Source organism: Coturnix japonica, chromosome 1 (genome assembly GCF_001577835.2).
Source record: "Coturnix japonica isolate 7356 chromosome 1, Coturnix japonica 2.1, whole genome shotgun sequence".
Lineage (NCBI taxonomy): Eukaryota > Metazoa > Chordata > Aves > Galliformes > Phasianidae > Coturnix > Coturnix japonica.
This window is the reverse complement of record NC_029516.1, coordinates 59935509-60079687: the sequence shown is the minus strand read 5'-3', so window position 1 is coordinate 60079687 and position 144179 is coordinate 59935509. Positions and strand designations below refer to the sequence as shown.

General features: G+C 40.3%; 4 protein-coding genes and 1 long non-coding RNA gene across 12 annotated transcripts; 2 read left to right on the top strand and 3 right to left on the bottom strand.

Annotated features, from left to right (window-relative positions):
* Nucleotides 1-16918: 16918 nt before the first annotated feature.
* LOC107316595 lies at nt 16919-26941 on the top strand. Its single transcript, XR_001556463.2, has 3 exons — nt 16919-17203; nt 23606-23739; nt 24408-26941. It is a non-coding gene; the product is annotated as an uncharacterized LOC107316595 (long non-coding RNA).
* A 3755-nt stretch (nt 26942-30696) lies between these two features.
* Nucleotides 30697-91035, bottom strand: BCAT1 (branched chain amino acid transaminase 1). 3 transcript variants are annotated; one of them, XM_015868283.2, is made up of 11 exons: nt 90741-91035; nt 72965-73036; nt 59787-59987; nt 56833-56943; nt 55867-55986; nt 54228-54391; nt 52763-52905; nt 46581-46666; nt 44898-45038; nt 43573-43647; nt 30697-37743 (listed from the first exon to the last, which is right to left on the bottom strand). In XM_015868283.2, the coding sequence occupies exons 1-11, from the start codon at nt 90744-90746 to the stop codon at nt 37702-37704; spliced, it is 1161 nt and encodes a 386-aa protein (XP_015723769.1). In that variant the 5' UTR covers nt 90747-91035; the 3' UTR covers nt 30697-37701. The 3 variants fall into 3 exon arrangements, with proteins under 3 accessions (XP_015723769.1, XP_015723759.1, XP_015723779.1); XM_015868273.2 differs by lacking the exon at nt 90741-91035 and adding an exon at nt 84199-84298; XM_015868293.2 differs by lacking the exons at nt 59787-59987; nt 72965-73036; nt 90741-91035 and adding an exon at nt 58569-58607.
* An 8135-nt stretch (nt 91036-99170) lies between these two features.
* Nucleotides 99171-112317, bottom strand: GOLT1B (golgi transport 1B). 2 transcript variants are annotated; one of them, XM_032446067.1, is made up of 6 exons: nt 112165-112317; nt 107487-107578; nt 105590-105768; nt 103067-103148; nt 102049-102082; nt 99171-101697 (listed from the first exon to the last, which is right to left on the bottom strand). In XM_032446067.1, the coding sequence occupies exons 1-5, from the start codon at nt 112187-112189 to the stop codon at nt 102074-102076; spliced, it is 387 nt and encodes a 128-aa protein (XP_032301958.1). In that variant the 5' UTR covers nt 112190-112317; the 3' UTR covers nt 99171-101697; nt 102049-102073. The 2 variants fall into 2 exon arrangements, with proteins under 2 accessions (XP_032301958.1, XP_015723839.1); XM_015868353.2 differs by lacking the exon at nt 102049-102082 and having other exon boundaries at nt 99174-101697; nt 112165-112315.
* RECQL (RecQ like helicase) lies at nt 112309-129396 on the top strand. Of its 5 annotated transcripts, XR_004308086.1 has the most exons (17): nt 112309-112412; nt 113781-113853; nt 115808-116005; nt 117995-118174; nt 118982-119088; nt 119956-120154; nt 120683-120849; nt 121378-121459; nt 122489-122637; nt 122724-122841; nt 123895-124033; nt 124174-124265; nt 125407-125626; nt 126475-126604; nt 126753-127689; nt 128129-128208; nt 128488-129396. XR_004308086.1 is itself a non-coding variant. In XM_032446051.1 (15 exons), the coding sequence occupies exons 2-15, from the start codon at nt 113838-113840 to the stop codon at nt 126939-126941; spliced, it is 1986 nt and encodes a 661-aa protein (XP_032301942.1). In that variant the 5' UTR covers nt 112309-112412; nt 113781-113837; the 3' UTR covers nt 126942-129284. The 5 variants fall into 5 exon arrangements, 1 of the variants encoding a protein (XP_032301942.1); XR_004308085.1 differs by having other exon boundaries at nt 128129-129396; XR_004308084.1 differs by having other exon boundaries at nt 126753-127151; nt 127568-129284.
* On the bottom strand, nt 128764-143420 carry PYROXD1 (pyridine nucleotide-disulphide oxidoreductase domain 1). The gene is made up of 12 exons (XM_015868339.2): nt 143006-143420; nt 141489-141569; nt 138628-138747; nt 137444-137572; nt 136274-136347; nt 135170-135330; nt 134448-134551; nt 132962-133091; nt 132177-132289; nt 131379-131501; nt 130983-131120; nt 128764-130551 (listed from the first exon to the last, which is right to left on the bottom strand). The coding sequence occupies exons 1-12, from the start codon at nt 143084-143086 to the stop codon at nt 130303-130305; spliced, it is 1503 nt and encodes a 500-aa protein (XP_015723825.1). The 5' UTR covers nt 143087-143420; the 3' UTR covers nt 128764-130302.
* Nucleotides 143421-144179: the final 759 nt, after the last annotated feature.

Sequence of the window (144179 nt, the reverse complement as noted above, 5' to 3'; positions counted from 1 at the left end):
TCTAGAGTTCATTGCAGGCATGAAACATTGCTCTTACTCAGTTTGCACTCCTGAGGAGCAGCAGAATCCTTCACACAGAAAATGAAAATGTTTACAGATTGAGTAATAGTCCAGCAAATTCCCATTAATTTCATTTCTCTCCCCATTCCCCAAATAAATGAAACCAAACAAAAATTGCTGTTGATCACCATGTGTTCAGAGTCATGAGCCACTTTCTCAGCTGGGCTGCAGCACAGTTTTCCTGGCCCTTGGTGTAATGATGCTGATTTATACAAGTAAGGCACATGACCCACAGTCTATGTTACACATCCATAATGCCATGTTGTCTCAATTTTCCTTTTCAAAGCCTACAGAAATAAACAAATTAACACCTCTTAACATAATTCACTTTGGTTTTGTCCTTTTTTCCCCCCTTTTTCTTTCTTTTTTTTCTTTTTTTTTCCCCCAGTAATCAATTAACAGTTATTTTTTAGTTAGGGTTTGTCTCTTGTTGGGGGGTATATTTATGACACATGGTTACACCTACAAGAATACATTAAAAGTCTTTTCATCAGCTTGGAACTATAAAAGCAAGCCAGTGCCTTGTGTTTGCTGTGATTTTTGAAGACTGCATTCACTAAAATCGAGCAAGAGAATTCTGTTTCCTGCGACTAAAGGAATCCAGGGTAAACTTTTAGAGAAGCTGAGACAACACAAATAACTTCAAAGTATACTTTTGAAATGTTCATCAGCATTAGCAGGGTGGCATGCATAAAACTTTTACCTGCGAATCTCCCCTCGATTAACTCCTTTTTGAAAGACTGAGAATGTCGTTTCTTGTACAGCATCTGGTTGAACAAAGGAGTAACAGAGACTGAACTGTGTGCTCTGGGCACCAGAATCTTGTGCAACTCACTTTCATCTTGTAGCTTATCTGGTAGGCAGGCCCATTGGAGGCATGAATTCCTAAGGATAAGTTATATTATATAGCATGTGACTGGATTCAGCCAACTCACCAGTGATGAATTTGCCTTTCCTTTCAGAGTTTTACTTGCTTTTAAGCAGAAACCTTTCCAAACGGAATTAGTCTGTCAGCGTAATCTTTACCACAGTGAGACACGATGCAAAAAAAAGTTATAAATATGCAAGATACAGACTCGCAGTCCTGCCTGAATGTTATACTAGACAAAAGTGAATGTATTCTTGTTTATTGTATACACATACATAAAACATACATGACAGGAGAGATCCTATCTTTAAAGGCACGGGGTTGTGACTCAAGAAAATAGAATTTGATTCCCAGCCTTGCTACTGAATTCTTCTGTGACTGGAGATAATACACGTAATAGCTGAGTTTCCCATTCACTCACATAGACAAAACAGTCCTTTGGGGTCAAGGACCATCTTCACTGTGTGTTTGTATGTTGCCTAGTAAAACAGCTCTGATGCAATTTTTTCATATTACAAGGAAGTTACTGATAGCTCTTTTTTTATGCCAAACATAGAACACAACGAAGGCAGTGTTGGGCAAATTCTATAATTAAGGAAAACATGTTTCTAGTTTCATTTTCTGCTGTTGTAATAAATACACAAACCACTTGTCTTACAGCACCAGTTCAAAGCATTCCAGGTTGCAGTCAGCTACTTCTCTGTTTGGGGGATATCAGTATAATATATGCTGGTACTTCATAAAGGCGTTCTTCAGACAGGCAGAAATTTGAGACAGAATTCATCAACACCTTTTCTCCAACTGCCAACGCAAAGCCGTGGCAGGGAGATGTGAAATATTCTGTAGCAGCAAAGGAACAGAGGACCTAACTAGGGAAAGCAATGAAAACAGTGCTCCCCACGTGGCAGTGCATGGGCTACAGAGCCCATGCCCAAGTCACACCAGCCAGTGTTTGTCCATGTTGCATTAGAGTCATGTGGCATTATTTTAATATATCTTCTGGAAAGGGAGCAACTTTTAAAAATGCGATACTGCACATTATCCACCATCACTCTCATTCGTCACTCTAGGAAACACCCACGTCCCCCACGTTACAGAAAGCTGCTGAGCCAAAGACCCCGGTTGCCCATTAACTGCTGAGAAGAGACCAAGCACTGCTTTCCAAACCCTGTGTCGTGATTATTTACCGCACAGACCTCTGCTTTTAAATATGTGTTTTAATTTCCTATAATCCCAGCTCCTACCATGATTATGTGGAATTCCATTTATTCTATTTGTTCTATTTTAAAAGGGATGAAATCATCTGTGCTGGAAACTATGACCTGATTGAAAGAACTGAAATGCTGCAATGTCTCAGACACAGCTCTGGCACATGAAGAAGTATAAATTAAACTCTTCTGCAGACATTTGATCTCTTGCTATGAAAAGGGATATTGTGCTTCCTCTGTTTAACAGTGTTCTCTGTCCACTGTGAAAAGAACCCTGTTTGCAATTTTTTTTTTTTTTTTTTTTTTTTAAAGTGTGGCATTTTTTTCCACTCTAAATAGGATTGCAAATTAAGCTTCGACATGTATACACACTGAGTCTATATATTACTGACTGCTGTGAACTAAGGGATGCCAATGCCAGATCTCACAGACTCATTAACTCACTGATTCAATCGTTACCAGTGCATCTAAAGCTTCTGAGCTCCAGGACTGTATATACCACAGCATTCCACAATTGCGAACCATTTTTGGTCATCAGTAACAGACAGCAAAAGACAAGGCAGCGTGTTACTCCAGTCAACAATCACTGTTTATGGCCATCAACAAAAATTCCAGCAGCCATACAAACTCTGCCCTTCTAAGCATAAGGTCAGATACCATAGAGATAATACCTTAGTTACTTTTACCGTTTCTTTATTCATGACTCTCTATTATATGTGCCTCACAAACTCTTAATATTGTTCTGTGCAGAGGGGTCTGCTTGCTCTAGTATTTTAAATAAATATGTGTAAAGCTGGGCTCACACTACAACAGCTATTATTTAGGATGCTGTAATGTAAAGTAATTCAGTAAAGTTAGCCATCTCATGTTATACATTTGCTCCAGAATTAGCTCAAATTGCCTACTTGCCTCTAGAGCTAGGCAAGCCTAAAGTGAGAATAGCCATGCTAAAAAATAGTACTTGAGCTGTTGCGGGGTTAGCAACAGATGAGGTGTGTGAACTACAGCAAATTCCCCCTCTCTTCCACAGCCAGCCAGACAACTCATATTAATAGCTAAGGAGCCTTTTGTGACAGTAAGATTCATGTTAGGGGCAGTACTCTTGTTAATACTTTGGTAAAAACAGACACTTAACAATTTCTTTACCAAATGCTTTCATCTTTCAGTGATACTGGACAAGATCTCCAGATGCTCAATACTGACCTGCCTTTGATCCCATGAAAACTGAGAAGGAAAAAATTCACTCTATGCATGCAGTGGAAGCAGACTAAAGACAACAAAAATATTTCTTCTTGTAAAACTCAGTAATAGATTTTTTGACCTATTAACCCTCCCAAACTCAGCCTTTATGCTGAGAGCTGAGCTATTTCTGTGCCATACGAGGCCACCACCAGCAACAGCATAGATTGTTTTGGAATAGTGTACAGGATAATGCAGTCAGGTTGTTCATTCAGGGCAGAATTTGATCTGGGATGTGTCTCATTTCCTATCAACCTGCAGGAGACCAGAAAAAGGAAAATAACCTTCCTCATCTTTTCCCAAACCTCCCAAGTTACTTCCTCTTTCTGGGAATTTATCCATCCCATAGAGATCAGCTGTAAGACCCTCTCTTCTAGCTGATGGTTGATCAAGCTGATGCCTGAAACAACAGTCTCCTGTCCCTGCCTTAAGACAATAGCATATCTTTAAATAGCTGAAAGATTTCCACTGAAATGTTTGTTAGAAGATTGATTTTTTTGCTAGTCATCATTTGCAATAGAACTATTTTTCCTTAAAAAAACCCCGAACTTTGTTGAGACAAAACACTTGAGTTTTTAAGCAACAAATATTTTGATACTGCCTCTACTTAATAGATTCTATCGTCTGTACTTTTCCCTAAGTTTTCCATTACCAATGGAGTCTTGCAGGAAAAACAAACAAACAAAGAAAAGCTCTTCAGTATATATTCCCTTCTTTTATTTCACAATAATATGATGCTCAGTCATTGCTCTTTGATGTTCCTTTGTGCTGGGATTTTCAAAGGAAATTAGCTTCCAAAATACAGTGACATTCAGCAGCAAAAGATTAGTGCCTAACTTCAGCTGATAGCACCGCAAATTCAGTTTCAAGAATACATATCTTTTCAGTATGCATGTTTTTTTCTCAGTACTGTTAAAATAATTGTCACCTGTGCCCTAGAGACTGACATCTTCTGCGGAGTTTAGTCCTTGTGGACATTTGTGGTGCAGTGAAAGAAATTAGTGTCCACAGGAAAACTAAAAAACCGCAATAGAAAGTGCCTGACTTTTTAGATTTTGTTGTTTGCCTCTTTATGTTATCTTTTTTTTTTTGGGGTGTGTGTTGCTTTTGTTTGCTTGTTTTTTGTCAAAACTTCTTATGTCATCTTTGGATGCTTCATATTTGTAGTTACTTTATCAGGTTTTGAACTATATATTTGAGTGCTTTATTCTAAAGTGGTTGCTCTTCTGGAACAGAGTTCAGGAATTGTTTGAGTGCCATTGGCATTAATGGATTTGTTTTGCTCTGGTAAAGAAAAGTGTTTGCAGTGAGTTGATGTCTTTGCAACTGGGCAGTTGCTCAAGAGAGAGGAGGGCTTGGATCTGGTCCCCACTAAGGGACAATGTTTTATGTGTAATGATCAGCTGAGGAAATGGACTATCAGTCAGAAGGAAGTGGAAACAGGTGTGCTTATCAATAGGCAGTTCTGTGTAAAACAAAAATGTGGGTGACAGACATCTCTAAAGACAAGCCCAGACAGACTTTGCAAGAAGCCCAAGAAAACAGTGGATGAGTGTATGGTGAGGATCTGATCCTGAGAGCACCCAGTAGTCTGGGTTCCTCTTGGGATCAAATCAGGCTTTCCTGCAAAAATGATGTTCATCTGCTCAACTTGAAGCGCTTCTAAAAATACACCTGTTGTGAAATATCATACTTGGAATTTAAATAAAAATAGCAGAAGATACCACCACCACAGAGGAGAAAGATATGGTGGGATTGCAACTGTGGGTTTATGCCTCACACCAAATCATGCCTTAAAGATGTTAAGCCTTCAAGGTAGATGCACACGGGCATGGAAGATTTCACTGCTGTTCCTACTAAAACATATATGTCCCAGTTTGTCAAGCAGTGTCCCACTGACAATGGTTACTCTGTTTGCCAGTAGTGTCTTCTGGGAGAGGAACAAGACAAACCAGAGCTATTTTGCCTTTTGTTCCAGGATTTGAACTAGCTCGCACAGGCTTCTTATGAGAATGGTGGCAGCAGTGCAAAGCTGTTCTGGGTTGGGTACTTGGAGCTTCTGTCATGGATTTTCTGAAGTCACTGAAGCCCCATGGAGCCACCAAGGTTTTCAGGAACATACTGCACCACTGTACAGTTAATGACCTTTGGGTGTGACAGCAGTTTCTTACCATCTGTATTTCCTGCAAGCTAAAATCATTGTCCAGGTTCTCTGCCTACTTTTCTGTATGTGGCTGGTATACATGGGGCTTTCTCTGAGCACTGCAGAAAAGGGTGAGAAATAGTTTGCCACCAGCTGAAATATATTCATATGCTCATTAAATGTACGGGCCCTTATGAGCTGTAAATTTCTAACTGAAATTTAAGAAATTGAATGGAAAGATTTCCTTCCCCCCACTGTTCTAACATTCCTACTTGCTGAAGAAGACTCCTCCCTTTGTTTACATATTTGTGATTAGCTGTCTAATCCTTGAAACTATCAGAGTAACAGTATATTGAGTCAAGCCACTACATATTTCAGAGTCAGAGATTCTCTCTGAGTGCCTCATTTCCTCCAGCATCCAGGATATTTTTGAGAACATATGGATGTTCTCCAACAAGCAGTTTTCCAACTCTTACAGCTATGCCGTTACACCATCCTTGTCTCAGTCCTGGTGTAGTGATGCAGCTAGCATCCCAGATGTGTCCCCTTTACTGCTTATGACTTGGAGACAGGCTGGGGTGTAGTATGCCCATTTTTGACAGCCTCTTATTAAAGTTTACCTGGGATCCTAGAAGAAAAACAACACACTGCAGTGGCATCTCTTGTAAATGCCTATGGAGTTGAAGCACGTGTCTTCATAGCTGGGAACATATTCACTCTATTTTTCCAGTAGTACACTGCTTTAAAATAGTTTTAGCATTCTGGAGAGCAGAGCTGCATGAACTTCCCAGAGGTACGCTGCTTCTGCTAACCAGGCAAAGCATTGTGCAACCCTCCATAAGGATGAGGAAAAAGCAGTAGCCAAGTCTCCTCACCAAAGCTACTTGGATTCAGTGCTGCTGAAGATTTCAGCTTCCTGAGCTGGAAAGCGATAATAATTTATCTGAATTTCACTGGTATTTATCTTACATGATGTTTCACTCCTTCAAACCAACATAATAAAGCTCTGTGACAGCAGGTATTTTCTGATGTCTCAAAATCCCACGTTATCAATGTAGCTTTAATCTATATATGGCCACATGAGTGGCAAAGGGACCACATTTCTCCAGAGTGGATATTCTCAAGAAAAAATACTAGCAAAAAGCTGCAGTAGGTCAGAACATCTGGCTCACAGTCTTGTTTCCAACTGTGGCCAGAAGTGGATGCCTGGGAAAGAGTATAAAAATAGAGCAAGAAAGGGATATTTCTCCATAATACTCTCCCAGCTTCCAACAATTTCTTACTCAGAAACTTCCTGCTCTGATGAAACTATGTCCTGGCTTCCAAAAAAGCCACCTCTGTTTTCTCTTCACACTGTAAAGCTAACAATGAACCTAACAGCTTGGACGTTCTGCTTCTTAAAACAATCTACTTGTATGTAAATGTGCTCCTACCAGTGTCTTTCCATACAAAGCTGGCTTCCCTCCAGTCATGCTACTGACCATTAGAACAAGATGCTGGAGGGCACAGCCATCCCGCATCTACTGCTCTTTGTAGTTGTTCTTATCACAAGTTACCCTTCAAAGGGAAGAAGAGGCATTGCACCAAAAGAAGGCAAAGGATGTTGTTTCCTCTCATTTCCCTCCCATCTCAGGAATGATGCGGCAATAAGGCTGGCTTTGCTCAGAAATATCAAGAAGTTATTCACAATATGTCAGTATTTCTAGTGTTCTTCCACAGCACAGATGCTCTTGAGAAGATACATATAAAAATAATAATCATAAAACTATGAGAAAAAGGTGTAGTATCTTTGTAGTATCTCTTCTGGACATTGAAAATCACTAAACCATTTTTATCAGAATCTTCTGTAAACTCTTCATTTGTCTTGATATTTGAACTGTGATGGTCAAAGTTCAAGTTGTGCTTATTATGCACTTGCTTTCTAAGGAGGGGAGGGGGCAAAGTCACATGGTGTTTTTTCTATTCTTTGATTGGCTTTTGTGACCAAGTTTCTGTTGCAAAAAGCCCCAAAAGGAAAAAAAATATATATAATATACTCTGGTTAAGAATTCACACTTCCAAGCCTAGGATTTATTTCCTATGAATGCTTATTAAAATTCAACTCCATGAATGTCCCTGAAAAGAGTTCAGAGTGGACACAAACTCTGGCAGCGTGAATTAAAGTTTCAAATGAATATTAGCCTTTCTTTTAACAGCATTCATTAAACCCTGTTTTACAGTATTAATCATAAAGACCTCTGAGAGATGTCTTTAAGCTTGGTAATGAAATTAATCCATTAATTTATGATGGAATATTTACCTTCAGACAAAAATGTAATATTACAACTATTATTATAATAGTCATTACTACTTTCTTTAAAAAAAATTTAAAAAAATGTTGTACCTTTTAGAGGCACTTCAGTAACCGTGTTGTTCCAGGATACAAAGGGCTATAGAGCATTGCCCACTCTGACTAGTCCTCTGAATGGGGCCTTTGTTTCGTGTGCTGTTTTGGTAGGAAATGGTTGCTATTTAGGTCTCCAAGAGGGAATATAAAACTATGCTCACCTAATCAAACAGACCAGTAAATACAGCAGTTAATCTGACAACTTCAAATTCCTGAATTGCATTTGGAGAAACAATTTAATACAAACAATCATGTAAAGCCTGCATTAATCATCTACCTTGGGTTACTAAGATGCATAATTTGTTTTAATGATTGCAAATTCATGGTTCTAAGTGACATTTCTAGCAGTTGAATGTTTTATTCAAACCAAAGGAGGGAAAAGGTACTGCTAATCTTTTACATCAACAGAGCTGTAAAATAAAAGCAGCGTTATCATACATATCAGGAGAGAAACATACCATAAATCTGCCTAAAAGAAAGTAGCTGTCCCATGTATTCAACGCTAAGGCAAAACAATTGCTTGTGGACTAAATCAGCTGTTTTCACCCTGGTGGCAATATGTTCCTTTCTGGGTAACTCAGCATGGTAAATGCAAATCTGGATGTATGGCTTGTTTTGCTTGAATTATTAACATGGGCTCACATTTACCTTGAACAGGTTCAGTGGGCACTTCAGAAACAAAAGGGAGAAAGGGAAAAGTGTATGCAACAAAAATTTCCACCTGCTGTTTCGGTACAATGTGGAAAGGCACTTGAGAACAACAACAGAAAAAAGCTTTCTCATTTGGATATAGTCAAATATAAGGATTTAAGTATTATATTTATGACTTGAACCTTTCAGAACAATAGCAATGCTTTGCATGCCTGTCCTTGCTGTGTAACAGGGTACTTTGGCCAAAGCTGGCTGTGTTTTTAAAGCATTACATGAATTATTTCTTCTCTCTTAAAAAATAAAAATAGAAAAAAATCCTACCTTTTAAAGGAGCCATTGTCATTTCTGGCTCAATGTTTGTTGTAGTGTCTCCTGCACAGCAGAGGGCATTTTACCTATAAAGAGTAATTATATGGTACTGGGACAATTTGAATTCTCAAATCCATGTTAGTTAAAGCTCAGATAAGTAAACTTTTACACTCCCAGGGTTCTTAATCTCCACAGAAATTACTGTTAGTTGATTGAATTAATAATCTTGGAACAATAAATTATGATGTCTTTTGTCTTACTAAGACTATCTTGCAGCATGTTTAAAAAGCACAGCTTTATGAATATTGCAACAGGATCGGGGGAGTCTTCCAACGAAGGCTCTGTGTCTGTCCCATTATGCGAAAGATTAGACTGTAAAAGCGAAATGAACAAACAGCAGCAAAAACCCAAACAACAGCAAAAGACAAAGAGAACAAACAAACAAACCTAAGGGTCAAACTTGAAGAGGCAGGGACACTGAAAAAACCCTAGTCTTAAATACAGAAATTTCCTGGGTTGCAACTCAGCCTTTTTCTGAGGGGAGCTCTTTCCTTTAACTCCTTCATTACTATTAGTACCTTATTATTTTATTTTACACAAAGTATGGAACACCTGCTTTATAAGAAGTCATGTATTCTAAAATAACAGGAGCAAATATTGATCTCTACTGCAGCCAAAATTTGGAGAAACTCTACTAACTTTAGTGGCATAATTCTGGGTCTGCCTCAATGTAGCAGTGATCACAGCCTTACCCAACAACCGAAAATGTATTTTCTTTAGAAAAGAATTAACTCAAAATGATACCGGTGGAATTAACTTAACCTTTGGAAAAGAGCACGTTCAGGCTTTTGGATATCATGTAGATAATATCCACGGCCCCATAACCTTTTCCTACTCTATATTTTTGCAATACTTATTGTAAAATACCCTAATCCATTGCTGTTAAGATGGCAGAGTAATATGATTGATTTTATTACAGTCTGGACGTATGAAAATGTTCTGTGTACCTAAACCTCACTGAATCCAGTTTGTATCAGTTCCATCAATGATCAGACATCTTGTTGTGAGGAACTGGCTGTTTCTTCTTACCTTTTCCAGGTAAGTGAGTTGGAGCAGGAACTGAGGCCTGTTCTGATAGGGACAGATTCATGGCAGGAACAGAGGCACACTGTAGTGGCAGTTCTTAACTCTGAGAAGCTGGCTGTTCTGGAGTAAGACAGGGGCTTATCTGTTGGTAATGAGGAAATTCCCCCTCACTTCAGTGTGCCAAAGTTTCATTCTAGGTTGTTTTCTCTCTTTTTTTTTAACTAGTTAGTCTCAAGGTTTCAATATTGGGACACTTCCTGAAGAGAAGCCAGACCTTTAGTAGGATGTAAATTACCTTAACTAGATAGGAATTAATGATTCTACACAAATTTGAATCAGCCTAGCACTTAGTGCAAAGACAGCTAAATCTGTATCCACACTGAAAGAAGGCAACTGCATGAGTTGTTATCTCACTTCTGATCTCCTATTTTTGATGAAGGTTTTTGAAGCTGGAGCCACAGTGCTTAGCTTATGTAAGCTTTGCTTATTACACAATGCGCTAAACATAAGTAAAAGTAGGCTGAATCATATGGGGATGAAAACCTGGCCAAAACCCCCAGAAATCACTGAGGTGGGTGTGAGGAAAATCAGCTGCTGTAATTATGATGGTGGTTGTGGGGGATAAAGGAGCAGCCAGATTTGGCTGAGTTTGAAGCAGTACTTTTTGTTTTACAGACAGAGAGTGTATTTTGTCTTGTTGTCAGATTGTTAATTTTTAACTCTAGCTGTTTGCAAGATTGCCAGTGGCCAGGCAGGAAGCAGTCCTTCAAATCCTGCCTATATCACCAGGCAGCATCCAATCACAGATCATTTTGAGAGGATTCTTTCAGTCAACGCAGGCTGTGGCCATTTTGTCTTGCTATCTCTAATCTTATTCATCACCTTTCTTTCTCTGCAGTCTGCCATAAGCCTCTAGTACACTGCAGCTTGAAGGACCACAGCATTATTCCTTGTTTCCTCAAATTATGCACTTCTCAGACCATTTGTTCTGATTTATTACATCAAACACAAAGGAAGAATTTCTATGGAAGAGTTCTACTTGACATGGCTGCCTGTCTTTTTTTGACTAAGTTTTATGCTTAGACTTAAGAATGCTTGTAGAGCTGAATTTGGCTCATGATGCTTAGGACATTTCAGGAATATTTGGATTAAAATAAAAAACAACTACTTGCTGAAAAACATTTCAGTGCATCTATTATTCAGGGACTTCAGATTGCGCCATTAAAATCTATGGAAGACTTGTCATTGATTTAATCAAGAAGAAGCTGATAGTTCAAAATCTACATCTAAAATCTAAATATTACTTTGTAGTAAAATATATCAGACAGTGCACACTGTGCAGGACAAAGCACATTTTCAGTAACACCTGCAGAAAAGAATTCACACCATAAATGGTGATCCAGTGCTACTCTTCTACATTTTTCCTACACTTCAAATTAAGATCCTCTGCTGTCTCTGCAGCAACTGAATACAATTATCTTCTCTCAAATAACATCCCTAAAGCAGATGTAATTAGGGATCTTTGGAGCCAACATATGCATATCTTAATTACAGAACCAATATGGGATACTATTTGTTCCAACATTTACTGAAAAAACCCAAACCCAACAACAACAACTACAACAAAACAGCCCTCAAAACTGAGGAACATCAAACTTAAAAGAAAGTTAGTTTTATGCTAGCACTGATGAGAATGTACTCAGCTAAACCAACCACTCTGTGACATTGAATTATTAACAAGGTGGACAGTCATCCATCCCTTAGCAATGCTGGGAGAAGGAGAAAAGATCTGATTTTTCACTACAATGATCACTTCAAACTGAACAAAGTTACTAAGTACTACTAGATCAGAGTTTTCCATGCACTCATAGCAGTTGTAAGTGGCTAAGATGCAAAGTAACTGATAAGCAAATCCTTAACTTGTAAAATTAAATTAACCCTTTGGCATCTTGTGTTTCAAAATGTTTTCAAGTTTGGCTAGCCTTAGTGTACAACTTGAGAGGGAAAAAGGAAAAAAAAAAAAGAAAAAGGTTTTCTGGGATGCTAAGATCCCAAACTTTTCTTGTGACTCAAGAAACTAAAATTAGAGATCAGAAATTATTGAAGCATTTCATACATTCATGAGATTGGATCAATATTTATGAGCACAGCAAAATATGGAAAATACTGAATGTGTAACTGCTTACTGCTTACAGCATCTGCCTATTTTTTCTTTGAACTGTCACCAGCAACTTCTCAGGAAAGCTTTTAGCATCCCATCTTTTCTGTACAGGCAAGGATATCTTCATTCGGTGGGCTAAGGCCTACAGAAAAAGAAACAGGAAACAGAAATGCTTGGTTTTCAGTCTTCACTCTGGGATTAATCTTTCCTCCAATTTCTCCCCTTGAAATTGGGAAATTCTAGCACTTACTTTCCTCAGCAGGTGGGGTTTGTAATTCCAGGGTGATAATATGCTTCACAACTGCCTAATAAATTAAAAAAATAATCATAATTCACAGATAAAGTGGGCTTCTATACAATAGTTACATTCGAATAAAAGTGAGTGAACAATAATTATCGTCAAATAATTATTTCTTAGAATAAATAAAGACATTATAATTGATACTAACAATTTATCTATTTGTTTTCCAGTTCACGCTCTCTACCCTGCACTTCTTATCATATATTATACCTTTCTTCATCTAGTTTTATTTATAACTGTTCTATTTTCAACAGATTTTTAATGCATACTTATTGCAGGTGACCTGCCCATCTCTAGGAACACTGGATATTGCCCATTCTTTAATGGTAGAAATGCACTTAAGTGTAAAGGCAAGAGGTCTGCACTGGAATGATTTTCACAAGTAGATATGACACAGGCATTGGTGTATTTCTTGTATCCTAGTTTAATTAACTGTAGGCTGTGCAGGACAAAGAAGTCAACAGCTCCAGTTAAGAGATGAACCACTAAGTGTTTTCTGGCAGAGACTGAATCTATCCAAGTTTCTTAGGTTGGGAACGTTATATGGCAACTTAAGCCAGTACTGAAGCCCAAATAACCAACTGACCAACAACCGTTTTTCAATTGCATGATATCATTTCACAAGGAAAATACTGATATTCAGAGAGAGATGCTAAGTGGTCAAACTCAGCTAAGCTAGGTCAGTCTTTTCGCCTTTTAAAATGCCTAGATTAATTTTATGATTTCATGTGGTGGGGTTTTATTTATTTATTTGTTTGTTTTAATCTGACTGAGTTCAGTGAAGTTTTTTCTTATGTAAATTGCACAAACTTGAATTACTGCTGCCCATACTTTATTATGGCACTTACTGAGTACACAGTTAAGAGTAAGGCTTGAGATCTTTCACTTCAATATCAGTGACTCAGCAGAGAGAAAAAATGGACACAAGAACTACAAATCATTAAAAACAAAGTAGATGTGACAAGAATAATTAACTTAAGCAATGTATCCCAAGTTCCCAAGACTCTAATACTCTTTATAACATATATGCCTGTGGTAGGTATTAAAGAACATGAGTTAAATGCAAAATACATATATCACAGTTTTGAAATTCAAAGCTATAAATATAGAACCATGTTTTTTTTTTTCTCTCTTGCTTGTTCATGACAGAGTAAGACTCCAGAGAAACCTAAGGTCACCTACCAGGAGTACTAACTAGAACCACAGCTGGGAGCCAGGAACACACACTTGTGTTTGAAATCAACGATGACAGCAATTGCATCGACTCCTCAGCATTTTGCTTCTCCAAAAGCAGACACAAACCAAAATTAAGTACTGTGACTGATATCTAAAAGGCCATGGCTAAATGTCCAGTAAGCATATCTCATTGTTCAGAGGGCAGGCTGCTGACAGGAGAGAGTACTTAAGGGAAAGATGATTCCTCCATTGATGGGGAACAACTGCAGTAACAGTGAGAACAGTTTTACTGCACTCATGTTCACTGCCAGTTCTTAATCAAAGCCTCGGGGCATTATTGAAATAGAAGGATTAAATAACACTATGCAATAATGAAGGACAACTAGGATCACAAATTATTTCCCTCCAACAGTGAAGGCAAAAAAGTCCGTCAGGTGCCCACCCTGTCACCCCTGACTGGCACTTTGAAACAGTCTTGCAGAAGGGGAGTGGACTAAGACACACAGGAGCTCATGGTGATATTTCTTTCTTACTGTGACTATATTAACTCCTTGTTTGTCCGACAGCTGAATCATCCCCTCCTCCCCTGGGTCATAGTTCCAGATGCTGTGAAATCCAGTGGTGAAGGCAGAGCTTATTGACTGTGGGCTTCCCTGATGCAGAGGCCTGCCAGCAAGCTGTGTACAGGCCATTTCCCCTGCAAAAATTGGCTATTTATTGAAAACTTCAGAGGAATTTCCTCCTGTCTTCCCTCTCTCCCTCTCTGCCATGGGGAAAGCCTGCATGCCAGGATGCTCTTTGGTACCAGGGAGAGCAAGGTTCAGCCTGCATCCTGCAGTAGGTGCTGCAAGGGTGTTGGGTAATGGGGGAAGAAGGATACATGTGACACATAAAGCCCATGGGGGATACATTTGAAATTGCTGAGGGATGTATGTGCTTTATTCTGTACTTATGTGCATAAGTACAGGATAAAGTTAAACATTCACGAACTTGTCCACTGAAGGTAACTGTTTTTCATGTTTACTAGGATATTACACAGGGGCTGCTCTGAAAGTAATGCCTCCTTCTTTATTATGTTGGACCACAACAACAGAGTTGGATGTTGAACTTCCCACCAATATTCTGTTACATTGCATTGCCATGTGTCAGATGGCAGCACAGGGGCAGTCTGATAAATTGACATCTGACGTGGAAGTGCATAGAAAGCAAAGGTGTGTCACTGAATTCCTCCGTGCGGAAAAAAATTGCTACAATGAATTAACTTTCACCAATGCTTGCTGAATGTTTATAGAGACCAACTGCAGATCAGCAGAGAGAAATTTCATAGAATCATAAAAACACAGAATCACCAAGGTTGGAAAAAGACTTACAAGATCATAAGGCCCGATTGTCCACCTATCACCAATAGTTCTCTATAAACCATGTCCCTCAACACAACGTCTAAACGTTCCTTGAAAGTTGGACTGCATGGGCAACATTTTCCTAGCAATGATGCCATCATAGCAGCTGTGAAACAGCATGTCATCTCTGCTGGTGTTGATTTTTACAAGTGTGTCATGCAGGCTGTTGTTCAGCATAAGAGAAAATGCACACCTAACAGTGGAGACTTACAGAACAGTGTTTTGCAGCTGAGGATTTGCTCTATCATTATTATTGTGTTCTTTGTATCTGTTGTAGTTTCCATGGAAATAAATAGCAGGCATTACTTTCAGAGCAGCCTACATTACACAACACAATTTTCATTTCCAACGCACTTAATAAAAGGCAGTTTCTTTTCATTATGGCAGCAGAAAATAACCATATCAGCTGCTGTTCTGGTAAGCTGAAAATGCCATACCAGCCTGTCTACTGCGCTAGATCCTTTTGAAGTGGCCAATAAAACTGAAAAGCTGGTGTATTGCTGGACGTCAGCATCTAAGCTGTCGTTCTCAGCTGATGCACAGCAGTTTGTTGATCTCCAGTAATGTGGATGTGTGTATGAACTGCTGCATTCAAGGCTGAATCTGAGTTCAGGGTCTAACTGAAGGGCACTGAAATCATGTAACTAAGCAGCCGAAAATCTGACCCACCAATGATGCTCATGAGATTCATTATTTCCCTGGGAGTAACAACTTGTGAGGTCTGTAACAGGCAAAAAGAAAGGTGAGGTCCCCATCTCAAAACCCCAAATCTAATTTCATGGCAAGACAAAAGGAGACCACTGAGAAAAATGTGCAGGATAAAAATGGCTAGAAAAGAGGAATGAAGATCCACTCATTTCTGTTCACGTCCCTGGTGTGACTTTCTCTGTGATTCTTGGACAACTTAGCTTCTCTGGCATAATTCTGTGTTTTCAAAATGGGAACAAAATCTTAAATCATAGAGCTATTTGATAACGTTTGCAAAGTGCTTTTAGCTAGAGGGAAAATCTTGGCTGCACAAAGGGACTATAATAAACCCAAGTTGACTGCTCAGGGTTCCCCTACTGTGACACAGCCTCCTTGGGTGCAGGTGGCTCTTATTCACACTGATGCCCCTCGGCACTGACAGAATGCCGCCTGGGGAGCTTCTGGAGCACTGCTGCAACCGAGCACTTGGCTCAGAGTCCGTAATGCCTCAGACACAGAACAAGTCACCGACAGCTCCAGATACCCTGCAATTACAGCAGTGGCAGAGGCACCTCTATCCTTAGGCTCAGGCTGAGTGCAATCAGATGTGCAGGGCTGGAGTCAAAAGACAGGAATTTGCAAGTGTTGTGGTCACTGGGAGTTCTCTATCACTGTGGAAGAGAAATCTCAGTTCGTCTCCACTGGATCTGTGGTAGAAGCCCTTTCTATTTTGTATGGAGGGAGGGTAAAGGTTTTATTCGCAGGACCTTTTAATGTTTCTGTGGCCACAGGAAACTGAGAAGTTTAAATGGAGGCCAACAGGAAAAGCCAAGTGTGGCATGCTGTGTGCTTACTCAAAGCCAGTGAAGATTGAGAACAACAGTTCTATACAAAAGGCTGTTTATATCAACCAACGCTTAATTTTAAATTTCCTGCATGAGTCACGTTTTTGGTATCTTTTTGTCCTATCTCTTTGTCACTCTCAACTGGACTGAAAAGCACAAGCACCATCGTGTTAAAAAATATTTTTTCCTTTTTAAGGAAATCCTAAAAGATCTGGATCCCTGTAGAGCACCACCAAGGCTCACCACTGGCAGGTTGGCTACCAGGAGCTGAAGGTGACCGCTCTGGCTGGGGGATGGGTGTACAACTTATCCAGGGTTGTGGAAAATAAGGAACTGGCTTGGAAAAGTAGTTTAACCGAACCCACTTGCCCTGACTTTAAGGTGCCACCTTTAAGAACATTTCATGGTTTAACATATAAAACTGTTGAGCACCCAAAACCAGCAACTCGACTCTAGCAGGAGCAGAGTTCTGCTCCTCCAAACACTGAACTACACGTCAGCTACTGCACCCACACAGTGCTCAGTATCTCTCTGATCACCAAGAGCAGCACCCAGGAGATGTTTGTGATGCCTCTCCAGTGAGGAAGGGGCCTTGGGAGAGCACTCCTGAAGGCAAGCAGCACACAACAGGCTGAGCAAACTGGTCTTTCCCCTCTATCTGCAGAGAACAGCTCTACATCAAGGTGCTGTCTTCACTCCCTAAGAAAGCCTACAGAGAATGTGTGTGCTTGGGGTTAATGGCTTTTCTAAGGAAAAAAAAAAAATCGGGGTTCTTGCCTTAGCACACAATGAAAACGCATGTTTTTCTTCTTAAACACATTTCGGCTTTTGTGTGCATGTGTGAAAAGAGCCCATTATTAAGCCTGAGTTATTTAAGCAATATTGGAAATGCCCCTGCCCCTTTGTTAATTTGCTTGGCTTGGTGCACACATGGCATTTGTTTTATATCATGCGTGGAACTCGCTTCTTTAAAAAGTCTGCAGGTCTCAAATTCCTTTGCTTTTGATAGATGTACTGTATGTACTGTTAGGTTAAAAAAAAAACTTACAGGTGGCCGCTATTTTTCCCAAACCCGTCCACAAAAGCCCCTTTATTAAAAGAAGTCCTTAACGAAAAAGAAAAGTAGGGCTACTGTATGTGAGGTTGCAAAGATCTCTGGTGGAAATATTTGGTGTTTACATTTTGCTGAACTATTTATACTGCGGACACATATTACACTAAAGGCTCTCTTTTCCCCGCATAATAGAAATCCTTGTGACTGGGTTCTATATACTTAGTATGGTTTACATTTTTTATCCAGCCTTACCGCATTTTATTCCACCCTTCTTTCTACACAGCGCTGAGTGTCTCCAAGAGAGCTGTGTAACAGCAACACCTCCTGGAGGCCGAGGGGCACTGGAGAACCATTGCTGCCTGTGCAGCTTGTTGTTCTTGCCCGTCAGAGTGCATTACTAATAATGCTGAAGTTTGGAATAATAATTAGGATACATCACTAACTGCGTGTGCATTTATTGCTTCATTTAGCAGTAATTGAAAACTGTGTTGTTGTGTTGTGTTTTGTTGTTTTTTTTTTTTAAATAACTCTTTTAAGAGTCTTTTCGCTCAGACTGCTTTTAACGGTTAACATTCAGTATTTTAATTACACCGGATTTATGGGTCTAAGTCTCTACTCTATACACCCTTTGTCTGAGGATATGAAAAAGTAGAGGAGCACCCTGCTGCTCAGTGGCTCAGACGCCTCTTGTCCCCCTCTGAGCAGCACAAACTGCCAGCGCCCAGAGCAGCGCTCCTAACCCCGATGCTGAAGTAGGGCTCCCAAAGCCACAGGCAGGCAGCCCAAGAGCATCGGCCTTCACTCGCAGTCAGCTGAGTGCCTGCAGTTCTCTCCATCTTAGACACAACCACAGAATCATAGAATATTCTGAGTTGAAAGGGATCTGTATAGATCATCAAGTCCAGCTCCTGACTCCACGCATGACCACTCAAAAGTGTGCACCACAGCCTTCCTGTAAAAACAAATCCCTCAATGCTGGACAGCCTTTAAGGACCTTTTCCATTGGGGCTTCTAAGGTTTTGCCAAAGAAGACAGGAGACTCTTCCTACAGGCTGCTGCAGGACGGTATTGTGAACACAGACAGGAAACTGTGTGTTAATGGCATGAGGACTCATTTAACTTTCTTTAGCCTCAGTTTCTGGCAATATTTTCCTTGACTAAGTATTTCGGAGAGCAACCATTGTAGTAATAACAATAATAATAATACTTCTAACTAGATCTTCGAACAGAGATGCAACCAAACATTTTCAGACCACTGTCGCAAGGAGAGTACTGCTAGGACAGAAAGGGAAAACTGAAGCCCTGAGTGAAGGAATCCGAGAAGATGTGGATACATGGACGCCCAGATGACCCATTCCTGGAGGCATTCAAGTCCTGAGGCCCTGGGCAGCCTTATCTAGTGAGCAGGAGGCTGGAACTGGATGATCTTCAAGGTTCCTTCCAACCCAAGCCATTCTATGGTTCTATGACTCTATGATCTACTGAGGGACAAGAAGCAAAGGCAGGAGCAGAGCACAGCACTGACTTCCATGTTCAGTCCTCTGGGCTACAGATTGCAAGCATCAGATTCACTACACATTGCTTTTATAGTGCAAAAGTGGTGAACAGACACATTCTAAACAAGTAGACATTATTTAGGAAGAGGACTGTTAGATCTCAAGGCATGCAATTAGCTGGAAATATGCAGGACTGAGTCCAGACGAGCTTCGTAAACTTTTTCCGTGCGCACAAAGCAAGTCACATTCTGAATGTCTGGGCTGCAAAAGTGGGTGCTCTTCATCCTGAGGTTCCACTGCACTGAGGGTCAGATCTGAGCAATTCTGATTATTTTGCAAAGTTGATAGGTTTCCATTTTTGCTTTTCATTGTCAAATAACAAAAGCAGGGGAGCCAAAAGCTTCCTCGTTTAGTACCGCTACACCTCTGAGCAAAATGTGTCCACGTTCTCTGCTGTGTCTCTGCATCTTTCACTCCTGATTCACATCCTTAGCCAGGATTTTATTTGGGGTTTTTCCTTTTCTTCCTGCACATCTTCACTTGTGTTGTCTCCAGCAGTGTCAACCCATAGCCCTCCTCAAAAGAAGCAAGCATACCACAAAGTGTTCATTCACGCACCCATCACCCACAAAACTCTATTGTGCCAAACAGCTTTGAGGAGAAGCTGTCTGAGAAATGCAGGAAAAGATTATCCAACACAGGAGAAATAAGAAAGAAAGCCCTGCAAGTTATGCTTAGGTGTGTCTGTGATGGAAAGCTGTTTAGGAAAATAAGTTTGTGAGCAGTCTTCATGATATGTGCCTCTGGGAAAGTACTGAGGGCTAATGACACCCACAGCTGCCCAGTAGTGCATGATACATACTCCTCCCAAGTGAGCAGGGCAAACACCCCTCCTCTCCCTGCTCCACTCTTCACTAAGTAACATCACATCTGCACTTTAAAAAGGCGAGGCTCTCGACTTGATTCTGCATGAGGGCAGCCTGAGCAGCAGGAAGAAAGCCTTAGGGGTGCAGCAGGCAGCTGCTCAGAGTGGCCAGGTGAGGATAGCAAACCGAGCAGTATGGAGAAGGCCATATGGCACCAGCTGTGCTCCAGCTCCCAGCAGGACAACCTCTTTTCCTATGAATCTCATTTCCACAGTGTGCATGAGAGTGAATTGCTATTGCAGTATGCTGTCCTGTCCTTTTCCTCACCTGTACCTGCCCCCTCCAGGATGCTGGACTGTCATACAAAAGAAATTAACAGTGCAATGAAAACTGCAAGCACTGATCCACACTCGGGGGAGGCAAGGGGAGGGGGGAGGAGGGCTGTTCTCTGCTACCGCTGGAAAAGGAGTGCAAAATTCCAAAGGAAAGCCTCTTTTTTTCTCCTATTTGCTTCAAGCAAGAAATAATTTCACCTGTTCCCCACTCCTCACAAGGAGCTGTAAGTGGGGGGCCAGCAGGACTGCCAGCGAGTTCCCTAAGATCTTTCCTGCAGCACGGCCTTGCTCCAAGAGCCATCGCTGAGACACGTCCCGAGTGCTGTGAGTGGGTTAATACCAGAACCAGAGGGGTTGTGGCAAGCCACCCACTGGACTGAGAATCTCTAGTGGGATTTTAACACTTCTGGCCCTGGATCCTCAATCGCTGATAATGACAGGCATTACCTGACCCAGCCAGCAAGAGGATGGCAATAGCTGTTCTCAGGAATTTGCAAATCGTTCTCCAGTTCCTGGCTCCTTCCCTTTGACTATCTTGGCAGCCTGTTCTGGCAGCCAGACTATCTCACCTAAGACTTCTCCAGCTGGTGAAGCATCTTGGCGCTCCTGCCTCCCTATGCCCACACACTTTCATCAACTTCAGCAGTAACCCTTTTAAGTGTTATCTTGCAGGCCTAATTACTTCAAATACAATTTCTGGCTGACAGAGTTCGACAGGTGGAAATTTAGCGCCATCTATCGCTAACTAATGAAAAACCAGATTAGTGAGAAAGCATGAAAGGCCCTTTCCTGACAGAAGCCTTGCCTGAAGGATTTCAGCGGTGCAGCAGGAGCATCCCTCGTGTCCACCAGGAGCTCTTCTGCTTTGAACCGATAGGTGAAGCCTTGTAGCTTTCTTGACAAGGTATCCGCAGGTCTGGGCCGTGACCTTTTAAATGTCTTCAATTGGAGATCTACCACGAGAACCAGCTTTCTTGTAGCTTTCTAAGATTTCTTGATTAAAACTTGGCGAGAAATGCTATGATATTCATGTCTCTCTCCACCTATTATCCCATTTGTACCTTGGCAACAATCCTCTGCTCTGCACATCTACCACAGACAAACAACAAAGCTGGGCTCTGCTCAGTCTGCAGGCCCCAACCCTTGGTGACATGGCCTCCATCACCTACTGAGGCACACAAAGTCAAAAGTGGTCAGCATTGCTGGCTGGTAAGGAGAGGACCATGCTTCTGAAGAGTCATTAATGAAGCTGATGGTCTTATTTTCAGAGAATTTGGGGCTTCTACTTGCTTGGCATTTACAAATGCATATCCTCAATAAGAACCCTGAAAAACCCTATAGAGAAACAAGGGTTAGATATTAGGGCATGTCAATTTCCGTGGCAGGAGCAGAGTCTTTACACGATCCCATATGTAACACTTGAAAACATCTGAATTGATGCATGTTAGCTTCACAACATGCTAGCACCAAGTTACAATCCCGCTAATCTCTGCTTCTCACTGTAATCAATGAATCACATTGTGATGTTTTTTCACACACACACAAAACACACCACAAAAAAAAAAAAAAGCCAGTGAAGACTGTTTACAGTAATGACAGATCAAATCAGGGGGATGGATGGGTAGACATTTGAAAACACTAAGCCAAGGTTCTGCTATAGATCACCTGCAAATACAAGAAGTGTGTAGTCTAGCTGTTATGTCTTCAATAGATACGGCTGTAAAGATAACTGAGAAAAGAATCATGGAATGGCTTGGGTTAGAAAGAACTTCAAGAACCATCAAGTTCCAAACCCCCTTGTCACAGGTAGGGTTGCCAACTGCTACATCAAGTGCTAGGTTGGATTGCCTAGGGCTCCATCCAACCTGGCCTTAGACCGATGAAGCAGTGCTGTTCCAGAGGTCATAAAGGCCCAGCCATAAAGGAGGGACATCTTGAAGCAGTTAGAAAAAATACCTGGCAGAGAGTAAACAACTGCCTGCGTTTTATTGCAAGCTCTGCTATACCCAATACTTTTCAAAAACAAAGCTCCGAATGCTGTAGACAGGAATATATATATATTATATATATATAACCTTATTTTTAGCACCTTTGATGGGGAGAAGAGGTAGAATATGTGCACTGAACAGTTTGAAGACATAGCAGCCAAGAAAGAGAGATTCAAATGTTTGTTTTGTTTTGTGTGATGCTTGGGATTGTTAAGGTTGTACCAGAGGGCTGTAGGACCTGCCTCATGGTTTTGCATCCGTAAAAGCCAGCATACTAATAACTTCCAACCTTTTTGTAAAGGGGTAAAATCTGTTCCTCTTCACAAAGAAACAGAAGGGTGAACAAGAAAACAAAATGAGAATCAAGTAACTCAAATTCGGGTGCATTCTCCTTGAGGATGCAGTTCCCTCATCTTAATATGCTGTAGCCTGGATGATTTCCCACTGCTGCCCTGAAATTAGATCTTAGAGCAGCGCCTGTATTCTCCCAGTTTCATCCTGGCACAGCCAAAGTCAGAATGGCCCATGTCTGTATTCTTATGTGCCACTTCCATTTCCAAATATGTATTTACAGAACCTACCTGGTTCATGTGTTTCTAGTAGCTTTGAGTTGGTTCTATTCTGTCCCCTTCTCCTTTCTTTGTACCCCAGCCTTACATCAGCAACGGCAGCAATCAAGTTGGCTCACCAGCACTGCCAGAAGAAGGGGGAAATTAAATTAACTTTTCATTAACCCTGAAGTGGTCAGGCAGTTGACTCAATGGTCTTTGTAGATCTCTCACGGGAACTATTCTATTCTATTCTATTCTATTCTATTCTATTCTATTCTATTCTATTCTATTCTATTCTATTCTATTCTATTCTATTCCATTCCATTCCATTCCATTCCATTCCATTCCATTCCATTCCATTCTATCCTATCCTATCCTATCCTATCCTATCCTATCCTATCCTATCCTATCCTATCCTATCCTATCCTATCCTATCCCATTCCATTTTATTCCATTCCATTCCCACTCATAACTGGGTGATGATGAGCATGGTCCATTCTCCAGCAGGCTCTCCCAAACACTCCCCTTTGTACATTATTTCAGCATAAGAGGGATTTTATTCCAGTTTTTGCTTGATTTGGAAGAAACACAGAACTGAAAATTTCAAATTAGTACAAAATGGATTAATACTGTTGCTTTTGTTGGCAGGGTGGATGTAGATGGTTTCATGTTTAAACACACTCTCTAGCTCTGTTCTGTGTTTTTGCTTTTTTATTTTATTTTATTTTATTTTATTTTATTTTATTTTATTTTATTTTATTTTATTTTATTTTATTTTATTTTATTTTGTGGCAGGGCACTGGATGGCAGGGGAAAAAGAGAACACTATTTTGTCTGGAAGGCTGAGTTATTTCTTTTCCTGCACTAAATTTAAAGCCACAAAGGTAACCGTAACAAGATCCAGTCCAGTGACAAACTTCTCTTATCAGGTAAAAAAAGGGGGGGGAGGGGGGGGAGAAAGGCAGTTGAGAGTAAAAATGGCTACAGATCATCTCCTGGAGAGGACAATATACAAATCTGCTCCTGTAGATAATTAAGTAGTTACAGCTGAAGAAGGGATATTTCAGTCTAAAACAAATCACAGTGCATTACAAAAGCTCTGCAAAAGCCTGTTCTAGCTCACACAAGCTTCCTGGGCTGCAAAGAAAACACCAAAGACCTAAGCCTCCTGGGATCAGTAAGTTTAAAGGCAATCTGTTCTTCCTGAGCTATGAGAGTCCTGTGAGACTACAACTCTGTTCCAAACTTCTGCTACCAGCAATGCCAACTAGGAGCATGGTGAATTGTGATTTCCCCAGCAGAGCTGTGCCAGCCAAAGCCCCAAATGACTCCGTTGTTCTAGCAGAAGTATGCTTTTCCCAGTATAGCTTTTCCTGCGTGGGGTTGTGGCCAGGTATGGGTTTACTGCATAAACAAAAACTGCAGCTTCAGAGTAGAGCTGTGGCTGTATGCCTACACTGATAAAATGCACCTAAACATAGACATAAGAGCACAGTATATCATACGTAGGTTGTAACCAGGCTTGGAGGTTGATTATGTATAGCATGTCTAAAAACCCACTGCTACCTCACAGATGCTTTACTGTTCTCTTTTGCAGCACCATGTTTACTCAGAGGAAGCTACTGAGAACAGAAAACATGCCAGGCAATTTTTTGATTTTTTTTTCTCCTTTCTTCCTTTCTTTCTTTCTTTCTTTTTTTTTTTTAAAGCCATGAAAATCAATACTGCTTATTGAACCCCCCCCCCCAGCAGTTTTCTTACGAGGGGGAGGCTGCACTTATTTACCTCTTGAAGGATATCTTTCTTAAGGAATAAAGCAAAATCTGGTAGTGTATCTCAAGTTAAAAGAATAATTTGCCCAGGAAGTTGAAATTGTGATGAAGTACATGGAGTTATTCTGCCAGTGGAAATCAGAAGGGTCACAGTCTGATCACTGAACACAGTGCAGGTTTTAAGCTCAAGTTAAATGAAGAAATGTTGGGAGCTCTGTGTTTTATCAGGGAACAAATGTTCCTGCAGTTCGGACATCTGAAAATTGGGTTTACCTGGAAGAGCCATAGCAGGGACAAGACACAGAACATAACAGATACCTACTGCTGGGCTGCCAGGGCAGATGTCAGCTCTTATTTCTGCAGCAGGAGTCGTGGAAAAGGCTTTTTGGTAACATGTTCTTCACTTTTCTTTTTCTTTTTTCTTTTTTAGTAGGACTACAGTGTGAGTTTAAGTATCAAAAATAGTTCCCTTGTGGGCAAGAAGGAAGAGGCCAAGCACTGGTCTTACTTTCTCCATCTCAGCCCACTTTACTTCATCGTGAACGCCCAGAGATGCTGTGGTCAGCTAAATAAAGAAGTCACACAAAGGAGCCAGAAGGCGGCTGCAGAATGAGCTCCTTGTTGGGGGGACCGTGCTGCAGGTACAGATGCAGTACCGGCTTGACCGCATCCTGCCTGGCCCGGCCCGGCAGCCAGCCACAGTGCTCCATTCTTCCCTAAAATACACAGGCACCAAAGGGCTTTAGCAGCTACGGACTGGACTGCACATGCAGCCAGACAGTTTTGGAGCAGGAAGGTCTTGGTTAAGTCACTGAACTGCAACTTCAGTCCATCTTTTCTCTCTTAAGCAATAAGCAATTCTTTCCACAGATGGCCATGGGGTTTCTCAGTTCTGTGGGCTTGGGTGAAGATCACAAAAATAAACACAGTAAATGTTTCAAGTCTTTGCTGTGTAGAACCTTTTACTCTACGCTGGTTAACTATGTTTGCAAAACAGCTGTCCCTCAGTTAAAACAGTATGTGCAAAAAAATACAGCTACTGAACATCTTGCAACCTGCTTCTGTTTTCTGAGGTCCAGGCTATGTTTGGTCTACATGAAAACAGAGGCTTAAACTTCAGGTGGCCAAGCAAAGCACCCTTTCACACACAGCACTGCGCTTGGATGCCCCTAGTCCGTATAAACTGCTACTGGACACTCATAATCCCTTGGGATTCAGAGCGGAGCATTTAGCTGAAGCAAACTCTTTCAGGGTTAGGTGACAAGGAGCTGGGTGCTTATTTGTTTAAACCAGAATCGATAGCAGAGACTGACAAGGCCTGGAATTGCACAAGGTTTGGCCATGCATAAGCTTGGTTTTCTTGCATTTAAATTTCCCTGTCAGCTGTAGGCAGCGTTCCAGCTTGTGAAGTTTTGCTGAAATTGGAAGCAACACCAAGCTTGGCAGAAATGTGATTGTAAGGTTTAATTGAAAGAGTAAGCTCGCTATTACAAATTAATGTGGAGAAGGCAGCCATGGTGGAATCTGTCTTCGGTTCCATATGGCCCTCCACTGCTCATTGATCACACAGCCTGCTCTCATGCATTTATCCTCACAGGAGTCTCTCCGCTTGCTGAGAACTATTACCCCCTTCTTACAGCTGGAAAATAGGAGATCGGAGAGTTACCTGCCTTGCTCAGAGGCACTGAAAGAAACTGATCATGGATAACTGCTAATCTTTTCTTCTTTTCCAGATTGCTTATAATGTTTCCCTAATGAAAAATCACTTCTTATCTGATAAACTTACATTATGCACTGCAGATGAAACCAAAAGCAACAGTGTCATTTAAAAATAAATCGTTAAAAGCCAACATGGTTTTAGCAATTTACTACAATTCACTTTGATTTTCAGTTTTTCCTGCGAAAAGATCTCCAGCATAATCTTATGAGCGAATGAAACAGGAAATGTTAAAACAGACTTGGTTGATTACTGATGATCCCCGAGTCACAATTCTCCTCCTTCCATGGAAAGTTGCTTTCCTTCTTTCCTCCACAAAACGACAGAGTTATTTTTTCCTGACAGAACATGTCTTATCATCAGAGAGGACAAAGACAATGACATATCAGTTAAAGCAGGTTAAGCATCTCCGTAGCAGAGGAATTTTGCCCTGAACTTCACAGATGTCTTCATTATAGCCACCCTGGGTCAGATGACGTTGGCTCTTCCTGCTGCTTAAGTCACCATCACAGATAATAAACCCTTGTTCATGTCACCCTCTCTTTCCAGGAAAAAGTTTCTGGTAGGAGGCTGTGAGGTCTGGCAGAGATATGTGCATGCTCAGAAAATACAGCTTGTGTTTGAATATCATTCTATACTGTAAAATTCTGGGAATTTCCATAAAGATGTTCCCAAATTTGGACAAATATTCTTATTAACATCTGTCTCAGATGCTGATTTGATGTTGGAAAAGCCTATTACTATTGGAAAAGCCTACCAATAGTACACATTTTTTTGTTGTTGTTGCTGGAACGTTTAATTAAATATGGAGTGAGATCTCTTTTGTGCTGGGTTCATGTGGCAGCACATGGATTAACAAAGGGAATCCTTCCAAGGGACCCTGAGGGTCAGGCAACAGTACAAAGTGCAACTGAGCTCTTACGATTCACCTTAGCAAAGGTAAGGAGTGGTAAGGGAGGAACCCAGCAACACCAACCCTTCAAACACAGAGCACCCATCTGACCAAAAAAAGTCTGCTGAGCTGATTGATTGGTTATACCCTGTGTGCACAATGCTAGCAGCAAGTGCGAGGCTTTCCCACGTAAAGCATTCAATAAAACTGCCTGGATTGATGGGCTGTAGTCTGGTCTCCCTGAAGTCAAACGAGTATATAAATAAAGTGATGCTTTGCTTCCTAGGAGGTCATACTACCCAAGGGTGCAAGTCCTGTAGCATTTGGGGTCTCACCAGATTCCTTCCATGATAGTGAAAAACAGGGAGTCCATTAGGTAACATTATTTCTTTACTTTGTTTATTTGTTAAAAATAAAGTCTCAGTACAGAAATATAATGTGACCAAACTGCAGAAAGTCAGGTCATCAGTCAGGAATCCTTGCCATGAAAATCACATTCCCCCAACTGCCCGCTCCTTCAGAAAGGCATACATACCTCTATCTTTCTCCCCTTTCCACCTTAACACAACACACAGACAACAAACTCTGAGGTTTGGAAAGCTCTTGGCACAGCCACCGATAAATCTGAAGACCTTGAGATTAATGACTCACCTGATAGCAGCTATTAGTCCTTCCCAGCCCAACACTATCACCACTGGTAGATTAAGATACTGAAACAGAGCGAGAGAAAATGTAATTTCTCTCAGCAAGGCAATTTATCATAGATAACCAACTCTCGTCTCACCTACCCAATACTCATAATGACTTTGCAAGCCTGCCTAATAGAGGATTGCTGCCACCCGATAACTAAGTAAATATTTTAATACAACAAGGTCAGTACAGATAAGGCCTCTCCTCAACTGGGAGTCACTGACCCTACCTCTTCAGGGACAGAACACTCTGTAAAAATGACTGGCAGGAGGGATTAGGAAGGATGTATAACCCCAAGTCTAGCTCAAGCTCAAGCACAACAGTTTTTCCTCAAGAGCCATAAAATATTGCACATGTAATGAAGAGAATACCAAAGGGATCTTTGCTACAAGTCATGCTTAGTGGCTGATGTCTGTGGGAAGGCATTTTCAGACATGAATAGCAGCAGCTGACAAAGCACCCAGGTTTTCCATTATTTGTGTGGTATATTAGGAACAACATACTATGCAGTGGAGGAAGGTCATGTTTATAAGCACTTGGGAGCAATGTGAGTCTTAGCTGGTTGGATCTGAGCAATAGGGTGGTCAGAGCTCCATCACAAGAGCAAACAAATACTGGGTCAGTAGTCCGAGCTGTGGCTTTTTCCTTACTTCACATTTTCAGGCATTTAGATTTACCCAAAAGACCGAAGTGTTTTTCACTGTTTGTTCTAATTAGTTTTCATCCATAGCTTTACGATGAAAACATAACATCTTCAGAATTTCATTTCGTTTCCAACCTGGGACCTCACAGTAAAGCAAATATTAAAGTCCTTGCTCAGGAATAAGGCTTGCATGAGCTAACAAGACAAAAAAAAAACCAACGCTGAATTCAGCAATGACTTAAGCAAGGTCTGGTGCATAAAAGTTTAAGAGCCATAATAAAAGCAGCTTGCACCTGGAAGATAATCAAGTCCTAATATTTCATATAGGTATGGCTTTTTAACAGGCTTTAGCCCCTTAGAAACTCTGCCAAGTCTAAAGGGCAGTCCTGCTCTTCCCATAAGTGGGTTCTGTGCACATGCCTCCCTTTCTGTGGTCAGACTACAACTGCTTCAGTGGCAATATTAGCACTGAGGGAAAACCAGAGTTTGAACAGCAAGGAATAGGAAGAGCAGAGCCATTCTCATTAGCAGCTCAAAGCATGAAAGTCACCTGAAATCAGGGTCTGAGCCAGTACCAGTTGAATAGGGAGGTACAGAACATGTTGCTCTTTGTGGCAGCAGAGTAATTTTTTTAGTAGCTCCAACAGAATCAGCATTTTAATGATACAATAGCAATAAATGGAGCAAAAGGAAGGAAAAAATACAACCCTATCATTTAAAGCTTGTCACAGAATTGTAGAGTTGGAAGGGACCTCTAGAGATCACCTAGTCCAACCCCACTGCCAAAGCAGGCACCCTAGACTAGGTTGCACAGGTTTTCATTGATAGACCCTTTAAATTGGCCTATTTATTACACTGTCTGCCCTTGCTGCAATCTCTAGCCTGGATTCTTTGTCCTGTTCTGTACATACAGAATATGGTTTTTACTTCATCTTTCCCCTGTAATACTTTAAAACCTCATTTGGTCACATCAGCTTTACAAGAGACTATCACAGGTCAGTGTCCTCAGAATCAATACTCTCTGTCTGCGTGAGTGCAGTATTGGTGATGGTACTGCAATACGTGTTTCATTAAGTAAAACAATTGTCAATTGCTTGGACTTTTCAAAAGGGAAAGAAAAGGTGATCATCCAAGTTTTACATAAAATGTGGGTCTGTCTGTGTCTGAAGCCCACTCACCCCCTTTCAGGATCAGTTCTCAAATTATTACTACTTGGGAAAACTGATTTTTGAAGCTCATGTTTACAGTTATGGAAGGGTCCCTTAGGATGGAAGTGGAGAGGTCAAAATAAGGGAATAAAGTTTGATTCTGACACGTTAGGCTCATTCTCCCAGCAGTAATTAACAACTCCTAGTACTTACCTGTCTACAGCTTCTTCAAAGTGTCCTGTATCCATGCCAGCCTTCTGAAATCACCGAGAACCAGCCAGATGGAAAATTTACCCTGATGTGTATTTTACCACAGCATGGATCAGTACTACCTTTAATCACAGTATTCCCTGCATTGAAAAAAGGGGAATACGTCAAGTATTTCGGTAAATATAGCTACTACACATGGCAAATGTCAAGATTTTAACGACACGCATTTCAGTGCTTTCCACCTTCAAAGGGCTTCCCACTGGTTGACATACTTTAGAGTAATGACTATCAAAACTGCCTTGTGAAGTAAGTGCTCCAAGTATTAAGTTGTTTTCTGGCTTTCTTCCCTCATTTGAGTTCAACACCCCAAAACCCTTAGAATGGGGGCTGTATTCAATCACTGTTACATAGTCCTGACATGTTATAAGCTGTTTCATGACAACATGGCTGGTGGGTAGGTAATTTTGCCACTCGACTTGTCCAACATTTTACTGCAGTGAAACAACCGTCTCAACCTCAAGGCTTGGCAGGGTACATGGATGTCTGCCATTATTATGGCCTCATTCTTTCCTCTAAGTGCCATACTGGAGGACTTCAGTGGAAGCCAGAACACGGGCTTTGCATTTTGACCATAGACTTAGCTTATCTCTCACCAACTGCATCTTGCTCAGCTGTCACACTTCATTCAGTAATCCTTTTTTTCTTTCAATCCAGCCTTCAAGAGATGCATTCCGCAACCGCTCTTGTCTATGGGATAATTATTCTTAGTTAGCTGTGCTCAACAATGATGATTTCATAACATGCTACAAACAGGTGCCCATTAAATTCCTTTATTGGAGACGGAAACATTGCATAATTACAGATTTGATGAGGAAAACTGCAAATAGTATAGACTGTTTCTACTGCCAGCAAAATACAGTTATTACAGGATTTATAGACATACAAATATAAAGTGTTTCTTTCATGCCAGATGGTCTGTACGTAACAATGCCGTTAGGAGTGTTTAATTGTGCTTCTACAAAACCTTTAGAGAAGAATGAGGTAGACTTTCCTTTAGTTTATCCAGTATTTTTTCACACATCTGTCCTTTACAGCTTTTATATGCTCAGATCCTTGTAAAATACCCTGTTAACTTTAACATTTAAGACAACAGAGACCCTTCAGAGGTGTTTACTTCTCACTCTTACGTTGCTAATCTCCCACTGCTTACACGCTACATTCCAATAACTACTACTGCATCCTTCTAAATGCCTTGAAGGTCAGGTAGACTGGGACACTGTCTTTCCAAATGTACTGGCCTGACAGAAATTGTTTGCAAATAGCTTCAAAAAAACCTACATCTCCATCTTGGCAAAGAACATCTGATATTCTGTCACTCTTTACTGTAGACACCATAAAAGCCATCTTCCAGGAGATGGAGGGAATTGGCTCACTTTTTGTCAACATCCTCATCTATGGGACAGAAATAATATACTGGGATCCTGCTTGTAGGTCTTGTCAGCTATTAGGCCATAAGAAGATAAACTGAAATTACAGGAACAAAATAGGCCACTGACATGTAGAAAACAGTATCTTGGTTTTAGACCATGTCTGGAGCACTACTGTTTTAATCAATTGTTTTATGGTTTCATGGCATATAGAAGCATGTTGCAGGTTTCAGCCATACTACAAGGGGTAAAATTATGAAAAAATATAGGCACAGATGTAAGCATTTAAACAACTGAATAGGAGCATTCACAAACAGAAATATACCACGCTGCTAGACATCTGGTATACCTGGGCAGTTTCTGTTTTGAACTGAATGGGAATGATAACTATATTCTTCTCAACTCCCATTTTGACTGAAGTAAGGAGACAGGTAATTTTACTAATCCCTAGCACACCTATTCCGGAGGCAGAAGACTTCCACTTCAGTTTTTGCTCTGGTATTTGCTGCCAGTACTTTGAACTTATCAAAATAATCCAGCAGGCACTAGAACTGGACAGTAGAGGAAAAATAAAAAACCAAACAGATTTGGTATTTCACCTGATAAGATCACAATTCTAGCAGAGACCAAATCATAATGTGAAGGGATTTGGCATAAAAGAAGGTGATTGAAGAAAAAGAATGCTTGCATTCTTCTTGTAACCTCTTGAGACATCACAGAGTAAGATAACAGTTCAGTGGCACTGTATCACAGCCCTACAATGAAAAGCAATTTTGTATTAAAAAGATGCAAAACTGAAAAGATGACACGTTCACATCTTGGTCACTGTGATCATAAAGTGAAAACAGATCTGCTCCCTGATGACAGTACTGCCCGAGATAACTTCTGAGCTCTTCCACCTCACACCTAAAACGACTGCTACAAGCATGAGAAAATCAAGTCCTAAAGAGTTAGCAATATCAAGAGAACCAGCTCTTAGAAACTTTCCCAACTCTTGTTTGGGAGAAAATAAAAGCACTAAGCTTATTTTATCTACTTTTCCCTGCGCGCCTCTTTGGTCAGTGACAAAAATGATCCTGGAAAAGAGGATGAAACATAATGTGCGGGACTCCAAAGCACTGGAAAATCATTTGGTACACTACAGTTACTTATTTCTATAAAGCTGTCTTCTCATACCTAACTTTATCTGGCAGATATTTTGAAGAGCTTCAAAATTCTTTACAAAGGTCTTAAATCCTTCTCAACATCCTCCTGTTCACATGAAATGCTTTCTTTTTTCATATATATATATATATATATATTTTAAAGCATGGCTTGAGAATTCAGATTTGTGCTAAAATTAAGACACAATAAATTAAGTTTTGTGATAAGCCAAACAGTGTAAATTCGTGTTCAAAGACAGGCACAGAGATTGAGCTGTACTGTTTCTACCAGTAACTTTAAACACCACTATTTTAGTAATGTTGGGTGTGGTAAACCTTGCAAGTGTTGCCAGAGGCATTTATTTCCACTCAGCTACTAATGCCCAGATTTTGTTTTACGTCTAAGGCATGCCTATTCTAACTCAGTATTGTTGCACACCTGCAACAATAGGTCCTAATGTACTTTATTGTTCAAGCTCAAAGTAATGCAGAAGTTTTGTTAATGGAGTTAGATATATTTGCCAAATTTGCTGTAGACAGCACTCAGAATTAGCATGGTTAAGAGAAAATAAATAGTTCCAAATAACTATTAGGCTGAAAGCAAGTCATAAGCAGAATGACAGCAGCAACATGGTTTTCCACCAATATCAGTAATCTATTTTGCTATTTTGACTACAGCTATTGGGATATTTGTTAAGAAGGGACTCAGCTCAACAATGACTCAAGACTTACTTACAAATTATTTTTCCAAATTTTAAGGGTAGTGATAAAACACATTAAAACAGAGGCTCGACATCTCCCAACTGCTAAAGAATGCAATGCAGAAAATTTGTAGCTGAGATAATTAAAGAAGTCTGTCTCAATGCTACATGACAAGTTGTCCCCTTGGAATAGTTGCAGTTTAATGATTCTACATTAGAAGTACGGTACTGTACTTGGCATTCTCTGCTGCCTAGAAAGCTTTCTGGGAAGCTTATTTGCTCTGTAATATAATAACTTTGGATTAGGGTTAAAAGCAATATGACTGGCACTATTGCTACTCTGCACTTGCAAAGAAGTTAGAACACCTGCCCAGGGTCACAAAGTCAGTGTCAGTCTGTTCAGTCATTACATGTCCAGATGGTAAAGCTCAATTCTGATCCCTGATCACACCTGCAAGATGAATACAACACTTTTTTTAAAGTAAATTGTCACCACTGCTAAAAACAAAATTAATGCATAATTTACTTAAGTGGTCATTATAACCATGAAACTATGTGACACCGTGATAGGACAGTAAGGAGAAAATAATTTGCAAATCTATGTGGAAAGGAGAGAAAGCCAGAATAAAATGGTTGACCTCAGGGTGTACTCAGCCAGCATTTACACCTGCCCACCTCTCAGTATAGAAGCCTGCCACTAAGACATTCAACTATTAGTAGGGTGATTCCCATGCAGAGAGAAAAGTCTGACATAGCCATAGTCCAACAGACTGGGATACCACCTTTGTCTGTGTATATGTATAATATCTGTGTATTTTTCCAAATTACCACTGTTCATGCCTGTGGAAAAATAAGGATAAAGTAAGTTTATACTGAAGAAGCCTGGACAAGAGTTTGTCTAAGAAAGAGCAATGGACAAATTCTTTTTGGATTGAGATTGTTGGACAGGTGCAAACTGTCTGGGTAGAGGTCTCTCACTGTCTTGGCTTTTGTCTCATCAGATTTCTTTTCTACATACCTGAAAAATCATGTTTGCTTTGCACCACTATAGGCCGAACAGATTATCTATTCTAAGCAGGGACCTTTATTAGCATTTTCACCAGACTGTCATTGTAAATCATCTGTGAATTTGCCCTCGCTGCAGTTAAGAATCCAGTTAAGTAACACCAGTTGCTGATACCATAACTCCTGGCACCAGAACAGCTTGTATGAAACGCCAATTTTATGAAATGTTTTCTCATTTGAAGGGCTTCTTTCCCAAGCATAAATCATACTCACCAAACTGAAAATTAAGGACACTCTCAATACTGAAAATCATAATGAAAACAATGAAGGGGAAAAGAAAGATGAGAATTAGAGTTCATCATTATCGTTTTAAAGGATCGGTATTTATAAAGCACAAATGTGAAAAGGCTGAGTCTCAACTGATCAATCCAGTTCGACATTAAATAATTGCAACCAATTATGCAAATATCAGACAACAATATGAATTTGTTGATCCTCTTTGAACAGTCTCAAATTCTAATGTTAAACTATCTTAAGTCTTAAATGATCAATTAACAGAATCAAAACTAACTGAGTAAGAATGGATAATTGCCTAGTTATGATGTACCATTCACTTTCTATGTAAATTTGTTGCAATTAAACAAATAGGGCACATGGAAAAGAGATGTGCAGATGTTCTTTTACAATCTATTACTAGCTCAGGGAATACCATAGTCCCCTCCTAAATCTTACAGGCAAAAATAGGAAGAACACAATAGCAAACACGATTATTTACACATATTATTTCTTTCCTTTGGTTAACAGGATAAAAAACAGTGGCAGAATGCAGGATAGGAAAGCATACAAGATCAGAAGATTTTCCTGTATGATGCTGACCTGACATCTCCCTTTATTTAGGCTTTAAAGTTTAAAATCTAGAATCTAGAATCTATCCACTTGGATTTAGAAACAAGCACAATGCTGAGTTGACACAGCCAGAATAAAGCAAGTAACCAAATGATAAGAACGGTTGACTATACATACACTACGTTTTTATTCTTGCAGCTAGAAAAGCCTGTGGATTTCTGTGGGTCATTCCAGCTTCAATTTTATAATTCTGAAGTCTCCATTGGTTCAGTACATGCAACAAAAGGAGAGATGTCTCCCTGGTCAGCACAGGCAGCAGTGCAAACCAAATAAATGAAACTATTTTGCTTCCTCGCATTAAATTATTTGCATCCATTTTAGGATGAGCTTTATATAACTTTCAAGTTCTGCACCACAGTAAAATAATTCTTCAAACTGGTCCTTAACTCATTCTGATTAGTGAATAGATTAACCTTGGTACACTCATGCCTTCATGGGGATTTTTGATATAAGATACCCATCAACTCTATCAAGACTTTGTGACGTGAAGGTATCATACATCCACTTTTCCATGCATCTGAAGTTAGATTATTACAACTTTTCTTTATGCTGCTAAATTCAAGATGAATATAAGGGTTTGGACTGTATACTTCAGTAACAGAAAGCTCCATGCCATGCTTTAGTTAAAGGCACTCTTTAGTTACGATACTTGCCTCATTGGATAAAACTCCCTACCCCACTCTGCACCTTGACATATTCCCCATGTATATTTTTCCGTTCATCTTCTTAAAGAAAAATGGAAGACTACTAGCAGCTTGTAGCAAATATTAAGATACTGAACAAAGACCAGCACACTATACTGATTCAGATGGTCAGAAAAGTGAACACACGGCACTATTGCTACTGTGAAACAAAACTCTGTGCTTGCAGTTGTATTCTAATGAGAAAAGTGTCCAACAATTTAACAGTAGTTACATTACCAGAGAGAACATCCAACTGCTCTTCATTAAAAAAAACACAATCATACTGGGTCAAAGTGAAAGACAGAAAAAGTCACGATTTGAGGGAGTAAAGTAACTGATGGCTAAGTATGGGTGGTCTTTAACTCCCTCCCCCCAAAAAAAACAAACTAAACATAAAAGCCACACTTTATGACTGTACAGCAGTTGTATAAGGCATGGGTGGTCTATTAGAAATTCTGCTTTGCCTTTTTAATTTATGATAACGAATGCCAGTAATTATAAAGAACTTATGTAAAGCATGAGAGATACTGTTGCATCTTATTAAAAAAAAAAAAGTAGTAAAATAAAGTGCTAAGAATTTCCCTTAATACTGGTGCATCCCTACTCCAAAGTATGGAAATAAATGTTTTACCTTCACTTCTTATAGAACTCTGTTAGCGTCAGTGGATTTCCACCAGTTTTATACTGAAGTAGCACTTTGGAATATTGATACAGAATATAGTGATCTTTTTGGCTAGAGATAGCCTAAAGCTATTTGACAAATCTGTGTGCAAAAAAGAAAGCTAATAAATATTACAGGATACTTCTTAGTGAACCATTGCAGAAGTTAATTCCCTCACTAATAAAGTAATATAGAGCATGAAGCCCAAATAGCAGCAGAATATGAATAACTTTACACTTTATCAAAACAAAAAACAGAGTTTGAATAAAATCCCTTTCCTTCTTGAGCTAGATAATTTCTGCTGACAACATAACTTGTTCCTTAAACAGAAAGGCCCTGTGAGTGGTGAAGGGAACAAGAAAACTTTCTACTGATCTAAATCATGTTGGCTGGATGATGCTTAAGGAAAATCCCATTTAACTGAACCTCAGTCCAAAGGCTTGGCTGCTCTCGCTTCAACCAAATGAAGAGTGGTTCAACTTCTACAACCACTGTTGTTTAACTGTATTTTCAACACATTCACCCAGAAGGCGACACTACGTCAGCAGCTCCCAGATCTCTGTTATACCAGACAAAGGGCAATTCTGGTGTCAGCATGGTCTGGCTCAGCCCTGGACACCATGTACTGAAGGATGTATTCAGCTGCTAGTGATGTATGTCCTGCCCTACCAGCCTCTGCTTATCTTCACAGAGGTAAAAGCAGCAGGCCAACAAGTAGCATGTTGCATGCTAGATCCATGCTAAGCATCTGGGCTAGAGGACGGAGTCGTTATCTGACTGAATGTCGATCAAGGAATCTGTGAGGCTAATAAAAGTTCAGGTATTTTCATACAAGCAAGTTACAAAAGGACAGAGCTTATGGTTAAACTTAATTGTTTTTTTAACACAGAGCAAAAGGCAGAATAATGGCAATAGAACCTTGTGGACAACAGGCAATTTCTCTGCTTTATACAACTTGCTCTGCTGGCGATGGCAGTTAAAATAAACCAAACAAACTGAAGAGCAGTTGAAGAGCATTTTACAAGTTTTTAGACTGTACATAAGACACAAGGAGGCACTAGGAAAACTGTCAGGAAAGTTCTATTGCTAACATTTAGCACCTCTACCAAGAAGACAGGCTTCCACTAACAGGATTACAGTAGAAAACAAAAATGATTGTGTTCACATTCACTGGATTGTGGAAACAATCATCCTGGGGAGCAAACTGATGCAGAAACTAGGCTATGCACGGGCAGCTAAAGAAGTAATCATTATTTGTGTTTATTATGTCTGGAGGGTCTGAGCTCTTCCACCTTCATGACACCAGCACTGTCCAATCGCTGTCTTCTCTTCCATACTGAAAGAAACCAAAAACGGAGTTTTAGAAATTAAAAGTAGTAGTGCACTCCAGGACATGAAAGACATTGAGCTTAAGTAGTGGGTCTAGAAGAAGCCACAAAGATTATTAGAGGACTAGAGCACCTCTCCTATGAAGAAAGGCTGAGAGAGCTGGGCTTGTGAAGCCTAAAGAAGAGAAAGCTCCAGAGAGGGCCCACTGCAGCTTTCCAGTACCCAAAAGGAGCTTATAAATAGGAACAAGACTGACATTTTACACAGGCAGACAGTGATAGGACAAAGGGGGACTGATTTTAAACAAAAATAAGGAAGATTTAGATTAGAAGTTAGGAGGAAATTCTTTACTCAGGGAATGGTGAGGTGCTGGCACAGACTTCCCAGAGAAGCTGTGGATGCCCCATCACCAGGTGTGTTCAAGGTCAGGTTGGATGGGGCCCTGGGCAACCTGATCTAGTGGGCAGCAACCCTGTCCACAGCAGGAGATTGGAATTGGGTGGGTCTCTTCCATCCAAGCCATTCCATGATTCTATGAACTTCTTAAATCTATCTTCAGAGAGATTCATATCCATCACCCTAATAGTTTATTTTTCATGCCTTCTGGCTTCTATTTAAGAAAAGCTTAAAGGTACCTTGCAGCTTTATACATCTTCCAATGAGTGAACTAGAAATACACAGCTAGAGATGATACAGTCCTGCTTTGTTAAAGCTTTCCATCAATTTAATGCAGTTATTCCCAGAGATCAGATCACTAATTTATTCCTAACTATGCCCCTGCTCAAGTTCCAGTAAACAGACACATTTGTTTTTATTTTCTTTTTAAGGTGGCTTTTTATTACATTCTGACTGACTGTAAAATAGAACCGATCACAAATACCACAGAGTGCAGTTAGAGAGAATTGCAACCAGAATAAAACAAGTTGTCTTCCCATAGACCAGGCAGAATAGAAGATGACCTACTACATGAAGTCGCTTCACTTTCATGGGAGGATACAGTCCCAACAAGGCACTCTGAATCATTAAAATGGCTCTGTGTTCTAAAGCTCTTAGTCACCAGACCTATAAACAGCACTCCAGAGAGCCCCAAAAATGCACATATTGCTCATGTATTTAAGTAAAGCAGAGGTGGACAGACTAATGGCAGATGTAGGCTGGAGCCCTTCACCTTTTATAGTACCATGGGAGCTTGAAAATCCTTCTAAGCAAAGAATAAAGAACTGTTTTAGAGGCTTAAATTTCACGTAGGCTGAAAATACCACTTGATGATAATCCCTCCAAGTGAGAATAAGAGGGATTTCCTCCAAATCCATGTTATATATCAGCAGGAAAGGAGACAAAGGCACATTAGAGCAGGCACAAAAGAAAATCTCCAAATCAAGATGAGTCAGGAAAAAACAATTCTAGATTCGCAAAGAAATGACATTCAATTTACTTGTGTTTCACTCCTTAGTCCAGTGAGTAAACCCTCTAAAAGACCTTTCTGCATATATCACATCTACTTCTTTACATTACTAATACTGCTCTTCTAGTTTTGCAGTCTGTGACACAGTTGATTAAACACTGCCTTGGCACTACTGAGGACCCTAGATAAATTTACTTGCTGAAAGGATCACCAGCTTATGTTCCCAGGTATCAGTGTGGTAGCCTTGTGAACTGTATTAAGGAAAAGTAGATGTATCACTAGTTTAACCACACAGCACTGCTTTACCCTAATGTAAGGCAATTTTGATATGGATGATAGTAAATGGAGAAAAAAAAGAGATGTCTTTGACCTTTATGTCACTCCTCAGTGACGAGGTCACTCTTCCAGTCCTCACAAATCAGAAAGCAGAGAAAGGCCAGGAGATTATTTGAAAGTTTTGATGGATTCAGGTAGTGCCATATCTGATGACAACTTCACAAATTGCAAGGGGTGGTCTAAGTTCCCATTTGAAAATAGTTTGAACACAATTCCAGAACTAAAGGGAGAACGAAGATGCTCCGATCACTGCTAAAACGCCTTCATTTTCCTAGATAGATAGATAGATAGATAGATAGATAGGTAGGTAGATAGGTAGATATTTAATTTCCTTTTCTGACACTGTCAAAGACAGAAATTAATACACCCTTTACTATTCCCTGGCTGTTTTCTTCTGGCATGCCCATTTAGATGGGGCAACTTGAAAAAGATAATGTTTTTTGACTAAATCTTAGTTCATTGCTGTCTTTGACTGTGGTGCTTAACTGTGTTATATCTCATGTAGTATAAACAAAACACCTTATCTTCTATCCACTCCTTCCAAGTTACATCATGATCTCTGCTTTAATGACTACAGAAAAAGTTTGCTTATTCTCAAAGTATGGAATGCAAAATCACAAAAACATCTCACTGGCATTTCGGACTGGTAGTCCTAGAGAAAAGAATCTCATCTCTACATCTGCTAACTCAATCACTTGCAGAAGGCAGTGCTCTGAGACAAAGCCATTCATAAACACACTATTACTGCATACAATGTAATTATTTAATTTAAAATCTTGATCAGCCTAAGTAATCACAACTTCCACTTGATGACAGGAAAGTAAATGTACATCACAGTATGACTACTATCTCTCTCAACTGGCATGAGAAATGAAATCAGTTCTGCCCATGAGTTTCTAATTTGTCACTCTAGCTCTGGTTCCCACTGAACAGCTGTGCATACCCAGAGAAATCCTGCTGAACATGGGAGACTCGCAAATGAACAACGAGCTGCATGAAAACAGACTTAAAAACACAATAACTGAGATAATCTGAAAATGTTAAACAAGCATGTATTGTATACAAGAGAATCAGTATAGTGACATTGGACACGGATCCCTGCACCTCCTGGTCATGTGCAAATGCAGGACAGTGTCGGTACTGATAGTTATCACTGTCTCACAAATGGACATTGTCCAACATGAAATGGATAGTTTGCCTTATTTTAGGCAAGACCGTGGTACAGAGACCAACGTTCTGTCTGTAATTTCCATGGCATTTTATTTTTCTGAACCTAAACATTCTTTGGAATAACAGCCAAATGATAAGACAATAATCCTGTGATGCTGCAAGGAGATTTTTGTTTCTCCCTCTCCTTGTATAATATATAAAATATCTTTCACAAAGATCCTGAAAAAGCTCTCGAGATTTTAGGAATGTAAATATACTCCATTTTGTGTGCTACAGAAATGTTTTCTGAATGAGAATCTGAGGCCTACTTGGATATAATTCATCTCTCCACAAATAGGGAAGTGCAGATATGCAACCAGCAAACACTGGTTGACTCTTAAAGGGAAGCAGCTGTGATTCCCTTTAAAACAAAGTTTCTAATGATAAAGTGTTCAGATTCTACTGAGCTGCTTAAAGAAGCAGACACAGAAATACGTGTATGTCTCCATATGTAACAATCCATACGAATCCAGGAGCGATGAATTTACTGTTCACCTGCAACTAATGAACACATGTAAATACATTCAACTCTGCATGCACAGCTGTAAGGTACAGACATCCAAGGATCATAATGGTTAGAAGCAATACACACTGCAGCCTCCTCCTGAATCTTGAGGGAAGTCGGGACGGGTGTGGGAGACAAGGGGAGCAGAGAAGGAAGGCAGCCTCAGGGAAGAGGCTGCATAAATATGTCTTGATAGTCCACTCATTATCTATTGGCCAAATGAGAAAGACCCTCATTCTAGTGCAGTCTTATGAAACAATTTTGGATTTTCAAAAGCCATTTTTCTACTGAAGGCACTTACCCTGTCACACAAGACATTCAAGAATGGGCTAGAACTGACTTCAACTCTTTTTGATGCTGAGCTGTTTCAGGACTGCAATTAGAAGTAATTTGTGGTGACTCAAACTAACCATGTATTGCTCAAGGCCCTAACAAAGACTTCAGATGCATCACTTAGACATCAGAAGGTAACACAAGAGTTACACAAGTGCTTTTAAAGATAGATCCTTGACATACTAACAAAGATGCCTTTAACACATAGCAAAGCACTACGGAAACAGTGATTGCTTTGTATCACAGTGAAAAGTATGTTGACAGAACCGGTATATAGCCTGTCCTTGACATAAAACTGGACAAATGACAATATATAAAGCGATGGATATCAACAGAGATTTTAGATGTGATGTATCCAGCACTTGGGGATAAGAAAGACAAAACAGAACAGTGGTACATAGTGGGATTCTGGAGCATGACTACTGTGTATATCATGTAGTAAGATTATAATGTTTCAAGTAATTCACATGGGAACATGGAGTACTAAGTCCCTTCTTCCCCTCAACAAATAATAAAAGTTAGAATCAAAGATCCTTACGTTTCTTCCTAGAGAAAGATCCAGATCTCAAGCCACTACAGTAAGCACAGCCGAAAGATGAAAGTGCGGGAGTAGTGTTGCTATCTGCCCCCATGAAAGTTGACTCAGCCACCAACACAAAGGTAACAGAAGAATATTAGGACTTATTTTCTTTCTGAGTTGCAGCCAGTAATGTCCAATATTATCCTAAGGAACAAGGGAGACCAATCCTGTGTTATCCTCCTAGTGAAGCACAGACAGCTGGTCTTGCTGAATAATTCCAATAGAAATAACAGGAGTTAAAAATATGGTTGTGCTGGAGACCAATACTTAAGAATGTTAAAAATATGTAAAAAAGCAAGATACGTAGAACCACAGAATCATTAAGGTTGGAAAAGGCCTCTAAGATCATCTAGTCCAACCAGTCAGCTACTGCCAATATTGCCCACTATATCATGTTCCTTAGTACCACATTTACACGTTTCTTGAACACCAGCCTGAACTCTCAGTAGAGGGTAATAATCAGAGGGTGGAACCAGACCAGGAGGTTGAGACTTATTTCCATTCCTTCCTGTGTCCCCATCTCTTAGGTCCCCTTCCTCTGCTCAATGGTGACAGGGTGTAAAGACTGAAAGAAGAACTCACTGAAAGCAGCCCTGAGGAGAAGGATTTGGGGGTCCTGGAGGTTGAAAAGCTGGACACAAGCCAGCAGTGTGTGTCTGTAGTCAAGAAAGCCAACTGTAACCTGGACTGCATCAAAGGAGGGTCAGCCAGCAAGAAGAGGGAGGCGACTGTCCCCCTCTGCTCTTTCCTTGTGAGGTCCCATCTGGAGTACTGTATCCAGGCCTGGAGCACTCAACACATGGAGGACACCAGGACATGGTGGAGTTGCTGAAGTGGGTCCAGAGGAGGTCACATACATTATCAGAGGGTTGGAGCTCCTCTCCTATGAATAAAGACTGAGGAGCTGGGCTTGTCCAGCTTGGAGAAAAGAAGGCACTGGGGAGACCCAAGTGTGGCCTTCTAGTACCTAATAGGATCTTACAAACAGGAGGCAGACAGACTCTTCACATGCTCTGATAGTGACAGGATGAGGGGGAAAGGTTTTAAACTAAAAGAGGGGAGACTGAGATTAGATACCACCATTCAAAGAATGCTGCAGCACTGGCATGTGCTGCCCAGAAAGGTTATGGATGTCCCATCCCTGGAGGTGTTCAAGGTTAGGTTGGATGTGGCTCTGGGAAACAACATGTGTCCAATTTAATAGTTAGCAGCCCTGCCCACAGCAGGGAGATTGGAACTAGGTAGTCTTTAAGGTTCCTTCCACCTACATTATCCAGTTTGGAAGATGAACAAGGAAAAAAAGTATCTATCTACATCATATTTTTTCAAGATAATTAAAAAAAATTGATAGATTAATGACACCAAGCAAAGGCATAATATTATGCCTACAGTACCATTAAAAACAACTTGTTTCCAAAGTCATTGTCACCTTTTACTATTTTACCTGATTAAAGATATAATATCTTACCTGGATGTCAGTCAGCTTATTCAGGATTCGGGTGGTTAACTGAGGTCCATTTTCCATAGTTGGAATGTGCAAATGCTGACATTGAATGAAGGAAAGCGGGGAAGGGAGAGCGGGGATGAAACGAGAGTAAGAAGGAGAGACAGAGAAAGAGAGAAACAGAGAGAGAGAGATGAAATAACATATAATTTTGTATACATACAAATACTTTAGGGACAACAAGGATTTTAGAAAGTATTTATCAAGTTTTCTCATCCTCCTTACAAGTAGGCAAAATTTGTTGTAACGTTTTTACAGAAGAGCATGCTCAGCCAGTGAAAAGTTAAATCGGTTGTATTGTTTTACTGCTTTCAAACAAAGACCAATCCAAGATCTCCGAAAGATTTGTCCAAAATGCACAAGAAACTGCACAAGCAAGAGTAGAACTCCTATACACAGTATTTCATTTCAGAGTATATCATGCAGAAATGCAACAAGTACATTTATAGTTGATAAGATTAGCACCTTGGTGTCTTTCATATTATTTTAGCACATAAAATCAGTACATTTATTCCATCTTATTAATTCAAGAACTATCACTTTACATACCTTTACTGTACTTGTCATATTTGATGCAACAAAACACCTATACATATACCTGAAATTCCCCAGCCTTATGAATTAATTTTGTGATGATTTAATAGCATCAAGTCAGCCTAACAGGCTAAAGAAATGCCTGTGAAATTCCATCTGTATAGGAGAAATCTCCCATATGGTGCCTAATACGTAGAAGCAGATGTGCATTCTCCTGACACAGCTCCTCTACCACAGCTGGGTTCCCTGCATTAAGGTGTGAAAAACAGATACGTTTGAGGAAGAATGAATGCTGTGGCTCAGAAATTTGGCTCCAGACAGAAGGTCTTTCCCCTTTCACCTACCCTGGAAGCCTTGTATTTTTGAAAAGAAAACTCTCATTAAAGAAAAGTAGAAGAATGTGTTTTTCTGCATTTCCAATCAGGCTGGGAACTATTACACATATTTTAAGGAACTGAGATTTTGTGACTTTGCTCAGTTATAAGCAGAAAAAAAAAAAAAAAAAAAAAAGAAAGAAAAAAGAAAGAAAAAAAAAGACCAGAAGATGAGAGGGAGCCTCCTTTTCTTACAGTGTATCAGTAACTCACTTAGCAAACAACGTACTTGTGCCTTCCTGTGAGCTTCAGGCAGTACTCCTTTTCTATTTCACTTGTGTGGTGGTTTTTGCTGTTATTGTTGTTTGTTTGTTCATTTTTCCAGCAGCAAACAATTATGAGAAAAAATCTAGAGAGGAAGGGGAAGTGACATTATCTTACCTTGCCCTTATACAAAATTTTGGAGATCGGACACACGATACAAGCTGTTCCAGCCCCAAACATCTCCTTCACTCTGTTCTCTTCCAAGGCAGCTGTCAAGTCACTCATGGTGATGTAACGCTCAGACACTTTAAATTCTCCCTACAAAAGAAGAATCAAACATTAAAAAACAAAACAAAACAAAACAAAAAACACTTAAAATTTTAAAAAATAAATCTATTTTTGTTTGTTTCTCATAGTTGAAAAATGTCTAATTGCGATCAGTCACATTTTGGCTGTGATCTCGTGATCTTTTCAAACCTCAGAGTATCACACAAGATAGACTAGTGAAAAAAAAAGACCTTCAAGAAAGCCAACGACTTGCTAGGTACAGTGCTGATTATTAAGCAGCACTTTTGATTTGATACAGATTATCAATACTGTATTAGGTATTAATACAGCAGAATTTGTCATGGATTATGTGACACAGGATCTGACAGTTCACGGTCTCAAGCATTGTGAAGTTTGACTCAAATTTGTATGAGAACTTTGCATCATACTCTTGGACAATTCCTAAGCAAAAGACATTTTGTTAATTCTACCTGTAATGCCAACTAGATGCATGCTTGCATGCAGCGGTCATCTACAAAAATTAACTGTACAGCAGGTATGAATAAAGCAATTCATATGCGACACAGAAAGGAAATGTTTTACTTTCTGTAAGTGCTGAATAGCAACTGGCTGAGAGTAAGATTTTAAAGAACAATAATAAACACTGAACTTTCAATTTCATGGCACGAAGACTTCATTGTCCTAAGAGGCCAAACTAAAGCTCAGCCCCTGCTCCATAAGCAAGCTTTTAAATATGGAACAGAGGTACTTAAGAGAACAAAAATCAGTATTAGTGATAGACAGAAGAGCATTTGGAGATGCCAGACACCATATAAGAAGGGTTTCAGGCAGGTGACGAAATACAAGTCAGGAAGATGATAGAAAAACCAGGAGACATCTAACTGTTCAGAAGTCCTAGCAACTGGGAATATTTGTCTATCTTGTAAGGGAGTCATGACTGAGAAATGCATATGCATATCTGCGCTAGTTTTATTCTAGACCACAGGAGTACTAGAAGGAGTAAAGATGCATGAAAGCTCAATGCAGATGAACGAGTGGCAAATGTACCCCATGTAGCATGTGCTTAACTCTCTTCATTATGCTTTAGATTTAAATGATGTAACTATGAACTATGTTTCAGGAAGTCCTTCAGCTTACACGTGGTTGGAAACTTAGAGAATATCAGAGGTATCACAACATGCCTTGTTCCTATTATTCTTTCCCAAACATAACCATGATGAAACCATGAGAAATTAGTGAACATATAGGGTACTTATGAATAAAGTACAGCTGTGATCATACACAGTAATCATTTATACCCTTACCTTATGTTAGTGGCATTAGTAGACTTAAGGAGAATGTTCATGTTAAATACTATACAGAGCGAACAAGTTCAGTATTGTTCCATGCGATAGATATGGGTTTTCTGATGATGATGCCCAGAACCTATGAATCAGTGTGCTCCTTGGTTCTCATTCAGGTTAAGGGATTTGACCAAATCAGTTGAACTTTTGGATAAAGAGCAGCAGGAATGCTTATTTTAGTAGATTTTATGAGAATTGAAACCACTACTGGCATGGCCAAAAAACTCACCCAGTTGCGTGCCAGATCCAAAATGCTTTGCCTTGTCACTCCTGGAAGGATGATGCCATCTAAAGGTGGAGTTGCCAGTTCATTTTCTGTCACATACAAGAGAAATGCAGCAAAATAAACAACAACAACAACAACAAAAATCAACATTAAAATCCAAATTCTGTAATATGAAACATTTCTCAGAGTTCTATATGAACACAAATCGCACAAATTCAGCTCCGGTAAGTTGTTGTTCAGTGTTTGGAACCTTTTGAATACACTTGAATAGATAATGAAGAAATATATTTAATAAATTAATAAATATATGGCTAAAGCCTGGTAGCAATATATATTCCTCAGTGTATTACAGATTCACTGTACAGTCACCAGGAACCACTGAACAGCTCAGTCTTCAAATTCAGACTATAGAGACACAAAACAAAGTCATATACCTAATAATGTCAGGGCAGATGATGACTCTTTCTGAACCACTTTATTTAAGTATATGGGGTTCAGTTTTTCTACTTCCAGGCATTAAAATGAAATATTTGCAGGGAATGTTGAGGCTTATTTACTGAAATAGCAAAGCAGCGAAAATGTTGCTAAATGTTTGTTGAGAAGACACCCCCTTAATGATCTTTCCTTAGTCCAGATGTCTCCTTTTTTCTCCTAATTTTGTCTTTACTCAAAAAGAGCAGTCCCAAGAAAATTCCCAAATCACCTACAACTAAAACTGTTCAGCTAGTTTGGTTTGTTAGCTTGTTTCTGCTTTCAAGAAAAAGAACATTAGATAAATGTTGAGCCAACACTTACTAATGAAGCAGTAAGAAACGGTGATCCATATTTGGTAAATACTTAAATTCACACTCAGTGGGTCTTTCAGTAATACTCTTCATAATGTTTTTTCTCTTCTAGCCATTTTCTCTTCCCAATAAGAATCCACTATCTTTTTTGTTCTTGTGAAGATATTAATCACTTTACAGAATCTACAAACCACTAAGGCTTTTTTCATCACCTAGGTGAGATCACATCAAAGAACAATATATGTATCTCCTTGTTGCCATTATGACCCCTTACTGCTCCCAACAAGCAGTCACTGAATCCAGGCCTGTCTGAACCAAGACTGAAGAAGCAGCAGTCCTAAAAAAATGTCCGTAGGTCAGAGAAGTGAGAAGGTAGAAACAAGCTGTTCAGCCCTGCACTGAGAGAGACCAAGTTGAACTTAGCAGCTGAAGACCCTGTTTTCAACTGTCAGATAGATAATCTGCATAAACACCGCCTGGCAGCCATTGCATATACAGATTAAGGACAACTACAGCATGGGCTCTCTCCTCAGGACTTCAGGAGCTGGGGTGAAAAAATGGATAATAAATACAACTGTTCACTGCATTTGTTACTTATTGTGCATTCTCTTGGAAATATCTGTTAGTTTTAATGCAATCAGTCATGGATTTATTTTAACTACAAGTTTTTCTGACCTATGTTTCCACGTCCCTTATATGCACATATATAATAGTCAAACTATCGTGCCAAAATGTCTAAGTGAGCTGCTCTAGAATGAGCTACATATTCTACTTTGGTTTGACTCACCAATAGTGTCATTCTCTAGCCTATCCCAAATTCCTAAGTAAAGCAGAGGTCTCTTATTTCTCATACAGTCAAGAGCAATACAAAGTTCTTCACTCCTAATCAGGATGCCTATCAGGTCCTATTCTGACACAGCTATCAAAAGAGGACTTTTAAAACTGTCAGTGAGACATAGGCCTCAGTTCTGAACCCTAGAGAGCTAATGCTCTGAAGCTCACCAGCTATGGATTCTGCAGACACAACCACATACGAGTCTTCCCCTAGCAGAAAGCTTAAAACAACATGAACCTTAATGCCAAGGTTTGTATCTACACACCTGATAACATTCTGTTTCTAGTGATTTTGCCACAAATCTTGGCCAGGACCTGTTTAAGCTCAACAACATATATTCAGCTATGTGTGCTACTTTGAAAAGGTGCCAGGACAAACCAGCCCCTAAACAGCACTGAGAAGACAGGACGGGGGAGTCTTGATGTTTCAGATAGTCTGCTCTGTCTAATTTTGTCAAGTCTACATATGATGCCTACCAGCCTGGGGCCACGCAAGGAACATCTGCTCCCCTGGTACCCAGCAGAGATGATAATACTAAACAACATCACGTGCCAAAAAGCTTGTTCTCTCTGTTAACTGATGCCAAAGCAGTCTCCATATGACATCAGATTGTCCATCTCCAGGAAAACAGACTGTGAGCTCACAGACTCAATTTGCCTTCTGAGTTATATTGATGGGCTAGATGCCTAAAAATCTGTAGCAACAAGAAAGGGGAAAAAAGGCATCTGAAGGAAAACATTGAGGCTTCTCTTCATTTGACTGCTGTTATTACTTGTTATAGTATCAGAAGTACATTTCAGACCAATGTCCCATGGCACCAGGTATGGTATAGGCATGTGTATGGGAACTGTTGAGTCACAGCCCGAACCACTGATTGATCACATGGGGAAAGAACGTCAGACAATTCAACTATGTGAGTGGAAGGGGTGGAGCCCGGCTGCACCTCTCTTAGACCTCATTTAAAGGCTGACTGCCACTGGCGAAAGAATCTCTTTCTGGAGATTCCACCTTGTTGGAGCTTTCCCCTGTAAACCTGGACTCCTCTGATAGTGGTAAGCAATCTTCCCTTATAGCACCTTTCTATCGTGCTGATCCTCCCATCATATTGATCTGCCCAATTGCTACGGCATTCCAATAGCCAAGAAGCTTCCTCAGAGGGCTTAAAGGTACTTTTAAAATGAATACTTGTATTTTACATAGCTTCCATTTTTACACGTGCATTTATGAACATATGAGAGATATTTTTTCTGAATGTGAGATGCCTTCAGTACTAGTCACACCACAATACCTATTATAATTGTGGTGAAATATACCAAGTGATCTTTGGGGTCAAAGAGAACCCAGGAAACCCTGATTTCACTATTATGAATGGCTGATTTCTGTTCCCAATTTGTTCTGTTCCTTTCTATTTCTGTCTCCTCCTTGTTTTTCCCTTAGGCTTTTCTTCTACTCTCCTTTCATGAAATCACTCCATCTTTGCCTCTCAGCTCATTTCCATTCTTCAGTTACTTTTCCTTCTTTTTCTCTGTCTGGCACCTTATTTAAGCTGTTCTCTCCACTATATTTTTGCTGTAAGCTTCCAACACAGCAGAAGGCACAATAATTCCTTTTTTATAGCCTACCTGATAATAGGAATAGGTTGCTCACAGAGATGGTAGATTCCCCACCCTTAGGGACATTCAAGGACAGCCTGGACAGGGCTCTGTGCAACCTCATCTAGCTGTAAGTGTCCCTGTTCATTCCAGGGGAGTTGGTCAAGATGACCTTTAAGTATCTCTTCCAACTCAAAAAAATTCTATGATTCTAACACATTCTTGCAGTAGAAATAATCCTTTAACTACTAAAAATAAAAATCAAGTTGCCTGGTGTTTTAACTGAGTGTTCCAGAGAATCCTTTAAAACACGTAACTTAACATGTGCAATATTGAAGAGAGCACTGTTTCTCCCCATTTTAATAACAGCTCAAAAACATTAAACAATACTTGAATGCCATTCACATCTTATCAGTAAAATTAGAAATAGAGCCCAGATGGTTCCAAATCATTCTTAAGAAATTCAGTTTTTTGGAAAATGCACAACTTTCCTGGTTAGCAACTTCCAGGTTAGACATATGTTTAAATTCTACATTTTGTCACAAAGTCAAGCCTAAATTCTAGGCAAAAGAACTGATATTATTAAAGGAAACAGGAATTTCAATGTTGACAGCTTCTTGGGTTTGTTATGTGCTCTGAAGAGGCAGGTGGAAAGCACAGTTGGGTGACTGAAATCTTCAGTTTGTGAATGTCAGCAGTCATTGATGAATGGAATATCATGCTCCCTTAATTATGAAATAGTAGAAAGCCTCAGCCAGAGAAGCAGTGGGCATATAAGTAGCACAGAGCATAGCACAGTGTTTTACAAGAAACTCAGTGGTTTCTTCCAAATGCTTCTACAATGTTTAAATGAGACTTTATTTTTATTTTATTTATTTATTTATTTATTCAGGTTCTTACTGCTATCCAAAAAGGCAATGTTGTAACCGAAAATATGTAGTAAAGGCTTACAAGAAAAGCCTGCTATCACTGGAAGTATGGGTGTTCCTTAGTTTGGACTTAACACAGTTGGATACTTGGTTTGTTAGAACACCACATAGAGCACATTCAGACTATCCTGCAGCGACCCTTGCACACACAAACAAGGGCATTTTCCTTTTGATGGTCATTTGCAATTTCTGCCTCCCTATTTCTGTGTTAGATCACTCTCTCAGCTGCAGAATTTGCATAACAAAACAAATGCACTGCCTAAGTATCTTACAAAGTAAGAGAATATAATGCAAATGCTCTTTAAATCACACTGTAAGTCTATAACCAGGTACATGATGGCACAGATTGTCAGCAGGAGTGATTTTTCAACTGAAGATATGACAAATTAAGCATTAATCACTGCACTGAAGGACTGCAAAGTGCTCCAAGGATGCTAATGACCGTGCCGCATGAAATGGCAGGTTTGCCAGTATACAGTTAGCTTGGGTGGCATGAATTACAAGTTGTTTGCTACAGCACCTCACAATGGTACTATTCAGTTGTACACTGCTAACACAGTGATTGGCAGATCTTTGGAACAGAACGGTGCTGCAGCTGGGTAATTCCAGCATATTCCTGGTTTAAGTACAATAAGAGCATTGAATTCTAATCATGTACCCCCTTCACTGCCCTTTCCTTTGGTAGAACAAGCCAGAATCTATTTTCACATCTCTCTAGTAAAGTTACACAAGGCATCTAAGTACATTGACAAGTCCACTGCTGCTATAACAACAGGATTTCTCATATTTAAATTTTCATTCACAAGGCTTCACAGACTCATTCAGCACTGAGGGAACATATTTTCTCCTCTTAAAGAAGTGCTAAAGATTTTGCACAACAAGAAAAGAAACTGAGCGTGAGATTCAGGTAGCTGGATTCCCATTACATTACACTATCCAAACCACAGCTGCTCTCATGGAACTCTACACTGCAACTGAACGCTGTCAGAAAAGTGTCTGTTTTCAAGGCTAGCCATGGCACTCTGGCTAAATCAGAAACTAAACTCTGCATACAGTGCCATGCGAAGATTCATTAACAATGTTCATGGAAGGCAAGGACTCATAGAAGTCGGGAGGCATCCTTCAATTCACTACCAGGTAAACTGGCTCAGTCCTCCAAAGACTCAAACTCACACTGTATTCTGAACTAGCACTCAGGTACCACAATCACTTCTTAAGCACCGAATATTTGCATGACCTGTGGGCACTTCTGAGATGCCAAAATAAATGGCTCCTCATTTAGTAGACAGTTTTCTAAGCAACATGTATGGGTGACTGTGGATGTGAAAAGGTAAAAATATATTTAAGAATGGTAGCCTATATTCAAGGTATCAACAGAACACTAGTGATGTGGAATGCCTACTGATATATTTGTCTGTCTCCACTGGACATTCAAATTCTTCGAAGAAAGAGCTCAGCGCTTTACCAGACAGATGCTGAAGCACTTTTGGTCATGCTCCAGGAACATATCTCTTGCTGGAAAAAGATGATGGGGACCACTTGTGCAAAGGGACAGAGTCTGAAGAGTTGCACAACCATACGTCATCTTCATTTAGTGTGGCTGCATTGTTTCTGACATGACACCACCAAGATGAAACATCTAAAATTGACAGCAAACTTGCAGTGTGATCCTTTGTACGACTACACTCTCCCCTGAGTACGTGGACTGGTTCAGTGGGTTAGTATGTTATCAATATGCTTTGCTCACAACTGCTCTGGGATCCCCTCATTTACAACGATATGACTGGCAGTCACCTACTAGTTTTCAGAACAGAAGAGACATTCCCTTGTTAAATCATTTTCATTAAAAAGTTTATGATCTACACTCTTAACAATCATTTTATGGATTATGGGAGAAGGTAACTATCCCACCACCACAAAGAAAGGTTAATGACAGTATCTGGGGGGTCACGTTTCTAGAAGCCTTGTACACATAATATGAATAACTGCTTTCTGGTCCCAACTGTCTATTCTATTAGAGTTTTCATGTTGTGTGTTACTGTACCTCCATCTTCATTTATCCAGTAGAGAAATAGATTCATTGTTCCAACTTCAGTTATTTGGTGATCTTCTCCATATAGCCACAGAACCTGCTGGCAGCCTAACTCCAGGGCTTCTTGCTGAGCATAAATAGAAGAACCATAATTCCTTTCAGAAACAAAAAGAAAGAGCAAACAGATAATGAAGATCTGAATGAGTACTTTCTTATTTCTGTGGGTGGTTCAGTACACACTTCATGAGCGAGCACTCTTGCTTAATCATTGCTTCTCCCTGAGATACTTTATTGGAAGAACATTACTGGTATTTTACCAAATCATTTTGTATCTACAAGCCAAAAACTGTGAAGAGCTAAGCAGCATCAACAGCTGAAACACACTCATCCAAATTTTCTCATAATCAAGTATCTTTGCATTTTCTGGATGCTTCAAACATTGCAAGTAGAGAATTTATCAAATAATTTATCCTTATGTAGCAGCTGGAATCCTGGAGATAGAACAGTTCCCATCCAGCTCGTGGTTTTTAAAAAGCAAAACTCCAAAGTGCTGACTGCTCTTGAACTCACAACTACAAATCAAGTCAGCAGTGACTCCAGAGTATTCCCTTTGTAACAGCTGATAAAATAAAGTACAGGAAATAAATAATACATTTCTAAAATGAAACAAAATCCCACAGTTAGGAAGTAAAAATCTCCGAACATCAGAATGAATGTAGGAAAGCAATTTTCTTGCCACTTGATTATTCCACTAGCTCAGCTAGGCAGCATTTGACAACTACTAACATCCTGCCTAGAATAACCTTTCAGGTAGATATTATAAGCTGTGTTCAAACCAGAGACCTAGTATACATAATGAAGTCAATTATCTAACAACATCCAAGTCGCTTGCTCTGGTCGAGTCCTAAGCAGCTTCATTTAGACAACTCAAGTACTTATGTTTCTGCATAAGTGGTGCTTTGGCCTATTTCAACAGAAAACTGCCAGACCATGGTCAGGTACACACGGATAATTGTCTCTTGGTTGTCCACAGACATCCATATACTTCCAGCTAACTGCAGATGGCTTGTTAAGAAAGTTAGCTAAGGTAGAAGGGCAACAGTCAACACATTGCTCACTGCCCAGCTGGCAGCAGGTTGCTGTACTGAATACTGTATGGCGGAAGTTGTATTTCAGTGTCAACTTCTGCAAGGGAAGCAGTCAGAGTACTATATGGACATTTTCCAGCTCCAGTTTCTCAGCTTGAAATGATGTATAATTCTCTCGCCAAATAGTCCCAAGAAAAAAATATGCAATTTAATTGTATAAGAAATATTAAGAAAATACAGTTTTGAAATCCTTGCCATAGTATGTTGTTTGCTTCTCTGCTTTATCTAAAACCTCTACTTTTGCTGGCTTAGATACATCACTAAAAAAATGAATCTCTTTTTTGAAGTAAACGAAGAATCCATACAAATACAGAATCAGGTTTACTTACCCTCCCAGTTTGCAGTCTCCTGTTCCTCCTTTCCAGGCTCTTACATATTTTGGATCTGCCCATAATGAGATTGGATTAAAGCATTCACTTGAAAAGTAAGCACCCACAGGGCTCAGTATGACATACAGCAGGGCTTTAGTTGGCTTCTTCACTCCCAGGGAAGGCTGAAAATGAGGAAGTATAGGCAAGGCAAGTTAAGTTGCTGGCGAACTTCACTCCAAACATCAGATGATATACAATTAGTTTTGGAAATGCTTTCAGTGAACCACAGCAGGGAGAGCTTTTACCAGAACAATGTGAAGTTCTGCAATTAAGAGGAAATATTTATCTAAATTCCATCCTAGTCGAAGTAATGTAGCCCTAATTTTACATGCTGTCACTGTTCACTTATGGCTTTTTTTACTTATTTATATATTAATCTTGAAGCTATTTAAGAATTCAGAAATTACTTCAAAAACCACTATGTAATCCTATGAATTAATTAGAGTAGTGGTCTGTGAAGCCATGTGAGGACAGATGGAAGGATCACCACTAGCAATAATAGCAGCGGAGAAATCAACATCAGCTGTATCAGCAACGAGAATGAGACAATGCCTACTAGAACTGGAACTGCTGGAGAGTTAAGTGACAGCTCCGTAGAGCATGACAATCTAAAACCATTTGTCTATGGGAAATGGTTCACACAGCAGGTCAGGAATTAATCTATTTCCCATACCCCCTCTGACAGATGGCTTCTCACACTTTAGGTCATCATCGTCAGCGTTTAAAGATGAAGGTGAAAAGTCTGATACTGGTCAAAGTCAAAATTCTCTTTAGCTGTATGATTTCTAGCGAAGCTCTAGATCTTGTGTCTAACCCACTTAATTTTCTGTTTTTGTTGCAGGTTATATTAAAAAATAAAATAAAAACTGATCACTAAATTGTTTAAGTTGGAATGAACCTCTGGAGTTCCTGCACTACATGCAATTCTTGGGATCCTGTATGCAGCTAAATGGACTACTTACTATTTCCTCTCCTTTCAGAGGACCTAGTCTCATGGAAACTACAAACTCATTTTTAGTTTCTTAGGTTAGGTGTCCACTAAAACCAAAAATGTTATTTAGCAGGACCAAAACTCTAAGAAAATACTCTGCACAAAGGCCATGAAGCTAGTCTGGTTGTTAGTGTTAGTGTTTCCTAATGTCCAACCTAAACTTACCTTGGCACAACTTGGGGCCATTTTGCCTCGTCCTGTCAGTTGTCACCAATTTATTGTATAGAATCTTCCAAAACTGTACAGAGCATATTTATGTTCCCTATCAGTATTTTAAAGGCATGCATTAACATTTAAAATGTAAAGGGCATTTGTTCTTTTAGTATAAAAATGACGCTTATTTAAATTTTACTGTCATTGCTTACAACAGGCTATTGAAACACTTTGCTCTGTGTTCTGAACCAGTATGTCCACTAGGTGGTGGTGTGGTCAACATAAATTTGCAAAGTAGCGCCACAGGTGACTATCTCAGGCAGAAACATTAAATAATTTGTGCCCCAACTGCAATACTCCTATGTACTGACTACGGTGTATTTTCCTTTTATGGCTGAAGGCTTTTTCCTAATGATTAAATACACTAAATTTAAAAATCAAGAAAGTTTCAACCTCAGTTCCAATTAAGGTAGGACGGATGTACAGGCTGGCTGAAGTGGAGTAGGGGACCCACTCCTTTTCCACTTCCACAAGTTTCCGGATGCACTCTAACAGCTCATTCTGGTCAAAACACTGAGAATGAAAAGCAAAAGGAAAAAAATCTAATTGAGAAATACAACCTGAACACTGTCGTCTTCATAGATCTGTATGTTATGTTGAACATTTCATCAACCCATATGTTTTCATAAGATTACAATACCTTCCTTGAATTAATTTCTTAAGAGATTTAAGATACCACTGTCTTTGACTTTGTTCCTTTTTATACACTTAATGCTCTCCTGCTACTACAAAGCATACTCCTGAGGCAGAAAGAAGTAGCTATTGCTACTTCTTGTCTTCAAAGCACATGGAGAGAACTCCCTGTGCAGTCAACTCCTTCTCTTCCCAGGGAGTACTGTGAGCTACTTCTTCTTCTTCTGCAAAGACCAGAAGAATCCCCTGGGTTATGGCTCCAATGAGCACACTAAGACTCCCAGACTTACTACAAAGCAAGTAAGCACAGGAGGAAATTAACTGGCCAATATACAACTTCTAAAAGCAGCATCAAGTTCCAGCATAAACAAAAAAGAAGGCACTCAGATGTGAAAGGATTTAACTGAGGAAAAAAGAAAAGTAACCACAGTCGTGACAGAGCAATTTAATCAGAGGTATGCATGCAAGTACATGCAGAACAATGGTCAACCCTCAGAAGATAAGACTTTATGTATCTGAGGCACAACGGAGAAAGGAAAACACTGTTTTTAATAGAAAATATAATTTCAAACCATTCACTGAATAAGGTCTCATCGAGTTTAACAGAAATATTCAAGAGTTAGTGTAGTTCATAAGTGTTAAGATACCACAAAATTGAGGAGATCTGCACTCTGAAAATAAAAATATGCTCTGACTTAAGGAGAGTAAAATGCCTTAGCTACATACTGGTAGAGTCATTCGTCTTGCTGATCGTGCCATCCTCTCCATATTGAGGCCTGGCCGGAACAGGCGGATTTTGCCATCCACTCCACGGTAGGCCTTCAATCCTTCAAACAACTATGAAGCCAAAAAGGAGAGAAAAGAAATCAAATAGTAATTGAGGCATGCTATCCCATGATGACCTAAGTAAAAGTAAGACATGTGCTTTGCGAACAAAAGAACTTTCCTGCTCACAGAACTCAAAGCATAAATGCTAACCTTTTAATCCTTGCAACACACTCCTGAGAAGTAGCACTATGATGTTTCTATCAAAAAGATGACCTATCAATGCTTCTCATATATCTTCCTTTCAGGGAACTTATCAGTAACCTCATAATTTGGTTATCGCCATTAAAATTTGGAGCATGTGTTTGACTTAACTATGACCTCATATCTTGACTGATATCTAAGGTTCTGTTGCAGTTCTTAGTGCAGCTGTAGCAAAATCGTGGTCACTCATTTACCTCATATGTCCACACGCTGTAGAAGGCGGTTTAGTTAGCATGTAAGATAGGTGCACCAGCTTTGTACTACAGGTGAATGTTTTTTCTTTTCTCTACTTTAAAGGAAACTTAACTTTGTCATAATCACCCCATCAACCTGCAGAATGTAGATGGTTAGCACTGATAGTTCACCAGAAACTCCTCCCAAAACTGCCCTCCGAGCAGAACACTCTACAGTGTATCCAAGCAACAGCAAAAGCACCCAAATGCCCACAGAATATCCAGAGTTATTTGCAGTTGTAGACTGATAATTTTCAGTTTTAGTTATAGGCAGATCACCTATATATTACATAATTTCACATTGATACATATTTTTACATAAGTACTACTTAGATAAAGTATTAAAGGGTCATTCAAGCTTACAGAGTTTAGATTTTTAGAGCTTATTTTCTGAAGCATTTCTTTGAATGGTAATTTTCACTATAAGTTCCATAAATTCAATTGTATCACTTCTATTCTTCTGTTTCCTAAAAAATGGCTGGAAATGCATTCTGTGCGGTTAGAAGACCACACATGCAGGTTTTTGAACCTGGAAAAAGAATTCTACATTTGTGTGTAGGTACTTTTATTACAACAATCGTGGCTTTGTTATTACCAAATTCTACAGCATTTTCCCATAAGGATCAATTGAAATGCAGTGTTCAAAATGCTTTTGTACGGTCCCTTGATATGATATCTTGGTATGACACCTTGATATGATTCTTATTGCATCATTAGCTAATACCACATTTCTCTAATGCTACATGTTCTCATCACAGAACAGTTGTTTCCCCCCACCCTTCTCCCAAAGACATTTATAGAACTTTTAATGAAAGGGAAAAGGAAGGAATGTTTCTACTAAGATCTGATCAATGGTTTGAGAAATAAGTAAGCATGACTTCATTACTGAAACACAAAGTCTTCTCAAGCTGTTAAATCTTTTGTTCCAAAAAGTTTTAACCTTCCAGAGCTCAGCAAAACCTCTTGCACATTACAAAGGGAGACAGTGATGTGTTCCAGAAATGCCCAACTTGAATAAAAGCAACTGTTATTGTTGCTTGATGATTAGTTACTACAGTAGTGTGCAAACAATACTGTCTGACATCTGTACATCACAGGAGCTGGATCTGAAATTCAGCAGATCCAGTCTATCACACTGCATCATGAAGGGCAAGGAAAAAGGGGAGGGAATGCCAAATTCATCATTTTTATTATACCCACTGCGTATTCATTGAGCCACAGCATTGGCACCAGATTCTCCTCTGTCTGTCCTCTTGTCTAGAGGAAACGTGATGCAGTAAGGGTAAAAGAATAAAAAAATGGAAAAAAATAAGAGCATATTCATATTAGCAATGATTTCAAACTGGGCCAGAGGCCAAGCATTAAAGTAATATGCTACTCAGAGTGAAATATAGATTTGGGACTCCAGCGTGGTTTCATGCTCCTTGGGCAGATCAAGAGCTGCAGGACCTATTATAATTGACACAGGACTTTTGGAGGTTTGGTGACTAGGTGGGAAAAAACAGCAAACACAAAAAATGGTGAAGGTAAGAGCTCAATGACAAGAAGGGAAATGCTCCATCCTTCCCTTTCATTAGTGGTTTAAAATAAATTTTTTTTTTTAAAAAAAAAAAAAAAAAAGGAAAGAGAAATAATAAAGATGCATAAGCACCTCCACTAACATCAGTGAAGAGACTCCCACCTACCCGTATATGGGAGGAAAAGCAGGCTTCCATTTCTACTCTATGCTTACAAGTAGTTCAGTGTACACCAGCAAGGCTCTCACATAGATGTGATAGCCAAAGCTGCTCTGGAGACACAAAAGGCAGCCTTAGACAGTAAGCAGCTAAGCACGGAAACTATTAACCACGCTGGTTTCCGACTTAACATTTCATTTTCAAAAGTTCCTTGTCGAATATTTTCTGCTTGGATATACCTGGATATGCTGAATGTCTCAGACCTTGTCTGGAGCTCTCCAGACTTGTTTAGAAACAAGCATGTGTCTAGTCTATCCCACAATCCAAGCCACGAACCTTCAAAACAGCTTAAAATAAGTTTCACATTCAGACCCCAAATCAAAGCTTCTCTTAGAATTTCACAGGACTTCAATAAGTTACATCTGTGACAGCAGCTAGACTGATCCTCTGTCAGTGAGGCAAAATGCCTTGTCAAATGAATTTGACACTATACAAGAAAGGGCTCTCATTCCAGTAGGCTATGAAGTTAAGTGAGCTGGAATCCACACACCAGCGCCACATCTGAGTTTTATCAACATAAACACAATCCTGTCATAAATAAGGGAAATATTCTGGAAGGACATCAGCTAACAGCTCGAATTGTACCTGGATACTAAAGCATTAACTGTTCATGTATTACAATGCTTAGGTTTTAGAATCTAATGAAACAAAATAGAGGTTTCCAAAAGGACTGGGTACTTACTTCAGTAGCATAATGCAGAGACGAACAGGCTGGATGCAAGGAGAGGTTCTGAAGAGGTCTAATACAAGGCTTCTCCCATCCTGAAGCTGAGGACCATTCAATTGTCAGCATATTATCAGTGAACACAGTTCCAAATACCAAACCACTGGTGTCTGGTTTTTCCTTGAAAGTCGTGGCTGGGGTGATAATCAAGTCTGAAGCCTGGAGGAACATGAAACCAAAATGTATACAAAATAATGAAATCAGACTTACTTAAAAATGAACCCACGAGTGAACATGGGCAAATACAATATTTCATCTGCAAATATATTAATTGACAGAACTGTTAAGGGTGGCTACCAACAGGTAACTCGTAAAGTATTTCTGTGTATGTACATGTGGAGTGCTGCTTAGACTGGACAGTGTTATCACAGTCTGAAGCACCCTTAAGCAGAGGAAATTGTACAAGGTGGAGAAAAAAACAACAACAAAACACACAAACAAATAGAAAATTACCAGGTGAAAATTTCTATGACAATTAGATTATCAAATCTACAGAAGTTCCAGAAGCTCCCATTTGTTGTATCACAGAACACAAGCAGGTCATCATAACCTAATCCCCCTCATAAGCAGGCATGTTAGGTGGATTTCTCTCTAATGCTTAAAACCGGTGTGAGATCTGAGTCAGCAGATTAATTGGGTCATGCTAACTTGTTTATCACATATGTATTTTCCTAGAAGGAAGGCTGCATGTTTCCCTGCATGATGAACAAACAGTAAAGACTTTCCCTTGCAATCTGTGACTAGCTGCAGAAATACACCATACATTTTGGTAACTGGTTTTGGCAGGGAGACAGGTAATGTTCTTTATAGAAGCTTGGGTGGTGTTAGTCACTGTAAAGAACAACAGGAAGAAGGAAAGCAAGATCTCTGGCAAGCCACTCCACCTCATCATACACATAGAGGGGTAAAACAAATGGCGACAGTTATGAAGTTTTTTTTATTGCTATCATTCAGTACCTGAAAGGTGCTTACAGCAAGCTCGGGGTTAGTCTCTTCTTACTGGTGACAGGACGGGTGGAAATGGCCTCAAGTTGTGCCAGGGTGAGTTTAGGTTGGATATCAGGAAAAACTTCCCTACAGAAACGGTTGTTAAGCACTGGAATAGGCTGCTCAGGGAGGTGGTTGAGTCACCATCCCTGGACGGGTTTAAAAACCATTTGGATGCGGTGCTCAGGGGCATTATTTAGCGGAGGGCTGTTAGTTAGGGTAGTATGGTTAGGTTGAGGTTGGACTTGTTGATTTTTGAGGTCTTTTTCAACCTGAGTGATTCTATGATCCTATGATTCTAAGAAGTGCAAAGAGCTTGAACCGCTTTCTCCCTTCTCATTTCTACAATACCTAAACATTCAAGCTGCTCCAGTCAGAGTGCAAGAAAGAATTCAAGAAACAGTCCCATTTGAAGCTCCGTTTTCTTTCCTATCATGACTCAGAAAGCACTGCAGACCCCCACAAGAAACTTTACTCTTCTGTGCTTGTACAGAATAGACTAGAATATAAGTACACCAGATTCTTGTGCAAGTACTTGCACAAGCACTAGAACAGAGGGTCTGCCAGAGACACCACTAACTTTGGCTTTTCAGACCCAGCACACACATTTTACAAAATACAAAAGATTAGACTCAAGCTTTTGATAAAGAGCACGCACACATTCATCTCTGTAAATAACCTGATTTTCAAGAGGTCTTTAATGAACAGTGGCCTGTTTCATATTGGCAGTACTTGTTGCTGTTGTTCTCCCTAATAGCTTAGATGTGAAATTAACTTAGAGCCGGAGCACATGAGTTTCAAACTATCTCCAATTATAGGTCTTGTCTGGATATTACAGTGCATTAGCCTGGCTGAACTAATACATAAACTGAGGAAACAACAAATGCCCTTAAAACTCTTGAGAGAGCCCTTTATCCTGCAGATGGTAAATGCTCCAATGGGAAAAGCAAGAAATAACGATGTCTTGAAAATAAAAATGAATTGTACCTGACAACCTCTTATTACAGATATCACAGAAGACTGTGAATAAAAATGAAAGCCACAAAGGAGTGTTTGCAGTTTTATTCAGTGCAATTCTGTGTTGAGAAAAAAACACTTATGGAGGAGTAGGTTGTCATTGGCTTTATCTCAGGGCAGAGATGCTTGAATCTCAGCTTCTAACAGAATCATACTGCCAGTGGAATTAACAGTACCCCCTGAAGTCAAGGCTCCTGTCTAAGCTCAGGTCCCTTTCATTAAGGTGACTATCTTTACACTGAACTGCTTTGAGGATGGGAATTATCATATGCAGTCTCGACCCTTTACAAATCCCATCCATGTGCTGATTTCTGCCACAGTTTGTCTCTTCTTCATTTGTGGCACAACAGCTAATTATAAGACAGCTCTTTATACAGCTAGATAAGCTTAACTGTGTTAACAAATATCCTTTAAGGACAATGAAGGATTTTAATATGGCTCTTCTAACAAGCCCAAAAGCACATATAGAGCGAACAGCAAGCTGCAACCGTAAGCACAAACATCCTTCTGTGGGTGCATTTGGTATTTATTTGACCCAATTTTATCACCAAAGATATTCCTCCAGCTTCACAGACCTGCAGTTCAAAAGATCCTTGGAAAGACACTCTGTTGAGTGATAATAAAATCATGCCAATAAATCAAAATCAAATCACTGAGGGTAGGAGTGGTTGGAGAGCCCATCCTGAGGGGAATCCCTTCCTCTCACAGTGTAGTCTCAGCCTCTTATCTGAGAAGTTCCTGCTGATACCAACATGACCTCCAGAGCAAAGTTTTAACCAGCCCAAACAGTGAAGATGTATTTATGACCTCCTGGAACCAAGGGAGTTGTTATGCCCATTACTGAACCCTACCTTCCTTACCCTACAGAGATGCCCAGGTGAGCATTTGTTTATTTCATCCTCCTCCTTCCCAAATTTCATTAGGTGTGGCTGTTTTCACCACACTTAAACTACTAGAACATAAGTAGTACACTGAGGAGCAGTATATTGAGTATATTGGGGAATTCATTTCACGTACCTGAACTTTTCAAAGCGCTATTCTGGGCCAAATATTTCTGTCATTTACTTGAGTACAAACAGACTCAGCAGTAATGCAGCTCACACATTACCTAACCCTAATAGCAAGTTTCAGCAGACATCCTCAAAACATTAACGTACAAATGATACTGACTGTAATCTCTCATGAAACAGGTAACCTCCCTGACCGCTAGTCAAAGTGAATCACTCAAGATCACAAAGCAACTGTAATTATTAATTAGTTATGCTGAGCTTTTAAGCATATCTTAGGAAAGATTAGAGCCTTCTGATGCAGTAACAGATATGGAAGCACAGACAAAATTGAGTAACTTGTTTTGGTTTTGCTCTTTTGAATGTGGTTGCAGACATGGAACAGATTTTGAGGAAGAGATTACAAAGAACACAAGGAGTTACTGTAGTGGGGAGAGGCAACAGAGTGTAGCTGGAGGAGCTGAGCAGAACCAGGCTGGGACAAAACAGGATTTTTTTGAGGAGGATGTCACCAGAGCTGAGGATGTTACTTTCCTGCCCTTCTGGCTGCTGCATCTTCATCGCTGCCTTTGGACCCTTCCCAAGGCATGTACCTCTGTTTCAGGAATCCATTCTTCCTGCTGGAAAAGTTACTTTCCTCCCTCAACACCTTCTGCCTGTCCACCTTAACATGAGGCTCCCTCAGTGTGGCAAGCTAAGGAGAGGAGGCCTGCACTGCATGGAGAAGCTGTGCTGGGGAAGCAGGCTGGGCTACTAACCATGTGAAGTAAGAAGCCACTTTCTCCAGTCTCTGGAATCTGAAATACTCTTAGAAAGTTTTTTTTGGCCTTGAAGTCAATAAGCCAATGGCTACCTTTTGTCTGTTGCTCATTTAGCTCCTTCTCCTCCTATACGCCATGGTGCATGTGGCAGAACAGCCAGGTCATACAGGAAGGTGTCCAGGTGGGTTCTGAATATCTCCAGAGAAGAGTCCACAGCCTCTCTGGGTAGCCTGTTCCAATGCTCTGTCACCCTCACAGTAATGATATCCTTCCTCGTATTTAGATGGAACTTCCTATCTTCCAGTTTGTACTCACTGCCCCTTGTTCTGTCACTGGGCACTAACCCAGCAGCCTCCTGTGGCAGGGTTCAGGCTAATATGGAAGCACAGGAGTGCTTCCACAGAGCAGCTACTCTGTGCAGCCACAGAAAATAGGAACCTGATCCAGAAGAGTGCTCATCACATGGTCCTATTTTCTGTAGGCTGATGTTATGAGTCATGTTTAACAGCCAGTACTGAACAAACAAGCATAGTTTGTGCCAAGCTATTGCCAAACTTGAGAAATCAGGGATGACACATCCACTCCTCCATCAGGGCATCCGACCAGACAGCCGCAGTGCTGCACTATGCAAGAAGGAAGTGGGAAAAGGTCACAAGGGCTGTGCATCTTTTTAGGGTAACCAGTTATTTTCTCCTCCACTGGGACCAAACACTAACTTATTTGCCCATTCCTAATTCCTGCCTTAGAAACAGAAACACCGAATACTGCTCTAGTGGATGCAACCTCTTCTTGCAGTTCTTATTTTGGTCTCATTTGTCTGACTTACTAACTCAGGTCTATCACTAGCAGACACCACAGCAGCACAGTCTACTTAAGCAAAAAATGAGGCAATTCTGAGCTGACGTTGGGCAAGCCACTGCCCTTTGCTTTTGTTTATTTTCTCATGTCATCTTCTTTAGAAAAGACTGCTTTTTCTGAGGCAGAAACCATCACTTACTGTACAGAGCTAAGACCAGTATGACTCTGATCACAGTAATAAAGTCTGCAGCAGAAACAATAAGATCAATAATGATCATATTAACTCTAAACAGAGTAAGACAGTTAAATGAATTCTTAGAAATTTATTACTAGTTTACAAGTACAAACAGTAAAATAAGCTACCCTACAATCCTTTTACTGTCATTACTATTTTAAATTTACAGCAGAGCCTGAGGCTTGAAAATGGAAATTATGCCAAGCAGGAAGAAAATACTAATCTTCCTGTTACAAAACGGGAGGGAGAGAGAGAAAAAGAGCAAGAAACAAAATATAATAAAGTATATTCTGCAGCCACAAGGAGAATACCCAGAAATTTTTAAACATAACGCTTCCATGAAACTTCATTTGGGAATACTTGTTAGCACATGTAATTGGACTAGGGCCTGGAAACATTGCATCAGGTTGACAGGACACTGGGTAATAAAAAACAGAACAAGTGACAAACCAAAGGGAGGCAAGGCTCTGAATCACTTGTGAATGAATCATGGAAGCAACCAAAAACATGGCTAGAAGGACTTTGTCTATCTTTGTCTGGATGCCATCCTCTGCATGGCATGTGTCTAAACTATTCATAAGAGATATTTATCAAATATTTGTGAAACCCAAGGATGAGCTTCTGCTACACCCCTCAAGCAACAGGAAGGGAGAATGGAACAGCAAATTGTTGACTTCTTTAGCCTTTCCCCTCACCTGGTGCATGTTCCGCCTCTGATGCAGGAGCAGGCAGCACAAAAAAATGCCTAGCTCTAGTGAGGTGATAGATATGTGGTTGGAATTTACTTGAACTCTTGCCTTGGAGGATGAAAAGGGCACACAGTGCAGCTCAAAATGCAATCTGAAGCTCCCACAATGCACCAGAAGTTAAATAAAAGCGCTGGAAAGCTACTGTCAGGCTGGCTTGTAGATAAAGCACAGGAAAAAATAGGCTTGCCTTACAAAACACACATGCACATGCATACAGCAAAATAAAACTGATTTCAATGGCACTAATTACATTTTGAATGTTTCCATATTTACTTGAATGTTGCCCTGCCCCTTGATCTGATCCAAAGGTCATTTAAGCTAATCAAGGCTATTTCCTCCATCTTTGCAGAATTTTGAATTGTAAAGGAGGCAAAACTACCTGATCTTCACAGCCTCACCCATTTCTATTCCTTTGGGTAACTTAAATAGATTAGTAATCATTTCTTGCTTTATTTTTCATTGTTTGTTCATTGTGGTTTTTGTTACAATCTACTAGTTTGTTCTCCATTGATATAAGTTTCAGAAGTCAACTATTTTTAAAGAAAGATGAAAAAAAGGAATTTCTGCAGATCATAAGGAAATCTTCTGCTTGATATCAAGGTAACCTTAAAGAAAACATGCATTTCATTTTAACTGTGTCTATCTCCTTGACTCCAGTATTTTTGGATCTACTCACTGCTACTGCTGGTCAGCTTAGTTACATAAAAATCCTATCTGGTGCTTACAGCACTTCATGTCTGCAATGTAGATATACCACAGCTTTTTGCTCAGAAAGAAGCAATTCCGTATAGAGTGATAAGTGAAATCGCAGTCAGCAATTCCGTAATAGCCTGATTCCTTCCACAGGAAGTCCTCTCAGATTCATATTCAAACACTTCCACAAATAGAAGACTAGGGCCCTTTCCTACTAAAAGAGCACATTAACTACTTACACTATTCACGTTATTTACTGTTAGTATATACTGCTTCCTCAAAATCTCTGGCAGTTTGGTTAGCACTATTACTGGTGCTGTGCTTCTGCTTGCTTACAACTGCTGTATTTCTGTAGTGTAGCATAAACACGGCGATCCATTTTTAGAATGTTTGCCTAGAAGAAGGTTTGAGTCTAACACAAGCTGAGGCCTGTGACACATAACTGGAATAGCAAGATCTGTGATATTTCACTAATGGCACCATTTTGTATAGCAGTGCAGTGCTTTAGATGTTTGAGTAATGTTGCGTGAAAAATACAGAAGTATAAATTTGGTGCAGAAAAATTAGAGATGCTACTGTTCCTGGGTTCAGGAAATACTGTAATTTCTATTTCACACATAGAAACTGAAACGAAAAGTGAAATCTGTATTTTTTAATTTATACACTTGTTATCTTTAATATTTATTTTTATTATTTTTAAGAAGCCTTATTGATGGAAGAAATGAATTGCAAACCTAAATTTCAGTCAAAGAAGTTGGAAATATTTGGCCTAATTAAGCCAGCCACTCACAAACATGTTATGCGGACAGCCGAGAATAGAATCATAATCTCACATGCCCAAGTAACAGGCAGTTACAATTAAATCTTCTTACCCTTAGTTTAATAAGATTGCAAACATGCAGGGAGGTGGACTTATGGAATGGAAGCGTTCAGAATTTTCCACGGAATATCCCAAGCTGAAAAGGAACTACAAGGATTTCGTATGGAATTCCATAAACCTCTTTTGGGAACATAGAACACTTTCAAGATACAGTCACTTATGCAGAGATTGAAGGAATAATTCTAAAATCTCAGTTAACCTTACCTGCCTTTTTCTTTTACTCCAGCTCTCTCATGCTGGTGGACAGAAGTTTTATAAATTGCCATAAATTTCACAGCTTGATCTGCCATGTTTTCCCAGTTCATTCTGTTCAGCACTTTCCTAGAAACAGCTCCTACATATGAGATTAAGATTCAGCCTTGTAGGCCATTAGTCCTTGAGAGGTAGATTAGAGGGATGATTTCAGAAGCAAGCAGAAAGGCCAACAGTGTCCGATAGAAAAGAAAAACCAAAAACTAAATTCTCTTCCTAAACCTGAGTTCCTGTTTATTATGTGTTCAACAATGAAAACATTTAATGTCAGACCTGCTAAAATTTTGCGTTTTAAATACAATTCTTCACACCTTAGGAAAAAATAAGTACAGAAGAAGGCACAAACCAAAAGAATTATCTAAGAGCATTACAAAATCTTTGTGCTCTTAAGCTCCTACTTAGAAGAAGACAAAGTATCACTTTCTTTGTGCTATAACTTAACTGAGCAAAACTGTCCTCTGGCTGTTTTTTCCAGCATTTTTCTTTTATCTTTGCTAAAAGCTCCCGTTAGTTGAAGACAATTAGCTATATTTGCAAATCCTACAACTTCAGATAATGGGAATATCAGAAGCTCAGAAAACCTATTTGCTTTTGTCTGTAGTGATTAGGGGGCCATTACACATCTGAAGACAAACACAGAACTCCTTCATGCCACCAAACCAAAACTGAATAAAGCTGTGCCAGCTGTCAAATGCTGCCATAGAGATGGGGTCCCCCAGAGCAAAAGAAACTTAACTGCAGACTGTTGGGAAACATGACTGAGTGTCCATATGCTTCGGCAGGTAAATAATTCATTGATTTGAGCAGAACAGGACAACTTGAGAAGAAGGGAGAGAGGAAGAGAAATGAAAATACGTACACCACGTAAAACTGCGTTATATTTGTTAGCTTTATACCTGGTCTGCTAACTACAGTGTATGTATGTCTTCAGTCCAAATACACTGCAGCATTCTCTTGATCCATCCGCTCACTTAAAAACAAGAGAATAAAAGTGCTATGTTCTTCCTAACCTCTTCAAGAAGTGGAACTCTCACAGTGTCTCACTGTTACGCCATCGTGACACAGTCAATTAGTTCAGAATTTATACAGATGTTTCATCAAACTAGACAATTTTAAACGTTTTATTTTATGTTTGTAATCGCTGCATTAGAAAGGAAGGGAGAAACTTTGGCAGAGAAACATTTTTCTTTAAACAACAGCCTTGGAGAATTGCTTATTCTTTATTTGGCAGCAACATTTTCACAAAGGTTATTTTTTTCTAAGAAAAAAAAGCTTAACTGCTTGGTGTGTCAGAACGGATGGGTCACTCTTCCCATTTCCAGAATAAGGAATCCTACATGTAATCATATTTGGCAGGAGTTATAGGTACACTTGAGTTTCAGTGGTGTAATCATGGTAGAGAATCATAATAGATAACGAAGTCTAATTAATACAAACATAAGAAATGCTGTTGTTAGGGAGGTTTTCCACTGAAATACAGCTTTGAAAATAGGGATATCTTCCTCTGAAAGAAGGAAAAAAAGAATGCTTTCAATTCTTTCTAACATATACTACTTAACAAGAGATGCTGCATAATGCAGTAATATATAATCTAAATCTCAGCTCCCTATATTAGTCCTGTAATATGACTTTATTTATGATGTTAATATATTTCCAGAGGAAGATAGAGCCTTTATCTTCAGTACTATTACATTATTTGTCAAGAACGGGAAACAAGGCAGAGAAATGGAATCAGCACAATGTTTTGCACAAAGCCAGCCAAGCTCACAGTCATTCCATGCAAAGGCTACATGACTCAAAAGATGCAGCTGGAGGGCCTGTTACAAGGAACAGCTACATCTGTGTTAAGAGCCCTGTAAAAAAAAAAAAAAGTCAACGTACATAAAACTTTAATTGTCAATCTCTGCCTTCTCTGGAATTACATTTTCATTTTCTTCATATTTCAGAGGTGAAATGTACTACAGCTTTAGATCTCTGTGGAAAAAAACTGACAATGATTTTGGCTATACCCACAGTGAGGAAATCATCTTCATACTGTAAGTTGTGAAATACATAGGACACCAACATCTAGATCACAGCCTGGGCTCTATAATGTCACAGCAATGCAAGGAATAAATATTAAGATATACATAATCACAGCAATTTTACTCTACCTGCTGTCTTGCATAGTTAGACACCAGCTCATGTCAAACTGGAAGCCGTGCAAACATATTAGCATAGCACTGTTCTCACCCTAACAAGTCCAAGATCTCAGCAGGGATTATTTCAGCCCAGCACTGTCCTGGCTGGCCCATATAGCTTCAGCCTGCCACAGACTTGCATCCCACTGGCATGGAGCCTGGGACTGGCTCTGCCTGCAGGGACCGTGCACAAACGCTCGTAGTTACTTGGAGTAGCATGAGGAGCCATTCATTTACACACAGAAACTCCACTTACACATAGTTCATTCCACTGCCACAACTTTTAAGATCAGCAAATCAATCCAGATCCACTCATGAAGTATAGCTACTTCATTCTGCTTTGGTACAGCCAGTATTCCCTGGAAGGTCTGTGCCATTTTGCTTTTAAAAATTAAAAGAACTGATTTGCAACATTAAGACTTCCAGCTAATTTTAAATTGCTCCAGGTAGTCAAAACGAGGAAAAACAGAACACATAATACCTCCTTACAGTATTTCAAGTATCAGTTTCCCAAAGAGAAAAGGCATTCCACGGCAGTTGCATAAAAAATTATCAACATGAAGTGCCTTAGAAACAGCTGTTTCAAGGTACTACTGAACACAAAATGACATACAATAGCAATACCAGATCTGTGCATTTCTCAGTTCGACATTCTGAAATACATTCAGTGGTACAGAGGATGGCTACACATTCAGTCAGAGGCTTCAGATGATCCTCCTAGAAGTGCTCACAGCGCACAAAACCTTCAAGTATAACTTCTTAGATTACAGTCACAGACCACAGCCAGTTGAGGTATGTATTTTCACATGTGTATGTATTTTCACATACGTGAAAGTAGAGTGGAAGATTTCACCAGAGTGGCAGGAAGGAGCTGGGTATGTAACTCCTGGAGATTTAGTGTTTTCTACAATACAGGAAACTGTAGCATGAATGCTGTTTCCCTCAACATTTTTCATCTGTTCCAACATTACTGGTCATTTGTCAACTCTAATACATAAGTATCTTATAAATCACAGAACAGTCCAGATTAGACTTCTAACTGGAAAAGTGAGTCAATTTAAGGAATTACAGTCACAGCTAATACAAACAAAGCCAGTTCTGACCAATTGGCTTGACAGGAGTCCATGAAAATTAAAAGCAGTGATCCAGTAGCACAACAACTCACTGCTCCCTAGATCCTGTATGTTATATTCCTTCCTTCCTTCCTTCGCAAATATATAGAGACACTGTTGAGTCCACCCTTTTAAGTCAGATAGAAACTACAATAAAAGTCAAAAAAGCTCACTCTACATAAAAAGCACAGCACTGCGTTCTAAAAAGAAATGAGGGGTAATCTGGCATTCCAATGCTAGCATCATCCACTTTAAATAGTATGTTTTATATAAGCATAAAACTAAACCATACCCTGTTAACTGCATTCCCATTCCCACAAACTTGGATTATCTAAATTACTGGCACAAAATTGCAGCTTTCTTAAGCACAGCCAGCCTTGTGGGCCAATTTAATTCCTTTGTAATATCATGATGTATAGTTTGTTAAGTTATAAACAGCCTTCTTTCCCAGATGTGCTTGTGAAATTCCCTAGAACTAATCCAGGATGTTCTGTTTGTTATTGTCTAGTGTTACGTTTCCTTTATAAAGTTGTTGTTTTTTTCTTGATAATCTGATAATTAAGTTAAAGAATCCGCAAACAATTACATGTGACACTGCAGTCAGCTGCAGTATTCCCTAACTTTCACACACACATGCCCTGCGGTACAATATTTTCTGATAAACTGAACCCCTTTCTGGTGACTGCAGCTAATCTGCAGAAACACAGCCAGAAGGCAGGAATGGACTTACAAATTAGACTTCAGCCTAGCCCAGACATTTGTCCAGCTTTATTCCCCTTACGACCATCTGTCCCACCTGCTAGTAGATATTTCCCCTCACACAGGATAGTAAAATGATCTGCCATGCTGCCTGACATACAATTATAGATAGAAAATAAACTGGTTTAAATCCAACTTTGTGCCACTCAATTGTTGGAGCTCTGGAAAGGGACCTGCTTGACTGCCAGTAAAATTTAAATCTGCCTCAAGTCTACTTCAATTTATACCCACTTCACCTATGACCCAAACACTAGCAGAGATTGTCGTCACTTTGTCTGTGCTCCTTCTGGACTCTGCCAACCATTGAGAGGAAACAGTATAAGTTACACAAGACTCTCCTTTCTATAAAGCAACTTTTGTCTTTTAAGTGCAGTAGCACGCTCTACTGAATGAATCTATTGAGATCTATCTTGTCTGTTTCTTCAAGGCAAATCCACAAAATTCTGCAATCTACACAGATCTTGGGGTTTCAAAATCAGATGGGTGCCTGTTTATGTTAACACTTTCTGAAGCAGGTATTTGGACTAAAAAGTCATCCTAAAACACCACCTTATGCAATATTTCCAGAGAGACACAATACAAAGAAATGAGGAGATTAGGAACAGGGAAGGGTTGAAAACGGGGAAAAAAGGTAGATGGCTTGTTGCTACATGCTCAAATCCTGTAGTCATGGGTTCTTAAGATTTCTTAGCTGTTTTCTATGAGATTAGCATCAGAATAAATCTTAGCAAGGAGTTCACCACATATTCTACAGCATTTATTTTCCATACTGGTTAAAACATGACATCTAAAAGGGAAATAACTACTTAAGCATAATTCAGAAGACTACACAGCATGACGCTGCCCAAAAAATCAGGAAGAACGTGACAGTTACAAAGCGTATTGTTAGAATTTCATCTCATGTACTGCTGACAATAACAGGAATAACAGGAAAGGAACTGCTGAAAAAGCACAAGTGAGGTCAACAGTTTTGGAGTATTATTTTTGAATATTTGCAAAAGATAGATGAGGCTTTTAAAAGACTGTAGAGCAGGCAAAGCAAGGGGACGAAAAACTGCATGTGTAACACAAAGAATAAAGACAAGAAGTATAAATGAGAGAAGAGAATAAAAAGGAATAAGAACAGAAGGTACAATTCAGAAAGACACATATTGATGGGCTTTATGTTTCCAACAGAAAATTGGAAGTTGACATTTGTGTCCATATACTGCCTAAAATTAATTCTTAGTTAACAGCACTATGCTCAGTAAGGAGGCAAAGGAAAACCACGGTATCTTAACTGAGCCCAGTTTTAAGCATAAGTTTAAAGAAAAACAGATTCCTTTTCACATCAGTTCCTGGCAGCTGCTCAGCATTCCTTATTGTGATAGCACTGTTGGTTGAGTGCTGAAAACGTGCCAGAGCTGTGGTGTGCTTCACTGTCCTTCAGAGGTTTGCAATTTTGAGACCAGACAGAACTACTTTTGAATACTATTCATAGTGCCAAAGTTTAACAAAAAATAAAGCGTTCCATAGGCTTTGTCTGGAAAAAAACAACAAAACACCCCCCCCAAAAAAACAACTTACAGAATTTCTTACAGAATTGTAATATTCAGACTAACCAACAGCTAAGAACACCTGCAAAACAGTCACAACCGCACTGTGGATGTTCTCTGACACCATCAACTGAAATCCTCCAGGCACTTGAATTCTAGCAAACAACGTACCTTGAAAGATTCAGTCACATGCTTTGTTGCTTCCTCTGAACATCCTCCAGCCATGCACTTGTTCTCACAGCCCTAGAAGGAATACAAATAAAATTCATTGTGCATTGCAGAAAGGTTGATACACATTCAGTTAATTCTTTTAGAGAGAGACTGCATTGAATGAACCTGTAAATACATTAGCAAAATCTTTCTTTGTAGTTTCTTAACACAGTTTTCCATCTTCCAGGTTTCTGGTTTTACTTCAGTTGTGTTACTTTGAATAGCTGTATTTTCAGACTTATAGTAGGGGTGACAACATCTTAGACTGGATTATTAATCTGAAGTGCAGTAAGGCACTAATGTAGACAATATCATGCATCTTTCATTCAAAGCTGAGTAGATACATTGTGTTTTTACACAGTTCCATCAGATCGCACTGCCTCTGCTAAGGCATCCATCCCCAGAAGATTTAGGTTTTTCCAAGAAAAAGGAAAACCAACTAGGAGAACAGAAGAGAAAGGAAAAAGGTTTTATTAAATGAAGGCAGTGAAAAGGAAAGTTCGTCTATAAAAATACAAACTCAAATTATTTTGAATTACCTATGATGTTGAACTTCACGGTCCTGCTGCTGATCACAGAATCACAGAATGACCCGGGTTGGAAGGGACCTCAAGGATCATGTAGTTCCAACCCCCCTGCCTGGCAGGGCCACCAAACATACACCTTTACTAGATCAGGTTGCCCAGGGCCCTGTCCAACCTGGTCTTGAACACCTCCAAGGACGGGGCATCCACAGCCTCCCTGGGCAGCCTGTTCCAGGGCCTAACCACTCTCCTAGTGAAGAACTTCCCCCTAACATCCAACCTAAATCTTCCCTCTTTCAACTTAAATCCATTTCCCCTAGTCCTGCTATTGTCAGCCCTTTCCAAGAGTTTACTCCCCGCCTGGGAGAAAAAACAAGGAAAGGAGTGACAGTTGTTCTGTTCAGCAACAGAAGGCTAAGAAGGACAGGTGCAAGCCATCTGTCTACAATGAAAGTACTGTTTTCACAGCATCAGGCTTTGTGGACCCCCCTGCACTAGGACTGCCTTCCTTGCCGGTGGTATGGAAAGGTGTATTAAAACCAACAGCATGCAGGGAATGAGACAAATACAGCTTGACAGCACTTCTTGTTTCTGAGCAGCATGTTTGACGTCTGGGGGATGGGCCATGAAGGGAATGCGGAGAATGGCTAGAGGGAAGTGCCACTGGTGAGACAGAGAGGGTGGCGGAAGGGAGAGCTAGATGCTGAGATATGGCAGAGGATGGGTGGGCATGGGGAAAGTCAAGCTGGTCACAGGGCTGTCTGAAAGAGTGAGGAAAGACAGCGGAACTAAGGGATGGTGATGTCAAGGCTGACAGGGATCAGCCCTACAAGTAAAGGGTCTGGGATCCTCATCACTTGGCAGCTGCCTCTGAAAACCCCTCCCAACCCTCCAGCTGTACTGCACCTCAGCTGGGAAGCCCCAGCCTGGGAAGCCCCAGGTCAAAAGTTCATTTCTTTAAAGGAAAAGCACACTGGAAACCTGCAGACAGTCTGAGATCAGTACCCCAAGAGCTTTCCAGGGAGCGGACTTCACTCCAAGGGTGCAGGGTGGGTGGCAGTGCCGGAAAGATCTGGTCCTCAGAACCTGCAGCAGCCACCACATCCTGGGAGCTGGAGCTGCATGGGATGCAAAGCAGGATACACACAAAGCAAAGTGCATGATTTTCCCCCTTTTTGCAGATCTTAGGGGTACAGCAGATAGAAGAAACAAGCAGTATCATCAGTGGGCCTTTAATGGACAGCAGGCTTGCTGCCAACAGGAGATAAAGCAAACTCCCAGCTACAGATCTCACTTCTTTCCTTCTCCGTCCCCAAAAGCCCAGAGTGGCTATAACATCCCTCCTGACTTTTCACACCGTCAGCTTCCTCCAAATTCAGTGGAAAAACCACAGCAGATCTCCACAATACCATCAGTGTATAACAGCTAAATACTCTGCAGATCGGTTAGATTAGAACGGTTTCGTAGGAAGGAGAAACTTAATCTGTATAGATTCACCAAATACAATGTGACTATAATGACCTCCCTCCATTTCTGAATTTCTGGCAGAGGAAGAAATATTTGCTGCTCATAGGATGGTCCATTAGTTGCTCCACAGATAAACCGACTCACGGTATTCTGGTGGGAGGGGTGGAGGTTGCAATAACATAAGCTGTGGTGATAGAGGAGATGAGGATGACAGTAAATGTTTTGATCTTTCTTTCTTTCTCTGGTTGTTTTTAAGTATTTTACAGGTAGCATTGCTAAGTAGTAGAAACATGGATAAGACGGGTTTGATTTATATTCAGGTTTGAATGCGTGGTGCAGAAAGATAAACTGGAATATGATGAGCTTATTTATTACAATGTATTTGCAACATATCTTGTTCTAGTCAGCTTAGGCTGTAGGATTAAACTGACCAATAGACCTTTTTAATACGCAAGTTGGTCTTCAGCAATTAAAATCCTTAGTTCCTAGATCTTGTTGTCTTTTAGTCCCAAACTGATAGCAAATAACTCTTCTCCTTCACATTGTTTAGTTACTTTTCTACCACCACCCATGCTTCAGAAGAGGTGATCCACAACCACTTGAACACTGCAAGCAAAGAGCAGCCCTGAAATGATCAGAGGCAGCTACCCCTGCCCTGCAGCTCTCATAGGGCACGTGCAGATGATGGGCTGGGCACCATAGCACAGAACCCACTGCAGACAGAGGGAACAGCAGCACCAGTTACATGTTCATAAATTGAGAGGTCATAGATAGTTCTGGAAAGACATTTGAGTAATCAACCTTCTCTGTTGTCAGGCTTCATTTGTTTAATGGTTCTGGAAATTGAATGTTTTAACAATAAACCTTTTCAGTTATCATGTTCTTTTGGTCACTCATTTACTTATTTAATCTCAGACTGGATTTTATCTCTCAAAAGGAAGTAGAAGCAATGGCTCTAATACCAATTTAATGGTTTTCTATAAGAACCAATCTCGAGATTCTTATCTGTAGGGATACACAAATACACTGATAAAAATGCTGAACAGGACTGGCTCTAACACATCTTGGTGAACCACCACCAACCAGAGGCAGCTCCATTCACTACAGTCCTCTTAGCTCTGCCATTCAGCCAGCTGATCACCCAGCACAGCGTGAGCTTGTTCATGATCTCTCCTAGCCAGACAGTTTGTCAAGAAGGATTCATGGACACTATCAAAGACCTCATTAAAATCCAGAAAGATTAATTCTACAGTCTTCTCTTAATCCATTAAGCAGGTGACCTTATCATAGAAGGAGATCAAACTACTAAGACAGGACTTATTACTAAGATAGGCCTAATTAAGCCAACTGAATTTTATTAGCGCTGCAGTGAATCAGAATGGAGGCTGTGCTTACAGCAACTGCCAGCAGGATAAGCACAAATTTCTCAAGCAGCCTCAGCTCCATGTATTTCTGTGCACGTACAGTGACTTCTGTCTAATATCTAGCACATAAAATTGGATTTTCTAATAATTACTGGCAATAGCAAACATGGACAAGTACTCAGTTCTGATTCTTCAGCTTCTTCCCATCTCTGCTTCACAAGTAAGCAAGTGTTTGACAGAAGGCCCAGGAGCTGGATGTTGTTTAACCTTCTCTTTCATCCTTAAAAGTATACAAAACTTGCAGGTGAATTTCAAGCGTGGATCACCTATGGGAACAGTCTTAAGGGCTCGGTCATTAAATTGCCACCACTGAGTTCACAGCTCTCACTGAACTCAATGAATTCAACAGCTCATTTTTTGAGCATGTGCCATGGGGCCAATCCTGTTCTCCATTGAGTCATTCTGTTTCACAGATTTAACTTACATTTAAAGCAAGTAGCTAATTGCCTTTGTTAACCACACTGAGATTATACTGAGTTAATCCCACAGTCATAGGAAGGCATACCACAATTGCTTTCTAATAGATGGAGTCATATTTTAATGGTTCCATGGCTTTTAAATCTGAAACATGTTGTTAAATACGATAGAGAAAATTACTCCCTGGTTTAGTGCCAACATTGCCAAGAGAGATGTGCCAGGCATAAATTTGCCCTTTGTGTTTAATAGCATGGTAGATATAAAACTGCACCATTGCAACACTGATGTTATCCCAAAGATACATTTAAACCACTGGGTCACTGCCACCTCAAAAGTGACTCAGCTCAGTAAAACCTTTGTCAGCCCAAAGTATCAGGGCATTACACAAGCATGACGGTACTTCCTAAGGTGTAGCATGAAGTTGTAGTAGAGCTGTAGACAGCCAGAATCATTTTCTTCAAGACCTATGTAGTTGCTCTTAAATTAAAAAAGGAGAAACTTAGGTTGGATGTTGGGAAGAAATGTTTTACTAAGAGGGTGGTGAGGCAGTGGCACCGGCTGCTCAGCGAGGCTGTGGACACCCCACCCCTGGTTGTGCTCAAGGCAAGGTTAGATGGGGCCCTGAGCGGCCTGAGCTGGTGGCCCATGGTAGGGAGGTTGGAACTGGGTGATCTTAGCATCCCTTCCAACACGAGCCATTGTATGATTCCATGATTATAGGCATTAGTCTTATTCCAACACGTGAAGAATTGCTGCTCCTGTATAACACTTATTAGCACTTTTAGAAACTTCATACTTAAAAGTTTAAACCTGCCAGATCACCTCAAAACCCAAACATTCACTTCCTGTATTTAGTCTTCAGACTGCACCAGACATAAGAGTTTCCAATATCTTTTAGCATTAGGATGTTCCGATCAGTTCATCTCAGCTGCCCCTGCTGTTACAGACATGAGACCTTGTAACCAAAATATTGACTTGCAATCAACTTCACTGTTTCAATTTTTCCCCGTCTCTGGTTATGCTCATCTTTTATGGTTTCCTCCTGCTGCTTACAGCTTCTTCAAATCTGACAGTCTGCTTTTTTCTATGCAGTCGGGTCACCAGCCCTCTAGCTGAAAGGACGTTCTGCCAGCTCAAGATCTGAAGTTTCACAAACTCCTTCATCATCTCTTTTTGGTTCCACCTTCCCACTGAGCACATGCATTGCCGATCTTCTTATAGTATAGTACTGCCTACAGGCAAGCCAAACCGAGTGTCTGATGACAGGTACTCCTGCATTCAGAGCCATAAAAACTGCAGTTTTGCTTCTGTTCCAGATATACAAAGAGTCCAACACACAGAAATGACAAACATTCTCTGTACTGCTACAGTCATACAGTGTATCTCTGGGTCTTTAAAACAGTTTTCATCTACCCCCAGGAAATGCTAACATGATTAGGCAGCCACAACACACAGAAGATGAATCTGCAGGATAAAAACAAGCAAAGAAAACAAACAACCTTAACGATGCTCAGAGCTCTAAACAAACAAAAAAAAGACCCGTTCACTGTCAGATAGAGAGAAATTCTGGATACCACTGTAGGACTGAGTCACATAATACCATTTTTAATAACAACTCAAAAGATATTTACTTAATGACCGTGATTAAAGACTTCCAGAGCTTGGGGAAGCTCATTCGTGGAATCTAACAGCCAGGCATGTTTACCTTGGTTGTATTAGGACAACCGCACGATATTTTTAAGTGTCCTTATGACTTAGGTATGTATATGAACATGCATATACAGCTCTATGTTACTAGGCCAGTATCACCATGAAGGTTCATCAGGTTGGGTCATTTACATGATAGCATGTTTTACTACACACAGAAGCTTTTTCTCACAACTTCTTTTAAATCTACGCTTTTCAAAACCAACAAGACAGAAGGAGCAAGAAGATTATTTCTTAGCTTGTATTTCTAACCACTTATCAAGCCAAACAGATTCCTATGAGGTATCTTAGTTAGGTTGGACCATTCTTGGCTTGACAGTCTTCAATAATTAATTCAAAGAACACATACAGCACAAATCCCAGAGCAGCTCCATCGATAAGCCTCAATGTATACACAGGTCAGAGTAAAAGGAAAACAAACAAACACACAAACCAAAAAAGGCAAAAATAAAAGAACCCAAAAACCAACCAACCAACCAAAACCAACAACAACAAAACCACCAAACAAATCCAACCAAACAAAAAACCAGAAAATTCAGCATAGGCAATTTCAGTGCTCAGCTTTTCACTTAGTTCACCAAGAACTCTTGTTTGCGTTGTTTTCTGCACTTCCAAGGAAAGGAATGGGAAAGGATTACTCTTATCTGACATATCTGCACTGATGTCCTGTTAGCTGAGTGTTAGCACCTTACCGTGGCTGTTTTCAAACCTACTCCTTGGGCTGGAACTAATGTTGGTAACACAATGTAATAACAGGATATGAGGCACCCAGTAGAGCAGAAGAATAAAGCTTACACACAATTTAATGATGATCTTTATGATTTTGCATTAGTGTGAGGGTATCAGAACTTAGAACATACAAAATTTATATATTTTTTTTAAATCAAAACAGTTGCACTATATAAATTAAGGTTGAATTTAAATAGATTACCATTAAAGTACTCCAAAAGACTATGCAGGCGCTTATCTTCTGGCTTGAGTAGTTTGTTTGCTTTAATAGTAGCTTAAATAAACTGAAACGTGTTTCTCTCAAAACAAGAGCCACTGTTTTTATTATGTTTAAATAAAATAATTGGGATTATTTGAACACAACTTATTGGCTAGAAAAACCTTAAAACAGTGACCAGAAAACAATGGAAATATTTGGATAACCTGTCCAAGAGTCATATTTAGTAACATTACTAACCATGTCACAACTCTAAAAGCTGATAAATTTGGTGCCATGAGATTAAATAAAAGCGAGAGTACATTGCCAATGCAGAGTCACTGCTGTCAGCACTTTAGGAGAAACCTGTCTAGAAGAGAATGGCAGTTCTTTGACTCAGTGCTTAAATTAATATCTGAATGAGCTCAGTAATGCCAAATTCATTGTACAAGGAAGTTTGCATCTGTTCACCTGAAAGGCAGGAAGACTACCCATGGTGAAGGAGAACTACTTCTGCAACTCCAAAAGAATGCACGCTTGACAAACTGGTTTATCAAGAAGGCTGGTGGAGGGAAATGAGTTCAACAGAAATAGAAAATAATTTGTAAATTAATATAGTCTATTAACTCACAGATTAGATATCTATCTGCAGATAGCAGAACCTCACTAGGGATCTATTCGTCTTCAGGATAAAATTACCAGATACTTCAGAAAATTAGTAATATGAGCTGTAAATTATGCAACACAGAGTCTAAAAAGTGATCATTCCTGTTTGAAAAGCACGGAAAGCCTACCATCAACACGTTTCAATATAGAACACAAAGCTGCTGTACATCCGTGTTCAGTGACCCTTCTCCAGAGGTTAGTGCACAACCAAACAATCCTACTTTCTTTACAGAAACAGGTAAGCACTCGAAAGAATTCCTCTTTAGAAATAACCTCCAATGCAATCTGCTTTAACCTTGTTTTCTAAGCCCACTCCATCCTTGCTGGTTTTCCTTCCTGTGACCCTCCTGTTGTTTCTGGTCTTCAGGACCTTCTCTCCGATTCCTCACCCCTTTGCTCAGTTCACCGACTACTCTCTTCTCATTGCAGAAAACAGCCCTACTCGCCTATTATGAGAATAGGCAGATGACCTAATGGATCTCTTCCATCTCTTACTCCTATGAACAGTGCCTCAAAGTGCCTCTTTTGTTGGTTTGTTTTCCTGCTCTAGCATTAATTAGGTTTTTAACAAGCGCATTGTTTGCTAGAATGGCATTTAAAAAAAAAATAAAAACAAAACACAAAAGAAACCATATTAAAGCATCCAGCTGGATCTCGTTGGCCTATAAATTAATTCATCTGCTTTCTAAACAGATAGTGTCTTATGGCTGTGTGATATGGTTGCTGCTCAAACAAAACCCAAATCCTCAAAGTCATCGTGGTTTTATGGTGTTCAGGCCCTGTTCTCTCTGTTAGATCTTTCAAATCACAATGTCAACAGGAAAGAGCATAAATGCTACCTTATACTCTTCACTACCACAGTCAAAGAGCTTTGCTGTTAACAATGAAGAAACTTGTGTTTGTTACCTTTTCTCTAGTATTCTCCTTTGATTATCTCTCCATACCTCCAGGTATTAAATTAGTGTCATAAGATTTAATAGTAATACTGATCAGATCTACGGGATATATTAACTATACTGTTATACTAGCAAAGATGAGCCTAAATACGATGACTTTATTCTGCTTATTTGCCTCAGGGAACCAACATAAATTGTACTGCCCATATTTTGTATACTGGTACAGCTGTGAAGGTCAAGTACAGCTCTGATTTAAAGATGCATAAAATACAGCTTAAGATTTATTTATGAGTTCTCTGATGGTAGAATATACACACAGATCTTGCGGCTGATTACCAGAGCAAGTGGCTTGATGTAATTACTAAACGATAATGTGAATGAGATGAATGCATTCACAGAAGAAACAAACAAATTCATTGTCTGAAGAGCTACTGAGGGTACAGAACTGGAAGCAGATAATTTAGTGGGGGAGACCAAAGCTTCTGCAACTTGAAAATAAATCACTGTAGACTGTAAGGGTAGAAAAACAAACAAGCAAACAAAAAATACCAATAACAAAAACAAAGCAAAACAAAACAACACAGCAGATACAGCAATGAATTCCAGTATGAGAACTGACATGATTAAAGAAAAATCCAGCAGACGAAATCCTGTTTTTAAGGTCACGATCCTGTTTTTCCAGGCTTGCTTATAACTACCAAGGAATCAAAAGAAATACAGGGTCTGGCCTGAATCGCTGGCCTGTCTAAGGGTCATTTGTAGCTATTCTCTGAGTGCTTAGCCCGTGTCCCATTTAAGTCCATTTTGCACTGGAATAAAGGTTTATGTAAGACACTGAGCAATGATGAATACCACACTGAAAACAGAAGCTCTGGGGAAATAATTAAAAAAAACACAACAAAACTCTTGAAGAAACTTTTTAAATCCTGCATACACTCCCACTAGAAATAATAAACCAGTAACTTCTGCAGCTGGCTTTCGAGTAACTCTAAGTACAATAAAATGTTATGCAACAGTGCATGTGGTTGCTGGTCTGTAAAGGGCAGACATATGCTGGCTTGATATCACATCTTGCCCTGATAACTTTGCACAGCCTATTTAATTCATCACCGAGTATCGAATACCACCGGTGCAAAAGCATGAGAAGCACGATTTTTGAATTGCATTAACCCTGTGATGCAGTTGTTGCCCATTCCTTGCTCCCCAAGAAGTTTGTTTAGCTGTTACATGTCCAGCAGATGAAGCTGATAAAGCATGGCAGCAGCTATCTCACCTGGGATCTGAATGAGTTCAAAACCTCACGTCTAGTCAGGGGAGATCTTGTTATTAATCTGCATTCTTAGGCACCTCAGTGGTCTTTTGAAATAGCTGAGCCATGTCCCTGGTTTGGGCTTGCAGGCAGAACTGCACACACCTACATCTCTGTTCTGCCTAGAAAGCTGCCACATGCTGCAGGAAGACCCTGGCTTAAACTTTCAAGGCTATACTTGCAGTATATTGAGGTGACATGAGATGCACGATGAAAGCTAAACCTCACAGTCCCAAAAAAAAACTGAAAAAGAAAAATCCAGCAGACTTTGGCTGAAGGTGTTGCAAATACGGTGCTTTTTCTTCAATTCTAATGGTGGGCCAGTCTCCACAATGCCTGCAATTATTCTTCTATGCTTCTTCCAGATGAAGAACTCAGTCTAACAAATGAATAGTGCTTTTATAGCCAGAACACTTAAATGACGGAAATCTCTCCCTTATACGGGTAGAAAATTTAGATCTAGCTTGCCCTGTTGGCACACCTCAACACGTGCTGGTAATTGCTTCAGAGGATTCCTGGGAAGGCTGACAGATGACGGCAAAGGGAGTGTACAGCTCCCCAGGAACTGAATCCACAGCTCCTCTTCCTTACTCAGACATCCCCATCACATCCATTGCAGCTCTCCCCAGGGAAGAACAAGCAGAAATTATTGATGTGGTTTTGGCTGCGCACTCCTCACTTGAAGCTCTTGCATAAGAGCACATAGGTAATGGCTGCTGACGTCCTGTCTCTACTAGCACAGCTGGGTTTTAAACAGGGCATAACTGGTTTGTAGGGATGGGAGATCTCTCCTTGGATATGAACAAAGCCCGTATTAGATCTTTGTGATTGTCCTTTGCTGTGTGTTCAAACACTGACTACATTTTGAATTAACAGGACAAAAGAAAACGGAAAGAAAGCTGAAGCCTTTCTCTTTGCATGAAGAGCACTAGGAACAGAATTAACCTGCAGAGAAATCCTGGGAACATGCTTAAAGTCGGTATCTATGCAGATGTTTGCTTTCTTATTTAAATTAACAACAACCTGCAGAGTGGGAATGTGTGTTTGCACCACAACCATCCAGCTCAGAATATGCTCGGAACTTCTCTTGTTCTACAGCCTTTGAGTTCAGTATGCTGCAGCAAGTATAGCCCACCATATCAAGCACATGTAAGGTGTCATACAGAAGATAACAATCCAAAAAAAGGAAAAAAAAAACTACAGCACTACTTGAATGTGGAAAAACACAAGATGAACAACACAAAAAAAAAGCCACATGAAGATGATTTCATTGATGATGCCAGCTCAAAAGTAAAAGCTTCTAGACTGGTGAAAAGTCAGATAATCCACCTGTTTAGTGCATATTCCTCTGTGTAACAACTCAAAGATAAGGAAGAATCATGCTTCATAGCACTCCAAAATTCTAGCTGTAATGTTTTAGCATTAAAGTTACCCTACGTGTCCTTTCTAAACACCCTGTGAGCAAGTGCTTCATCTGCAATCACTTATTATCTTTTGACAGCGCCCAGAGCAAACTGGATTGTGCCCAGAGAAACTCAAGAACAAAATAACACTCAGCACATTAAAAGTGTCCTTGAAAAAGTCTGGTCACAGATGAGGAATTTGCAGAGGTGTCAGCATTAAGCTCACATTGGAAACACAAAGTCATCACAAGTTACAAGTGATACAGCTTCTATCAGAAAAATAACGTTAGTACCAGTTCCATTTCTTAATATTTCAAAGGTAAGAAGACTTAATAGAATTATTTTAGGCTTGTCTTCTTATGATTCAAAGCCTGTATCAACAATCAACTAGCCACGCTAAAACTGATAAATGACTAATCATAACACCCCCATGAACCAAGGTTTTTGTCCAACTTACATGAGTAGCAGTGCTCTTGACTTGGAATGTCTCCATTATTTCTGAATTTATGAAACTAAAAGATATCTTAACATGCTTTCAAATGGGGTCTGATTTGTCTTGCTGGAGTCCAGCTCACTGAGGAACAGCAGAACGGAACATTAATTTCATGCATCTTTCACAGTAAGTATTTTGGCCAACTGACAAGAGGAAAACGTCGCTGGCTGTGTGAGAACCACTTAAAAGAAGAACTGAAAGGAAACAATTGTAAATGCAGCATTTTCAGTTCGCTGTAGAGCTAGAAATGAACGCTGATGTTACTGAACTTCTGTTTCTGGGTTCAAGAAGAGCATCAATATATAAATGTTTAAATCATCTACTGTACAGACGCTTGTTAATACGAAGAAGGCACAGACTGCAGAGGTTGGCTTCTTATTCAACAGAGCCCTGTAAAATGCTGAGAACCAAACTATGGCTGCGGGCTGGGCCACAGCACAGGATCAGATTCAGAAAAAACACAGATTCAGAAAAAGTGAGGAAGATACAGAAAGAAGAGTTGAACTGAATCCAATACAGCTGAGCAACTAAACGGACTTCCCTTACAATTACAGAAGCAAGACACTTCCTAGGATGGAAAAATTACCTCCATTTCTCTCCCAAACTGTGCTGCCATTTCTAAAGACAGTTAATCCAGCTCACAGTAGCCTGCAATTGAGTTCCCATTTACGTATAAATAGATAACTAGCATATTTCTTTGCTTAGAAAGCAAATGCTATATACACAACACATAAGTGTCTCTAACATATAAGCATGTGGATACAACAACTTTTTATTTCTGTGTGCATGCATCTGTACAGCTGTGGCAGAAACTGGGCCTGTGTAGTCACAGTGTGCTGTAACACCCTATGCGACAACTGCTGCAGACGAAGTAAACGTGGCTCACATTACACACACAATATTACACAACCACAGTATTCCTTTCACCACTACGCTTCAGGCAGCACTTTTGAGCAGTTTTAAGGGGTTTTCTGGTTTTGTTCTCCAAGTTTAATGCCACAGCATAGGGCTGGATTCAGAAAGACCGACTTGTGACTAAAGCGAGCTATTGTTTTATTGTTTTGATTTGGGTGAGAAACTCTACACTTCAACAGGCATTACACTATTACTGCTAATTTCAAGTGGACTTGATGCAGTTTTCTATATATTGTGTAATGGCGGGCAGTTTTGTAAAGCCTCGTGAATTAATTATTTTGTTGTAAAAGAATGCCATTTGACATGCTATATTTATACATTATATTTAAGATCTAATGGTTTAAATTTCATACTCTGAAGAATCCAAGAAGGCCTCTTAATCTTTGAGGTGTTTCATATAATTTTGCCAATATTTTATTTTCCACATCTCAAAGGAAACGTTACACAATATGGAAAATAGTAGAGAAGTGAAAAATACTAAGAATTCTAACAGCGCCCTGAACTTCACTTGTAGTCACAATGACACTGGAAGAAGTAAAAGAAAAGCTCGTTAATTCATTTCAAAACCAACAAGAAGTTCTATTTAAAGAGCCAGTAGCAATAAATCAATCAATCAGCCGTAAGAGGAAGACTTTTGAATCTCTTAGTACCAGTTTTCTTGGAAGTTCTGTCATACTTCTTCCCTTCCAGTGGCCATAAAAAAAGCATCTAGCAAAACCAGAATTTATTCAGCTTATATGAAAAAGTACTACCTTGGCTCTTCAGTGTTGATGGAGGAAAAAAAACCACAGTAATTTGAAGGAAGGCGTAAGAAATATAAGAGAGAGGTACATTCCTCTTCCCTGGCTCAGTGGCTGGCACACCAGTAGGAGCACTATTCAACTGTACTATGGATCCTAAAATGGTAATTAAACTATTAAGACCTATAGGGGAAAAAGAAAAGGTAGCAATCTTGTGAGGAGACAAGGAGTATTATAGAAGAACAAACTATTACTACTGTGTTGACATGTTAAAGAAATGACCTTTTGAAAACTAATCTGCTTATATTGGTGACTTTCAAGTCCATCTTTCACAGAGTTCATTGTAAACTGTTAAAAGACTAGCAAGCAAAGCCCTGGAGAAACGTGTACTGACCTGAACTACTGTGTGAAAGGCTAAGACTGGATTAAAAAATATGCATATCTCATAGTTCATAAGCATTTCTACTGAGGAACTCCTTCCAGAGCCCACAAGCACAGCAAGACCTGATTGCAGAAGTCTCTAGTCTGACCCTCTCAGAGTTCACTATGTTCTGAGCTCACATGAGCCTTCTCAAGGCTTTAGTCAGCTGGGTTTTGAGAGACCCAAGGATGGAGACCACAGTTTCTCTTGGCAACCCATTCTACCACTTGACTGTCATTATGGGCAGAGTATTTTCTAGCCCCAGTCTCTTTGTTTCAGTTTAAGCTGTAGTGGCTTGTTCTCCTGCCCAACTCCATCTCTTCCCTAGAGATTCTGAAAGGCAGCCGTTAGGTCTTCCCAAAGTCTCCTCTTCTGACTAAAGAAGTTCAGTTCTCTCAGCCCTTCAACATCAAAGTTTAAAAAAGGTTGTGTTATTCTTACAGAGGATAACACAAATTCAAGCATTTATCACAGAAGCGATGACCCGTAAGACAACAGCCTAAAAATTAAAGAAGCATTCGTGGTTTATGTGGTCTTGCTCTCAGTGAATGTTAGCACCTGATGGAATTAAACCTCACTCATAAACCAGAAAGAAAAAACAGTCTATCTTCTGTGCTTACAATGAGCGCTTTATCAAATAGTGTTTGAAATGCTCTACCAAGCAAACTGAATATACAAGAGCTGTGTACCTACCATGAAGTCACATGGTGCACTTCATTAATGCATGGGGTATATTCCAAAATAAAACCTGGATTAAACTTCAGTCCTCAAGGAAAGAAAAGTAAATAAGCAACTCTCTTGTAGGGCATTATGACATTGGTTTGTAGAAACAATAATAAACTAGGGGCCATGATGTACAAAAGGCAGACAGGTAAAACTTCTTGACTGCGTTAAAGGCAACGTGAATTAAACAACTGAAATTTACTCCTCTGGATTGTTTAGGACACACCAAGGAGCAACATTAAATGCCTTTCCATAAGCAGAACATTGGTTTTTCATTTGCAGGAGCATATGGTAATGTTTGCTAAATTGTCATTCTACAACAGGTGCTCTTTTCTATAAGGTAACACTACCTGCCCCTTTAATGGACAAAGTCATAAAGTAATAAAATTGTTTCCAAGGTAAAGGGGACCACCCATTCATTTAATCGCAATGTAAAACGTGGTGATATCAAATTGCAGGCATATGAGTAACTAACAAATCATGGTCACGCACTACTTTGATTTATGCCTAAGTATCGCCAGAATTTAGACATTTAAGGAAAAGGTCACACATTTAATCTCTGCATTGCAGCCATCGTGAATGTTGGGAACCCATGATTTATTATCAGATGTCTCCATCAGTATGGAGTGGCTTGAATGGCTGGTGACTTGCATGCGGCTGGCTCGTGTCCTGCGCATGGCTCACATGTGGACTAAACATATATGTACAATGTATTTTCTTTTTACCATGAAAGGGATGACATCCAAGGGGACACGAACAAGCTTGAGATGTGAGTCCAGGAGAACCTAACGAGGTTCAAAAAGGTCAAGTGCAAGGTCATGCTCTTGGGTTGCTACAATCCCAACTATGTGTACAGACTGGGAGAAAAACTCATAGAAACAGCCCTGAGAAGAAGGACTTAGGGGTCCTGGTGGTCTAAAAGTTGGATGTGAACCAGCAGTGCACACCTGCATCCCAAAAGGCCAACTGTGTCCTAGGCTGCATCAAAAGAGAGGTGGCCAGCAGGGAGAGGGAGGTGATCGTTGCTGTCTGTTCTGCCCTTGTGAGGCCTCATCTCAAGTACTGCATTCAGGCCTGGGGCAATCAGCGCCAGAAAGACGCGGAGCTGCTGGAGCAGGTCCTGAGGAAGCCACAAAGACGACCAGAGAGCTGGAGCACCTCTCATGTGAAGAAAGGCTGAAGGAGCTGTGCTTGTTCAGTCTGGAGAAGGCTTTAAGGGCACTTCATAGTGGCCTTCCACTACTTACAGGGAGCTGGTGAACAAGATGGAGACCAACTTTTTACAGTAGCAGATAGAGATAGGACAAGGGGGAATGGTTTTAACAAAGAGAGGAGAGATTTAGATTAGATGTTAGAGGGAAACTCTTCGCTGTGAGTGTGATGAGGAACTGGAATGGGTTGCCCAGAAAGGCTGTGGACGTCCCATCCTTGGATGCATTGAAGGCCAGGTTGGATGGGTCCTTTAGTAGCCTGGTCCTGTGGTTGGCAGCCCTGCTCATGGCAGGGGGTTGGGACTGGATGGTCTTTAAGGGCCCGTCCAACCTGAATCATTCTATAGTTCTATGAGACTATCTTAGCATGGTAAGGTACGCAGTATGTCACCACAGTAACATGAAGACACCAGTTCCCGGGAGCATGGACTACGAAGGCAAATTGTGCAAATTCTGTAAACAGAGCTAACCCTTTAGTTCCTTCATTCTATCATCAACAGTTGAGGTCCTGGCTTCAAACCTACTATTCACCCGCAGTTTAGCAAGATAACAACTGTGTTAAAGCTACCCTCTAATTTTGTAATCTTCTGTTTTGCATGTTACTTTGTAGCAGATTCCAACACTCAGTTTCTATGGAAAAAAATCAGAGCATCCACTGGCTTGCACAGTGCTGGGAGAACTAGGCCTGTCAGCAACAATCAGTGAGATAAGTGGACAAGGCAGGACTGCAGAAACCATCAACACAATTCATTTCTTATACATAAGACTCCTTCAAGCAGGACTGAGAGTTAAGGGTGAAAATGGAAAAAGGAAGGGATGGGACTAAAGACAGAAAATGGTAAATAAGGAGGTGAAGGGATTAGCAGTTGTCATAATGTTGTTGTTTACTGATACCTTTTTAAATGTACTGGGTTGGGTTTTTTTCATTTTTCAGGAACATACTGATCATCAAATGGTAACGTTTTGCACCTTTGATGCCTGCTTTACAAATACACACTGACAGCCATAGCCCTGAAGAGCTTACAGTCTGAACAGATGAGGCAAATAAAGGGTAAAGGGCTCAGACAGAGCTGACTTGCCCAAGGCTACACCACTTGAGAGTGATGGACTGTACAGATCTTTTTCTGCTGTGGCTGTTGCTTCACATTGTATTTTCCACAGTAAAAATACACAGCACAGTTAGCGCTGCTGTAAGCAAGCAAGCAGGTCTATGGCTTGTTTGCTACTTATTTTTGCATGGACGTGCCATAACATTACTGTCAGGTGCTGGATAATGCCCCAAGAAACCAGGATCGAGACCTCTTTCCTTGACACACAGCAGGTAAAATGTGACATGTCTCACTCTTCGGCAAGCTTGTATTCTGGCCCTGCACACTGTGGCAGCAGGAAGCTACTTGGGTGTTTCCCTGAGCAGTTACAGGTCACTTATCTGCAACCATTAGTCCACCACTCTCTCCACCTGCAGAAAGTGCTGCTGGGACTCATTCAAAGCAGACACCTGCTCCAGACCTGATGTTGTTGGTAACACTGCATCACTGCCAGACCCACACAGGGGAGAGTGATGCTAGCAAGCCCTTGGGTGGGATGAGATTAATGCTTGTCAGCAGCAGCAAAACGGAGCTGGAGATCCCTGCCAGTCACATACCTGTTATACCCACATTCCATCCGTTAGAGCTAACCAAGGACAGCAAATAACCCAGTCTTGTTCTTGCCTGCTAACTCTGGGAGCAGGCTGCAGCTGTGAAGTTCACAGTCAGCCCACCACAGACCTTCAGAACCCAAGGGCTCTTGTTCATGAAGCTGCCCCCCAGGGTATAAAGTAGCTGTGATGTTCCCTGGGCATGGGAAGCACCCCGCCACCTCCATGCCCTTTGCCTTGTCGAGAAATGCTTCTGTTTAATCCTCAGATCAGCTCTGCTAAGCAGAACGTAAACACGACTGGTAAAAGAAGAGTTCCCGCAGATGCTAATGTCTCACGTTAGCATTTACTCCCAACAGCTCTTCCGTTATCTAAAGCTGTCCCTGAAATTACTCACAACCTCTGGACACGTCACTGGGTTTTACCCATGGTCTATTTTAGTATCAAGGCAGAACCGAGACCTATAAAGACCTCGTGGGCATAAGAAGGCGCAGTGCCTGCCAGCAGATCGTGCCCTTGATGGTTCTCTTATTTTTAGTCATTAGGAGTCCCAGGGTACACATAAAGTGTAAGAAATCCCCCAGAGGGAATGATACGCTCTCCCTCCCCCTCTCCTTACTCATTCTTTCTCTTCCACGTACGCTGCCTGCAATGAAACGGCATGGAAAGCCAACCACACGCATCCTGCCTCCGAGCCTCCAACGATACATCTCGGGGACAGAAATCCCCTCCGCAAAGCACAAGCGGCAGCACATCGAAGCGTTAGAAACGTAAACCACCGCTTCCTTTGTTCGCCGAGGAAAGTCCCTCTGCCCGCAGGTCGGCCGAAGGGATCGCGATGAAACGGTCCCGCTTACCTTCATGGTGAAGCCGAACGGCGCTGCGATGCGATGCGATCCCCACACGAGCTCCGCCGGGGCCGCCGCCGCCGCTCGCGGGCTCCGATTGCATCAGCGGGCGGAGGGAGGGAGGCGCGCGGGGCGGCGGGCGCCGGAGAGCGGCGAGGGGCCGCGGCCGCCCCGCCTCGTTGCCGCCTCAGGCGCGCACACCTCCCGGCCGCCCCGCCCGTCCTCTGCGACGCTCACCGAGAGCCGGCAGCTGAGGGCTGGGATGGGCGCGTGTGCCGAGAGGGCAGCGCCGGCGTTTTGTCCCTTCTCCCTCAGCAAGCGCTGAGAAATTGGCGCTCTGAGTCATTTCCTCCTGCTGGCGCTGACACCGAGAAGCTCGCACTCGGCGCCGCACGGCAGCTCACCCGGCCTTCCGCCTTGGTTGCAGCCAAACGGGGTCGGCAATCATCCCATGGTTCGCCCTGCGGCCTCCTCCTGCTGCCCTCCGCCTCACTATACCAGCTCTCAGCCTTTCTGCTAGGGCACCCGTCAGGCAGCTCGCCAGAAGCTGCAGGCAGGACAGCGAATGGCAGAGGCCAACCTAGTGCCAGAGCACCTGTACTGTGGGGAGTTTTTGAGAGCGAGCCCCGGCATAATGCTTGCAGTGTGCTTCCTTTCATCACTACTCATCTTGCAGATCAGCCTTTTCATCCCTCACTGTTTTCATAAACGTTTTTTCCCTCTGATCTGCCTGAGAGTAGTTGTAGAACGCTGTTCCATTTCAGCTCTCCTGTCTGAAGTGTCAGGTTCTGCCTGGTGTGATGTATGGGAATTCTCTCTTGTGTGGCGCTGGAGACTGGTTATAGAAACAGCAGTAAATCTCATATCTGCCTCTTTTCAGCCAGGTAAGAAAGTGCCATGCAATAGAATTACAATTCCAAAGAAACACAGGTAAACCATGCCACCCAAAATAAAAGCTCATGCGAACAGTGATGGCTGTTTAGGAGAGAAGAAAGATGGAGTGAAAGATGCAAAGCAGGAAGGCGAAGCGTCAAACAGATGCATATCAGAACAAAAAACAGTTTTACAGTAAGGATGGTGAAGTGCTGACACAGGTTGCCCAGAGAAGTGGTGGATGTCCATCCATGGAGATGCTCAAGGTCAGGCTGGAGGGGGCTCTGAGCAACCTGATCTGCTGCAAGTATCCCTGTTCACTGCAGGGGAGATGGACTGGGTGGCCTTTGAAAGTCCCTTCCAACTCAAAGGATTCTATGATTCTGTGATAACTGCTGTTCAGTGCTCATGAGGCTATTCAATCCATTCACCATCAATTATCTTCAGATTCACAGAATCACAGAATTATCAAGGTTGGAAAAGACCTAGAAGATCATCTAGTCCAACCATCACCAATACTTCCCGGCTAAATCATATTCATCAACACAACATCCAAACATTTCTTGAACACTCCCACGGTCAGTGACTCCACCACCTCCCTGGGCAGTGCATTCCAATGCCTGACTACCTTTTCTGAGAAGTAATACTTCCTAATGTCCAGCCTGAATGTGCCCTGGCACAGCTTGGAACCATTCCTTTTAGTTCTGTCACTGTCTACATGAGAGAAAAGGCCGACCCCCAGCTCACCACAACCTCCCTTCAGGAAGTTATAGAGAGCAATAAGGTCTCCCCTGAGCCTCCTCTTCTCCATGCTGAAACACAACTTCCAAACACAATGTAGAAACAGCAATACTGTGACAGGCCAAAAGTGTGTTTAATCCAGCATGCTGCCTCTGGTGATGCACAGGATCAAGGTCTACAGGCGTTACATGAGCAGAAAGGGCATCTAGGGGTACTTCCTGATACGCTCCTAGCCTCATGGTGTTTGTGCCACAGTGGTTTTAAAAAGATGGATTCCTGCTTAATGGTTGCGCATGGCTTTTCCTTCTGTTAATTTATCCATTTTTTTCTTTGAACACGTGTAAATTTTGGTATCTACAATATTTAGTGTTAATGAGTTTCACAGCTTGCCTCTGTCCTGTGGAAAAAAATACCACATTTTGCTTTGTTTTCAACTACCCGCTGGAAAATTTCACGTGAGAAATTCCCTTCTCCCCTCTGATATTGTGAGAAATACTGTCAACAGAAAGGAAGCTGAAAATATTCATTTCCTCTGTGCCATTTGTGATATTACAGACTGCTCTGGAATCCACTGTAACACAATGTTGCCCAGAGATGTGGTTTGTCTCCCATCCCTTGTAGACTTTCAAAGCGAGGCTGAATCAGACTCTGGGCAACCTGATCTAGCTGTGAGTATCCTTGTTCATTGCAAGGGAGTTGGACTGGATGTCCTTTAAAGGTCCCTTCCAACTCTAAGGATTCTATGATTCTGTGATATTTACAGCCATAATTACCTGCTATTTTGACATACCTATACTCAAATCCAGAAAGTCCTTCTGTATCTCTTTGCAAATAAATCTAGATTTGTTGAACTCTTTAAGACTGTTATCCTGAAGGGTTTAATCTCATCAACAAACGTTGTCTCTACTCTGTTTGCCTCCATTTCCATATCGTTTTCTCAGTCGCACCCTCTCAACTATTTCTCATCTTTTATCCAATCAACAAGAGCAGCCAGTAGAGCATCTTTTTTCCTGAGAGCTTATCTTCCTGAAGGCTTTGGTCATGATACTTGTCAAGTCTTTTGTAAGTTCAACCAATGAGACCTCTACTGTCTGTATGCTCGTGGAATCCTGAAAGGAAATTCCTGGACTAGGTAGGCAGGACTTCTTTTTACACAAGTCACACTGAGTTTGCCCTTTCTATGTGTATTTACCCAAACATCTTTTTCCATTCCTTATTGCAATTTCTACAGTGCCACCAGAAAATAAAGGGAAAGGAAAAACATTGTCCGGGCTGCAGACAGTGTTTGCTACTGCAAAGTCAAAACATCAAATTCTTGAGACTAGATGATGAAAAAGAGTGTTGTTTATAGCTGAGATGGCCTTGAACTGAAATAAAAATCAGAAAAGTGAGACCAAAATACTGAGAAGCCACCCAGCTTCCCTCAGACATGGACTGAGGACAATGTTCGTTTCTATGCTAAATTTTCCATTAATGCAAAGCATTCTGTGAATGTGTGACAGCACTGTTAAACCTTAGAAGTTTTAATGAATAAGTTGTTCACAGCTATGAAAGAATCCAGTAATTTATGTGCTTCCATTCCAAAGAGTTTCCACAAGTTTACTTCTCAGAAAGAGTGGTCAGGCACTGGAATGGACTGCCCAGGGAGGTGGTGGAGTCACTGACCCTGGGGGTATTCAAGGAACAACTGGATGTTGTGTTGAGGGACATGGTTTAGTGGGAGCTATTAGTAATAGGTGAACGGTTGGACTGGATGATCTTTTAGGTCTTTTCTAACCTTGGTGATTCTGTGATTCTATGATTCTAAGTTCTAGACATCCACAAGGTGAACGTGAGCTACAACATCTGGGTCCCCGTGAGCAGATGATGTATGTAGAACAGCCACAAAAACCCTGTACTTAGTACATCCCATTCATTTTGTTGGTGGGCAGATGAGCACAGCATTCCTTCTGTTTGCTATTCAAGTGCCAAAACACATCACCTGCAAAAATACAATCAGAACGATGTATTTTGATCTTTCTATTGTTCTTCTCCTTAGCTTTTCTAATAAAGTTTATTTAGTTTCCGTAGTTGTGGGAAAGTCCCTCCACTACTACTCAGTACTTCCCCCCATAAATAATACTCCATCTAAAATATGCTTTCTGCAGACACCACAATAGATACAAAGTGCACAATAAAACTATTTGATAGAACAAAATCTCAGCTACAAGATGTTATTTTTCCACAGTCACCACCATTAGCTATGCATTTTTGCCAGTGATGAACAAGAGCTCTTCATTTTGGGGTGTGACAGCTGCACATTGCTGTCCAGAATTGTGTCTTGTCTTTCACATCTCTGTCACCACCACTGAAATGCACCACCCACTGCCTCACTATGCTCACAGCCACTGTTTGGTTTCCCTAAGTGTTCAATAAGAGTCAAGGAATGTCAGTGGGTTCCATTTTTTTGCATGCAGAGGAATTCAGAGCCGCACCATGGCTTCATCTGCACTTCCATGTCAGATGCTATTCTGTCAGACTGCCCCTCTGCTGCCATCTGTCACACGGCAACAAAATGTAATGGGATATTGGCAGGAAGGTTCAACCTCTACTGCCATACCACCAACATCTGCCTCTGACATTGTGGACTAACATAATAAAATAGGAGGTATTACTTTCAGAGCATTTCTTGTATTTCAGAGGATGCGTTGTTTAATATCTTGGGCATACAATCAAATAACAAGAGAAGCTGAAATAATAAAAAGAAACTGGTGGTTCCAACTCCTGGTCTCCATTTTGGAAAAGAAAAATGGGATTCTCTGCAGAAAAAGGAAGATGAAGGCACAGGAGCCTCTCTCAGTTACAAGCTTGTGTCACCACCATGAAGAAGTGCTGGAGTGAGATGTAAGGTTTCAGCATAATCTGCAGGGAAGATCTATTCGTAGTAGCACCTTTCCCCAGTACTTGCTTCCTCATGCCTGTCCTCCTGCCATTCTCCACCAACCTGGCTGCGTGTGGGCTGTGTTGTAAAACGGATTACTGGAGTGATCTGGGTTTAAAAAATCCCTGATAAAAAGCGTAGGAGGAAGAAGTAATTGCTGTAGATGCTGAAGGGTGGAAAGTGCTTAAGCTGGCATCACAGTAAAGGACTACGGATTGCACAATCGGTTCAGAGAAAGAAACATCTAAAAATACCGTGAGGGGGAACACGGTAACAGAGCACCTGACAACCAGGAGAACACCAAGAAAAGGGCTGAAGGGGAAAGGTTTTTATGTGAAAGGGTAATAGAAATTGGGAACAAGCACGATGCCTCCTGCCGCTTCATTCCCACCCAATGGGGAAAAAGCATTTTTACACAATAAGCACTTTGTGAGCCTGTCACTTATTTCTACCGTGAGAAGCAAGAAAAACAACCCAAGAGTTAATCAGGAACAGAGTTTGTTCCCAGTGTTGATTCCTGCTAATCCTACAGCCACTCACCTTCCCGCCTCTCCTCACAGCCTCCCCAGCAGCGGCCATGGTGGCCTGCAGGTTCCTCCTGCCTCTTCCAGAAGGTTCTGACCACCCTGCCTCAGCTGCTGCCTGCCGCCTGGCTCTGCTTGGCTGGGTCAGCACCTTCCACAGCTCAGGAGAGAAAATGTCCACAGTGCTGATGGACTGAGGGCTTCAAGGAGACTTTTTGGTGGATGTTAGGTGTTACTGGAGGCAGAAAGCATGGTGTGGGAGCAGCTGCAAGCTGTGCAGTGGGGCAGAGGCCCAGCAGGCAGCAGAACTTGCCTCAGCTAGCTCCACCAAATGCATCCTTACCAAGTGATTCCAGAGCACTTGTCAAAACTGATCCACTCTGCCACCTTTTCAGGGAAGGGAGATGATTCCCTGTCAGCTCATTTTCCCCTATCTGAAGTAATTCCTAAGATGCCATAACTGATGAGTTGCTTCTTCCCCCTCCACGCCTGCTGGAAGAAATGGAAGAAGGGAAACAGAGCTATTGGCTTTTTATTTGGTGAGATTGGGAAAGAAAGGAGGCTGCAATTTTAGGATAATCTTTCACATACAATAGATAGAACAACATAAAAGCCAGCCAGCCAGGCCACTGGAAGACTCAGCAGTTCCTGCATTTCCTGATTCTGGAGGGACAGGATAAAGGGATATTATGCCGTTGCCTTTGATGAGCTCAAGAACTTGTGGATTCAATTCCTCCTGCTTGCCTGCTGGAACCCAGCTTGGTTCCCCCTGGAGACCTGGATGTCTCTGTCCCACACCTATAGGTGCAACTGCAGCTCTCATGTTTGCAAGTTCAGCTGATGGTGAGGCATGACATATGACATACGGAGGCACACGTGCACATCCTCATACATGCACACAACACTGATATGAAACAGCAGTGTGCTCGTGTGGCCAAGAATACCAGTGATATCCTGGGGTGCCTTGAAAAGAGTTCGGCCAGCAGGTCAAGGGAGGTGATCCTTCCCCTCTACAATACTGCTGAGGCTGCATCTGAAATACTGCATCCAGTTGTGGGCTCCCCAGTTCAAAAAAGACAGGGAACTGCTGGAGAGAGTCCAGTGGGGGGGCCACAGAGATGATGGGGAGCCCAGAGCATCTCTTTTTGAGGAAAGGCTGAGAGATCTGGGGCTGTTCAGACAGGAGAAGTCAGAGTAGGGGATTTTATCAATACTTATAAATATTTAATGGATGGGAGTAGAGTGAATAGGGCTAAGCTCTTCTTGGTGGTGGCCAGCGACAGGACAAAGGGCAATGAACACAAACTGGAGCAGTGGGAGTTTCAGCTGCACACGAATAAGAAATTCTTTACTTTGAGGATGGCAGAGCACTGGAACAGGCTGCCAGGGAGGTAGAGGTGTCATCTTCTCTGGAGATGCTCTAAATCCTCCTGGACACTTTTCCTGTGCAATTTACAGTAGGGAACCTGCTTTAGCAGGGGGGTTGCACTGGATGACCTCTGGAGACACCTTCCAACCACTATGATTCTGTCTGAAGAGGAAAATGACAGATACTTTTAAAGACAGACATAACAGGATGGGAAGAGGGGGACATATATATATTTACCAAAAATATCTTTTACATTAAAGCAGTATAAACAGCAAATCTTGCTTTCTTTGATGTTAGTGGAAGACCTTTTGAATGACTGGAGAAAGGAAGACGGTGAGGAAACTGCATTGTCGCCAGCTGAATGCTGACTGTCCTCATCCTTGAATTCCAGCATGACTGCTTTGAATGCTGCCAGCTGAGAGACAGGCCGGCCCCATGCATTTCACAGTGAGTGTCTCTCCGCAAAAAGCTCAACACTCATATGGTAGTTTAAAGCTACAGTGCAGTTCACCAGTCTAAATTAAAACTGAGGGAGTAGTACTACTACAGAGGTAGGCAGCAAACTGACCAAAAGCATTTCCAACGCTGAAGGGCTTCTGCAAAGCACTCCCCGGCGTTTCTCTTTCCTCGCAGCTCCCCCTGGCGGCCTCGCTGCCGGGTGGCAGGTACGCGGGTAGGCGAGCAGCCAAAAGAAGCCAGGACACAGCAGCCAGAGCGATGGAGACCAAGAGCTGGTAGCAACATAATCCAAAGGGACTGCAGGGATACCTACAGTCATTATGGGGAAGTGAACTTTAATTTTTCAGCTTTATAATTAGGCAAACCGAAAAGGTGCCAGCCAGAATAGCCTGTACCTTGAAATTAGCTTGAAACTTGGCAAGGAAATAGATTTAAGTAATCAAATAAAGACTCATCTTGTGACATCCACTGCAGAGACGTCTTTTTTATAACCTTGCTGACAGTCTCATTGAAATAGTGGTACCATATTGTGAGCAATAACAATGTCAAAGTACTATTGGTTAAGAAATGGCAACCATTCCCCAAAAGTAACTGGCCATATGAACTATACACAGGTTTGTATTACATCTCTCACAGTTTGACAGATACCACCAGGTTTACCTACCTGGTGTTTTCTTTTTCCCTTTTAAACCAGGAAGCATGAACTCTCTGGATTTCTTAGGATACAGCCAACTACACCCAAGTTAGCAGAAAGGCTGGAAGCTCGGCCAGATGAAGCTTTTAGAGCACTACCTAGCCTAGAACTTAGAACAAGCACACCTCAACAACACATTTTAATTTCTGCTTTGGGGTTCTACTCACTCTATGAAAATCCACAGCAGCAGGATGCAAGCTTGCACATCACCACAGAACAACAAATCTGCTTATCAGGCTACTCTGTGGATACATAGGTCACACTCATGCCCTTGAAATAAGAGGGATCTGAATCAGCCGCAAGTCCTTGACATGTCTTTTTTCTCCTAAACTTTCACTCATTTCCTTTCTTCTTGCATGGTAGTTTAGCAAAGAAACAGTTTCTCACTTAACTGTGATTTCCACATTGTGATGTTTGAAACCAGAACGTGAAAAACAAGCTCAGATCATGACTCCAGTTGCAACTCTTGCCTTCAGAAACAGATTTTGACCAAAGTACTGAAGTTCGAGGTGCTCAGGATTACACAGTAGTGAGCACCAAAGCAATGGAAAGCATCATACATTGTAATTGAGAATGTCCTATTCACCTGGCAGTTACACATTGTCAGTGGATTGCCCCTGGGATCAAGCAACACCCCATTATGTACAGGAAGATGCCTAGAAAAGCAGAAGACAGATGCTTACATAAATGAAATCCTTATTGTCAGAGAAAACCTTTAAATTAAGATTAATCAAAGACTATTCCCTGTGAAAATAAACTCACCCTAAGACAGAAAAGCACACACTCCTTAACCTTCAGAAAGGTAAACTTGTCAAAACTTTCTCAGCATTCAAGTGTAAAGAGACACAAAGACAAAATCATAGAAAAAGGTTCCCATTTATTCAAGATATGACAAGTATATTTACAGTATCCATTTGCTCAGAATGAAATCCACCCTTACAACTTTTTTTTTTTTTTTTAAAGCAGCAATTATAAATTACATTTAAAAGAGGAAACGTTCTAAACATGTTTCTGTTAGATTTTTGTTTTTTACAACAGAAACCTTTAAGGCTGAGTAGTTTAGACCATTGCTGCCACCCACATTTATCCTGACAAAACCATCTAAAAGACAACATTATCTCGAGGGATTAAGCACACCTTTTCGTTCCCTCAGATGCATTTCACAGCAGTTCCTATTTGACAGAAACTGACTTTTTATTTAAAACCAAGAATTAAACAGGAGCAAGATGGACTGCCTACATCTCAGTTTCAGAGAGCTAAAAGATAACATAGGGTAATGCATTTGTTACCTCTGAAAGATGTCTGATTTCTTGTTGATGAAAGTACTTCGGCTTACCATGTACTATTTGCTTTCAGTAAGAGCTCCAGTCTTGCGGTGTAATCCACCCATCCCATCAGATTACTTTTCAGAAGACAAGAAAAATCTTCAGGTAGCTGACTTGTAATGTAAATGATGAACACTGCTTCAAACAGCACTTGATTCCCACAGTACAGACTACTGCTCTACCACAGCAAACACGATGAGTTTGCTGAACAGCTGTAGTGTTATTTCTAGTCATTTAACACACAACAGATCCGCAGGAACAGTTAAAATTGGTTCATCTCTTGAGGTAGGAGCCACAAGTCACATTTAGTTCATATGTAACACATACTATCAAGCAAATATAGTCAACTTTTTCATATAAACATTCAAGAAAACAGTGATGGGTTTTCTCAGATATTGTTCACTCTGTCATGGCATTTTTCCCCCCACTGAATCATTTCGTGCCTGCTTGAGAAGAAAGCTAATTAAATATGGGAGTTACAGGTTGCAGCCATTAATGCAGTTGTAGTGAAAAAACACTCATGCCTCATACAAAAAGCTTTGCAGCAACTTCCAAAAACAGTATCTGAGAATTCTTCTTAAAAGATGCTTTGAAAAAATACCAATTTTAACTGCATAATAAAAAAATCAGTCCTTTAAGACTACATAGCTAATTGAAATACTACTGTTGCATTTCAGGATGTTTGTAGGATTACATTAGAAGGGAAGAAGAACATTAAAACAGAAAACCCCAAGACTTTCACAAATACAGTTTTCTTAAAGATCACTTTTTGTTAGATACCTATAACTGTATCTATTGAAAGTACACAATGTTTAACATTCCAAGAGAAGCAGAAATGTGACCTTTGCGTTAGTGGGGGACATAAACTCCAGGCGACAGCTAAGTTGTTTTTATGACAGAAGTTTTTGAGTTATCTGAAGATAACCCAAAGAACAAGTTATGCAACACTGAGATTGGCACTTGATCGTTAATTAGCCCATTTACTACATTTGCTCCCCAGAGACTCACATACACAGAGTTTTAAGTCTTCATTTTATTACCGTAAAAAATAAACGTCAACTTGTAGTTCCAGAATAAACAAAGAAACCTTAGCTTCAAACCATTTAAAAACAAAAGGTTCGCATTTGGACAAGATACATTTCACAAGATTCATGTCAGCACCGTAACCAGGTGCATTATTTTGAACCAAATACATTTCAAAGTTTCCACGTTAGTGAGAAGGGGCTGCATTCTCACCCAGATGCAGACATGACTCAAGAAGAACAAACTGGAAGGAGTGTAAGCCAGTTTCTAGAGTTCCCTGTTGAACTCTACATGTTCAGAACCAACACTTAAGACTGATGTTACCGAAGACTGACTTTCTGCATATTCCAAAATGGAAGGCAAATACAATCAACTTACATTTGGCTTTGAAACATTACCTTAATGTTTTATTTCAACCACATATTTACAGAAACGCATACAACAGAAGTGCGCAGGGTTTCCTTTTTAGTCATAATAAGAGATGAATAGTCATCTCAACTTTCATGCAAAGGAGCGTCTCTTCTTACAAAAGAAGTTTCCTGTATTTTGCTTTATTTATTTATTTTGTTTGTTCGTTTTGCATTCTGAGGGTAATAAGAAGGCCGGATAAGTTGGAGTGACCTTAAAAATGGAGGCCTGTTTGCTCTACTGCACCTTCACAATAAGGAGGTAAAGTACAGGCACCTTTAAATCCGGAAGGGTTCATTACCTTTTCCAAAACCAACAACCACAGTCTTGAACGGTTGTAATGCGAGTTATTCCATGACTTTCACCTCTTCAGTTTACTTCCTGAACTCTGCAGTTACTTTTCCTAGAAGCATACTTGCCGAGCTTCTAATGTATTTTGTCGACTATAAATTTTAATTTAAACTGTTATGTAAAGAATGTTACAAGCCTTTCTTTCCTTTGTACACAACTTAATCTTTGTGCTGAGTATTCTTCAAAAGGATTTTATAAATAATACAATAAGTTTACAATCAGTCTTCTGCCCTCTTGTCATTATACCATGTTGTTGCTTTCTCCAACTTTATCTACAAGCTGTAAAAAAAAGAAACAAGAAGTTTTAAGATGCATTACGTTTATGTACAATTTAATTAAGTCTCAAATGCAACTTGCTGTTTGCGCAGTTGGTATGTGACTGGAAATGAGAGTAGTACTCACCAAGGTTTCATGATTTAAGTTTGCAATGTAAGATTTTTAGTATCACAACTGTGTTTCTACATGACATGTTTTCTTATATAAGACGTTAACGGTGCAACATGAAGATGCAAGAGAATGAAAAAGGAAATAGAAGAATACAGATACCACTGCTAGCTTAATGATTAAAACAAAACAATGCGGTATCAGCCACGCATGCATTAGTAGACCAAGTAAGATATTTCAACTGACCATTACTGTGGATTCTCTTCTGAGCCTACGTAGGCTTTGAATAAAACATTAACAATTATCCTTTTAAAACAGGATTTAACCCCATTGTGATCAAATTAAATGTGAGCAGACAAGATCAATTGACAAGTAAAACATTCAATTGATCATGAACGATGAGCCAGAACTTGGCCTAGACTGTACGATTGGAACAGATGATCTTGAAAACTTATTTTTAAAAAACAGACTGACATATGTCTTAGTTATGTCCCCTGATAATTTTTAAGCTGTAGCTATTAGAACTGTAGCTTTCAAAACTAGGGTTAAAAACATTTGTGTTAAAAAACATACAGAAATTATCACAGTAAAAGCAGTTGACCGAAATACCCTACCTAGATTACCATCTTTCTGGCACCATTTACTGTCTTCAAATCCCTGGATACTTAGTTAAGAAAGTGGAAAACTGCATTTGAAGAAGTACAAAGCCAAGAATCAATCTGTTACAGCAGGCCTGAATAAATATTATACTTGATGAATGATTATGCATGATGAGAGTTTCTGGATTCACCCTGTAAGCTGCAAATTAACACTGAGCAAACCTCTTTGTTACTACAGGCCCTCTTTTTTTTTTAGATACATCCAGATACTGCACAAAAAAGAGAAATGCCTCTTATGTAACAGACAGGAGAAGAGGCAAAGAACAGTGGCATGGTTTGCCTGCCTGTGGTCACCTAGGGTCAGCAGCAAGGCAGGAACCAGAACCCTGGTATTCTTAGTCACAACTCTGAGTCACAATCCAGGGCTCTTTCCCCTTTACAAGGCTTAAGCAGAGGCAGTCTCTGAAAAGACGCTGTTTCTTTTACATTTAAAAGCCTCTCGCTGGTTATTTGTATGGTGCAAAAACTATACAGTAATACAATCAAATTCATTGCTCTAGAAAGCTGTATATGATTCACTCCCAATGCATTTCTGCTACTGCAATAGTAATGAAATAGGAAAAATAGCAAAAGCCTTAAATTTACATTAAGTAGCAAACACTTACCGAGCTTATACCAGGTAAATTCAAGAGAGAACCAAGGACTGGAACTCTTCTAATGAAGCCAATCACCACAGGAAAGAACCCCCTTTTAAGTAGATAAAAATACTGTATTAGTTTTTATAAACAAACTATTCTAACATTGCTCTGAAGAACTGGAAATTCAACTCCTGTAGTTTCTTCACTGAAAATTATTTTACCAAATACATGAATACACGTTTAGCAAAGAACAACACAAACAGAAAGAAGTATTATTTTAAATTGATGTAAATATTTTTCCTCCTAGTCAGCAACCCTCCGGATCAGCTGTTCAGAGAACAACTAAGGGATGGATATCCAACTTAGTCAAGAGGACTGATGTGCCCATCTACTTTCTCAAAATTATTATAAACATTGGGACTTTTTTTTAACCTTATAGGAAATGCATTCTTGCAATATCACTCATCTTCCTATATCCAATATAAAAACTGCCTGAAAGGTAATTCTAAGTAATCCCCTTTGAAACCAGATATGGCAATGTTTATTCGACTAAAGAAAATTAAGCACAACGTGTGTGCACTCATGTAATTGACAAATACATGTGATGTCAGAAATGTTAATAACGAGTCAGGAGTTGCCGCCTTTTACAGCTGGTATGGTCTACTCCTGCACTGCCATTTTGCCTCTGCAGCAGGAAAAGGGATTTTCTGTGGCAGTATCTCAGCCATCTGAAGTCAACCACAGCAGTTCAGCTGGTACTGGCATTTTAAGTTCTTTAGTTGAGCTATACATTTCCCAGCATAGAATAAGGGCTGGCATGTAAATCCACCTCTGTCATGTCTGACCAGCAGAATTTCACTATTCACCATCCTCTTGCTGGTAAAAACAATCTGTTGGATCCTATCAGTATCAGTAAGTCCCCCCTCCTCCCTGGGATATCTATTTTTTTTTTTTAAAGACCAGATCATTACATTGAACCTACACATTGTGATGCAAGGCACACAAACCACTTTTGACAGGCAGGCATAATTGGTGTAAGCATGAATGCAAAAGCATCTTTAACAAGAACTTTGGATACCTTTGATCTGAACAAGGCTCTGAGAGCAGTCTAGACAATGATAAAAGAGACTGCAGTGTAATAGCTGTCTCTAGGGAATGCAATTTGAATGTGTAAAGGCAAAGAACTGAACCTCTGATAGGAATTTTTTGGCAGTACACTAAGAAGGGAAAGACATTCGACATTTAATCCAGAGTAAAATCACAGCTGTGTCTCTCTCACTGCAGTAAAATAAATGTATACTACATAAAAATCTCTGCTATCATGCCAACTATTTAAGCGTTCTTGGCTACCAGTACCTACAACCTTTGCTTTGTGGACAACAGGATCTCTGCAATTTCTTCTACAGAGAGTGTGAAAGATGATTTCATACAGGAAGTCCAACTGTACAAGAGAACTACACACAAAAATTCTGGTGGAACTGCTTTAGTGGTCTCTCTCTCTCTCTCTCTCTCTCTCTCTCTATATATTCAAACAAAGAACTTTGCTTGAAGTAGTAACTAGCCAGCACAGTAGCAAGAGATACAGATCTTAACAAGTATTAGGAAGTAGAAAAAGTTGTTTAGAGACCAGTTGAAAAGATTCATATGGAATTATTTATCCATTGTTGATACATTTCTGGGTAAGATGTGGTCCTGCTGACTTCGGGATAACAATTTGGTGGGACTTAGATTAAATCAATAAGCATTAGATGGAATTTTGTCTTCTAAATAGAAGCCAAGGAGCCGACAAAAGCTTCCCTTCTTACTTATTAACACATTTTCTACTTTGTTTTCTAAAGTATGGGACTACAACCAAGGAAATAAATGATATATTGCAACATTTCGGGTTATTTCACCCTTAAATTAATTGTAAGTTAAATGACATGTTGTAACAGATGCAACCTATCTGTTGTAACATTATTAACATCTATATAGAGGAGATACAAACGTTTAAGTCATTTCAGACATCAGTAACCGAAACCAGCATGGTCTACATTGCAAACAGGGCACAAGTGTAACAAAACATCACAGAAGCCACCTCCTCACTGAGGTAGAAAAGAAATAGTGAGATTGTGAAGCTAAGATGTTTCTAAGCACATGTTTTGCCTTATTTATTAATTCAAAGAACAAACAAAAAATCAGAATGATCAACAGCTCAACCAGCAAAACCAAGAAAATACAGGCATTTAAGTTTTCTTTTACATAGAAATAATTAAAATGTGGCACTTGTAATAATTTGATCTCCCAAATATTTGGAAGCTGTACAGTTATTTGATTAGATTTAAGCCATGTTGCCAAAAGACAGCTTGATATCTGCCTCACAAACATTAGCAAATTAGAGTCGTGGAACCTCTTCACCTCTTGCAAATGTAACCCAACAGCTTCAAACAAAATCTATGAAAAGTGAACATCCAAAGAATGTTGTTTTCCCAGTTGTAATACAGTACACTGAGCAAGTACATGTGCTCCTTGATACATCTTTACAGAAAGCAATTTTGAAACAAGTCTTACCTGAATAATAGGAAGAACCCATATATTTCAAGAATCATTCCTATTAAAGGCCAACCAATCAGAACTATGAGCACACCACCCAGGAAAAAGCCCGTTGCTTTCATTTTGTGTTTTTGGAAGAAGAATCTAAATGTTCTTTCTAAACCAATAACAAAAGCCAAGCCAGCCACAAATAAAACCTAGAAGAGACAAAAACCAACCAAATAAAGAACACAGCTAAATACATTCCTAAGTTTAGAATGCAAGTACATATTATTAGTCTACAATTAGTCTAGAATTAGACCGCATTTTTGCACAACTTATTTTTATATCAAAATTAATAATGAGAACTTATTAGTGACTTTAAGAGTCTACCTTCATGGTCTCTAACAAGCATAATCATGTCAGAAGACCTGGTGACAACAGCTGTCTTTCCTGTAACATAAATACAATGGTTACCTGTGGTTAGTACTCAGTGGTAGTTTAGTGTTAGTGGTAGTTTAGTACCACTAACAGCTAAGATTCCTAAAACAGGGAACAGACATGGTACAGAAGCACCCCATCCTCAATAGCTTGTGCCAATCATTGCAAAGGCAAAACAAGAAAAAAGCTGAAGGGCATTATCAGCTGCCTTCCTTAATTTTGCCTGTGTGACAGGCTACTAGAAATCACTGGTTCCAGTGTAGGCTGAACGTCATCTTCAGTGGTCCAGCCTAGCTAAAATTGTTTGGAATATCCTTCAGCAGCAGAGTATTACTTCATTCTCTAAGCACACATCTGGGCAACACCTTTTCTGGAAAAAGATTATAGCTCAGATTTTACTCATAACTAACAGGTGAAATTCAAGTTCATGTTATATAAAGATAAAAACAAAACAGCAAGACAATCATGAAGCTACTTCCTTACCACCTTTTACCCCGTCACTTTATAATTAAGCTCTCCCCTAAATGACACAGTAACTTTTCTTGTGTTATCTTTGCCTACCACGTAGCCTTTCGCTGTCTCTTCCTACCTACATCCTCATTATTCTCCCTAAACCAGATCTTGCGTTTCCATCTTATCTTAGAAAGAAGACAATATAAGCACTGTTTTATTCTCTACTCTTTCAATGTGCACCCAAATTCAAAGAGCATTCACAGAATTTCCATCCAGCAAACCTCAGTATTTGATGCTGCTGCCACAGAATGAAACCGGTCCATTTTGACCACAGACTTAAGGTTACCAAAGGAGGACACAAATCTATCAAGCTGTGCTCTCTGGCTGGCTGGCAAAACTGAGAACAGCTGGGATACAGCAATATCAGATTTAGAAAACACAGTGTTACTTTACTCTGTATTGGGAATTTTATGTACCTGCCCTAGAATTTATTTCTATGCTGCTTAAGCAAAAACTTCAATTTGGTAAAAACTGAAGCTATTTCAGCTTTCTGTTGCAGTGATCTGCTCTCCTAAGCCACTAACTGCAATTCACGCTTCTCTCCATCCTAGTAAAGCACAGCAAAACTGCATTTAACAGAATGCACAGAACACATCATTGGCATTCATATCCAAATAGACACCTAGCTTTCACAGTTACCTTGCAAGATCATAAAAAGAAAGTGTTAGTAATAACAGCTAATCTAGAAATCTTATTTGCATCAGCATAACTGTAGGACAAGCTGCTGCTTGTCAGAGCAATGTACCACATGCCTGACCTGGAGGTTCAACATTAAGATTGATGTGAGCTGCTCTAATGTAAATCAGGGAAAATGATTCACTCAGATCATTGCACATAACTCCTCCTTTATGCTAAGTTACCACAGTACCTTTTATGACTCGGTTTCTATTTCAAAATACATTGTTTTTTAAGTTTATTTTTAATATATTATATACTTAATTTTAAGCAGAGCTGAATTTAAAACCGGAAAGTAGGCACTTACATTTCCAATAGCAAGAAGAGCTTTGTCAAAGAAGAGTATCATTCCAAAGAACAGGAAAAACACTCCAAAGCCTGTTAAACCCATTCCAATCTCTGCAAGGAGAAATAAAATTACGTATATTACATAGCACGGTAAAAGGAAAAACTCATGCTTAGAATGTGATACAAACCAGGAACATGCAACAGAGAAAATTTAAAGTCTGTGAGCTTGTCTATGAATATTTCACGAGTACTTAAAAATATCCCTAAACACACAAATAAAACTAGTCCTGTATAAACCAGTTACTTCAATACCAGAAAAAGAGATGTTTGGGAGGTGCTAATCATAAAAAGGATCAATTTAATAACATACTGAAATTGAACGCAACAAAAGAATGGATGGATATACACATACGGCAAACATCCCTTTAGATTTTCTGCTAGCAAAGATGATTTTGGGAACAGGTAATAAAACCTTGTTTACTATTTGCAACTCTTATCCCATAATGCTTATTTGCATACGCATAGGTACCTCATCCTCCTGAGACCTCACATTCTACATTATATGCATGGCAATCCCATTTTCCCAACTTCCAGATTAAATACAACGCAGATTAATGCTGCAGGCTCCTTCCATGTAACACATGCTGATGGCTGTTAAACATTAGCTTGCCTCTCCTGCCAGCTGTCAGTTTACACAGAACCCATAGATGATATAAATATATATATATATCTGAGCTCTGCCTGTCAGTAAAAGTAGTTCAAGAAATATTGGATAGGCAATAGCAGGATGGAAGATTTGTTTGCCTGGAAATGTCAGGCTACAATTAAAACTACCGCTTGACGATGGTCTCCAAGGTATTTTGAAGCACATCACACTTTTAAAATTAAACTTCCTTTGACTCTCACACAGACTGAATATGAGAAATAACAGGAACAGCAGCAATCAGCTGCAAAAGCCTTGGCATTTATCCACGCACTCACCATCTTATGATTGGAGAACTTAGAAATCTAAAGGACATATACACACAGCTAACAAAAGCAGCAGTATTAATACAGGTGGGCTGGCAATCCAGTATACTTTGAAGATGTTGGTATTTCTGTGTGGCCTAATGTATGGGAAATCACAGCCTGAACCTCTGATTAATCAGCTGAGGCAAGTGTTGGGTCAGCTGTGGGAGCACAGGTGAGAGTAATTTAGCTGTGCTCCTGGAAGGGGTGGAGCTCGACTCCACCCCCTCTGAGACCTCATTTAAGGGCTGACCACCACTGAGGCAGCATCTGTTGGAGATCGCTCCCCAGTGGAGACTGCCTCAGCTGTCTGGTCCAGGCATCGACATTGGTGAGTTTTCTTTACTCATAACCTTTGACTATTTATCACCATCCTCTGTTACCACCTTTACACCTAACAAACAAAAAGCCCTTTGCTGATACCGCTAGCCAGATAAACTCCAGAAGAAATATCTAAGTGTATTTTATTTGCTCTTCTGACTGCAACACAGATCTACTTGATCATTTAACTTAGTCGCTGCTTGAAGAGCTGAGGAACAAAGGCGTGTAACAGTGTTGATTTCAGATGCTTAACTTACAACAAAAAAAAATCCCAAACAGCTCAGTGTAAAGAGATTTGTTACAGCATCATTCTCCTTTCAGCAAGGTTGCTGGCCACATGGTGTTAAATCATGGTATTAAGTCTGCCACATTAAAGCTTTACTATGAGCACTTTAACCACTCTGTATTAAAAACCACTACCTGACAATTAACACTCTGCAGACATTTACATTACTTTTCTTACAGTGAACTACAGATGAACTGAAAACTGCATCTCCACCAAATCAACTGACTGAAACCAATGTAGGAATTGCAATCTGCCCTTTCTTCCAGTGCTCTTTAAGAGAGCAGAAACAATCTGTATTCTGGAAAGAAAACACTCCAAGGCAGGATTCCAAAGGAATTACCAGCTGCCAATAAGATAAATACGCTGCCACGGGAAGTGAGTCCTCATTCCTTCTTCAGACACAGCACAAAGTGGGGTACAAGCAAGAAACAGAGGCTGATTCCCAACAGCTGCTGCAATTACAGCTCTAACACTTCTGCATTCACTTGAAAAACATTTGTAACCACTTACTGTCACAGCAGGTTTGGTTTCCCTTTAGAAATCAACAATACTCTCCAGTTAGCACAGGGGAAAAACTAAAGTCCACCATTCTCATCATCCCAAAGTTACTGCTGAAAGCAGATGAGATACTGGCAACAGAGGGTAGCAGTTCTGGGCTCATTTCAAGTCAATGTTGCCAATCCAATCATATCAGAACTCTCTTTTTTCTCCCAAGGAACACCAAGTCAAGAATGTCTGTCATCCTGTACAAGCTGGGAAGTTTTATAAGGGGCATAAAGTGCTGTTAAGAGCTTTCTCCCATGCCATAAAAGCCTTCCTATAGATCACTCAAATACAACTTTTTCAACGTTTAGAAATGCAGATCCATCATCCTTGCCACATGATAGTTATTTCTTAGTACCTATGACTTGCAGAGGGGAGGGATCAACACACACTCAATGTTCCTACAGAAACCCCAGGAACTGTGTGAGCAGCGCAGCAAAGCAACTAAATTTGCTTAGTAAAGACTAAGTCTTAAGACAGACTGGTTATGAAAGTTAATGGAGGAAACTACACATCCTCTCTCTCTTGTATACAAAATGAGAACGTGCTGCAGTCCAGAAGAAAAAAAGATTAATACACTTTTTTTGTGGGTGTTATAATTCTGTGTTTTTCCAAACAGAAGTGAGTATCAAAATATCTGAAGAAACATCTTCAGAGTATTAAAACATTGTACAGTGTGAGGCTTTTGAATTTCAGTATTTCTATCTACTGCTCTCAGCTCTGAGTTAAAGCCAACAGAGACAGCAGGAGGAGTTAGTTCAGTGTCCCAAAAAGAAACTAAGACAAGTACAAACAGTGAACGTATCTTTTTCTATTTTCCCCAATGAATACTTTGGATGGGACAAGTGGGGAATGGGCAAAAGCCAAGCCCATAAGGCTTTAACACATATATGTAAGAATAAGGCTTTAACACATATATGTAAGAACTAGCCCCAAGATTTAACACCCATTCCAGTAAGAGAGCACAGCGCCTGAATTTCTCAGGAAGTCATTAACCTCGTGTCTTACTAACCTGCTTTACTGCCCGCTTTTATCCTTTGCCTCAGTTGGCTCTCCAGTGTTTTCAGTGCTCTGCTATTAAGTTAAACTTTCTTCCCCTACACCTTTCACACTTGTCCTCCATCAAGCAACATTACAACACTTAACACTGATTTCTTTTTATGATACCTATACTGTGAATGTATCATGCATGACATGTTGATTTAAATAAAAGACCTAACATCCTCCTTTACTTTGCAGTTCCAGTGCGTCCAAACCCTCTGATTTCTTTCCATTTCCTCTTTCATCATCTTTAATTCCACCTATTCCTAGTCAGAGAAAGCAAAACTACTGTGATTTCCAAGCTGGTCTTCCCTGGCTTCAGACTGAGCGCCTGGTCCTCACCTTAAAACTTCTTCTACGTCACCCGCAAACACTCAATTCAGTAACAAAGTTAAAAGAAACACTGAAGGCACTGACACGTATTGACTCAAAACCATTAACATCCACAGGGAGGCATATGGGATAGCAGACGTCTGCCTAGTCTCACTTTCGCATACTACTCAGTTTTCATTCATTCTCTTCCTGCCACTGCCACCTGCCAACACCACCACCACCTCACACCCCAAATCAGACGCCAGCAGCAGAACTGGTGACCAATGCCCACCTGAAGATGCTGGATGGGCCCTGTTCAGCTCTTTCCTATGCTTGCACCTCACTCACTTTCAGCTTTACCGGATGAGCCCCATCAGCACCACTATCCCAGTTCAGGAGCACACCCATAGCACTCCCCACAGCAGGGCAATGCTGGCAGGATCAGGTGAGCTGCCCCCGGCCAGCACACACTGAGCCGGACCCTCCTCAGTGACCCCCACCGCACCACCTGGACCCTCCCCTCACAGAATCACAGAATGACCCGGGTTGGAAGGGACCTCAAGGATCATGTAGTTCCAACCCCCCTGCCTGGCAGGGCCACCAAACATACACCTTTACTAGATCAGGTTGCCCAGGGCCCCGTCCAACCTGGTCTTGAACACCTCCAAGGACGGGGCATCCACAACCTCCCTGGGCAGCCTGTTCCAGGGCCTAACCACTCTCCTAGTGAAGAACTTCCCCCTAACATCCAACCTAAACCTTCCCTCTTTTAACTTAAAACCATTTCCCCGTGTCCTGCTATTGTCAGCCCTTTCGAAGAGTTTACTCCCCTCCTGGGAGTAAGTTCCCTTCAGGTATTGAAAGGCTGCAATGAGGTCACCCCGCAACCTTCTCTTCTCTAGGCTGAACAAACCCAACTCCCTCATCCTGTCCCCATAGGGGAGGTGCTCCAGCCCCTCGCCCACACTCCTGATACGGGAAGCGCCAACAAAGGCTGCGGGTCCGTCCCGTCCCACGATGCACGTCCCTACCCCGGGCTCATCCAGCCCCACCATCAGCGATTACCGCCGGGCCCCCCGCGGCCCTGCCCTGCCCACGCCGCCTCCACCGCGCTACGGCCGCCCCCGGCGGGAGACCCGTGCTCCCTTCCCAATAGAAACCAATGGGGCGAGGGCGCGGCACTCACTCTGTGTGTCCGACAGGGAGATCATGGTGCCGGCGGGGCAATGCGGGGATGGACAAGGAGCCGAACGGCGAGAGCGGAGCCACAACGGCCACGTCTTCCGGAAACACGCAGCCCCCTTCGCCTCGCCGCCGGCTGAAAGGAGAGCGCCGACTGGCTGCGCGATGCCCAGTGAGCAGCAGCCTTGTTCGAGTGGCTCCGCCCCTCCGCTTTCGTTCCTGTTGGCTCTCAGCTCCATGATGCGAGTTCAGGTATCTTCCCGTTTATTTACTTGATTTTCTGTCGGTGAGAGGTTATAGATGTACGTGGTGGGGCTTTATTGCTGAGTGAGGGAGCTGTCTCTAAGGAGAGGCTTTATCGTGGGTTTTATTGCCTTAGTAAACGCTACCACTTCATGCCTTGTGCTCTCACTTCATCCCTCTGAGCATCTTCATGGCCTCATCTGGGCCCATTCCAGCAGCTCCACACCTTTCTTGTGCTGGGAGCTCTGAGCCTCGATGCAGTGTTCCATATGGGGCCTCGTGAGGGCAGAATACAGGAGAACGGTCATAGAATCTTAGAATATCTGAGTTGGAAGGGTTCCGTAAGATTCATTGTCTCAAATTTGATCCATTGTGGTGGATCCAAAGCTCAAATACAGACTTGTACTATTTCTATCATTGATCCCATATACCAGGTGTGAATGAGATTCATTTATTATTTAAAGAAGAGGTGTGTGAGGGGTGAATGAGTTCTGGAAGGCTTGGTTTATTCTTTTTTCCTCTATAACAAGTGACTGGACCAGGGCACACAAAAAATGCTACTGCTGTGCCCGAGCCCTACGCTCACTGCAGCTGCACACTGAATGGGAAGGAGTTTTCTTCCCATTCATTTTCATTATAGTTAGTAATATTGTTATTAATAATATTATATTATAAGGTATTATCATTTAGAGCAGATATGCAATTTCTGCGGGGGATAAGGAGATCCCTTTACAGAGCTCCTCTGGGTACTTATATGAGCATGCATGAGAAAATGCATACGTGTGCTTGCTTGATTCTTGTCACTGAATCTGTGGGTACAAAGGTGGCAAATGAAAGGGGAGAACGGGCAGAGCCCCATTGTGGAACACTGCAGGTTTTGGGGGCTGCAGCCCCAGCACCATCCTTGACCCTGGTGGATGTACATTGTGTGGGTGGGAGGATGGGAGCTCTGTCCTGTTCTTATTTCCAACCCTAGAACCAGCACGACCCCATCTCCACTTCAATCACTACCCGTACGCTGTAGCCATGCACAGCCCCATGCTCATCCTGCACCTTGCGAGGCTCATCTAAAGCCTCATCCCATACGCAGCCCCGTCTCTTGCACAGTACTATTCCCAGCAGAAGCTCTACCCCATCCCTGTTCCATGCACAGCCCAATGCTCTAACAGTCCTCTCCCTTGCTTTGCTGCCCTCCCTTCTTTTGATGCAGCCTGGGGTAACTGTAAGGATGTTTTCCTTGTTCACATCCTATTACCACTGCTCTCTTTACAGTTGGACTGAGGAGCTTTTATTCTCATGTTTTGACAAACTGCTTGTGGTATGTTCTACCTTTAGAAGGATTAATAATGCAACTTTTCTTGTTTGTTTTATTCTTAGTGACAGTGACTTGGTTAAGTAAATTCTTCTGAGGACAGCCCTCTGTATTCTCTAGAGATGACAGCTGTGGAAGGTAATACAAAATTAGCATTCAGTGTTTTCATTTTGCTATCTTTTGGTTAACAGACATGATCACCTGATATATTATTATTTATAGGAATTCAGTATATGCAGAAAAGAGTATCAGGTCTCTGTTGTTGTACTTCAGATTTGAAGGAAGAGATGTTTCACAAAGTAATAGAATGGTTTGGGATGGTCCAACCATCCTGCTATGTGTGTGGTTTTTGGTTTGTTTCTTTGTCTGTTTTTGAACTGCATAATGTTTTTGTTTCTTAGGTTAGAAACTAAAATTGAAGTTGATTTGTCAAGGAAATGACGCGTAAAGAGGATAGCTTTTTGCATGTGAAACATTTTTCCTCCTGTAAGAAATTTATCATATCTGCTGTGTTTGGACCAAATGTAGTATTTTGGAGGAAAGAAATGGGTTTTTTAATGATTTTCAAGCCTGGCTTGAAAATGATGGTACGTGGTTGACATACTGTGTTATGTTATTACTTTTTCATCTTGGGGGGTTAAGTTCTAGAGCACAGCCCATAGAATCATTGAATTGCTCAGGTTGGAAAAGACCTTAAAGATCACCAAGTCCAGCCACACCCTAACCATACTACCCCAACTCTAACAACCCTCTGTTAAATCATGTCCCTGAGCACCACATCCAAGTGGTTTTTAAACACATCCAGGGCTGGTGACTCAGCCACCTGCCTGGGGAGCCTATTCCAGTGCTTAACAACCCTTTCTGTAAAGAAATTTTTCTTGATATCCAAACCCTGGCAGAACTTGAGGCCATTTCCCCTCGTCATGTCACCAGTGAGAAGAGACCTGCCCTGCTCTTGCTGTAAGCAGCTTTCAGGTATTGGAAGAGAGCAATAAAGTCTCCCCTCAGTCTCCTTTTCCCCAGACTAAACAGCCTCAGTTCCCTCAGTCTCTCATCACAGGGCATATTGTCCAAGCCCTTCACAAGCCTTGTTGCCTGTTGCCCTTCTCCGGACCTGCTCCAGCACCTACATGTCCTTTCTGTACTGCGCTACCCAAAACTGAACATAGTACTCGAGGCGAGGCCTCACCAATGCTGAGTACAGAGGCAGGATTACTTCCCTAGTCCTGCTGACCACACCATTCCTGATACATCCTTATATACATCTATGTGAAGTATGGCTTGTATAGAGACAAGTTCCTGCCAAAGTTTCACTTAGAATATAAGTTAGGCATCTGGGAAGTAGTTGCTTCAGCTCTTTCAAATCTGAAGAATGGCCTGTGTTCACAAAAAGCTTTTGTACTCCATGTTCAAACCATGTTGAAGTCCATGTTCAAACCTTGACACTTAGAAAATGCTCTGGATCTGCACAAAAGAGAAGATGTGAGTGCATGAAACACAGCTTCCTTCTAATGTCTATTTCCATCTCTAGAAGACTTCTGCTTGCTGAGGTTAAAGTTGCTTCTTACATGTAAATGCAGTCTACTAAAAATGTTTTAACACCGAGCTCACATTGCAACTGCCTGGAGTACACTTTTGTGTTCATTATAACTCTTTCAACTTTAACATCAGGCAGATGCAATTTGCTTTTCATTTCCCTACTTACATCTGCAGAAAAGAAAATAATGGCAAGTATTTCTCTGGAGAGACTCCGCATCTGGGAGACAAAATTGTGATGCACTTTTTCTCTATTAATCAATGTAGTCAGTGCTAGCGTTGCTTATCTCTTACACTGTATCAGAGGTGACAATGTGGAGCACACAAGTGCTTTCGTGCAGCTTACTAATATATGAAAGACCTCATTAACCACTGCAAAGTACTTTTGCATGGTAAGTACAAAAATTAAGCTGTTGTGATCTTACTAGTGTGTTTAGCATGCTGTCTTTTTTCCTCTCGATGCTTTTGGTTTGTGTTTAATTTGATTGTTCTCAATCAACAAGCGAAATATGTTATTCATGTTAATATTTTGCTTTTTCCCTGTTTTTGTCATCAGTGCTAGAGGAGGAACTGCTTTCCATTGATAATGAGCTACAGGCAGTGGAGATGCAGATTCAGGAGCTGCTGGATAAACAGCAAGAACTCATCCAAAAGAAAGAGACATTAAAGAAGCTGATAAAGCAGTCCTCAGGAGAGTCAGCAGCAGGGGGAAGTAAAGAGACTGAAACCTCAGTTGAGGCATGGAGTAAAACAGGTTTGCAAATATTCTAACAGAAGCAATTTAATTTAGTACGGGAAAAATGTGTTTGTACAGAGTTCTGTTTGGATAGTGATTTTGTTCCATTCTGTTTTGTTCAGCTGGGTGGCCTGCCATCTTACACAGGATAATTACGTGCTTGCCTCGTTGGGCATTTAACACTGACCTGAGTACCTCTAGTCTAGAAGAATGGCCTTTTATAACTGTTGTCCTGGTTTCAGCTGGGGCAGAGTTGGTTTTTTTCCTTTTCTGTGTCTGGTAGGATGCTATGTTTTGTCTTTGGAAGAAAAACAATGTTAATAACACACCAATGTTTTAGTTGTTGCTGAGCCGTGCTATAAGCAGCCAAGGGGATTTCAACTTCTTACGTTGTCCTGCTAGAAGAGGGCTGAAGCTGCACGGGGAGTTGGATGGGGACAGAGTTAGGACAGCTGAGCAAAGGGAACTGCAGTCCCTTGCAGTTCAGGGACTGACTGTGCATCAGTTGGCAGATAGTGAGCAGTTGTTTTGTGAATCACTTCTATTGGAACTATGTATTACATTATTATCATTTCTATTATAATCCTCCTTTTCAATTCATTTTCTTCTTAGTAAATAGTTTTTATCTCATCTCACAAGTACTACTTTGCTTTTTTACGGATCCTCTCCGCCATCCTACTGCGTGAAGGAAGTGAGTGAGCAGCTGTGGTGGTGCTGAGCTGTCTGTTGGGTTAAACCACAACTACTACTTTTGTTCTTGATGCAAAGTCACGGCTTAATTGTATTTGCAATAATAATCCAAGAGTAAATCTGGGTACATTGCAGTATGTATTTTTAGACAAAAAATAAACAGGAAATAATTACTCTGGATGTTTTCAGGTTTAGTTGATAACAATCTTGCATTCTTAAAGTTGCTTCTTACTGTCTCTGTTTCTTCTTGCTTGAATTGGTAGGACACCAGTGGTTTTAGCGTGGGTTATGTAACCCCGCTATCTTGCCTAATGATGCAAATTTGATAGGTTCTGACTTAAAAAAACACTGTAGAAAATGTTAATACAGTAGAATTAGTTGAAGTTCCAATTGTCCCATGGGCTGCTGTTCTCTTGGAAGTGCTGTTTTTCAGGTAAACATTAACTGGAGTCCTGGATAGCTGGTTGGTTTGGACCATGTTATTACTAGCAAATTCAATTAGATCTTTTTATTTTGATTCTCATCCTCCAACTTCACTTTTATTACTGATGCAGTATAATTTCAGATCAGTGCTACTGAACAGAATGACATATTTTGGGTGTCTTTTCTCTTGTGCTTTATAACTTAACATGTTTTTCAATCATTTGCTGCATTTGTATATACTGAATAAGAAATATAGCTAAATATACTGAATAAGAAATATAGCTAAATTTGTTTTCAGTTTAAGCCCACTGAAATCAATGGGAGGCTTTTCTTGTTCTCACAGAGCCTTGGAACTTTTCTCTGATCTCTGTACATTAGGAAGCAACGCCACCTCAAGTCCCACAGCTTATTATGTCTGGAATATATGGAACATAAACCTGCCTTCATTATCTTCCTTGCAATGACTACATTTGTATGAAGGAGGCATTTGGGCAGCTGTGTAGTAAGGCTGTTGTAGGACTCCATGTCTGCTTTTATTTATTTTCAGGATAGGCTTCTTGTTTCCATTCAATTTTGGACTAATCAATTGACTTAATAATTATCACTGTAAAGTACTTCATCTGTTTGTGATATTGTTAGCATTAGTATGTAAATGAAAGCCCTTAGTCTGGAGGTGGATTATGTTTGTGTTTGCACAGGGTTTTCAAAGGTACATTTACTAGAAATTAGATTATACAGACTTGGGTTTTGCGCCTTTATTGAATCTTTGAAAACTCTTGCATCTAAAAGTGTGTCAATTTCTACTCTAGTTACTGGATATATAAGTTACCCTTTCTTCTATTTAAAGAAAATTGCTAAAAATGCATTTTATGTATTTACTTTTGTCCTTAACAGATTTTCCATGGTATGAGAAGATAAAAACTGCGCTGGAAAACAAGTTTAAACTCCAGAAGTTTAGATCCTTGCAACTTGAAACTGTAAACGCTACAATGGCAGGAAAGGATGTATTTCTTGTCATGCCTACAGGTGGTGGAAAGAGCCTTTGTTATCAGTTACCAGCTGTATGTTCTGATGGTATGTATGAGGAGGAGGAGCCATATATAAACAACTGAATTTAGCTTCCCCCTCATGAAGTTCTTTACAGAATGCATGTTGCATTGGTGTTTAATCATAGAATCATTAATGTTGGAAAAGACTGCTGTATGGGAAACTGTTGAATCACGGCATGAACCTCTGATTGACCACCTAAGGGGAGCAAAAGTAAAGGCAGTTCAGCTCTTCTACTGGAAGGGGTGGAGCCTGGCTGCACCTCACCTAGACCCCATTTAAGGGCTGACTGCCGCTGGGGAAAGATCTCTCTTTGGACATCGCTCCTCTTGGAGTTTTTTATGTGAGCATAGGGCATAGGTGAGCATTTCTACATCTGTTAAAAAAAACAAGTATCCAGCTGTAGTTTTTAAACTTCTTTTGGGAAAAGTAACCCATCTGATTGCATGGAAGTTCCTTTATTTACAAAGATCAAACCTATCAGTGCCTGGCATTGCTTAGTTACATGTCACCTCGTGACACAGCTGTGAATCTGACTTGCTTGGTTTTGTATACTAGTCCTTGTACTCTGCTTTTTGCAGCTTAGGTTTTAAGAGAAGGTGCATATCATAGTCAGTTGATCAATCATGTCCTTATGTGACCTTGCACTCATCAGCTATCTAGGAGAGGAATCAGCTACTACGTATATAAAGTTTAAGTTCCTTTTAGCCAGTTTTAACAGTGCAGGATTGATGCATTATTAAAAAAATAATAATAATAAAAAATAAAGAAATATTAAAAGTGACAGCGTGTGAACTTGATGGTTCAGATATCACCAATAATTTATTATTACAGGCTTTACGCTCGTGATATGTCCTTTGATATCACTTATGGAAGATCAGCTCATGGTTTTGGAACAGCTTGGCATTTCTGCAACTTTATTAAATGCTTCAAGCAGTAAGGTATGTTTATCTGTTAAGATTTTATGCCCAAGTTCACATCTCACCTCTGTTTATGTTCTTTTTGAATGCTGGATGGCACAGTTTTAGTAACTAATGCTATCAAAGCAATCTTACCAGCTGTTTGCTGTGGTATGGGTAACATGAATGAATTTGCAGCATTCTTGTTTTAATAACAAGGGCATGTTTAAACCAACAACTTACATGGAATGGGTTGATTGCATGGGGCCAGTTAAACGATGTGAAGTATCTTTGGTGTTTTTTTTCTGTTTTTACTGCATTTCTAGTCTCAAGAGAAGATTGGAGGAGGTGATTTTTGTCCACGAAGTGACTTCTTGAGCAATGCAGGCTTTTACATGCAGTATTTTGTCTTCCTTTGGGATGGTAAATGTTTAATATCAAGGCCAAGAAGTATTTTATTTCACAGCTTGTTATTAATCAATTAATTCTTACAGTGATTTATTTTTTTCCTGACTACCGGGAGGCCACAGTCATTAAACTGCACATGTCAGTGGATCCGATAGCTTAGTGGCCTGATGCTACTTGCCAAACTTGCGGCCAGCTTTCAGGTAGAGCATATTAAAAATTCTGTGATACAGGTTACAGCTTGTTGTGTACAAAGAATTATTTTATACTTGTAGTATCAAACAAGCCTGCAATACATTATAGTTTAATGGGAAAATTAGTCTTTTATATATAGTGGTCTTTTGCAAGGACTTGCAGTAGCGGAAATACTATCTAACAGTTTATCAGTCTTTGTTGGTTACCTCCTATGAATTGTCATTAACCTCTTAAGAGCCTTAACAGTAAGCAACTTCAGCGTGCTGCCCTGGTTTCCTCACGCCCGATTTCTCCTTTTGTTTTGAACAGGAACATGTGAAGTGGGTTCACAGCCAGATGCTAGACAGAAAATCACAACTGAAGCTCCTTTATGTGACCCCAGAGAAGATTGCAAAAAGCAAAATGTTCATGTCAAAGCTAGAGAAAGCTTATCAAGCAGGATGTCTTGCTCGCATTGCTGTAGATGAGGTCCACTGTTGCAGTCAGTGGGGCCATGACTTCAGGCCAGGTATGCTCTTTAGAAATCTGATTTGCAGGGTTATTCAAGCATCAATAAATAATAAGTTAAGCCTGAAATAAGGTTAAGTACTTTCTTCATATGCTAAGTAAATAATTCCATAGTTAGGTATGACAAGAATATGTATTAGCTCAAGAACTTATGTTCATAAACAACTATCCTTGTCCAGTAGCTAGATTCACTCAAGTTGGAGCTGTTTCAATGTCCTTTGTGGTGTTAGCATTCTGAAAAAACTGCTGTTGAAACTGTTTTTGGGTATCATCTTTAATAAAGCCCATACAGTCATCTGGAATCTGCTACAGGAAAAATGTGTAATTTTGGACACCAGTCTTCAGCAGTCTATGTGAGGTAAAGAATCTCATTCTGGGATGCAAAGTCTCATGATCTGTTAAGATAGTTAGGGGATGACAATGCTTTTGGAATTGATAAAACACATTTTAGTGTGTAAGTGAAATAATCTGTGAAGTAATCTGTATGTTGTTTAATGCAACACAATAATATCTTTATATTCCTGCTCAGACTACAAATCCCTCGGTATCTTGAAAAGACAGTTTCCTTGTGCTCCCTTGATTGGATTAACTGCAACTGCTACAAATCATGTTCTAAAGGATGCTCAGAATATTTTACACATTCAGAAATGCATTACCTTTACTGCGTCTTTCAACCGGCCTAATCTTTACTATGAGGTATGTCTTATTAGCTGTTCAAGTGCCTTGCGGCCATATTATCTCCTGTAAGTTACAGCTGATGAATTTCAGGATAGATCGTCAGTTGCACATAATAATTGCTAGAGTGGCAGTGCTCTTTAATGACTTCTTCTGAATCTACTGTCATTTGCATAGCAACATGGGCTGCCCTGACTTTTCTGAGTAAGGCTTAGCAGTTAGGACTGTATACAGGGAAGGTGTAGACAAGCAGGCTCGGGCTGCTGCAGTCTATTGAGAAATGTATCATTACAAAAAGGCTTGAATTAGCTTGTTGTACTGTATTGTATGACCGTAACTTACTGTTCTTCATGGGATCTTAGTTCGTCTTTTCATCCTGTCAGCTTTTCAGATGTAATCTGACTCTTAGTAATGAGAGTATAGCAATTCTGGTTAAATAACAGAACAGTTGTATTTACTGTACTTGGAGAAGTAGGATAAAAGCATTGTTTTAACAGATTGCTTGCCAGCTGGATGAACTCTCTGGCACACGTGTATTATGTTTTTGAGGTTCGGCATAAACCTTCGAATAATGACGATTTCATTGAGGACATTGTTAAGATCATTAATGGAAGATACAAAGGGCTCTCAGGTAAGCAATATAAAAGTGTGCTATTAAAAATAGTATTTAGCATTGCATGAATTATTCCAAGTGGTCCTGAAACATACAGAGAAATTCCACTTTAGCCAAATATTAAGCACCCAGTGTCAAAAAGATACAAAATTTAGTCAGATCCGTACCATGAGTTATTACTCATTCCATTTATTACTGTTTAAATTTTCTTCCAATTTATGAGTGCGGCATCCAGGTTCTTGCTCAACACTGGAGAAAATCCACAGCTAATAGTGAGGACTATGTTGAAGAATAGTGTTTTGTATTTGAGAATTTGCACTACCAAATAATGGTGTTGTGCTCTTTGTACCTGTTGTACTTTCCATGGAAATAAGTATGAGAAATTACCTTTGGAGCACCCTACATACATACCTGAAATCAAGAGTACTATATTACAAGAGCAACAGATCCCGGTTTTATGGAGCAGCAGTCTTTGTTTGTCCTTGATGTACAGCTTTGCACCTGCATACAGAACTGTACTGAGATGATTAAAAACTGCACAAGTTTGTGTATAATCTTAGATTTGGGTCAGACTGACAAGAAGTTGATTTATCTGAAATCTCAGGTGAGATATCAGATGCCATAGGAGACTTACTGGACCCCTTTAGTAAAGGACTGCTTCACATAAGGACTAAAAAGCATTGTCTTCCTTGATAATAATCGCTACTATGATTATTCATTGGAATCCATTTTTTCTCTTTAACCTACAAGCTACAGCTGTAAGTTGAACTGTTTTCCCTACAGTAGGAAAAAGCCCTACAAGGTAGGTAAGCCATTTTTCCCCCCTCATAATTTAAGAAGCTCGATAGGAGAACTTTTGACCTATTCTGTCTTTTTCAGATTGATGTTCTAAATTTCTTTTGTGACTACCAATACTGCGTACTGAATAGGCACAAAGACTCTTTACTGACTTGTTATTTTTAAACTAACAAAATAGATTGTAGGGTGTTTGTTTATTATTTTTTTTAAGACATGACGAGAGGGCATCTTTTTTTTTCTTTTATGCAGGAATTGTTTACTGTTTTTCTCAGAAGGACTCTGAGCAAGTCACTGTGAGTTTGCAGAAACTGGGAATCAAGGCAGGAACTTACCATGCAAACATGGATGCTAAATATAAGACCAAAGTTCATAAAGGATGGTCAGCAAATCAAATTCAGGTTAAACTGATATTTTTTCACAGACTTCTGTCTTATTAAAATAAATCATAACTTGGTACCTTGAAGGTTTCTTGTTCTTATTTCAGGTTGTAGTGGCAACTGTTGCTTTCGGCATGGGAATTGATAAACCTGATGTGAGGTTTGTAATTCATCATTCAATGAGCAAGTCAATGGAGAATTACTACCAAGAAAGTGGACGTGCAGGTATTGTAGGAAACAGCATTTGCAAAGCATCCATTAACATCTGTTTGGCTAATAAAACTACGCTTTCATTTCAGGCCTGCATGCAGTATCTCGTCTTTGAGCTGAATTTCAAAGTATGAATGTTACTCTGCCCTCTATAAAGATATCTTAAAGCAGATATAAACTTCATTCATGGATTTCAGGCCTCTGTACTGCAGTGTAGCAAATATAGCTGAGTGTCCAGCCCTTTACTCAGAATTTTTTTTGAGTTACTTGATTTTTCTGGCATCTGTGGCTTAGCAGGACGACATGACATTGATCAGACTTGTCACAGAAGGGGTTTTTATTTCCTTTGCATAGCAACTAGGATGTGTAAATTGCTTACATTCTCTAGATGGTGTGTGATCTCTGTCTGAATTTTCCTGGCCTCAGAAAAACAAGTGGAACAGGGGAGATTTTGGTTGAGATTTTAACTCTCTCTATGCTAGAACATGTCTGCTGGCCTAAAAGAGAGGAGCCATCAAAGGTTCTTTCTGCTCTTTGGATCTTTCAAATAGTAGGAGAGTACCCATCCCATCATCAGGAGGGGTAGCCAAAAGAAAGAGGTAATTTAAGTTCAACTGTAGAAGTCAAAATTGGTTTTAAATGGAATATTTTGTCTAATCGTAAATCTCAATCTGTTATGAATACCTAATAAGGTATTTGAAGGTCACAGTATCTTTTAATGGAGTGTGAATTAAGCTTCAGGATATATTTGGATAAGATTTTCCAAGAGATGAAAGGTGAGAAAACGGTGACTGCATTCAATTTCTGTATCACATCAGTGTTATATTTTAGTGGTTCAAGAGTCAGAACCTTCCTTCCATAGATTTTATTTGATTGTGTAGTTGTGGGACTGATCTATTTTGTTTCTAGTCTGTATCATGTTGCATTCTATTGGCTGATGTTACACTTAATAGTCTGTTACAGTGGTGTCCTCTGTATGGGGCTACATAAGTCAATGAAGGTGTGATTGGAACTTGTACTGGACTATGCCTAAACTCTTCATGTTTTCTTTGTTTTAATGTATTGCAGGTAGGGATGACCAAAAGGCTGACTGCATCTTGTATTATGGTTTTGGAGATATATTCAGAATCAGCTCAATGGTAGTGATGGAAAATGTGGGGCAAGAGAAGCTGTACGACATGGTGTCTTACTGCCAGGAAATGAACAAGTAAGTGACTTTATTTGCTTGGTTGCTTTGTTTTTAAATAGCATTCTGAGCAGCCTTTATTGGGCTCAGTCTGAGAGTAAGCTTATATCAAAAGATTTATTTCATTCTATCAGAGTTGCAAATCATACTTGTTCTTTCAGGTGTCGCCGGGTGCTCATAGCCCGTCATTTTGATGAAGTATGGGAGTCTGCAAATTGCAACAGAATGTGTGATAACTGCTGTAGAGAAAACTGTAAGTAATTTCTTTTTACAAATAAAGACACAGAACATGGAAAACATTGGCTGAAAAAATATTCTAGTTTAGAGTGATTGTGAGCAACCTCTGTGAAGTGTGTTTGCTGTATTGCCTGTTATCCAGTTGCAACTTCTGTTATGAAGATCAGTTTCCCTTGACTTTCTGTTGCCAGTTATGGAGTACTTAACAGGATACGTCTTTATACAGCTTTTTGACTGTGATATCTTTCAGGCTCAGCAGTTCATCTGCTCCTAAAAGTGAATATGAGACATACAAGAGATTGGTTTGGGTCCTGTCTTGTTTAAGGGTTTTCTTAGGGGTGTGAAAGCTGCATTTGTTCCTTCTCTGTCAACCTGTTCACACATAGGCTCTAAGGAGTATCTGTTGTCAGACTTATAAGTAGAACCCATAACTTAGATATAGGAAATGCTGTAGAAAGATGAGAAATCTTTGAGAAGACTCAAGAAATAGTTAGTCTTGGGCATCTCTGAGACACACAAAAACACCTTAAAATCTTTTGAATATCAGATAATTGGTGTAAAATGTGGAAAATACTACCTCATTGTCTTCTGTCTACCTGTTGTGAAGCATTTGAATGGTGTAGTGATGAATACTTGAAGTTTAATTACACATGAGGAAGCTAATTTGTACAGCTAAATATATTTTTCTCTTAGTTTGTAAATGCCTTGAGAGAAGAAACACATTAAGCGTGTTCCTCAGCTCCTTTTTGCTCTCTGTTCTTTTTATAATAAACATTATAGGTGAAGAAAAGGAATCCAGTTGCGGAACAATATAATAGCTACAATATAGTAGCTACCATACAAATATTATGCTTTGTAAATAAGTTTTAGAAATAATGTGTGGTTTGTAATGCAAACGCCTAAAAATGTTTGCAGGATCAGAGTTTTACTAATGAACTAGAAATGTTAATATAAGTTTGACTAGAGGAGAAGTTACAGATCAGTTTAAGTTAGTTTAAAAAAACAAAGCACTGAAAGCATTAGCATTACATGGCACGTAGATATGTATACTTATGGATATATCTTCTTATATAAAAGTACTTAAATGTATGCAGCTACTTTATATTTGGAAACTAACTGCAAGTGATCTGCATTATAAATATGATTGATTTTTGCAGCGCTTGAGAAAAAGGATATCACAGGATGCTGCAGGGATCTGATCAAGATACTCGAGCAAGCAGAAAACATGAGTGAGAAGCTCACTCCACTGAAGCTAATTGATGCTTGGTCTGGAAAAGGTTTATCAAAACTCAGGGTGTCAGAAGTTACTCCACCAAAGCTCCCTCGAGAGGAACTGGAGAGAATTATTGCCCACTTACTGCTGCAGCAGTATCTGAGGTATGAAGATTATTACTTTCTTCTTTTACAACTAATAGCCATTTTTCATTATTGTCATGTTGCTTCCATGCAATATTAATGGCAGTGTTCTGTCATCTCCTTCAGAATCATCTAACGTATTTAAAAACCAAACAGGAGATGACTATTTCTATTTGGTTAAGTTAAAACAGAAGTTATAGGAATGTTTGAAATGCTTTAGCTCTCAATTTTAAAAAGCTGGGGGCTTCTGCAGTTACGTATGTGGAACCTTCAGAGCTGCAGGAAGCTTTGTGTTGGAGAAGTCTGCTATTTAGAATGAGTCTTATTTACATGCCATGGATAAGCAAAGGAAGTAGAGTTACCACATAGAATTTAAGATAGGCTGATTAATGTGGATAGTGGCACTCAAATTGTAAGAAAGCATAGAGATAACAGTGCTTCTTTTTTTAACAAGGCTTTCTGTGCTGTACGCTTTGTCTTCTAAAATAGTTTTAGAAATATGCATGAAGTCACGTAATTAATCACATTATTTATGATTCTTTTTGGTATTCTCTTATACAGCTAGTTTTTATAGTCTGGAGAGGGTGAGCAGTGAGTGATGTTATTTTCTCTTTTCTCCATTTATTCCAAAAGATTGGGAGGGATATGTGTTTGTATACATATAAAAGTCCACAAACTAAACTATGTGAACCACTGGCCAGATGAACTCAAGGTTAAGAGACTATCTACTTGGTTAGGTGAAGCAGAACCAAGCTGCTGCCTGGAACATCAATCAGCAGAATTACTGTACGTGTCCTGTTTATCCCCTGCGTGCTCCATCCTGACTTTGTCTTCACCTTTCTCAAATGAAACCAATTTAATTTACTCAGGGAAGACTTCAGCTTCACGGCATTTGCTACAATATCCTACCTGAAGATAGGACCAAAAGCGAGGCTGCTGAAAAACGAGGCACACATCATCACAATACAAGGGACAACAAACAAGAAAAGCGTTTACAAGGTATTTATATCAATACTTAAAATAAGCTCTATGTAAAGAGGTTGGCACCTGTTCAATGTATTTAAAGTAGCTATCATCCCTTCTGCATGAGAATGCTAGAAAAGAAGAAAACTATTAGGATTTTAATACAATTGTCTATGACTTACAGAACAAACCATCTGAATCTTCCAAGTCAGAAGGAAGCGGTGAAAATGCTCAGACTGTTTCAAAGACTACCCTGAATTCAGCAGTGAAGAAATCACAAGAACTTAAGCGACCTAACTCTGGGACTAACGTAAAAGCAAAGAAGCCTAAGCTTCAGGCAGCTGGAGATGACCAACCCGTAGTCCTTGATTAACACAAACTGCATTTATGATCTCATCACATTTACCTCTCCATGGACGGTCCAGTGTGTGAACTTGTATTTTAGTAATGGACTTTTGTATGTGATTTTTTTTTTTAAATAATAATTTAAGTTTAAAAAAAAGAAAAGGAACCAAGTGTCTTTAAAATCCTCAAATCCAAAAATCTTCTGGTCAAGAGAAAAATGCTTGATATCAAATAATAGGTGCGTATCTTACATATTATAGCTGTTGACCTATTGGAAGTATGTAGTCACTTTGCCTTTCCTAACTCTTAAGAAAATGTAGCTCATAGTAACTACTGCAGGAAATGCTGCAGAATCACACATGCTGAAAGGGGGCTTCCAGATTGTCCAATGCAACCTCAAAGCTCAAGTTCAGTTCTCTAAGAACAGTGTGCTCTGGGCTACATCTCACTGAGTTTCATTTCTCCCCAAGGATGGAGATATCACAACCCTTCTCAGCACCTGTTCTGGTGTTTTACCAGCTTACAACAGCAACAACAAACAATTGAGAAACTTCCTTTGAGCTTTTATTTCCTATTGCAATTTGTCTCTTACCTCATGTCCTGCCTCTTACTGCACTCAAGCTAGGCCTCATTGCTGCTGTACTCTACCATCAGGTGAAGACAAAAGCAAGATGACAACGTTCCCACACCATCCAGCCATTTTCTCTTTATGTGGAACAAACTCAATCTCCAAGCCACTGGAAAGCCTAGAAGCGTTTTGCTGGACTCAATATACTGTATGTATCAAGTTGATTCTGTTGATGCTACTGATAAGGTGTTAAAAAGAACCAGCCTTAGAAGGACACCACTCATCACCCATCTCCATCTGGACACTAAACCACTGACCACCACATTCTTGGTATAGTCTCATAACCATCAAACAGTCCTCCTGTCAAATTCTTTCCAATTTGGAGAGAAGGATGGTTTGAAGGACCTTGTCAAAGGCCTTACTGCAGCTCCAGCTGACACCAGTGGCTCTTGGCTTATCCACTGACTCAGTTATGCCGCTAAAAAAGCTATAAGGCTGGTCAGGCAGGAACTACATTTGGTGAAACCATGCGCTTATTCAATATCACCTCCATCTCCCTTCACATGCCCTCACATGGCTTCCAGGAGGATCTACTCCACAATCTTCCCTGACACAGAGGTGAAGCTAATATGTTTGTATCTCTCTAGGTCATCCTTTTTTCTATTCTTCTTAAAAATGGGTGTGACAATGCCTTTTCCTCAGTCACCTGGAGGACTCCACCTGAGAGGTAAATAAGTAAATGCTATGCTCCCATCGGCTTGCACTGTAGCTTTTTTTAAGTGAAATTTAGTCCTTCCCTTGACCAAGAGTTCTGGATTTCCCCTTTCACCACTAGAACGTAGAAGTATATTGATCTAATGTAGGTAGGGTGCTCCAAAAGTATCACCTACTATTTATTTCCACAAAAATCATGATAAATACAAACAACACACACTGTTTGAGAATTTGCTCTATCAGCTACTAAACACTGTTTTTAAACATAGTCCCCACCATTCTTTTTCCCTAGTGATGAACAAGAACCTGGATGACCCTCATAAAAACCGCACCAGCCCCTATGCCTGCTGTTGCCATTGCTGAAACGCACCACCCGCTGCCTCCCTGTGCTCACAGCTACTGTTTGGTCTCTGTAAACATTCAGCAAGCACCCATGGATGTCACTGGATACCACTTTTTTTTTCCTATATGGTGGAATTCAGTGGGAAACCTTGGCTTCACATGCACTTTCATGTCAGATGCTTGTGTCTGCTGCCATCTGGAACAAAATGTAACAGAATACTGTGGGGAAGGTTTAACTTTTACTGCCATATCATCAATATCTGTCTCCGACATTATAGGCCAATGTACAGTAAGCTTTACTTTGACAGCAGTCCTCATACATTGACTCACAAATACCAGGATTACAAATTGGTGCAGGATAAACTCAACAACCAGGATATTACTTTCATCAACTCCTTTGAAACTGAACTCAATGTATAGAGCCCATGTGGCCATTCTCCTCTTACCTGTACTTACAGGAACCTACAGCAGCTGGCCTTTCACTCACAGGCTTTTATGCCTGAGGCTGAACTGTGCTTGCAGCTTTGATCACAAATTTCTGGTTTTAGGCTGGCTTTAAATGCAAGTGGTCACTGTACAGGTACATTGTTACCACCAGCAATATCTAGTCTGAAAACAAAACATTCAGCTTAGCTTAACTTCTTGTTTAGAGCTGTTTCCTTATAAAGCTTAGCACTGTTTTACAGACAACATGAAATAGCTCTTGAAGACAAAAAACTGATACTTTTTAGCTCAGCCAAATGTTGGGGTAGGTTAAGAGCTTCTGTTATTTCTGCAGTAGTGGGCTTACTACAAGCTTTCTTCCCACTTCTGCTTTCCTTAATCCAATGTATGTTTACATAACAACTTTCTGAATTCAGTTCTTAAAGTGTGTCAGTATTGTTCTATTTGCTCAACTCTAACTTCTTCATTATATAACGGAGTGCCAGGGAGCCTTTGTCTTCTCAAGCCTAACTTCACTAACATGGGAATGCAGTGACCCGTACCATCGTCCTGACTGAACTGTGGCATTCTGTTATGGGTCACCATCTCTCCTCAGCAATCCTTATGGACTTGAGGAAACATTCAGCTACAGGATCTTTCTACTTCCCTCACAGAGGGGCTACAGATACAATTAGCTGTGCTACACTGGGGGATAGACACAGCTACTGCTGACTGCAAGAGCTAGTTAGGCACATAGGTGTTTGAATGCTTGATCTGCTGCATTTTTGTAGGCACTCAGCTATGGATCAACTTAAAACTTCACACACACAAAATACCCCATATTATTCAAATAAGCAAAGTTCTTCACCTTTGTTTTTCTGGTAGGGTTCTGTGACTCGAAACTTAGAGTTTTCATGCATCAGTTACTTGAAAGCTTTGCCAAAAATAGAATTAGTTCATTGAATTGAACAGTCATTCTCTTCAAAATAATTAGAGTGGTATTCTGGGAGAAGTCCCAGTATGTAATGCCAACTTTATACAAAGAAATGCTCCCAGTTTAAATAGCAACTCTCAACTGCAGATCAAAATCAAGTATGAAACAATTTGTGTCCACAAATGATGCTACAGAGTACAATGTTAAGGAATAGCTTAAATAGTTGGATTTTATCATGAGGAAATGAGACACTTAGTATAATTATTTGCCTTTCACTAATTTGACAACATCAACTCAAAGACCTTAATAAGGAATTGCACTTGATCCCTGTTTTCTGGTAATCCACAGGAGATGCTTCATAAGACAGTCAGTATTAAAACTGTATACAAAATAGAAATTGGTTTCCATTCAATCGAAATAATCTTCTATATCAATATCTGGATTCAGGAGATCTTCACCATAGGCTGAAAGGTCCATTTGATTTAAAATCAAGTTCTCAAAAGTTTCTTCCAAGTCTGTTTCACCAATCAGCACTGCTCCCATCATTCGTCCATTCTGCATCACCACTTTAACATACTCTTGTCCCTTGGTACATCTCAGCATTAGTTCATGGTCTAAACCCAAGCCTTGAGCATTGAATTTTCCCAAAACCACCACCTAGCAGAAGGAAACAGAAAGACCACTCATAAATAAGAACATTGCAATGGCTCTTAGTGTTTTCACCATTAATGTTCCTAAGCTTCAAAAGAAAGATGTAAACAGGATTTGCCCCTAGAGTCTGCCTTCCATTGGCTCTGGGAGCCATGGTGTAATTAAAAACCTTTAGCTTGCAATATGACACACTGTAATGAATAATGAGCTAATTCCCATGCTGAATTGTACTGAATTTCTTCATAAACAGAATCTTAATGAAATAAAACAGATACCTTTGTCCCTTTCAGTTCAGCATTCAGTCATATTAACAAAGTATCTAAGCTACTTACACAGAGAACAGTTTCATCAATAAAACATCTGTTCAGCATTAGCAATTGAATATAGACAAGCAACGTGTGTTACTCAATAGTTCAAAACAGATAGAGTATACTTACCTTGTAATTGAAAAATTTGGTTACATGAGCAAACAATTCAAAGCTGAAATCCAGATCAATAGACTCCCCTGAAGCATCTGCTGCCATGCATTTTGCTGCATACCACCCCATCTGCCTAGCTTGAGTCCACAGTCTCATCTAAAAAGAAAACAAAAGGTACACGATGCATGTCAGTGTGCAGTGAAAGCATACCACATATTTTCATCATAGTCAGAAAGATGAACAGCTTGGCTTTCAGCCACATAGATAAAGTTATCTGTTATCAGCACGCCCAGGATTATCTACTAACTCAGTGGTTTCCTGCTCAATTACACTCTTCCTCACATCTGAGTAACTGTGTATCTGACTTCATAGATTAGGTTCGTACTGAGCACATAGCTCTATTGTTTGTTTTACCTGGTGCCACACCGGGCTGGGTTCCCACGCCGCCGTGCAGATATCCCCAGCTGCATAGATATCCGGCAGGGAGGTGTGCATGTGTTTATCTACTTTAAGACCTCCATCTTCACCTATAGCAAACTAAGGATTTGCATGGATCAGTGCAGAAGAAAACAGTCGTTTTAACTGAGTAGTTTTCCTTAAGCAGTCATTTCTTTTGCTACTTTTTAAAATGGCAGACCCCACTACAAAATTTCTGCTTAATCATTTGAAGATAGGGATCAATACTCAGTAAGATGCTCTTCTGGACTCCATTTTACAATAGAGAAAAGGCAATTCAGCATAAACAATTTATGGCTATTTACCCTCATCTAATCTTACACTCCAATCTTAGAAACACCTTTATTTCTAAGGGAATAAAACAGACCTCCCTGAAGAGTATCAGAACAAAGTACTTTTTGCAATCACTTACATATGAAGAACTACTGTGCCATACTATAACGCTACCCAATCCCCCACAGAACTGACCCTAAATCTTGTCAAACTCTTCAAATGAGCAAAACCAAAGTTAGCACACACGAGTAGTTTCCTACCAACCCACACTTTCTTCTCACTGTGAGTGAGAACAGATCAGTACTGCATTTTAGAACTCAGCATACCGGCCTTATTTCGAGATGCTGTACCTCAATGAGAACTGAGAGAAACAGAAACCACTTGAAAAGAGCTCATCTTCCCATACTAATAAAGAAGAAAGGGAAAAAAAAAACCACCAAAACCAAGCAGCTTCAACTTTGAAGTAAATCAGTAAATACTTACATTATTGCTATCAAGAAATGGTTTCACATTTGGCACAACTCCAGTTGCACTAACAATGAAATTGCATCCATAAATTTTTCCATTAGTTAACTCCACATATACAGGCCACAGAACTGAAAAAGGGGAAAACTTTGCCCTGAGAATATAACCAACAGAAGATAATTTAATAATGTTTTATAATAAGATGTGAAATGAAAAGAAAAATAATTTGAGATATCTGGTTGATTAGATAGGAAAGAGTATTTTCCAAATACAGAGATTACCTATAAAACTCCTTCATTTAATTCAGGACTGGAAAATGAGATCTGGAGCTCAGCTCCCAGTCCCACTAGCAGCTTTCTCTGAATTCTCCTGAATCAAATCTTTTATTGAACCACCACAGAAACAAATACCCTACACGCAATATTTAGGGGACTCTGTTGAAAAATAAGCCTGATTCACAGCATTTTGTAATTTAAACACAGCCCATAAACCCTCAACTCCTACAAATGGGGGCATTCAAGGCCAGGCTGGATGAGGCTTTGAGCAACCTGGCCTAGAGGGAAGTGGCCCTGCCTATAGCAGGGGGTTGGAAACAGATGATCTTAAACGTCTCTTCCAACCCATAGTATTTATGAATCTATGAAAACTGCTAGAACACCATTTAATTTACAGAAATAAAGCTCTGTTCTTCCAAATCTACATTTTCTTCAGAACAAAGCAATCGAGCTCAAACGTACTCCAACATCATTACATCAGCACGTTTTCCTAATCAGCACTGGCACTTGTTTTTTTGTCACACCTACCTTCATCTGGTTCTACATTCTTCCCCTCTTTAGGAAAAGCCAAAGAAGTCTGCTGCAGTTGTATGAATTCTTGCTGTGAGTGTATTTTCTTTACTTCACACAGTATTTCAATATGTACTTTATGAGAAAACTAAAGGAAGAATGTCAAATTTTTTAATTAAATTATTAGCAATGTTATAGCAAATAACGGACTTTCATTCAAACTGAGGTGTTACCGAAAAAAAAAAAGAATACCACATACCCCATCCTAACACACGGCATATTAGCCAACTACAGATCACAGCCTAAACAGGTGACTAGCCCATTAGCTTGGGAACATGAGCAACCTGCCTCTACTTTCCACATGTAACTAGAAGAAATGTTTGTGAGAAATTGCTCTGCAGCTGTAAAAGTCTCCTTGCTTGTCTTCTGTGAATGACCGTGCTGTACTGTCTCCTGTTGTTCTATATATATGGCCACAGTACTAAGGGAGTTAAGTGAACATCTTGCTGGCTGGCTCCTCCTGGTATCTGCTGGGGGTAAACCCAGGGCAGACACTCTACTCACCAGCTGTCCCCACTAACGTCAGTACCTCTATTAAATAGATGAATATTAACTTGCCTCTGCATACTTTCTTCAAAATCAGGAAACTTTGCACAGAAGTACTGGTGCTTTTGCATTACAAGAGAGAAATACAGAACTTAACAGAACCGAAAAAAGAAATTTCTATCTTATCATCAGAAAGGTCACAGCAGAAGGGCAATACAGGAATGTAGTAACATGGGACTGGTGTAAATGGAATGGTGTTACAAGGGAAAAGTGCTCACCTGTCTTTGAATATCTAGGTTATCAGAGCAAACTCTGCAAGGGAGAGATCCCTAACCAGAGATCCTTCCCCAGTGGCAGTCAGCCCTTAAATGAAGTCTAAGAGGTGCGTCCAGGCTCCACCTCTTCCAGTCACACAGATGAGTTGCCTTCACCTGTGCTCCCAGTGCTGACCCGGTCCTTTCCCCAAGTGCTCAATCAGTGGATCAGGCTGTGACTCAACCATTCCCATACACTGTCCTGCAGGATTTTAAGTCCTTCCACTTTCTATCATAAATTAACTTATGATAAGGATAATAACCTTGTATCTCTTTACAAGTTATACTGTCCTATTTTTCAATAGGAAAATATATCTAATGCAGCTAGAAGAGAGCATAGGTACCACTTCTAATGCTAGGACTGACAACAGTCCTGAAGAGATGTGCAAACCAGCATTTGTTTCAATCTGAATAGGAAATGGATGAAATCACGTCAGTGGATTTGATTTGCCACCCTCCCTCTTGAAAAAGAAAACAATTCTATTTCTGTTAAAATGGTTTTCTGTGTAATTCTGATAAGAGAACCAGTTCAAGCACATTTTATTTTTCTTGTTCTAATACTCTTAAAAGTTAAATATCATCAAAGTTCTGTAATGCTTATCACCATTAAACAACAATCAAATTAAGTAAGATCACAAACGTACCTCTTTGGTTCCTTTCAGCTGTAAGCCTTCATGCCAGTCAGGACCCAACGCGCTGCCCAGTTTGTCAGATGGTGCTGCAATGGGCCTTTCTATTTTCTCACTTCCTGAAGACAGAGAGATAGAGAATATCAGACTTCACATACAAACTTCAATTCCTGCAGAACTCAGATCAAGAATTATGAATCACGAGGAATACGATCTGGTTGCAGAAAGAGGGGGAGAAATATATAACCAACAAGGTAAGGCAAAGTCCCAAACATCATGAATTTATAGACAAGTCACAGAATTATAGAATGGCCTGGGTTGGAAAGGACCACGATGATCATTAGTTTCAATCCCCCTGCTATGTGCATCATAGCCAGGCTGCCCAGAGCCACATCCAGCCTGGCCTTGAATGCCTCCAGGCATGGGGCATCCACAACCTCCTTGGGCAACCTGTTCCAGTGCGTCACCACCCTCTGTGTGAAAAACTTCCTCCTAATATCTAAATCAGACCCCAAACAAGTATTTCACACCTTTCAGTGTTATGCCTTTTATTACTGCACTCACCTCTGAAACAACCACGCCACTGCTAAGCATCAGCATGGGCTCTTAAAAGCTAGAAAGGCTCCAACAGCTTATAATAGTAAATTGCACTTACAGACTACTAAAACAACTGTTTTCAGGGCTATTCTTAATGTTAAATGCTGCTGCTAAGGTGCTAGAAGACTGAAACATACTACCTTCCATTGTATACTTGGTTCTTTTACATTCAATCGGAGTCTCTTGTTTTTCAGCAGTCAGTTTTGGAATAAGAAATTCAGCTGCTCCTGCATCAAAAAAAGTGTTCCCAATAGCTTTGTCTTTGATGGCCCAGATTACTTCACAGCCTTCAATTTCATACCTGTGGGCGTTTAAACAATGGATAAAATTAGAGACCACCCAAAAAAGGAACTACAGCTCTCAGTAACACAATAAGTATGCAAGGTTCTATTCCAGAAGCTAGAAATATGGAACAAGACTTCCAAACCTATCAAGTCCACTACAACCTTTACATATTTATATGAGGAAGCCAGAAAAGTGAGACAACAGACCTTTCTTCTTTCTCCATTCTCATGACTACAAACTCAACTGTTGTTAGGGCAGGAGGGACAGGTAGATCAAGTCCATAATAATAATGCTTAGTATTTCCCATTCCTCACAATGAAGGAAAAAAATCCACTCATTTTGTCCAGACTACCCACTGCTGACAACTGGTATTTGAAACTGTTCCTGTCCATCAAAGATGCTGTCAGGTGGAACATTGACTGCAATGCAGAGGACAATTTACAGAACCATAACATCATCTAGGTTGGAAAAGACCTTCAAGATAAGTCCAATCAGCATCAAGGTTATATCTGTCCAATTGAAAGAACAGTTCCCTACAATGCAAAACAAGACCTCATAATTGATATATTGGTATAATATTGATATAATAATACAAATGGTTTTGCAATCTATCAGATTGTATGGACCACACCTCCTATCTCTGGAAGGTAGAGAAGTTCTGTAACATAAATATCACTGTTAATAGCATAAACAGAAATCTGTTGGTGCCAATTAGAAAAATGCTGTGTACTTTTCGTATCCGTATGTCAAAGCTTCTAATAAAGCCTTCTGAATTTTGTGTGACAATATGCTCCGCTATACACTGAAAAACAATTCTCTATTGATTTTTCTACTAAATGCCTTAAGAGCTATAATTTTATAAGTCAACCTTCTTTCAAACTTACACACACAAGATTGAGCTCTGAGCTATTAAAGATTTTACTCACATATGTAAATTTATAACTTAGCAGATGACTTACACTAATTCAAGCGCAATCCCACCGTTACCAACGACTACTATTCTCTCAGCTCGAGCCAAATTCTTCTGGAAAGCCTGTGTCAGAAAATAAAACAATTGAAGGAATACTGACAAAATACATCCTTTCTAATACTTTATCTCAGTGGTTTTAGTTCCAGTTTCTCAAACTACTGTACACGTTTACTTATGCTAAGAATCTGTTAAAGAAGCCAATGAAACCCATGAAGTTCTATCACGTTAAGGGATGACATTATTTCTGCAGCCTTGTAAGTCTCAAGCTGAGCCAGGAGAAGATTAAGTAATTACACTTAAGCCAAACTGACAACCCATAATTGAATCCATAAGAACTTTGTATCCCAGAGACCATTACATTAGCATTGTATTACCTATTAATCAAATTTTATCACTGTTTATATAATTTCCAAGATAATTTTCACAACATTAAAAAAGCAAAGAAACAGACACTTATCTGTAAGTAAGTGTAATAACAGACACTTATCTATAAGTAAGAATTCCTGATTAGAATTCAGGAACAAAATAAATGATCCATAGAAAATCTGAGAAGTGATTTTTATTTGCCCCCAAAAGTTTTCAGAAAGAACTAAGTCTCCGAATCCAACCTTAGCAGTGAGAGAAATAAAAGAAATACAAGCCAATACAACTCCTGTATTAAGTTCTCTTCTTCATTTTGTAATATCAGATAAGTTTTTAATATCCAAAACAAACAGCAACACACAAAAACATCTTGTAGTCCACATCCTGAATAACAATAGCAATTCTCTTCTGTACAACCAAAAATAGTCCATCCATGGTTGGCTCTCAGTATGAAGCAGCCCTTTGTACAATGTGCTGGATGCACCTTTTCAGGGAAGTTCCTACTTCCTGTCTGTATTTTCAGGTTGGCTTCTGCCCAAAAAGCCAAAGAACACTTTTTATTCTGGACTCTTTTGTTAGAAACACTATCTATGAGACATCTATAAACTTAATAAATTTAATAACTAATTATTTGACATTTCTGAAGGCTTTCTCTGCTATTGAAAACATTCTATTCAAGGAGATAAGATAATAAACAGCATTTGATGATTCTCCATTTCACTCTGCAACCATTTTTTAGCAGCTTCCATCAGAAAGATGAATATATTACACACATGCAAGTCCAAAGTGCATTTACCTTCGCACTGTCAGTATCCCGAATTCCTAACACATATGGGCTTCCTTCAAAAATTAATTTAGGTTTTGCTCCAGCACACAGGCAAAGCTTTTCATACGTATATTCACTCCCATCTTCAGTGAAAATTTTCTGTTAAAAATTAAGAGGAAAGAAAAAATAATTGGACAGGTATAAAACAACACTGGCTTCTTTCTTTTTTGATGTCATAGTATTTTGCAGATATTAAAAGGCTGAACTGGCTACTTAAAAAGAGCAAGCTTTCACTCCCTCATTATGAGCCATTTCATTTGTGTTACACTCACCATAGACTTACAGGTCTAATTATGTACTGATGAAATGAAACATGTACACTTAAAACTGATGAAATATAAATATTACCTCTTGGTGGCACCCTGTACTCACTACCTGTGTTTAAAGAACCAGTTTTCTACCTGTTAGTGTCCCCTCCACCCCAGCAACAGATGCTGACCTATGCGCTACTATATATTAGCAATTAAGAATCTCATTTATAGCACTTCTAGATAGTAGTAAGATGGCTGTAAGAGCTAAACACTCCTCAATACAGATCTTTGGTTTTATTAGGGAAAAATAAGTACAGCTTTATGACACCAACACATTTTTGGGCCTTTTTTGATCTTCAGTACATGAACTATCACACACAATTGGAGACAGACACTAAACTCCTTGACTCTTCCTACCTTAAATAACTGCAGATTTGTATTAACTAGGTACTACCCAGAATAAAGTTTAGGAAGACTGCAAATTTAGTTCTTTGCTAAAGACAAAGAGTAGGTGCTAAACAAGCAAAAGCACACTGCAGCAAAGTCACATTAAATTTAATGTATTGCTTGATGTTTTCCAAACTAGAAGCCAAATAGTTTACAGTGGTTTTACACAAAGGGAGGTTTTAAAGATTGTTTTGAGATAACACAGGGAAAAGAGCCTTCAAAATCCATATAAATAAGCACCTTCCCACTAGGTGCTCAATCGCTGGTTCAGGTTGTGAATTAGCATTTCTCCTATAGAGGTATTCTCTTGTAATTTTTGTTAAATTACGTTTTAACAACCAGAATGTTGCTGAGCAGAATTTCATGCCAAAATCATTCAATGGTTTCTCAGATGTTTGGTTTTTTTTTTACCTCCAAGAAACATGCATAAGTAAAACAGAGAAAACATTATCTTACATGCTCATCGCTTTTCAATTGTTTTACGGCAGAGTGGATAACTTTAATATTGGGATACCGTTGTTCTAATAGAGAACTTGGTTGCTCTTCCACATCAAATTCCTCAAGTGTTTTTGAGACCTGGAAGAAGCAGAAAGAGATTTAAAAATACAAATAATCTATTCATTTTAATTTTTGAAATTTGTAAAAAAGAAATAAAAATGTATAAAGCAAATTTATAATAAAGAAGTCACAATATAAAGCTCATGTTGTCTTGAATTACGTCAGTGTGTCACTGCCAAAAGTACTGTTTTATGGATAGAACCCTTTTATGCATGTCCTTGGTAAAGATACAGAGATACACAGAATCGTAAATTCTAAAGCTATTTACACTGATGGATACATTAACTGCTATAATGTTTTATTTTTTATATATATTAATAGACTTAGCAACACTGCATTTTTAATTTACTGGATGCGTTTCTAAGACCCTGTTGACCTGTTTGGTAAAACTCTGATAATGTAACTTGATGTTACACGGTCCCCCATATAAGCATCTTTCTTAAGTATTCTGGAAGAATAATGTTTTGTTCAAAATAGCACTGATAATTATAGAAGCCCTTTTGCCTCAAATAAATGTTTTTCCCCTCATAAAAGTGAGTACCTGGTGACATTTTCTTCTATCATTTAACAGTTCAAAAACCTCATGTTGCAGGTACTTGGTCTGTATGTCAACAAAAGTGCTTTGTCGAACTTGTAAGCAAAGCGTGCAAGATGAATGTTTATGCAAAACATGCTCCTCAAGAGCATGTATTCAGCAGCGCATATGTAGTCACTATCAGATGACTGGTGAAAACCCCAGAACAACAGAACTTGGAAAACACCCGAGTAAGCTATGTTGAACTGAGGTTTGTTCCAGAAAGGAAACAGTTGCATAGGCACCTTCAGGCCTTTGTCTTTATAGGGTTTTCAAACACACACAGAATCACACACAGAATCACAGATGACCCGGGTTGGAAGGACCTCAAGGATCATGTAGTTCAACCCCCCTTGCCTGGCAGGCCACCAAACATACACATTTTACTAGATCAGGTTTGCCCGGGCCCCGTCCAACCGGGTCTTGAACACCTCCAAGTACGGCGGCATCCACAACCTCCCTGACAGGCCTGTTCCAAGGCCTAACACTCTCTAGTAAAAGAACTTTCCCCTAACATCCAAACCTAAATCTTCCCTCTTTTAACTTAAAACCATTTCCCCGTGTCCTGCTATGTCAGCCCGTTTGAGAGTTTACTCCCCTCCTGGAGTAAGTGTCCTTTCAGGTACTGAAAGCTGCAATGAATCACCCCGCAACCTGTTCTTCTCTAGCTGAACAAACCCAACTCCCTCAGCCTGTCCTTCATTAGGGAGTGTCCAGCCCCCTGATCATCTTCCTGTCCCTCCTCTTGGACCCTTTCCAAAATTCCATGTCTTTTTTGTACTGAAGGGCTCCACACCTGGACCACAGGACTCCAGATGGGCGCCTCACCAAGAGCCGAGGTAGAGAGGGACAATCCCCTCCTATTCCCTGAGCTGGACCACCCCTTCTCCTGATGGAGCCAGGATCCATTTGCTTTCCGGGCTGCCAGAGCGCACTGCTGGCTCATGTTAATTTCATTCTATCAGGACCCCAGGCGTCTTTTTCAGCCGAGCTGCTCTGCAAGGACAACTCCTCCCATCCTTACAGGTGCCTGGGGTTCTTCCGGCCCAGTGTAAAACCTTGCACTTTGCCGTGTTGAACCTTCATTAGGTTCACCCGAGCCCAGCTTTCCAGCCTGTCAAGGTCCCTCTGAATGGCATCGTGGTGCATAGCCTGGTGCACAGCTAGGAACTAGACACCTCTGCAATTCACAGAGAAGTTAGGTCTGTATGTCCATAACTTAGATGCTGCTGCCTTCAAACAGTTTTTAGTTATTCCCTTACTCTTCACTTGCCAAAACTTCCACAACCTCACTGGGCAACCTGTTCCACTGTCTCTCCACCTCCACAGTAAATAATTTCTTCCTAATATCTAATCTAAATCTACCCTCTTCCATTCTAAAGCTATTTCTCCTCATCCAGTTGCTACATGCCCTTAAAAAAGATCCCTCCTCTGCTTTCCTGTAGGCCCCCTTCAGGTACTGGAAGGTTGCTGTAAGGTCTCCTGCAGCCTTCTCTTCTCCAGGCTGAAGAGCCCCAGCTCTCTCAGCCTGTCCATATAGAGAAGGTGCTCCAGCCCTCTGATCATCTTCACAGCCCTCCTCTCCAACAGCCTGATGTTCTTCTTGTGTTGGAGGCTCCAGAACTGGACACAGTACTCCAGCTGGGGTCTCATGAGACTGCTCTCATGAGTCGATGGGCAGAATCCCCTCCCTTGACCTGCTGGTCACACTTCTCTTGATGCAACCCAGAATACAGTTGGCCTTCTGGGCTGCAAGTGCACACTGCTGGCTCATGTTGAATCATCAGCTGACACTCCCACATCCTTCTCCTCAGGGCTGCTCCCATTGCTCTCTGCCCAACCTGTATCTGTGCTTGAGATTCATTAGTTGCGTGTTACATTACATTCTCACAAAGAGCTCTCGGTCTTCTCAGCTACATTCTGAGCTAAGACATACATTCGGTAACCGTCCCCAAGAGGTAAAACCTAACTTCCTATGGGCTAGTCTAGGTGGCTTGCAGCTTTGCATCATGAATTCTGGGCAATTTACTAATATTATGAATATATTCACTGAGAACTTACTAGTGATTATGAATCACTACAAAATAACACGCATAACCACTTTCAAGATTTGACTCTAAAATCATCTGTACAAGTACAGTCTTTTGAAGAGGTCTTACTGTAACAAAAATTAAAGCCTTCTTACCTGTCTGAAGTTCGTAACAGCTTTTATAACCGGAGAAGCTGTCACTAAAAAAATGTCTTCTGACGGAAAGTCCACAGCCAGCTTGTAAAGAAACAGAAAACATGATGGGCGAGTAGTCAGCAACAGAAATGGATTAAACACAACAAAATTACTGGAGTAAAGTAATATACGTTACTACATTATGTAAATCTGGGTCAGGTAAACACTGTTTCAAGGCTATGGAAGAATAATACAGGGAATAAGTGAAACAAATCAAATTGGGAAACCTGAGATTTATGTCATACTACTTCAACAACCGCAGCCACTGCGAGAAATACTATTCAAAAGAATATTTTCACTATATTCTAAAAGCTAGCTGTTGGAAGAATCTTATCACACGATTTATGGAGATTCCCTGCATTTTTGTTCATTTTGTTACAATTTTTAACAGACTCTGTTTTGACAGAGGAAATACTGATTCCTATTGGTTGTTTTAAATGTAATTTAGTGAATGATAAGTGGGTTGTCTTCAGAATACTGTTAAGCAATGCAGTACAAGACAGGCTGCAAGTGACAGTAAAGCATTTCCACCTTAAGTGCTGCATTGCTCAGCCACAGCAGAACCCAGGTTCCTTATCACCGGTATCCTACAGATTAACAGTATGGTTGTAAAAACCACCAGGAAGCATGTTCTGTGTTATACACGAGCAACTGAGCATTTATTATGGTACTTCAGATGGGAAGAACTCAAAGTGCCAAGACTTTGTTGTTGGTTTAAGGGAGATCCACATAGCCACACTTCTGGCATAAAACACAAATGCATTTCATGAGGATATGTGAAAAATGTCATGTAATACACCCTTTATGGCATGACTTCCTAATACATACTTCATACCCACTGTAGGTGTATGCTTTATATCGACAGTAAAGACAGTTTAGTTTGTTAGTCTCCAGACTAAGAAACACTGTATTCGGTGTTTCTGATTTATTATCTCATGCATGCCAGCATGTAGAGCACAGCACAGAAATTCTTCCAGAACACACGAGGCCGTTTTTGATGGGGTTGATGAATACATACACTAATTTGGCAACTAACGTGCTGCTCTCAGAAAAGACGTGTACAGAAAACACTGCACATGAGGATGGAATCACTGAATCTCAACCCCTGCAATACTATCTGGAAAGAGAAAGAGATTATCCTTAGAAGTCTGTATGAGGGTTGTAAGTTCCTCAGTGTCAGAGGGATGGAGTACAGGGACAGGCTGCCCGGAGAGGCTGTGGAGTGTCCTTCTCTGGAGATATTCAACACCCGTCTGGATTCCTGCCTGTGTAACCTGCTGTGGGGATGTGTTTTAGGCCGGAGTTGGACCGGATGATCTCTAGAGATCCCTTCCAACCCCTGTAACTCTGTGACTCAATATTATGAGAATACGACTCAGTTATATTAAACACGGACCCCAATCCCCTCTCGACACACGGACCGCCAGCCGGCGGGGGGCGCGCAAACACCCGGCGGCCATCGGCCCCACAGTGCGTACCTTCTCGGCGCAGGTAACTCCGGCGATGCCTCCGCCCACCACCACGAAGCGGCTCCGCGCCTTACCGGGGGTAGCCGCCATTTTTTCGCCTAGGGAGGAAGACGCTGCCGCTTCCTCGACCAGACGCGGAAGGTAGCGGCGCCTCTCTGCCTACGGTGCGTGGTAGCACCCAAACTTCCTCAGCTTGAGCAGCTCGGCGCTGGCTTCTGATCTTGACCGGACTGTGACGGGCTTTGCGAGTGATAGAGATAGATCGTTATATAAGTCATTAAGTGTCCTCATATAGGACTATCAGATGAATGCCAACTAGTCCTCTATTCAAACATGCAGCAGTCCTCTGCAGGCATCCTCTGCTGCTCAGAAGGGAGACAGCCAGAAGGGTCCTGCAGGGGGCTGGTGAGGGAAAACAAGCAGTTAGCTCTCTGCAGATGAGAGCAGTTGACTTTGGTTTTCTTTGATGGTTATTATTCCTTTTTTTTTTTTTTTTTTGTCAAGTAAATTGCTCAGCAGTGCCAATTGTTGTAAATGGTTTACACAGAATCACACAGAATCACACAGAATGACCCGGGTTGGAAGGGACCTCAAGGATCATGTAGTTCCAACCCCCCTGCCTGGCAGGGCCACCAAACATTTCACACCTTACTAGATCAGTTTGGCCCAGGCCCCGTCCACCTGCCTTGAACACCTCCAAGGACGGGGCATCGCACAACATCCCTGGGCAAGCCTGTTCAGGGCCTAAACCACTCTCCTAGTGAAGAACGTTCCCGCCTAACATCCAACCTAAAATTTCCCTCTTTCCAACTTAAAAACCATTTCCCCCTAGTTCTCTGCTATACTCAAGCCTTTTCGAAGAGTTTACTCCCTCCTGGGAGTAAGTTCCCTTCAGGTATTGAAGGTTTACTTGAAATGAATTCAAGCTCATGCGGTCTAGTTTATCTTGGACTTTTCAGCATATAAGTCTGCTGTTCATTTTAATACAGTTTTACAATTCTAATTTCTTTCCCTGCTTATGAGAAGAAAAGATGAGGTTACTAAATTGTGTACACCACAGAAGTGACACTTCCAAAGCTGCTGCCTTCCTTCAGGCACTCTGTTTCTCTCAGGACATCAATCAGTCCTTCCAAACAGCGACTTCCTGATGGTAGTTTGTTACAAATACTTCCATTTTGTCTTT

Excerpts from the sequence above, each read along its gene's own strand:
- BCAT1 (XM_015868273.2), bottom strand. The coding sequence starts at position 84,234 with ATGGAGACATTCCAAGTCAAGAGCACTGCTACTCAT. Across the intron at positions 52,906-54,227 it reads GGAGACTGCAAACTGGGAGG|GAATTATGGTTCTTCTATTT; the intron begins GTAAGTAAACCT and ends TGTTTCTGAAAG. Across the intron at positions 43,648-44,897 it reads AAATTTTGTATAAGGGCAAG|CATTTGCACATTCCAACTAT; the intron begins GTAAGATAATGT and ends ATTCAATGTCAG.
- GOLT1B (XM_015868353.2), bottom strand. The coding sequence starts at position 112,189 with ATGATCTCCCTGTCGGACACACAGA. Across the intron at positions 107,579-112,164 it reads CTCCCTGTCGGACACACAGA|AGATTGGAATGGGTTTAACA; the intron begins GTGAGTGCCGCG and ends TTCTCCTTGCAG. Across the intron at positions 105,769-107,486 it reads CTCTTCTTGCTATTGGAAAT|GTTTTATTTGTGGCTGGCTT; the intron begins GTAAGTGCCTAC and ends TGTCTCTTCTAG.
- RECQL (XM_032446051.1), top strand. Across the intron at positions 124,034-124,173 it reads TACTGCCAGGAAATGAACAA|GTGTCGCCGGGTGCTCATAG; the intron begins GTAAGTGACTTT and ends TTGTTCTTTCAG. Across the intron at positions 126,605-126,752 it reads ACAAGAAAAGCGTTTACAAG|AACAAACCATCTGAATCTTC; the intron begins GTATTTATATCA and ends TATGACTTACAG.
- PYROXD1 (XM_015868339.2), bottom strand. The coding sequence starts at position 143,086 with ATGGCGGCTACCCCCGGTAAGGCGCGGAGCCGCTTCGTGGTGGTGGGC. Across the intron at positions 137,573-138,627 it reads AATTGAAAAGCGATGAGCAT|AAAATTTTCACTGAAGATGG; the intron begins GTAAGATAATGT and ends AATTTTTAACAG. Across the intron at positions 130,552-130,982 it reads CCAAATTTTTCAATTACAAG|GTGGTGGTTTTGGGAAAATT; the intron begins GTAAGTATACTC and ends TCCTTCTGCTAG.